The 141,311-nt window shown below is 34.6% G+C and overlaps 11 protein-coding genes and 2 long non-coding RNA genes across 14 annotated transcripts; 8 read left to right on the forward strand and 5 right to left on the reverse strand.

The window, feature by feature from the left end:
- The first annotated feature begins 16,045 nt into the window (after positions 1 to 16,045).
- Positions 16,046 to 16,959, forward strand: LOC126703111 (uncharacterized). The gene is made up of 3 exons (XM_050402029.1): positions 16,046 to 16,212; positions 16,316 to 16,374; positions 16,491 to 16,959. Exons 1-3 carry the CDS (start codon positions 16,131 to 16,133, stop codon positions 16,605 to 16,607), a joined length of 258 nt encoding a protein of 85 aa, XP_050257986.1. The 5' UTR covers positions 16,046 to 16,130; the 3' UTR covers positions 16,608 to 16,959.
- A 7,405-nt stretch (positions 16,960 to 24,364) lies between these two features.
- On the reverse strand, positions 24,365 to 26,338 carry LOC126702778 (GDSL esterase/lipase At1g74460). The gene is made up of 5 exons (XM_050401628.1): positions 26,024 to 26,338; positions 25,641 to 25,771; positions 25,288 to 25,527; positions 24,945 to 25,194; positions 24,365 to 24,816 (listed from the first exon to the last, which is right to left on the reverse strand). The coding sequence occupies exons 1-5, from the start codon at positions 26,256 to 26,258 to the stop codon at positions 24,506 to 24,508; spliced, it is 1,167 nt and encodes a 388-aa protein (XP_050257585.1). The 5' UTR covers positions 26,259 to 26,338; the 3' UTR covers positions 24,365 to 24,505.
- Positions 26,339 to 29,515: 3,177 nt separating this feature from the next.
- On the forward strand, positions 29,516 to 31,882 carry LOC126701754 (geranylgeranyl diphosphate reductase, chloroplastic). Its single transcript, XM_050400102.1, has 2 exons — positions 29,516 to 30,417; positions 30,898 to 31,882. Exons 1-2 carry the CDS (start codon positions 29,719 to 29,721, stop codon positions 31,597 to 31,599), a joined length of 1,401 nt encoding a protein of 466 aa, XP_050256059.1. The 5' UTR covers positions 29,516 to 29,718; the 3' UTR covers positions 31,600 to 31,882.
- Positions 31,883 to 40,346: 8,464 nt separating this feature from the next.
- On the forward strand, positions 40,347 to 43,635 carry LOC126701755 (malate dehydrogenase, chloroplastic). The gene is made up of 2 exons (XM_050400103.1): positions 40,347 to 40,513; positions 42,109 to 43,635. Exon 2 carries the CDS (start codon positions 42,117 to 42,119, stop codon positions 43,353 to 43,355), a length of 1,239 nt encoding a protein of 412 aa, XP_050256060.1. The 5' UTR covers positions 40,347 to 40,513; positions 42,109 to 42,116; the 3' UTR covers positions 43,356 to 43,635.
- Positions 43,636 to 44,708: 1,073 nt separating this feature from the next.
- LOC126701752 (pentatricopeptide repeat-containing protein At3g47530) lies at positions 44,709 to 47,594 on the reverse strand. Its single transcript, XM_050400101.1, has one exon. It carries the CDS (start codon positions 47,113 to 47,115, stop codon positions 45,235 to 45,237), a length of 1,881 nt encoding a protein of 626 aa, XP_050256058.1. The 5' UTR covers positions 47,116 to 47,594; the 3' UTR covers positions 44,709 to 45,234.
- An 8,673-nt stretch (positions 47,595 to 56,267) lies between these two features.
- Positions 56,268 to 57,678, reverse strand: LOC126702265 (pentatricopeptide repeat-containing protein At3g47530-like). Its single transcript, XM_050400938.1, has one exon. It carries the CDS (start codon positions 57,331 to 57,333, stop codon positions 56,464 to 56,466), a length of 870 nt encoding a protein of 289 aa, XP_050256895.1. The 5' UTR covers positions 57,334 to 57,678; the 3' UTR covers positions 56,268 to 56,463.
- A 5,580-nt stretch (positions 57,679 to 63,258) lies between these two features.
- On the forward strand, positions 63,259 to 65,067 carry LOC126703492 (uncharacterized). The gene is made up of 3 exons (XR_007648100.1): positions 63,259 to 63,601; positions 64,638 to 64,755; positions 64,927 to 65,067. It is a non-coding gene; the product is annotated as an uncharacterized LOC126703492 (long non-coding RNA).
- A 1,944-nt stretch (positions 65,068 to 67,011) lies between these two features.
- LOC126704155 (uncharacterized) lies at positions 67,012 to 74,863 on the forward strand. Its single transcript, XM_050403182.1, has 5 exons — positions 67,012 to 67,206; positions 67,484 to 69,107; positions 69,196 to 69,387; positions 69,610 to 69,823; positions 74,792 to 74,863. The coding sequence occupies exons 2-5, from the start codon at positions 67,510 to 67,512 to the stop codon at positions 74,861 to 74,863; spliced, it is 2,076 nt and encodes a 691-aa protein (XP_050259139.1). The 5' UTR covers positions 67,012 to 67,206; positions 67,484 to 67,509.
- Positions 74,864 to 77,284: 2,421 nt separating this feature from the next.
- LOC126702003 (uncharacterized) lies at positions 77,285 to 82,838 on the forward strand. Its single transcript, XR_007647605.1, has 3 exons — positions 77,285 to 77,820; positions 77,896 to 77,997; positions 82,674 to 82,838. It is a non-coding gene; the product is annotated as an uncharacterized LOC126702003 (long non-coding RNA).
- Positions 82,839 to 85,714: 2,876 nt separating this feature from the next.
- Positions 85,715 to 86,467, forward strand: LOC126704156 (uncharacterized). The gene has a single exon (XM_050403183.1). The coding sequence runs from the start codon at positions 85,715 to 85,717 to the stop codon at positions 86,465 to 86,467; it is 753 nt and encodes a 250-aa protein (XP_050259140.1).
- Positions 86,468 to 101,562: 15,095 nt separating this feature from the next.
- LOC126703363 (protein RKD1-like) lies at positions 101,563 to 105,219 on the reverse strand. Its single transcript, XM_050402322.1, has 4 exons — positions 103,548 to 105,219; positions 103,308 to 103,444; positions 102,837 to 103,183; positions 101,563 to 102,513 (listed from the first exon to the last, which is right to left on the reverse strand). Exons 1-4 carry the CDS (start codon positions 103,649 to 103,651, stop codon positions 102,238 to 102,240), a joined length of 864 nt encoding a protein of 287 aa, XP_050258279.1. The 5' UTR covers positions 103,652 to 105,219; the 3' UTR covers positions 101,563 to 102,237.
- Positions 105,220 to 110,697: 5,478 nt separating this feature from the next.
- Positions 110,698 to 114,206, reverse strand: LOC126702395 (protein EMBRYO DEFECTIVE 514). Its single transcript, XM_050401079.1, has 2 exons — positions 113,672 to 114,206; positions 110,698 to 111,220 (listed from the first exon to the last, which is right to left on the reverse strand). The coding sequence occupies exons 1-2, from the start codon at positions 114,134 to 114,136 to the stop codon at positions 110,879 to 110,881; spliced, it is 807 nt and encodes a 268-aa protein (XP_050257036.1). The 5' UTR covers positions 114,137 to 114,206; the 3' UTR covers positions 110,698 to 110,878.
- A 16,172-nt stretch (positions 114,207 to 130,378) lies between these two features.
- Positions 130,379 to 136,189, forward strand: LOC126701727 (uncharacterized). 2 transcript variants are annotated; one of them, XM_050400064.1, is made up of 8 exons: positions 130,379 to 130,580; positions 131,458 to 131,759; positions 132,562 to 132,633; positions 133,201 to 133,266; positions 133,640 to 133,792; positions 134,964 to 135,044; positions 135,127 to 135,216; positions 135,726 to 136,189. In XM_050400064.1, the coding sequence occupies exons 2-8, from the start codon at positions 131,484 to 131,486 to the stop codon at positions 135,846 to 135,848; spliced, it is 861 nt and encodes a 286-aa protein (XP_050256021.1). In that variant the 5' UTR covers positions 130,379 to 130,580; positions 131,458 to 131,483; the 3' UTR covers positions 135,849 to 136,189. The 2 variants fall into 2 exon arrangements, with proteins under 2 accessions (XP_050256021.1, XP_050256022.1); XM_050400065.1 differs by lacking the exon at positions 130,379 to 130,580 and adding an exon at positions 130,610 to 130,777.
- The last annotated feature ends 5,122 nt before the right edge of the window (positions 136,190 to 141,311 follow it).

The following is a 141,311-nucleotide window of genomic DNA, read 5'->3' on the forward strand; positions in this document are numbered from 1 at the left end:
AGTCTTCAGTCTTGTCAAATGAAATATCTAATTTCATCATCCACTATGAACTAAAATTTATGACTTACAAGGAATTGTGATTTAAATCTTTTGTATACAAATCTCATTTCCATACCTAAATAACATACAATGATGTATCTTATGGATCACGACACATAATATCCAATGTTCATACACATACAATCTCAGAAAATAAAATAAATAAATAAATAAACTTTTATTCATAAGATAAAGTCCTACAATGATTTTAGGACATTAATCCTAACACTTCATCCATACTTGAATCTATTCCTGCCAGCAGCAATAAGTTTCATACTCAGAATTTATAGTTACTTGAGTTGTATCCTTCTTTTGTATTGTTATAGATGGAGGATGATAATCCAACTTTGCAATCTCACTCATGATGGAATTGATGACTGCTGAAGCGTACGACTTGTTCTTAAAAGTATCCCATTAGTAAACAATTTTCTAATGATATAGGTTTGAAGGAAGATGCATGAAGCCATGAAGGCACTGTGTTTTCACTAATGGACCTATCATTTTGAATATGGATATATAACTTTGTTATAGTCTTGTTTAATGAAGTTTTCTTCAAAGCAATGACTCTCGCTTGAACACGAGATCAAAGGCTAGCTACTCTTAGTTCAATAACACACTTAGTCATCAGTGTGCTTAATCTTGTCTACTCTAGGCCATGAGTTTATAATAAAGCACATAAAGGTTTGGCTTTTATGTCACGTGTAACCTTAACAATTATGTTATGTGTCACAGTCACTTAAAAGGAAATGTTATGAGATTGAAAGGTTTAGAAGAAAAAATTATAAGAAGCTAAAAATATAATTTTTCTTGAGAGTTGTTATACTTTGGAGGAAAAAACTACTTTCTTGCTTATGATACTTGTGGCATCAAATGATTCAAATGTCACTTGTCACTTGGAAAAAAAAAAAGCATGGTTATCAAGAAGTTAAAAACTCCCTTGTCTTATATCATTTGGAAATTAATAACTTCTTCTTTTGTCTATAAAAAGTAAAGGACTGCCTATGAAGAAGGGTTCAAACTTTCAAAGAACAAGTCATTAAATTATCATTTCTTTATCTTAGGATTATCTCTTATGAGTAGATATAACTTAACCTTTTAGGAGTGGGTGTAACTTACATTTCCCTTACTCGTTTGTATTGAATATTTTGATGGAGAGTGACTACTCTCATGGTATTCTAAGTTGGTAATTGCTTTAATCTTCTTTTATTATTACAAATAAAGGCTTGAAATTAATTTATATTTATTGACTTGTATTTTTTTTCTTATTTTATATTCAAAGTTCCTTTAATTGAACCAGTACCGGATTGACTAAAGTCTAAACTCTAAAGAGCACCAATTTGGCCTTTGGGAATTTTGCTTTGGTGGGTTTTTAGAAAGTCTTCTAATTCAATTGGTTGTCATCTCTTGATATTTCTAACGGATATATTCAAGGTTCAATCATCATTCCTCAACTATCAAATTATCCAAAAAAAAAGTGGGTTAAAACATAGCCTCCGATGAAAGTAACCATAATTTAGTTCTCAAGTAGCAACTATAGTTTAAGCAAATATCAAAATTTTCCCACTTCTCCTCCAAGTTGATTTAATCTAATTATCTCACCTCTTCACCTTTGACTCAGCAGAATGACCAAGGTCTAAATATAAAATCTTTTTTTGTTTAATAATCTTCAACATAATTAAGTACTGATGTGAACCTTTACTTTGATATATATGTGCAATGAAATGCAAGATAAAGATGCAATATGAGTATTATATACACATTTTATATGATTTTGTTTGCCTTTCTTTAAAGAACTTTCCAATATGTATATCATAATTCACAAAAACATGTTTCACAAATAAGGTTTTGGCTAAGTGCCCCTTGAAAGTGGAAACAATGTGCAAAAACCCTGTTCTGCAAGCAATGTGTTGATAAAGCTTCCATAAGAAACAAAAGAGACAAAAGGAGAGCAAGATAAATTAATAAATAAACAAGTGTACATTACATTTGGGTTCTTGCCACATCATCATCTCCATACATTTTTCAAACGTAGGACCTACCAATTTTTTTAATTTACTTTTTAGAAAGACCCAAGAGACCATGACACGTGTCCAAGTGGGAAACACGTGTAGACAATCTGCTATTTTTTACATTTTTTATTTTCTCTTTCCTTGCCAAACTATTCTCCCTCGTGATGACACATGTCCTATCCACTATAAATTATTTATGCTTAGAAAATTACAATTGGTACACGTGGGGATAAAAAGTTTTCCAACATTATCTTTTGGAGCTTTCGGTGTAAAAACAGGTCAATTGGGCTTTATTTTTTATTTTAATTTAATCACCTAACTTTTTTTTTTTTTTTTTTTTTTGGAGAAAGTTAATCACTTAACTTTGAAGCTAGAAATTTAATATGAGTAAACACTTCCAATTCAGAAAGTTATTTTGCTATGTAAGCTTCTTTGTTAAATGCAGGACGGTCGCGTGGGTGGTTTAATGTATTAAAATACATGCTTATGTTTATAAAGTTGGAAACTGCCAAATTCTGATTTGGACAGGTTAAAGTTAAACAAATGGATTAGGATGAATTTTGGCCAAAAATTTTTAGAATAAGTATATAAGGTAGACGGCTTTCAAAAATGTTTAAAAGTAGGTTTCAGTTAACTCAATTGGTAGAGTTTCTGGTAGTTATATGAGAGATCTGGGGTTTAATCTTGGCTTACACCAAAAACTTATTAGTGTCTTGATCTGATGATAAAGAACTATCATCAGAAGCGGACGCCATAGGTTGAAATTCTCTTTAAAAAAAAGATGTTTGAAGGTATCTAGCTAAGAACTATACATACACCCAATCTATATAAGAATAAAGATTTCCCCCACCCAAAGGAAAAAAAGTACACCCAATCTAAGTTAGAATAAAGATTTCCCAACAAAAAGGAGAAAAGGGTTAGGATAATGATTCGGATTTTTGTATTTGGAATACATTAAATATCATCAGAAGTGGACGCTATAAATTGAAACTCTCTTTTTTTTTTAAGAAAAAGAAGATGTTTGAAGGTATCTAGCTAAGAACTATACATACACCCAATCTATGTAAGAATAAAGATTTCCCCACCCAAAGGAAAAAAAAAGTACACCCAATCTAAGTTAGAATAAAGATTTCCCAACGAAAAGGAGAAAAGAGTTAGGATAATGATTTGGATTTTTGTATTTGGAATACATTAAATAAGATCGATGAAATGTACTTTTTTGACAAATTATACAGTAGGTTTTGAAGCCCAAGTTAACGGATAAAGAAAAGTAGAAGATCATTTGTTTTTGAGATAATAAGTCTTGTTTCATTTACATGGATAATTTGAGGGCCCAATCATTCATAAACAAGAGCAACAAGTCATAAAAGTTACATTCAAACCAATTTAAATCATACCCAAAGCCCATGGACAATTTTGGTGGTTTGATTAGTAGGGGAGTAATTTTTTTGATTGGCTTACATGCTCTTGATCAATGTGTTAGTTTGGGGCACATGAACTAAGGGGTTGACTCTATTCATCCAAATATTAATTCTAGTGAATTTAGTTAGATTTAAGATGCTATGGCTGAGCTAGTAGCATCAGTCTGAGCTACCGCATAGCCCTTTCATTTGAAGTTGAGGTGACTTGCCACAATAGAGTTCTTATCCAATATCATTGTAGTTTGCCAAGCATTTCAAATGTTAAAACTCTTTTAAGTTAAAGATCTTTATCACAAAAACCCTACAGCTAAAATTTTAAAGCTACAAATCTACTTCCTCAATATCAAACATACCTTATATCCAAACTTCTCTTAGAAAATAAAATTATAATTAAAACCGTTCACATATTTTATTTTGTCCAAGCTTAATCTAATCTCCTCTCTGATAAAAAAAAAAAAAAAAAAAAAAAAAAAAATCTAATTTCCTCAAAAAGTTGGCTTGAGTATAGTTATTACTTATTAAGACCAAATCACTGTGAATGAGACCTTTTGAAAAGATTTTTGTATTTGATAAGAGGCTTGCCTTTGGGAGAAAAGAAAAAATAAAAAGAAAGAAGATTAAGAGGCTTGCCATTGAAAACAAGAAAGGAAAAAAGAAGGCAGTTATTTTATTATTATACAATTATACGAATATGCATATACCGTAATTAATCGTAGTTTATTTATATGTAATGGCTAATGATTATCACACTGCGGAATGGCTATGCGGTTTTCCCAAATTGAAATTTCATGTATTTCGGCCTTGGCCCAATACTTGAAGCCTAGTATAGTGCAGGGACCTAGAAGAGCCCACTAAATCATTAGGCCCAACCATCATAACACACCAGCTCTTCATCCATATAGCCAGACTCCAGTGACGACCCAAAAAACACAAAGTCCTACATTCCATTTTTGTCTGTGTTGGCTACATTGCTAATTTGTGACTTTAAAATAGTTTTTAAAATTTATTTTATAATTCATTAGTTACGATGGAAGAGAGAGATTTGAATCCTCCAAAAGCTAGATTCAGAAGCGGAGGGAGGGGAGCTAAGAGAGGCCATGACACCCTTAACTTTTCAAAAATCCTTATTCTCTTGTATTTTTGGTAAATAAAAAATAAAAAATTGGATATAAATTTAAAAATGACCCCCCTAGATTTTTAATAAAAAGATGTAATGCATTTATATAGTTGACAAATGCATTTTTTGTTCTCTCTAATTATTCTTATGTCATACATAGTTCATTAAATTAAAGTTTATTTTCTTTCTATCATATGAAATTTAATTATGTTTTATTTTTATTAAATTGACTTGTATATTTTTAGACATTTCAAATTAAAACTTAAATTTTTTTTTTTTGGGGCAAAGATGTAAAGATTTACGTGATGTAAATATTTTTATTTAAGTACGAAAATATCATATATTAAATCAAAATTACAAACATTCTATATATATATATATATAGCTTGCCCCCCTCCCCCAGTCTGAAAAAATTTTCGGATTCCGCCACTCCAATAAAGCAACAACGACCTCCAAAAGATATATGGAAGCCTCTTGACCATGATGGCTTCAAAACAAACTATGATTGTGTAGTGTTTTAAGATTCGAATGAAGCGTAGCTTGAAGTTGTAATATGCAATTGTCATGGGGAAAGTTTTAGCTTCTCTGTCAAAGAAGACTCCTTTGCCATCTAGTGTGGTGATTCTAGAGATTCTAGTCACTAGACGGGCTTTTTCTCCAAAAAAAAAAAAAAAAAAAAAAAAATAGTTACAAGACGGGCTATTAAGTTTGCTCATCAGATCTGCATTCACCATTCCATTTTTTTTTAAGGCAACAACGAGATTGCTGTTAATGTACTTCGTAATGGAGATATGCTTAGCTCTTCTTGATCACTTGATAAAAGACACTTTGTTTTTCGCTGACGTTCTTTAAAGCTACTTGATAAATAACTCAAAAATTGTCCAAGTATAGGGGCTGAACTCTAAGCAATAAGACTACGTACAAGGAACTTATCTTGGAGGTGATTCCCTTTTTGTTCACACTACAAACCACTATTAATTAAGTGCTGAGCTAAAGCCTAAAGGCCCTCAACCATTAGTGACACATGTTCTTGTGTATGATTGCATGAACCTACTTGTTTGGCACTGGTAGGTCGAGGTCAAACATGTTTTTTTTCTGGAAGCAACTTTTGTGTAAAACCAGCTCACAGAAATATGACAGGAACCAGGAAGATCGAACAAGTTCACTTTTATAATGAGCCACCCAATTTTATTGTATCATATCATATCTTTTGCGAGAAATCATGCTCCAAACATCCTTAAAACAATCATATATCTAGACCTTTGTATTGAATAATACTAGATTCTCTATTTACAGCCAAATAAAAAAATTGCTACTTTAAAATGTGGAGTACTCCATTCACATGGAGGTGTTTGTGTTTCTCTTTTCTGGTTGGAGAAAAAATTAACAACCTTTTTTTTTTTTCCCTAGAGTTATTTATTTACCTAACAAATGATGGCAACCCCTAGTTTTGCACGTTAAACACCATAATGCATTATTACTATTCGTGTTGAATTGATTATAGCTAGGTGATTATATATGTTGAAGAATGTCATATACTGCCTTCAAATCATGATGTTTAACAAGTGGATACCCCTCTAATGCCTGAAAAAGGGAGAGATTCACATTTAAACAATGAGAAAAGTTTATGATTAGGAAGTTCTCAATTCATCTCCTCTTCCTTTCTTGAGCATAGAATAATCTTTTGGGAAATTGAACTGTAATGGTTTATTTGAGTTTTAACTTTAGTGATTATAGGATACCTCATATTGGTATTGGATTGGATATGAGTGTGTACATGCTAAATCACACAATAGGCATGTACTAGGTCAATTCATATAGTAACTTGGTTAGTCATTTCGGGTATAGTGTAGATGTGGTAGTGTTTTCTTGAGATATTATAAATGGTATTAAAGCCAATTTAGTAATGTTACATGCCTTGAGAGACCTATGGTGCAATGTATGTAGACTACAATCGAGTATAATGCACGTGTAGTAGTAGAAAAGATTTTCCCCATTGGTGACATATTATGTTGGCCTTACTTATGCAAAAGCTACTATGAATAAATAATAGTGGCATATGCCAATTTTCGGAGGAGTTTCTCCTTGTTTGACTGGACTCAATACAGTGCAAACACATATTTAAAATTGACCACTGCATTGTATTTTGTTGAGTGTACTGAAGCATTAAACGACAGATTTACCATTTCTCCTCAAGAGAAAGAAAACTCCTTAAAAAATTTATGAAGGGTTATCCAATTAATAATAAGCCCTGAATAATCACATCATCTCTATTAAGCATATATTAATATTGTACTTAAATGTTAGTCAATTTTTAGTGTTAAGTGTACCAATGGACTTGTAAACTAACAATTTTTACGTGTATGAGACGAGTTTAGCATATTTGTGTGTTTTTCAATTAAAAAGGAACTTTCGTTTGGTACTTTTTTATTTTTTATTTTTTATTTTTTATTATTTGGAATAGGGGAAGGGGAAATCTAGACTAAATACTTAGCGGAATGGAATAAAGATTTAAACTCACACGCCAACTCCAAAACTGCATGCGGCAATTTTAATTATTAAATTGCATGAGACTAAGGTGTATTTGGGGTTTATTTATTTATTTAATTTTTTTTTTTTTTGGAGATTTTTTGTGTCACTATTGTAATTTCCCTATTTTAATAGTGAAACTTTTTCTTATTTACCACTAATGAACATAAGTATCTTACCAAATTATAGAGAATTTATTTACGAACTTATGCAATCTAATTTCAAGTTTATATAATATATTTCTATATGTATATTAATAAAAACATATTATATATACTTAAATTAATCATTATATACTAAGTTTGTTTACAAGCTTCTTATTATGTTTGAGCTCGTTTTGTTTAATAGTAAATCTAAATTTAGGTTTGAACTTGGTTCATTGCTAAATAAACAAATATAAACAATTTTTTTTTCTTTTGAGATTATAAACAATTTGATTCATTAACAATCTTACTAAAAGGATGGCGTTGTTGTTGATAAGAGTGAGAAAAATAAGAGAGAAGAAAGCAGGAGAACGGTGAGAGTTCTAGAATAAGTAGACAAATGTTCTAACATGTTAATAGGTTATTCTATATATAATTTATAGGGTCAAATGCAAAGACCCCCTATGGTACGTGTCATAATGAAAAATGCCCTTATGCTATAAAATTGACTTTTTAAACCCTTGTGGTAATTAAAATAACATAATTAACCATTTTGTTAAACTTTTGTCACTTTTACGAGATGAAAAATGACCATGTGGGCATCAAATTAATGAGCCAAAATAAGTGCATCGTAATTGATTTCTGCCTAAAACATGGTCATACGGTCATTTTATGCTCATTAAAAATGACGAAGATCAATAAAAATGTCATTTGTGTGTTATTTCTAATAAAATAAGGATTAAAATTGTAATTTTATAGTACAAGGGTGTCTTTTATGAAATAGGCTTGGGTTCAGTGCACAAAAGCACTGGACCCATTGAGATATTGATACATGTCAACATTCCAATAGGTTTAGTGCTTTTGTGCACTAGATCTAATCCTTACCCGTTTTTTATAATGATCCATATTGAGGTCTTATCGCATTTGTTATGTGTACCTGCGAAGGGGCGAGCATTCCTACCGGGGCCCTCGCCAAGCGGCAAGCGTGATGGTCTAGAACTTCCCACTTCTAGTAAATAATGGTGAATTATAATATATTTGATTTTGGAACTTTGGATCAACCTTTTACAAGGATCTTTAAGTTAAATTAATGGAAAGATAGAATTACAAAAAATTGTGAAAATTTCCTATTAGTTTGTGATAGTTTGGTTTCGTTTTTATCGTGCATAATTTGAGCATGGGATCACTAACTACATTCAAAGCAAAATCATAGCAAGAAGTCCCTGTCCATCTTCTTTCTCAAAAAAAAAAAAAAAAAGTCCCTGTCCATCAAGGGAAAAGGAAAAAATTGAAAGCAAGATACTAATCGACCCTACTTTAGAATAAAAAGCGTGAAATGTGGAAAAAAGAAAAAAAGGAGTATGAAAGTTGGTAATTTTTGTGTAAAGCCATATGATTTGGCCAAAAGGGGATTAGGAGTGGAGAAGGGGGTGCTCTAATTCTTTTGCCATCTGTAAATACTTAATAACCTCTAAGACTAATCTTGATTTCCAAAATTCCTAATCTACTTTCCATTGTAATGATGATTTTTTCTTTTTGGATAATTTTTTTTTATTTTTTATTTTTACTTTTTTGAGAATCTTTTTTGGATAATGCAATAATTACAACAATGAGCTAGGGGATTTGATCTTGGGTATTCTCTAAGGGAAGATTATTAGGTATTCTCAGAGTATGATGATGTGGAGAAATTATAAGATTCATATGGTGGACAAGTGATGTGATCCACCATTTCACTAAAAAATTTCCACTTGTTTAAAATTATTAGTTAGAAATTTTTTTTAAACAGAAATTAATTACTGACTTAGCAATTTTAAACAAGTGGAAGTTTTTTAGTGGAATGGTGAACAAGTGACGTGGTTCACTAGAGGACTCTATGATTTCTTGATGATGTGGTACTCTCTCCTCTCACATTTATGGGTAACCCTATTATGAATTCAATTAATGAAATCCGTTATGAAAGTTAGAGAAAGGAGCACCACGTTACAATACTCTGGCCCTGGGAGAGTATGTAATCTATATATATATATATATATATATATATATAATAGCCAAAACTAAGAGAAAATCTAATTAAATTCTAAATTGGAGTTTAATTTTGCGCTACGTATCTCATCTAATTTTTAAATTTTTATACTAAGTGAATTATTAGGTGCAAAAATCAAAGAGTCTAAATTCAATTAAATTCTAAACTAAATTTTAATTGGAGTTCAATTTTGTGCTGTATGTCTCATCTAATTTTTTAATTTTTATGGCAAGTGAATTATTGGGCACAAAAACCAAAGAGCCTAATTCAAATTAGATTCTAAATCATATATATATATACACACACACATGGCCAAAATGGGCATTTGCCCTTTTCGCCCAAAACGAGTAGCAAAATACCCCTGTTTTGAAACTATTTAGCCATATACTCCTGTTTGAAACTTAATTTTCTAAAAATTGAGTTTTAATGAAAAACTCGATTTAAAAAAAAAAAAATCAAGTTATAGGCAAAAAACTTTAAAAAAAAAAAAAAATTACGTGGAACTCGAGTTCCATGTAACATTTTGCAAGTAACTCGATTTTCATCAAATCGAGTTTTTTTATTGAAACACGACTTTTTTTAAATTGAGTTTCAAAACATGGGCATTTTGCTAGATAGTTTCAGAACAGGTGCATTTTGTTACTTCTTTTGGGTGAAAGGGACAAATGCCCATTTTGACTATATATACATATTTTAGAAATTCATGGCTTAAAACTAAAACTTAGAGAAAATTCAATTAGAATCAAAATTGGATTTTGCTTTTGTTTGTTTTCCATACAAATTAAATTATTTAGAATTTTGCTATTATTTTTTCTCTGAACTAATAAGCATATTTTTTATACTACTTTTATTAAGATATTTTGTATGCAAAGATCTTGAACGTGAGATACTATTGAACCAATTTATTCTTTTATTTTGTATTGTATTCAGTAGAATTACACAGACAATGATTTTGAATTGATATTATATATATATATATATATATATGCAGTATCCAATAGTAATTTTCAAAATTATATATGTAATGGCAGTATAATGAGAAACTTGGTGTAACCAATATCATGAAAATTACAAGGAAAAACTATTTTAGTACTTCCAAATATCCTAGTCAAACTAATGGTCTATATGTTTAATAACTCAAACTAACATTAATAGCACCACTATAATTCATCATTCTTGTGCGTAAGCACAAGTTACATACTAGTATATAATAATGGAAGCTTATAATTAATTTGCTAATTATTATGCCACATCAATCACCTAATTCCAATCCTTTATCTCCATTTTTTTTCCTCTTATTCTCCTTATTATTCCCTAGTTACGGTTATACTTCGCCCAAACTTTCCACTCTCCTTTTATCTATTTTTCTCTCCATTATTTTCCATTTTATCAATACTCTTCCTTCAACCCTTCATCTCTCTCTTTTTTACCCTTCTTCTTCCTATTTTCTTTTCTATAAATTTACTATTCTCTCTCCTATTTGGTCCACTTATTTCCCACACAAAAAATGTGATTGCTCTCTCTCTCTCTCTCTCTCTCTCTCTCTCTCATTTTTTTTCCTTTCTATTGGTGGATTTTTTATACCTTATTGCACCTTTACTTTGGTTGATAGGTTTTTGTGTTTTTGATAGCTCTACTTTGTATTGATACGTTTTGGTGTAATGCTGTCTTAATTCCCCACCATAAGTCATCCATATCTCCTTCATATGGCTTTGGTTTGATTTTAGTTTAGGTCAATACTTAGTTATTTTGGATTGAAAAATTGAGTTTATATTAAAACACAATCTACATAACTATCTATCTATCTATCTATATATATATATATATATATAGAGAGAGAGAGAGAGAGAGAGAGAGAGAGAGAGAGAGAGAGAGAGAGAGAGAGAGAGAGAGAGAGAGAGAGAGAGAGAGAATTGAATGTGCAACACAACTATTTGAGTAATAAATTATTATAAAGTATATCTTTAATTAATGCCTTTGGTTTTATTTTTAATTTTGGTTCAGATATTAAAATTTTATGATAATTTTTTTTTATTATGATAACATCCTTAAGAAAATGAGAAATTTGAACAATAAATTAGAAACTTAAAAATTTCACTTATATGAAAGAAAATTTAGGAAAACATAATGCATTATGACACAAGTTAGAAAAATATGGTTGAATAAGAGATCTGGAGTTCGATCTCCACCTACACCTAAAACTGATTGGTATCTTGGTTTGATGATAAAGAACTATTATCAGGAGCAGACACCATAGGTTGAAACTCTCTAAAAAAAAAAGAGTTAGAAGAATATGAACCGTTTTAAAAATGAACAATAACATTAGGAACGAATGTCATAAGTTGAAACCCTCTAAAAAAAGAGTTAGAAAAATATGAACCGTTTTAAAAATGAACAATATTGGCCAAACATATTCAAAATATTAGAATAAAGAACAACTAAGATAGCAAGAGTAATAGAGAGATACAATTGTAGAGATAGATGGAGAAATATTTTCTTTTAGAGAGAGAGTTTTGATGGATATAAATGGGCGATGTTGAAATAGAAAAGAGGGGAGGGAGAACACAGAGGGAAATTGTTGAGTGTTATAATGCCTCTTTGGTTATAATACTTTTTATTGGCTTAGTAAGCATACTTCAAAAGACAAGTAAACTTAATATATTATCTTTATCAAATTTCAGAGAACAATTTATACGTTATATCAAATCATAAAATAAGTATATATTCTCGTGCGCTGATTGCAACTAATCTATATATATATAAAACCGAAACCTCTGCTGACACCACAATTTTCCACGTCAGCACAATATTTAAAAAATAAAAAATAAAAATAAAAACATTATAACACCTCAAAATTCTAGCAACCTTACCCTCAAAACCCTAGCAACCTTACCCCTCTCTCAAGTTAAGAAATATAAAGCCACAGTTTCTGCAAACTATCTCTCTCCAAACGTAAATATCAAATTCAACCCCTTTAATTTCTCTTTATATTTTTGAGGCTTCTAAAGAGTTATAGTGAGTTATGCTGATTTTGTTTTTTTTGTTTTTTTTTTTTTTGTATAGATAGTCATAATACTCCAGTATTCCAAGAAAAGTTTGTGTTTTCGTTAATTGAAGGCCTTAGAGAGATAAGTGTTGCAGTTTGGAACAGCAATACAAAAGACGATTTCATTGGCAGCAGAAAGTAATTACTTTGTCTCATATTTTTATTTTTTGAATTGATTTTGTGTGCTTTTTAGACCCTTTTGGATCAATTTTGTTAATTGGGTGTTTTTTTTTTTTTTTTTTTGATAGGGTCCAATTGGGGAAGGTTCTTTCAAAGGGTTACGACGACCGCACTTGGTATCTGTATACTAATAGTGGGGGGTAAGTGCTATAAATTACTAACCCTTTTAAGTGTATAATCTGTTTCTAAAATTATCTATAATATTTTGTTCTCCGAAAATTTTATCTCTTTAATTTTATTATATTGTGTTTTTTAAACTATAGACAGATTTTCTTTGTTTCTTATTTTCAATAATAAATCATTTTATTGCAATACCGGTAATTGTTTGAGAAATCCAATATGTTCATATCTCTATAAAATAGATAATAGTAGAAGCCAATTTTATTACAACTACTTAAATTGAGTTGACTTAATTCCGTACAATTACAAAGTATAGCATGAAAGATAATGGAATTAATTGTTGTAATTTTTATTTTCTTTCAATGTTTTGAATTTCCATGTTTTTATTGTTGATGAGAAATTAAGGCTCAGTTGCACAATATGTGTAAATTCTTCAAAAGACTACTTTAAATAGTAAGTCAATGTGTCTCTTACATTTGGGTATTAGTTAGAATTATTTTCAAATGATTGTACCAATAAAAGTGAATGTGTATAAGTTTTGTTTAACTATCCCGTGCATCGCACGGGCTAGCGACTAGTGATAATAATTTACATTACTCTTGAAAAATAATGGTGATTTATTAGATCTTCACTCTAAATATCTTTCCTTATTTCAAGTTTACAATAATGGAGCAAGCTAATGAACAATAAAAAAGATATTATTAAGGATCGGATCATGAATATCCCACTTTTTTCTTTCAAAAGAATACCCTCGCTTTGTCTTGACTCTTGATATAAAAACAAAGGTCTTTGCTAAGAATTTTTTTTTTTAAAAAAAATTATAGGACTTTACTAAGCAATTAGTGTTCAACACAGCACACGCAATGTTCCAATGTATCACATTTTTTAACATTAATACAAACCACAAAATTCACACCAAATTGTTTAACAAAATACTAATACAAATTCCAAGTGAATATCCAAATTCCATAATAATAAAAAAAGTTGTCACTTTCATCCACCACACCATATAAAAAACTAAGGTTATGTTTGGTAATAGTTTTTGTTTTCTATTTTCAAAAACTTATTTTTGGAAATAGAAAGAAAAAAAAAATTTCTTATATTTTTGAAATAAAAAATATGTTTGGTTAGTTAAAAAAAAGTTTTATGAAGAAAAAAAATAGAAAATACTGAAATATGTTGTTACTAGGATTCAAACTTTGGCACTAACTCATTAAATGAGACGGATTTATTAAATCAGGCGTGTATTTTCATTGGCTTTTGAAAACTATAAACTGAAAACAGTTCAATGCCTGTTTTCAATTTCCTTCACAAATTGAGTTTTAAGAACAGTTTTTGTTTTTAGTCTATTTTGAGTTGCCAAACAAGTTTTTTTTGTCTCAAAACTAGAAAATTGTTTTTGAAAATATAAAATAAAAGGAAAAAATAGTTACCAAACATACCTTAAGTCTTTTAATGATTACTCCCACTTTTATCCACTATAGTTACAATTTTAAATGTGAAAAATGAAACAAACAAAACCTTAACTAATGAAGATTTAAATATATATATATATATATATAATAATGAAATTTTAATATAATTATACCCAAATCACACACACGTAAATTCATTTATCCATAATTACAAGTGTAAAATAAGGATAAAACTTTTGTATTTTTTTTTAGGTTTTTCAATTGAATTTAATCACATAATTGTATCGAAAAATGTTATAAAAACCATATTATTTTTATTAAGGAAAATGAAATTGGTGAACCTAAAGCTTTTTTTTTTTTGAGAATCTATACCTCTGTTTTAGGTGTAACAATATTTATCAGCCTTTTATTTATGGCATTAAGTTTTAATTTATTTCCAAAGGAAAACCTTAATGTTAGGTATACAGCATTGTCCATGTGCTCACAAAACTTACCAAGAATTTCCATGGGTTGACTGTTATTTCTTCAAAGATATCATAATGATGCAAGGAAAGTCGCAGACAATAATGGAGTTTTTTTTAAATCAAGCTGGACCACTACTTTTTAGCTTGTGCTTTTTTTTTTTTAACCTTTGTATACTTTCTCAGCCATTTGCACATTAAAGCTTTTTGGGTTTATTTGGCTTTAGGCCATAACAAACATTCAGTAATGGCATTGTAAAGTAGTTCACTACATTGTCTTATACTAAATGATACAAGCGTAATTTGTATGACCACGTTAGTGAAATGACCTACCAAGACCTTGGAAAATCTTTCTAAGTCAGATTTCTTTTTTAATTTTTATGAACTTTCTAAGTCAGAATTATGCTGATAATCACTATGCCTAATCTGTCTATTTCTTGGAATGGACAGCTTTAAAGCAAGCACTCAGAAAGAAGCAGGAAATTTCATCAATAGGTTGGATATCAAGGTCAGCGGACCTTTCGCATTGATTACCCAAACCTCTTTCGCATTGATTACCCAAACCTAAAAGTCCTCAATAAGTTTAACTTATATTATACTTACCCAATTGACTAAGAAAAGCAACACAGATATATATTAGGTAGGATTGTTACACTACATGTTACCAAGTATTCATTCTTGCTAAAATACTAGACCATTAAAATTTAAGGTTATGCAATGAGACACATGTAGCTTGTGACAGTGGAACACTAGCAAATTCAATTTATCTGGTTAACTATTTGCTTGAACAGTTGAACTCCTTGATTATTAAGTAGGGATTATCCCATTTCAGTGAAATATAAACTATAGCACTATGTTAGTGGAGGAAGGTCTTGTTGCACTATCCTATATGCGACTTTGGATATTGAGGTGCAGGTACAAGTTCCAAAGAATTCACAAAAATTTTGTTTTCCAATATTTTGGTTCTCTGAATTTGTCAATTGCCAACAAAATGCAAGATAATATTAACCTCAAAATCATCCAATTTTGTCGATCATACATTCATACTTAATTGGCAAAGATTCATGCCACAATTGGTGGCTATAATATGTTTGTTAGAGGGTCACAAATGTATGAGTGCCTTACTTTTAGTGAGTTTCTTGGATGTAAACCTTTCATGATTTTGTCAATTCATGGAATTTCTCAGTATAATCATAATTTTTTCCACTAGACCTTGACTCAAGAAAATATGCATGAGCTCATGTGTAGCCACACCATATAATGCTGTCACCTGTTTAGCAAAAAAAAAAATATAATACTGTCACCTTCCACTAGCATAGTGTGTTCCATTTTCTCTCACTGCCGACTAAACTATAATTTTCATGAATTTTGGTTTTCACATCTGTGGTTTACATTGAGAAAAGAAAAAGAGAGAGAAGGGAACAGAAGTTTGCAAAGATTGGTAATGCAGCGTTAAGCCCCCACCAATAATGTTGTGTTCCTATCACCTTTTTTGACTTTAGAAATATGGTTATTTGGCATGCCACAAAAAGTCTAGAAAAATCTTTAACCTACATGTATAAATTGAGTGCTAGCGTTATGAGAAACAACATTCATAGAAGTTGTCACTTGGAATACTTCCAAAGCAATGGCAAACACTTTCTCTCCTCTACTTGTACTCTTATTGGTGTTCTCTCAACTTATCAGCTTGAACGCTGTCCCAGTCACAAGTAAATCTCCAATAACTTTATTCTTGATGTTCATCATCATCATCATCATCATCATCATCATATTCTTTTCTCCTTCTTATGAAATGTTTTATTGTATTTGTAGGAATCGGAAACCTAATGCATGGGCATCAAGTTCATCTAGTTTCACAGAATACCCACATGGTAATAACAAAGTTGATGAAAGATAGTCCAAAATTTTACTCCATAATTTATGATATCTAAGAGCCAATCACTAATATTCCAACATACTAATTCATTTTTCTTATTTTCATACACAGCTAGCTACTGAGGAAAAATGGGATGAACAAACCTTTTCTGGAAGGATGGATTTTGAGCTGCATGATTACCCGGGATCAGGAGCCAATAACCGCCACACTCCAAAGCCACCAGTATAAGGGAAATGCTGTTGTGAATATTAGTTTTTCTAGGCGATAGGAGTGTTCTTCATTATATTATGTAGTGTTTGGGATAGCAGTAGTAAAGAATATGCTTCTTAATTACTCAATTAAGTAGATCAAGACTCAAGAGCCTTATTATCTTCTTGTTTTCTTGGGCGTGAGAAGCGACGAAGGAAAATTTGGATAGCAATAATGTATGACGAGAGAAAGAGATATGAATAACTAGAGTAGAATTCAGTTATGTTAATGTGATAGCCTTGAAGCAGGCAGATCTACTTAACTATCTGTATGAACTTGAATTTTAACTATTAGTTGCTAAAAAGCTTGATGCATAGCATACCAGTTGTTATATTATGGACCTTATGGTGAACTTCAGATCCAATTGTGTCTGTTTGTGTGTAGCATCTCACATACTCATAGCTCATCAAATAGAATGTGGATTGGTAAAGCAGGAACAAGCAGCTTTTCTCTATGTTGATATTTGAGGCAGCAGCTACAGATTCCAGGACCGTTGGTCTGTTCACAAAGCTCTTTAATTTATATCAGTAGTCAAACATTTTCCATCTATTGGTTTTTTCTTATTAACCTTTGTGGTATAATTGGAATATCTTTATCATTTTATTTTGGCTTGAAGATAAGGAAATAGAAAACAGAACAAAAGAGAAGCAGAAAAAGGTGACAACAAACTAAAACAAGAAAAGCCTTAAAGCTAAAATAAAGAAGAAATCAAAAAGAAAGATGAAAATTAATCCTTGTTTTAGTGTTCAAGTAATGAGGATGGGGATAAGGACACCCTTTTGTGCCTTTGTAGGGTGCAACAGCCTCAAGAAAACATTGGTTGTATCAGTTGTTGCAGTTCCTTGAATCAAGCTTGCAAGTCTTTTTACTAGTGTTTGCATATCTGTGAGGATAACAGCAATCTACCATGCTGTCATGGTTTAATTTTTCACCACTTTGGTATAAATCTGCTTGGCATCAGTATCCATGATAACTATTCTCAAGTACATGCTCTCCACCGCCTTTAAACCTCTCAAAGCTGTACCTTCAGCTGCTGACCTCAATTAGTTTGAATATAGAAAGCTTATTGTCACAAATACAATCCAGTCCAATAAAATTTACACAATCGGGGGTATTACACTTATCCCATCCCTAATTTGTCCACAACTATTTCTTGCACCACCTCTTCCAACTGCCTTGCACTTAGCAGCATAAGCTTCATTCCAGTTTGACTGTGGTAATTTTGTGGAGGAGCTTTCCTTACTTTTGCTGCATAAAATGCTCAAAAGCAGCTCTTGAAGCCCTTACTTTTTCCTTCAAAAGATCCTAATTGTGATTATTTTAAGTAATCTTCATTCTTGGCTTGCAAGTTATCTAGAAAGTAAAAGTCAAATGTGTAGTGTAAGATCTGCCTCAAAAAGCCTTTGCTGCATAGCCTGAGAAATTTTTAAGGCACCAGCATTAAAAGAGGTTTACTAACCTTCCTCACCCTGTAATTTACTCAAGTGCTATACCTAAAAATGGTTGGTCCTGTCGCAGAAAAGTTTCATCCTCTATTCTTTCTGCAAACATTTTGCAAGGATGCAGAAGATGACTCTCCTCTTGAACATGTTTTCTGAAAGAATCATTAATTTGGTGTCAGTCCTCTATATGAAATGGTTTTAGACAAATGGAAAATACTTTTCGAAATCTGATCTAAATTGGAGCAAGAAGGGCAGGGTGAATACTGAGTTGCTAACATTGATTCACTACTGCTCCTTACAGCTTCAGAAATTATGAATCCTCACTGATAGGCATCTTAAAGCCATGTGGTACTCATGAACTATGTTTTGAGTTTGATTCACTTTTTGATATCAGTTTCTTGACTTTCTTCTATATTTCAGTATGTCTGATCTAATGAAATTCCATAAGAAACTTGTGCTTTTTCATCCTTCTGCTTTTCATTTCTCTTGAGGTGCATTTACTCTCATTTCAACAATAATAAATTGCATGTAGTATTATATGATATAGTTTGTAAAAATGAGATACGTATCTTCATTTGACTTAGGATGCTGAAGATTTCTTCCAACTTCACGACCTCGCAGCAAAAACCACCCACAATTATAGTAGTATAGATAAATAAATAAAATCAATATTAATAAAGAACATAAACAAACTGTTTACGTGAAGGACAACTCAACTGCCTTTTGGACCACCAAATTGGTTCCCTTTTTAACCCTTCTTTGGTGAAAAAGAGAGGAGAAATAAATTGCAGAAAATTCTTTTGATGGGTTGTTGCTGGACAACAAAGTTCTTAGAAAGTCTATTAGTAACAAATCCACATTCTTTAAAGAAGTAGGTTAGGTAGACCACTTAAAGTTCATTGTATAAAAAAATCTCAAAGCATTTGTGCAATTGCTTGTGTTAAGTGGAGAAAGTGGATTGTAGAAGTGGTAGACACCCACTTTCTTACCACTTCCCCATCTGCCGGGGGCCTTTTTGAACTTCACCCTGAAAATGGAGAATAACTTGTTGGTCACTATGGCATTTGAAGGTGCAGATGTACCACAGGAATGGACCACAAAGTAAAGATGGAAACATAAAATCTCATTAAATTATGAAAATGTAACTTACTTAGAAAAGAAGTAGTAGTCCAGAGCATGGTGTATAAACAAATCATATCAAGAGCAGAGGTGTGAAGAAACTTCATGCACATCAGGACAGATGGGAAAAAGGCAGTAGCAGCTAGCAAAAAATCTTCTAACAACTGGATGATGATTTGGCATTTTGGACTTTTCTTTTTGCAAATAAAAAAATGATCATCTGTTTAAAGCATATTTATTACCATAAAATAGACTAAAGTTTGATTTGGTACTTGAAATGTTTTCTTCTCTATCATAAACTGATGTTAGATTGGTTTTCATGTATGTTGAAGGCATTTTTACATATTAAGTAAGAAAAATTTCTAAGCCAATGAAGTATGAACTTGTAGAAGTTTTTGCTTGTGGAAAATAATTTCAACAAAACTGCTTGCTTTTTTTGGAGGTTGGGGCAGTTTTTCCAATTTAAAGAGGATAGGAGTTCTATTAAGAATCAAAGAAAATTGGCAGAAGAACAACATGCATTTGTGCTCATAGATTACATAAACAATCCTTAAGTCAACTCTGCAATGTTAAACAAACAATACTCAACTCTTTGGTCTATTCTTCCATTAGAGTGTAAAAAGCATCATGCCATCCTTTAATTTACTGCATGCTAATGGCGTGTGTGATATGGAAAGGCTGAAAGATCGTATAATTAAGGAGACTTGGAGTCTTTATTTATAATTGGCATCTTTAACTACTTTTTCTCTTTGAGATAGTGCAGCTCCTAAGTTGTTGTTCTCTTAACTTTTAGCAATTTTATCTTCTAGTACTGACTTTTGTACAAAAGGAAATCATATTGAATGGCTTGACAATTTCAACTAAAATTAAAATATAATTCACCAAGAATAGTTAATTAAAAGTGCATGAAAATAACTTAACGGAAGTTTCACAACAATTTCTCATAGCTAAAGTATAATGATTAAGCTTTTCTTTCCTGCTTCTCATTGTCAAACAACATCATTGCATTGGAGAGTCTTATCTTCTGGTGTCTAATGTAAAGAGTCCTATCCTAGGATAGCTTTCTTTTATGGTGTCCAAGTTAGGTTCAAAGGCTACCACACTATGAACAGAGTATAAAATAAGTAATCAATTTAAAAAATTCTGAATTTTTCACAGAAACAGATTTTCACACTGGATATATACCAACCATGCGTAATCTGTACTCATGCTTGCTTAAAACCTTACACAAAATCATAACCTTGGTCTTGATATTTTGGAACTGAGTGAGATTCAGTGTGAGCTGTTAAATGTTTCTGATGGAATAAAGTTTTATATGCCACATTTAAAGTTGAGTCATAATTCAGGCCTGACCATACTTCACCCTGGTAGTATGCTTAATTGGAGTATCCTTTCCATTGTGATGTAGCTTTTCGGTTTGTTAGTGCAAGGTACTGTGGCTTCTCAAATGTGGACAGATTTATTAAAATGAAATCTCCAAGGTAACATCCTCTCAGAAAATCTCTCTCTCTAAATATATATGTGTCAATACATATATATAATGACATATGCATACCAAGATAGGAGATAGAATTCACCTGCCAGGATTGGGGATAGTCTTCAGGATTTACTAGTCATTGACACATCCAATTTAGTTGTGCAGTAGTTCATATAGTTGCATTAGCTCTAAAGTTCAAACATGTATTTGATTAACTTGGCTTCTAAAGATCAAGTCAGATCTTAGGTGGCACTATGTAATTGAATCCATTATAGGGAAATTGGTTGGTTTTAAGTTTTAGTTTCCTAATGCATAAACCAGAAACATGTTCTATGACCCCAAAAGTAGAAAACCAACAGCTATAATTGACGATGTGACAATCACCTTAGTATAATGAAGTACTGTAATGTTGCTATACAGGCATAATTCCATGTGAGGAAAATTTGGAATAGGGAAAACAAAGCTGAGCAAGTGAGCGGTAACTCATATGCATGCTACTCCTTGCAATTCAACATACTGTATTCCATATTTTTCACATTTCAAGTCCTAGAAGAAAATGAAATACATAGAGATCATCACCACCTCTTCAAAGCCAAAAATACAATTGTATTAGAAGGGTAAGGCTATCGCTCGTTGCATATATAATGCTCATGATTATGTTCTAGTGTTAATGTTGTCTCTTATTCATGTAATGCTAAAAGGGATCTGCAGGAAATCCAAAATAAAGAAACAGCTTTCGTTCTGTCTGATGATGCAAATCTAAGGCCTAACTAGACTTCTATACTTGTTCAGGAATCAATGTAGGCACTTGCTCAATTTGGAAAGGCTAAAAAGGCTAAGAGTACACATGCCTATGTCTATGGGAGTGAGCTGCTAATAATCCATTATCTAAGAAACTAGGGTTACAATAGTGTTTCTATATAGCATAACCCTGCTCATGCAAGTTCCCAAAATACCCCTACCGCAGGGGGTGTTGACCCGTGCACCCCCAACTCTAATTAAACACTCCCATAAGACCCTTTGGTCAGTGGTCCAGAAACAAAAATGAGCCAACTCCAAGAGTCCAACACATGCTATTTAGCATCATGTTCATGTAAATAAAATCTATTCTAAAATCTTCATCAAAGTCTAAATTCATCGTCTCAAATATTGTGAATGAAATTGTAAAATTGTGTGTCACTAGACTTTTATTGTTAAAATATTTGTCTTGGAGGTCAATGAAAGACTACTAAAAAAATTGAAGGAAATTATTATAGAGATGAGAAAGTAAACACAATAGGATTACATGATTCAGCTTGACAGCCTATGTGCAATACAGAGAACCCTAGTAGAGTATATTTAGATGCTACGAGATCTAGGGTTAGATGTAGACGTAGTTTACACTAAATTGGGCCAGTCATAAAGGTTCAAAGGGACACGAATCCTTGAGTGTAGTGGAACAACCACTATAATTCCATTAATATGTCTCCATACCAATGGAAGCAATCCACGCCAGAAAGGCTCATTACAAAAAGTAGGAAAAGTAGTATGAGGAAGCAAAGTGGCACCCCATTTCAGCTATTAAGGTAGCTAGCTAGTGTTTGAATCAGGACTTTGTCAAAGAAGCTTCAATTGAATTGCCATGCCATTACTACCCAATTGAGATTCATCGGCTAACAATTGATAGACGTCAAATCCAGGAAAATGGAGCTATTTGGCAATTCAATGGAAACTCCTGCACGTGAGTCCACCAAGCGAGTTAGGCTCTGTAGCTTAACAAAATTGATCTTGTTACTTAGTACAAAGCTATGGTTCTAAGAAGTTTTGTGTTGCAGGACAAAACAAAAACTGATGCAAAGTCGAAATTTAAAAACAAGAAAAACTTAGAAGTCAGCATCTAGTGTTGCTTGAAGTCATCATTAATGTGTATTTAGATGTAGTTTTTTTGCTGGAAGCTTATGAATAAAAATGTTTTATTCTCACTATGATAGAGATTGTTTCACTTTATACTCCACTAATCATACTATATTATATGTAGCTTTCTTTTTCCCTCTATAAAGTAACAAAAATTTAAATTTTAAAATAAATAAATTTGAACACATCACATTGTAGTTGGTGGAGCATAAAGGGTTGGACAAAAGATTTTTATTTGAATTATTTGCTTATTCGTTAAAAGTTGGTTAAAGTATATTTATACCTTACTTTATCTAAAAAGTTATACATAAATAAATAAGTTAAATAGCTAAGAGAAAAAGTTGCGACCTTAAGCAAATAGAAAATTTAGGAGAAGATAATACTAGACTATTAAAAACTTTCAAAGAGAAATTTTATTCATCATTGACATGTTAATTAGTATTTTATTATATGTTTATATAAAATAAGAAATAAAACATTAATTCTAACTGACTTAGGAAATTTCTATTTCATTGCACAGACGCTGTTTAACTCTAGGAATTTAAATAAATACTAATAACATAATTAACTAAAAATACCTAAAATAAAGTCTAATGACCAATAAAAATATTATTGGCTTCTAAAATTAAGCAAAACTAAATTAAAATGGAATTGTAGTAGCACTTCTTGCATCACTTGATTCACTTCCATAGTTGGAGAAATTTTGACCTCGGAGTTTAAAGTATTGAAAGATACTAAACTCCAACACGTGATATTTGCTTCAACTTTTGAGTAACATTTGGCAGCACTAAGAACAAAAAGTTCTTGCATACCACCTCCTTATTAAATTCGTCTAGAATTGTTTAAAATCAATAGGTGGAAACTGTGATCACCCTAACTCAGGCTCCATTGATTTTTATAGAGGTCTTCAATGATGGATAGTTGTGAAGCATGCTGAGTTTCTAAGTGAGAGCCCATTTGACACATGGGTCAGAGTACATCGCAAACCATGTGGGCTAAGGCAAAGAGGAGGAGTCACCACTTGGTTTTAAAGGAGTTGCAAACTAGTTTGAATTTTATTTGCTAATGTACTAGTAAATTTTTTAGTTTGGAACTAAGGTGCAGGATTTGAAATGTGTTAAGCACCCAAATCCACCCAATCACATGACTAGCCTTAGCTTGTATTTTTGGGTCATAATTAAGAACCCTAACTTAATCACATATTAATTACTAAGGAAACTCTAACCTAATCACTCGGATTTTGTTGACAATTTGCATTACAATCCTGTCTATAGAAAAAAGTTTTCAAGATTAGACTAATAAAATCCTACTTCACTTTGATTTTATTACAAGAAGATTAAATGAATTATTATATTATGATCATTATGAAAGAAAGAAATAAAGATTATTTAATTGATATTTAACTATAGAAAAATGCCCAACTAAAGTGTTACACTTCAATTTATAAAATTAGGTGAAACATGACTATTATTATCCCCATGGGATACTTAGGTGGTTGACTCATTGGTCTGGAGCGGGAAGTAAACTCGGAGATACCAAGTTCAATTCACTACACTATTGGTTCATGGAGTTTCTAAGATGATTCATGTGAGTGTACATATATATATATATATATATATATATCCGTATGAAATACAAGTCAAATATGACTACTAGCTAGTCTACGGTATCCATATTTTGTAGGATTGGATTAGGGACTTGACCAAAAATATATATAGATATCTTAAGGATTATAGATTATAATGCCATTAGTGAATGTGATCATTCTTCCTTATGCAAAGCGGTTTTAAAAAAAGTGCATGTAATTGAATACACAAACCATAACATTAATTACTTTATTTCATGACCAACTCTTGGAAACTACAAAGAAAATTATTCCATATAGATATTGGAACAACAATAATAGCATTTGCTGAACAGAAACAATTTCTTAATTAGATTATATACTATCCCTCTGGGGATGGGGCAATAGCAGAGGTTGGGGAATGAGCATGAGCAGACTTTGGGGAATGAGTATGAGCAGACTTTGGGGAAGGAGCAATAGCTGCAGGTGCTGGGGAGGGTGCGCCACCATCCATTAATCCAAGTTTCTTGATGAGCTCTTTAGCAACTAACTCATTGGCACTATCTGTTGGGTGATACTCATCCCAAAACACATACTTGCTTCTATCTTTGCACAATGTTGATGCAGGAACACATGTGAGAGCTGGTCGAATATTGTAAAAGGAGCAACATGGATCTTTTGAGTTATTGAATCCTGCAAGCATCAAATTCATTGCAATGTTTAATATGCATAGATACTAAAAAAATAAAAAATAAAAACCAAGCTCAAAGGAAGTGCGTGAAAATAAGTTTAAATGTTTCAATGTCAATATAACTACGTACCATATTTTTGTGGATTGGTAATCAAGTCATTGACAACATCATAATTATCTCCAAATCTGTAAGTTGCATTAGGAAGTGTTTTGGTTAAACTATCTAAAACCTTGCTTGATCCTTGATTGAAGCTGAGAGCCAGTTTGTTTGCTCTTTCCTGACAATTCCCAGTTGAACTGAGGACCCTTTGGAGTGGAATGCAACCCATTGGACCTAGCCCAAAAACCATCAGCTGTCGAGCTCCTAAGCCATGCAAAATCTATACCCAAAAAAAAAAAACAATCCAGCTAAATATAAATTTAAAGGAAGAAAGAGAAGAAGAAGATTGACAATTTTTAGTTAATTAATTAACCTTAAGTTGTGCTTTGAGTGTCTCCATTAAATACTCAATGAAAGTCTGGTCATTGTAAGTGTACGAATCCGAGTAAACTGGCATCAAGTAGTTGTTGATGAAATCATTGCTCCCTAAGGCAACCACATATCTAGATTCTTGGAAGAACTTGTCTGCTGCCGCCTTTCCAATTTTGGCTTGAATCAGTTCAACTGTCCCCTGAAAAAGCTCAATTTGCTTATAAAGAGAGAACCTTTGTATCTGCAAGACACCAAAAAATTTCAGTCTAGCTTGGACCATATTTTGTTGTTCACGAGATAAGAGGGATAACACAACTACACAAGGAGTATGAATTGTTAATGGTTACAACTTACAAATAGGCTGCCAGTTTCATTCAGAATCCCACCACCTCCTGAGGCATAATTGACTCCATTTTGCAATATTATGTCTTCTGTTAAAGATGGATCCAGAAAGGCTGGTGGCCTTGTGAGGCCAGTGATATCACCTGATCAATATGCACAAGTTAGTGTTATTTGCATATCAAGTTTTTCTAGCATAGTGATACAAAACAAGATCATCTCCATTTCACAGTCAAGATTTCAATTCTTGAATCTAACTGGATACAAACTATCATGTCATTTAAAATTTTAAATGGCGTAGTGCTAGATGCATATACATTTAAATTTGTAATATCTAATTTGCACCATAAAATGGATCTATCACAAAAGTTGAGACTGCATGTGCATAAAGTAGGTACCTATTATATCAGCCACTGTGCGTCCATTACTGAACCTCCCATTAGGCAATCCATTGCCAAAATCAATACCGTACCATGGCAAGCTTGCCTGAGCCAAGCTCCTGCTTAGGTACTTGTTGTTTCCAACGTCTGAGAGGGAGTCTCCAAATATGAACTGCACTGTCTTGCAATTGCATCCATCAATGGCAATTCCTAGGACAGTCACAAATATTGTTAGTACCCCCAAGAAGTTCATGTTTGATAAATTGCAGCTATTTTCTCAATGCCTAGCTCCAAGTTATGTTTTAGTGAAATGGGGTTTTAGGATACGAATTAAGAACATTTGGGTTGGGGTTTTAAACATATGGAGAAGTGTAAAATCCTAGTAGAGAAGCAACGTAACAAAGAGGATGTGTTTGATAAACCAACCATGGGTGATTCTAACCTACTTCAACTACCATGATTTTGTTGCAACGATATGAGTCCAAAAAGCCCAAAAACAATATAAAATTTTGTACAAATATTATACGTTAGATTCTTAATTAGAGGAATACCATAATGTTTCGTGTGGTTAAGGAGCGCGTGGGAATGAAAATTATAAAATATACACATGGAATAAAAGTGGGTGAGGCTCAGATTTTCAATATTTGCGTGGTCTAATGTTTGATTTTGTGAGTTCACCTACTATAGGAGATTACTTAAATGTTGTGCATGAAGAATTTAGAGGCGTATTGTTTTCACAATGTTGGGGGCAACCATATATGTTGTAACAATTGTAAAACAATTATATTGTTTAATTTGTTGGACATTCTCGGTTTGTATAGGTAAGGAAATTTTGTACCCATTCTTTGCAGCTTGCTTTTGTGGTTTAAATATCGGTAAGCTGTGTAATTGAAGAATTCACAACCATGTGAGGTACCTGATATTGTAAATAGGCCTAGACTTGTTCTAGTGAAGGACCATTTGGTTGGCGATTTGCATGAAAAACAAACTTTCCAGAACATGTTTTAATAAAATGAGTTTGGGAAACTTGTTATTTGCAATCTTCCAGAAATTTTTAACTTATATTTAAAGCCAAAAAATAAAATATTGCAAATTGTAAGATAAACCAGTCAACTTGAAAACCTTCTAGTCTTCTGCTAGTCTTTTACTTTTACTTTGTTTAATAAGAGAAAACAAACTAGTTCTCACATTCTACAAGTCCATTGGGCTTGAGGTGATTAAAGTTCGAGGAAGAGGAAATTGTTATGAACGATTAGCAGGCTTTTGCTATTGATGTGGTCAAATGGGCCACAACAAAAAGGAATGCCCAGAACTGCCATAACATCGTTATGTGTATCAAATGAGATGCGTAAGCAAAAACCACAAGCGGCCCAACAGAGATGGGCACCGAAATAAAGAAGCACTTACAAAGGTGATTATAAGGATCCTATCACCTTAGTTTCGGCTGGAAGAATTTGAGAATTTAAAAGGAAATGGAGGGAGGTCAAAGGCATGAAACGAAAGAGATGGGCCCATCGAAATTGGTTAATTGATTAGAGAGATTGAAACCATGGAATATTCTCTTCCCAGCGATGGGCCCATGGAAAATGATTCTTTTCAATCCGGTCATTCTGCCTACCAATTTTTGCTCATTAAAAAAAAAAAAAAAAAAAAAAGCCTAAAATATATAACTCAGCATCTATATTTTATTAGAATTCATTTCAATTATCTAAATTTATTTTCATTTATTTTAGTTATTTAAATTTAAAGTTTATTCAATTAAGGAATCTTCATCAACTTCTATTAAATATTACAATTAATTGTCTAGATTTTGAATTTTTTTCTTCAAATTAATATTATTTTTTAAGTCCAATTAATGATTGAAAAACCTTTTCTATAATTTTTTTTTTTTAAGTTTAACAGAATTAAACAAAAATACCTTAATTGAATAAACTTGAAATTTAGAGAATTGAAATGAACGGAAAAAAAATTAAATTAAATTAAATTAGAGCACATAAATAAATTTGTGAAACTTAGAGCATTGGCATTAGGTGTGCCAAATGCTAAATTTTTAGCATTTGGCACAACAAACACCAAAAAACCTTCCACATTAGATATTCTAAATGCTAAAAAAATTGGCTTTTATGAACAGTACAATTCTAAATTTGGAACTGTACAGATGGAAATTGTAAAAAAAAATTGGGTTATTTTATTCTCTCTCTCTCTCTCTCTCTCTCTCTCTCTCTCTCTCTCTCTCTCTCTCTCTCTCTCTCTCCAGTCTGATTTTCTCTCAGCCTTTCTTGCTCTCTAATTCTCACTCACAACCTCTCCTCGCTTCCTTTCTCACTCACTCACAACCTCTCTTCCTCTCTCTAGATGTGGATTGGTGGGTTATAGTAAGGTGGATCAATGAGTTGTGTCAAGGTGGATTAGTGGTGGGGGAACCTAGCCACTGAGTCAACAAAACGCATAAACTCAGCTATAATATCTTCATTTCAGTTGATTTTTGGTGGTGGTTGGTGAGCTGTTGGTGGCGGGACTAGGTTGTGGGTCTGTTCAAATTTGATTTTATGGGTTGTGGGTGGTGGCTATGGCTTGTCTATGGTAGTTCTGGCAATGGCAATGGCTCAAGTATGGTGATTGGTGATCTTTGTGTCTAATTAATTGCATGTGTTTAAAGGCTATTGTGGTGGTGGTTACAGTGTTTGATTTATTTATTTTTTTAAAATACAAGATAGAAATTTTACTTTAATCTAATCTAAGTGTATATGTCTATTCATGTTTGATTTATGGGTTGTGTTTGATGTTTATATTATTTTAATGGTTTGATAATATTATATTAATTTGTTGAATGTTAAAATAGAATATATGATGTAGAGTGTATTGTAAAATGGTATAGTAAAATAAATAAAATATATTTTGATATATTAAAATGACATTTAGTATAGCACAACTCGAATGCTCATAGAGAATAAATTTTGCACCCATACATATTTTCCTACACTTTTTTTACTTACACATATATTTCTATAAAATTTAAATCACATTACTAGAAATTTCTCTATAATTACCCTTCAAAAACAATATTGTTTAGTCAAAGAAAAGGATGCAAATCTAGATATTTGACAAACATATACGTATGTTAAATGTAGAGTAGATGGTGGTTGGGGTGGTAGTGAAAGTGGTGGTGAGTAAATGGCTGATAATGAATTAAAAACCATGCCAAACCGCTCAATTAAGTTTTGATTTGTACATCATTGGGCAGAACTTTGATAAACATGGTTGTCAACTCATCAGATTCATGGGTCCCTCTTGTGCGTAAGTCATTGTGAGAATAGTACCACAAACACAAATGTTTGAAAGTTGAAACTCTAAAAAATGACGTGTGGAAATCTCATTGGTAGCATGTGGGATACCCAGAGGACCCCTACTAAAATCCAAACCAAAACAAACGTGGCTTAAACTCATCCACCTTATTATAAACTCGACCACTTTATTTATAAACGAAAAAACCGTAACACCAAAACCAAAAGAGACCCGAAAAAATCTATCCCATTATCCACATCCAATCCCAACCGTCCATTCCCAATATCCAACGTCCCACATTTCCTTATATCCCAAACCATATCCACCATCAAAAAACAAAAGTCACACACACTGTCCTAAACTTTTATTACTGACTTTCAGTCCTAAACTCAAACTCTCACAGCTCCCTAGTTCAGCTCCAACCAAAAATGGCTTCCATTGCTCTCAAATCCTTTGTGGGACTCCGCCAACAAGTCTCAACAGAGAAACCCCATTACTTCTTCACTTCCCAATCCCAAACACGACCACCCAGAAAGCTCAAACTCCAAGTCTTGGCCTCCAAATCAAGCCCCAGACTCACCAACCGTAACCTCAGAGTGGCAGTGATCGGTGGTGGCCCAGCTGGTGGCGCAGCCGCTGAGACTCTAGCCAAAGGTGGCATAGAGACTTACCTCATAGAGCGCAAAATGGACAACTGCAAACCCTGCGGTGGAGCTATCCCACTCTGCATGGTGGGTGAGTTTGATTTACCATTGGACATCATTGACCGCCGTGTCACCAAGATGAAGATGATCTCTCCCTCAAACGTGGCTGTGGATATTGGGCAGACACTGAAGCCCCATGAGTACATTGGCATGGTGAGGCGTGAGGTTTTGGACGCGTACTTGAGGGAAAGAGCTAAGGATAATGGTGCTGAGGTTATCAATGGGCTGTTTTTGAAGATGGATGTGCCTAAAGATGGGGTTTCACCTTATGTGTTGCATTATAATGGGTTCGATGGGAAGGTTGGTGGGGTTGGGGAGAAGAGGACTTTGGAGGTGGATGCTGTGATTGGTGCTGATGGGGCCAATTCTCGTGTCGCTAAGGCCATTGATGCTGGTGATTATGACTACGCCATTGCGTTTCAGGTAAATTAATGTTTAGTTTACATAATTCAGGTTTGTAATGTTACTATTATGTGCTTGGTATAATATACTTTATTACATGATTGTGGCCCCAGCTTCAATATATTATTACTTCTAGTAATTGAATATTGTTTAAAATACTTATAACATGTGCATCGTCGTTATGAGTTTATAGATATGTTTTTGATGCCAAAACATATCAAATTTGGGATGTATCAATTAAATTTTGTTCGGTTTTAGCCAGGTTCAGAAGCTACTCAAATAGTAGATGACAGTATCAATTACACCTAAACAAATTTATGAGTGAAACATTTTTAATTGGAAAGTAGACATACAGGTTTCAAAAGGAACTCAAAATTTGACCCGATTTTTAGGAATGGACACAAATTTGACCCAATTTTCAGAAATGGAATTGTTGCTTACTAAACAAATACTTACATTGTAATACTTCCCTGATTTCAAGATTTGTCTCTCTGATTGCAGGAGAGAATCAAAATCCCTGATGATAAAATGGCATATTATGAGGACCTTGCTGAGATGTATGTTGGAGATGATGTCTCACCCGACTTCTATGGTTGGGTCTTCCCCAAGTGTGATCACGTGGCTGTTGGCACTGGCACAGTGACCCACAAAGGAGACATCAAGAAGTTCCAACTAGCAACCAGGAAAAGAGCCAAGGACAAGATTTTGGGTGGTAAAATTATCCGAGTTGAGGCACACCCAATTCCAGAACACCCCCGGCCACGTAGATTGCTGGGAAGAGTAGCATTGGTTGGAGATGCAGCAGGGTATGTGACCAAATGCTCGGGTGAAGGTATCTATTTTGCAGCAAAGAGTGGGAGGATGTGTGCTGAGGCAATTGTTGAAGGGTCAGAGAATGGGAAGAGGATGGTAGATGAGAGGGATTTGAGGAAGTACTTGGAGAAGTGGGACAAGACTTACTGGCCAACTTACAAGGTCTTGGATGTGTTGCAAAAGGTGTTCTATAGGTCAAACCCGGCTAGGGAAGCGTTTGTTGAGATGTGCGCGGATGAGTATGTGCAGAAGATGACCTTTGATAGCTACTTGTACAAAACAGTGGCACCTGGGAATCCTTTGCAGGACTTGAAGTTGGCTGTGAACACAATTGGGAGCTTGGTGAGGGCTAATGCACTTAAGAAGGAGATGGACAAGCTTAGTGTATGAGAGAGCATTTTTAGTTGTATGTATTTAATTCTTTCGTACTTCTGAATGAGAGCAAGTTCTTTGCCGCTATCCAGGATAGTAAGCTGCATTCCATGTTTAACTTCAGAGATGTTTCATTAATTATGTAGTAATAGTCCTATCAAAAAAAAAAAAAAATTTATGTAGTAATAGTGACAGAAAGTGCATCAATGTAATGCCCTTTGTGTTCTATAGACTTATAGCCTATAGGCAACATGAATATTATGAATGCCAGTGAATTGCAAGTGCCTGTTACCTTATTGTATCTATGCTTTTCTTTAGCTCTTATGTATATCCGAAAAGCATGCTGTTGCTGGCTGGCAGTGGCAGCTCTCTGTTTTAGTAAAGAGGGCAGCATGATATGTCGATTGGCAGCTCTGTTTTGATAAACAGGGCCTGTTTGTTAGTTTTTGTCATAGATAAGGTGTCTATGTTATGCTTCTGTTTTGTTAATTCTTTTTCAATAGTTGCAACCATGTCTAATATATTTGGCACCAAAATTTTATCTGCTTCCTTTTACTTAAACCACTTTTTGTCTTACTTCTTATCAAATAAACTAGGTTTTTTTTTTTTTTTTTTAAAATGCAATTCTTTTTGTCTCATCTTTTAGCAAACAAGTTATTGAAAATATCGGTATGCCAAATTCATTTTTGTAGGGGGTTGGGACTACAACCCAATATGAGTACAAATTGTCCAAAAAAACTGTCTTGACTACCAAAAAAACTTATTTCCCATGCTGTATAAATTAAATATTGCAAGCTCTGTGCACTGTAACTCTTTCATTTTTCACTCTTCTTCTTCTCCATTGATTTTCTGACTTGATCATCAAAGTTGCCTTGTCCACCCCTCCGAGTGGTCTTGGTTGGTATGAGATCTTCTTCTTCAAGAAGTGGCCAATTCGGTCTGGAAGGTCCATCATAATTCGGTTGGAGTTGAAGTTCTTACTATGATGTCTCTCAACTTTCATCAACCAACCAAAGTGAACAAAATAAGAGAGAGAATTGGTGCCCCGAACCCCTAGGTAGTGCTCAAGAGCCAAGCACCACTAACAACAATGTAAAAATAAAAGAAATGGTGCCCCTAGGTAGCGCTCAAGAGCCAAGCAACACTAACAACAGTGTAAAAATAAGAGAAAGAAATGGTGCCCCAAACCCCTAGGTAGTGCTCAAGAGCCAAGCAACGCTAACAACAATGTCCCTTTACGAGCATTATGGGCTATGTGGAATGGATCAATTTATTAAAACAATGGGTCAATAAGTTTTAAGAATGCACCCATTTTAGTTTTTACTTCTTCAATGAAATTGTCCAATCCCTTACCACGATATGTGCTTCTAACTATTCTTCTACTTAGATACAAGCGTTGACAAGGGTAAAAAAGCAATGAGTAAGAAAAAAGAGATGAAGGAAGATTGCAGACTCATGAATAATCTAAAACCACAAACAATATATATATATATATATTGAAAATCAGCTTTGTATTTTTTTTATTTTTTTTGAGAAGAAGCTTTGTAAAAGTTATTGCAAAGCTTCCATTATTATTGTGGGGTCTGAAATTTGAAATCCCGGCCCACTTCACATTAAGGGCCCAAAGTCCAAGCCGAGGAGCCCTACTGCCGAGAAGGTATGATGAGAACCCCTTAATGGCCCAAGAATGTAGCCGAGGACAACCTCACGCTCAACGCCTCACAAAAACGCCTGAAGAAAAGGACAAACTCAGTACAAGAGCAGTACAAGCAAGAAAGCTGCCAACACCATAACGTGGAGCCCAGCACTTGACAAGCCCATACCCCATACCATGCTATCCAGCTTTTCCCAACCACTCTGACATGAGGATTGATGGGACGAGTAATTGCCCCAAACAAGGAGAAATTGACACGTAGATGAAGAAGGGGAATTGAATACTAGTATAAAAGGGAAAAGAGAGCTAAAAAGAGAAGGGGGGGCCCTGGAAAAGGAAGGAGAAAAAGGAGAAAGAATGGTGAGAAGATATTGCTCCTCGGACTAATTTCGAGGAGTCAGACCTTTCAAACCACATCCGTGTAAGGCTTAGCTATACAGGCCAAATCCACCTTCGTATGGGCTTCCATGAAAATCCTGACTAAACCGTTGCCCAACGACCAAGGTCCAGCCTTTTCAAACCCACTCTCTACAAATCATATTGTTCGGGCCCTTTACATACGAGCCCAACGTCATCCTTGGGTCGTTAAAAATCGTGTCCCCACAATTGGCGCCGTCTGTGGGAAGGCTTGCACGTTGGCGCAGGTGGCGGTGGAGTTAACTCTCTAGCAAGCAGAGGTTCGCGGGGTTTCCTCCATCTCCGGCGACATGCAGTTGTTGCTCCGACATAAACTTCTGCTAGGGGCTACGCCTTGCAGTGCCAATGGCGCGGGCAGCTCTAGGGGCTTCTGGCCTCAAGCCAGCTCTCCCCGCCCTGGTCTAGGGGCTTACGTTCGAAAAATAAATAAATACAAAAGAAAACTTACAAGTTTTGGACAGAACCAAGGCCTTGCATGGTCCTCGGACTCAAGCCTATAGGGAAACCAAGTACTCAAAAGAAAACTTACAAGTTTTGGACAGAACCAAGGCCTTGCATGGTCCTCAGACTCAAACCTATGGGGAAACCAACTACTTAAAAGAAAAACTACAAGTTTTTGACAGAACTAAGGCCTTGCATGGTCCTCGGACTCAAGCCTATGGGGAAACCAAATACTTAAAAGAAAAACTACAAGTTTTGGACAGAACCAAGGCCTTGCATGGTCCTCGGACTCAAACCTATAGGGAAACCAAGTACTTAAAAGAAAAACTACAAATTTTGGACAGAACCAAGGCCTTGCATGGTCCTCGGACTCAAGCCTATGGGGAAACCAACTACTTAAAAGAAAAACTACAAGTTTTGGACAGAACCAAGGCCTTGCATGGTCCTCGGACTCAAGCCTATGGGGAAACCAAGTACTTAAAAGAAAAACTACAAGTTTTGGACAGAACCAAGGCCTTGCATGGTCCTCGGACTCAAGCCTATGGGGAAAACAACTACTTAAAAGAAAAACTACAAGTTTTGGACAGAACCAAGGTCTTGCATGGTCCTCGGACTCAAGCCTGTGGGGAAACCAACTACTTAAAAGAAAAACTACAAGTTTTGGACAGAACCAATACCTTGCATGGTCCTCGGACTCAAGCCTATGGGGAAACCAAGTACTTAAAAGAAAAACTACAAGTTTTGGACAGAACCAAGGCCTTGCATGGTCCTCGGACTCAAGCCTATGGGGAAACCAAGTACTCAAAAGAAAACTTACAAGTTTTGGACAGAACCAAGGCCTTGCATGGTCCTCGGACTCAAGCCTATGGGGAAACCAACTACTTAAAAGAAAAACGACAAGTTTTGGACAGAACCAAGGCCTTGCATGGTCCTCGGACTCAAGCCTATGGGGAAACCAACTACTTAAAAGAAAAACTTACAAGTTTTGGACAGAACCAAGGCCTTGCATGGTCCTCGGACTCAAGCCTATGGGGAAACCAAGTACTCAAAAGAAAAACTACGTTACGTGGACCTTAGAATCTATCCGAGGAGAACTCCCCACTAACAGTTGGGTTAATCCCTAAACTGCATGGATTCCCCAGTCTACTCTAGGATCCTCAGTACCAAAGGGATTGATGCAATATAGAGCAATATGTTACCAAAAAACACAATCGAAGTCCCTCACTGCTCAGCTACCCTCTCGGGTGAATTATTTAGAGTTTATCGTTCTCGGACATTTGTCTTGCATGCATTGCACAGCGCTCGGCCATTATCTCGGTTAGTTCCAAGAGTTTAATTTATTGAGGATTACCATTGTTATACTTGATAATGTCAGTAAGTTTAAGCTAGTAGGATTTTATTTTAAGGTTTTTTCCTGCTCTAAGTATCATTAAAGGAAAGTGTATATTTAATATTCATACACAAAGTAGTTGTTGCAGAAAAGAAAAGTATTTGAGATTAAGCAAATTCATTTCTTATTAAGACAAAAGAACAGTACAGTGTACAATGAAGGAGCTTAAATAAGCTCATATTAAAACTAACTACACAAGCGAAAAGTAAAGATACAAAGGAATGAAGGAAAAGCCGAAGAAGAGGTGCAGAGAAGAGCCGCGCTGCCGCTTCAAAATTTCGTCTAAGGAAGTCATTCTCCAATACTTTTACATGCCTATAACTCAGGCAGCCAAAGAACCCAACGTGGGGCCTGCACCATTGAAGAAAAGGTGCAGAGAGCCCGGCTCCGGGCTAGCGCAGCTAAAGAAAAGGTGCAGGGAACCCAACTTGAGGCCCGCACCGTTGAAGAAAAGGTGCAGGCAGCCGGAAGTTGATGGGCCTCCACGGAACCACGCCTGCGATATAGCAGACGACGCTGATGGCAGAAAACCTTTCTTCTGACACACCAAAAATCTGGTATGACCAGAACCTGCTTCGGATTTTGACTGAAAGAGGTGGGGGTACCGTTCCCACCATATCCAAGCGGGAAGATACCTTAAATCTGTGCCTCCCCTGCCCAAACCATACCACCTTAAGTCTTGGAAGGGTCCGGTGCCTCTGTGGCGGGTGAAGTTCCTCCACCTCCACCCAAGCCTCAGACATATTGCACTAAGGGAAGACAACACTAGAGGTGGGAACTGGTTATGGATAAAGGGCTATGATTTCGAAGAGAGCAAAAGAGTTTATATGCCAGGAGAATAACCACCTATCCTCCTTATATAATGGGTAAGGAGGTGTCATTTAATTTAATTTGAGCAGATTCCCAAGAAACGCTGCAGACAAGGCAGCTCTGGCACAATTTCCAACACTATCCGCCACCCCAAGATTTAAAGGTCCTCGTGAAGGCGCGCCTCGAGTACTGAAACATCAAAGGACACTGCGCGGATGAAGAATGAAGTAACGCCTCTTAATTAGGCACATCTCCCATGCAAATGGGAGAACACAAGCAGCAGTAAGGCATGGAACTTGAGCAAGTCACGAGGTGAGCTCAACATCACCAAAACCCTTCTCCCCAACTAAAAAGTCTGGAAGTAGGATTTTGAGGGGCTATTGTGGGGCCTGAAATTTGAAATCCCGGCCCACTTCACATTAAGAGCTCAAAGCCCAAGCCGAGGAGCCCTACTGCCGAGAAGGTATGATGAGAACCCCTTAATGGCCCAAGAATGTAGCCGAGGACAACCTCACGCTCAACGCCTCACAAAAACGCCTGAAGAAAAGGACAAACTCAGTACAAGAGCAGTACAAGCGAGAAAGCTGCCAACACCATAACGTGGAGCCCAACACCTGACAAGCCCATACCCCATACCATACTATCCAGCTTTTCCCAACCACTCTGACGTGAGGATTGATGGGACGAGTAATTGCCCCAAATAAGGAGAAATTGACACGCAGATGAAGAAGGGGAATTGAATACTAGTATAAAAGGGAAAAGAGAGCTAAAAAGAGAAGGGGGGCCCCGAAAAAGGAAGGAGAAAAAGGAGAAAGAATGGTGAGAAGATACTGCTCCTCGGACTAATTCCGAGGAGTCAGACCTTTCAAACCACATCCGTGTAAGGCTTAGCTATACAGGCCAAATCCACCTTCGTATGGGCTTCCATGAAAATCCTGACTAAACCGTTGCCCAACGACCAAGGTCCAGCCTTTTCAAACCCATTCTCTACAAATCATATTGTTCGGGCTCTTTACATACAAGCCCAACGTCATCCTTGAGTTGTTAAAAATCGTGTCCCCACAATTATATATATAAAGCTTTCATTTCAATATATATATATATATATATATGAAGCACTTTTTGTGCCACATCATTAACATCCTTTCTTATTTTTTAGTTTTTGTAATTTTTTACATTGTTCAACCTTTCATCTTCTTTAACTATTGTCCTTTTAGTTCATTTTTTCATCTCCTCCAATCATTATCTTCTTAAATTTTTTATTTGATTTCCTTTATATATTTTTAAATTTCGAAATTTTGCCTTTATAACTTTTAAAATTCTACCGTTTCACTTTTTTCAACATTTCATATACTTTTATCCTAACTCTTCCATCTTAATTTTTTTTTATAAATTTCTTTTTACTTCATTTCCACCTCTCTCCCATATTCCTTCCATGTTGTTCATGGTAAAAAGGGTCAATACTCTCTCTCTCTCTCTCCAACTTTGTTTCTTTTTTGGTGAATTTTCTACTATTTTTTTTTTCCATAATGGTTATTTTTTTATTGTTGATTTAATTGTTTCTCTTTTTGGAAACTTCGTATCGACTTTTATGCATATTTATTAGGTATTTTGTTATTCCAATTCCCAATCATTTTTTTTTTCTTTATCATATTTGTTTGAATTGATTTAGGTTAATAATTAGTTGTTTTGCAAGTTAGAATTTGATTTTTTTTTTTTTTTTAGTGATCCATTTAGATGTTAATCTATTAAACTTAATTAAGTTTTTTTTTAATCCTTTTGGGTAGGCAAAATTGTAGTTTTTGAAGAGAAAGTACTCTTAATAGTTTTATTAGAAGTATTCTATAGTGTCACTTATTTAGATAAAAGCAAAGTTTAGTCAAACAAAAATAATTAGATGAGTGACATTTTTTTTAATTGTATTATTATTATTATCATTATTATTATTATTATTATTATATAGTGACGCATATAGAAACTTAATTATGAGATTTTGCTAATAGTTGTTTCTTTAATAATCTTTTTGGGTGGGAAAATTTGTCATTTCTACAGGGAAAATAATACTAATAGATTATCAACAATAAATTGTTTTTCTAATTAGTCAAATTAATCATTGTTAAGCAATGATTGATATGACATTTTGTTTGTTTGCAAAGCATCTTCATATGGATATGCTTTTATTCGGTATATTTTTATGGATGTATTGAGATAAGCATTGTATTAAAGAAGATAGATCATATCATACTTTGTATACTTCAAGAGAGATAGACTGATTTAGGGTTAAGGATAACATTCAAATAGAAGGCTACATGTTGAAATTTTGAACGGTGGAAAAGCTATTTTTCTCATTCTTTTCTAACTATCATGATTGGAAAAACTTAATCCACACTATATTCTATCAAAAGCAAATTGGCTCATAATATGAGTAGATGAAAATGTTAATATTAAAAGAAAGAAAGAAAATATACATAAATTTTATCTATAGAGAGCACAAAAGTCATTACTTAAAAAATATTAATAAAGTAATATAACATTGTTTATTTTAGGGGGAAAAAAAGATCATTGCCCTTTGTTTAGAAACCCTTTATTGGTTTTGGTAAACGGTTATATAAAGAAAATTTTCTTAATTAATAGTTTAATACATCTAAAATAAAATTCTCCTATGAGTAAAACACTTCGTTACAAATTATTAGTTATAATTATATAATTTTATGAATATTTTAGAAATGAAATTATATATTATATTTCATTACAAAATAATTATATATTGCGCAAGATTGCGACTAGTTGTCGAATAATATTTATTTCATAATTGTTTGTTACAAGTGGAAGTGGAACAAAAGAGAACACAAGTAGGCTTGATTTTAGTTATGAATTAATTTGGGCATAATCTATTCTCAAAAGGTGAGTCACTTTGGTTTATAAGAATTCACTCATCATTCTTTGGCTTATCTTGCAATCTTAAAAGGTTTCATAGTGTGTGGATTTCAATTAGCTCAACTGATAAAGTCTTTGATAGTTGAATAAGAGACTGGAGGTTTAGTCCCTGCCTACACTAAAAATCAATTGGTATCTTGATCTGATGATAAAGAGTTATTATCAGGAGCGGGCGTTATAGGGTTCTATAGTGTTTTTTTATTTTATTTTTATAATTTAATAATTATAAGAGGAAGATTTGAACATGTTTTCATTTAATACACTATAATATGTTAGTTGAACTAAAAATTTTTTGGCAGGTTTGATGGTTCCTTTCTTGCCTTAATTGAAATGATTATATTTATAGATTGGTAGGTAACATGATTCCAAACTAACTCTCTTAATTCTTATGAATCTCAAAGGTAAGAACAAAAAACTATCCTTAAAAAAAATACAAACATAGATTAAAATGAGATTATCTTACCAAGAAAACAAAAATTGAAAAACTATCTACTTTCATTGATCTGTTTTTTTAAGACTGAATCACAGCCGTTAAACTATTTAAAAAAAAATTAAAACAAAAATAGAACTACCAAAAGAAAAGACAGAAAGATTGAATCACAGCCGTTAAAAAGCAGCTGCCAGGACTCACTAAAAGAGAAAACGCACATTTTTGGTAGATTCGATTCCTCACATTTCGGCGGTCCACTCTGGACACACAAAAGAAACATAAAACCAAAAAAAGAAGTAAAAAGATTTATGCCACGCTTTTACCAATATTTTTATGATAAATCTGAGTAATAAATTATGGGTCTGATTAACATGTACCCTAAAAAATTATTTTATTGGTTTTGTTTTGTTTTGTTTTTTCACATGACAGTAAAAGACTTTTATGAGAACAAGAGCAAAGCATCTGACAAACTATCATCGGCATAAATTATTATTATTCTTAAACTTTTAATTTAAACATTCTATTAAATAGTATTTTTTTTTTATTTAACAATTACTTCAAATTTGTCGTAAAAATACTCTACAAATAAATGTCGTGTACGTAACCTTTCTCAAATAAAAATCAGTCAATCGTAGTTGTTTAAAAAGTTGGTGATTCATTCGAAGCTCCTAGGCGAAGTTTCCAAGCAAACAAACAAACATAAAAAGAAAAAAAAGTGTCACATAAAAATATCTCAACCATCATTTCATTTTCACTCACATAAAAAAAGTGTTAAAAAGTGTCTTATAAACCCCAAACCATTTTCATAAGTCTCAGAAACCTCTTTGCGTCCAAGTGAGTCTGAGATCTTAAGGTACACACGTATTCTGACTATTCTCTCTGTCTCTCAATTTCTTGAAATTTCCGATTCCTGTCATTTCATTTCCAAAGTTTTAGTTTTTGTTATTTTTTTTGATTTGTTAAGTGTAAAGCTACAAACTTTATAGTTTATTTCATATGGGGTATTTGTTTTTATTAATAGATCTGTTGAAATTTTGAGTATCTCACTATCTCTGGATCTGGGCATGTTAGTTGCGCTTTTCTTAAGTCAAATTCTTGTTTTTGAAGGCAAAAGTTTTGTGCTTTTGAAAACACTTTTGGATGGGATAGAATGAGGGAGAAGAATAGACTGGGACTAAGGCTTTGTTGTTCATGTTGATTTTGTTTTGGAAAAACTTTTGAGGTTGCCAGTTAAGCAGTAGAGAAAGTAGGAGTGTGAATATGCCAACTGAACAGTGATGAATGTTATATGATTATCTTTTATTTTTTTATTTAGAAAGCAAGAATCTAATCTGGGTTTTGGGGTTGATTTGTTTTTTAAAATGAAGAAGGCATCGATGAAGAAAGATATTTCTTGGGTTTGGGGTTTTTTTTGGAGACCCATTTCAACTTTGATGTAATTTGATTAATTTCTACAATTATTTTAGTGATGGGGTCTCTTCTTTTATATGGTATATTAGGATTGTATTGAGGTTGTAGTGTCTTTTGCTGATCTTTTTTAAGCAAACACTAATATTGGATATGTCGTCCGGCTCTGAAATTCTGCAGCAAAATAGAATTTTTTGGCTATGACTTGGAGTTTATGGGCTTGTTTGGTTTTGCTTTTGGAGGGGTTGAAAAGTAGGTTATAGCTCTTCTAGCTGAAATTGCTAAATGTTGACAATTTTGCTAAATAGCTTTCCAGAAATTTAATTCACTATTCACTATAATATACCGGACACTCAAAACACTTAAGAGCTTTTCAGTTACAACTCTATTTCACAGAACCTTTATTACTAAAGCTCTACTTCCTAGGGTAATAATACCAACAGGCATTATGCGTACTTACTACCGATTTTTCTTGTATAATTGTGGAGCATGAAGATTGCTGGCCCATATTGATAGCATAATGTTTGTTATTTTGCTATGTTGTCTAATTTCTATTTGAACCGAACCTCTATGTTTTGTAATGTTATGAGTTTAATTATTCTGTGTTTGAAAATTTGTATTACTTCTTAAAGCTTTCTTGTGAACTTAATCCACTTGTAAGTTATCAGGAGCTGGACTTGTCATTTGTTAAGTTTTCTTTAGTGAACTCTCAACTCAGAATACATTGGCTCTGCCTCTCTGGAGTTGCTACATTTAATATTTGTAGTTTTGATTGCTATGTTTGCATTACGAATTGGTGGTATTGACACTCATTGAAAAAATTTATGGGCAGGAACTACAAAAATATTGACTGTAGTTTTGCAGAATACATATTTCTTTCATTTGAGGCTAAGTTTTAGATTAGATCTGTTACTTATCAAAAGTTTTAGTCTTTTAGATTAGATCTGTCTAAGCAAAATGGAATAGTTTTTAAGCTTGAGTGATGAAGTGATCTGACTTATTGCTAATGGATAAGGCTCTGAAATTCTTTCTGTTTTACAGTGTGTAAAATGGCGGCAACATCAGCAGCTACCCTTTCAATTGGAACAAATGTCTCCTGTGGCCGCAAAGTGGGCTCACTTTCTCAATCAAAGCCTTTTGGTGTGAGGTTCAATTCCCAGAACTCCCTAAAGAGTTTCAGTGGCCTTAAGGCTGCAACATCTGTGAGTTGTGAGTCAGATTCATCCTTCTTAGGCAAGGAAACTAGTGCTGCTCTTCGAGGATCTATTGCTCTGAAAGCCCAAAAAGAAAATCAGAGTTACCAGTATCACCTGCAGCCCCAGGCAGCATTCAAAGTGGCAATTCTTGGAGCTGCTGGAGGTATAGGTCAGCCCCTGGCACTTCTTATCAAGATGTCCCCATTAGTTTCTGCCTTGCACCTCTATGATGTAGCAAATGTTAAGGGAGTTGCCACTGATCTCAGTCACTGCAACACTCCTTCGCAAGTTCTGGATTTCTCCGGAGCTTCTGAATTAGGCAGTGCTTTGAAAGGTGTAGATGTTGTTGTTATACCTGCTGGAGTTCCAAGAAAGCCTGGTATGACTCGTGATGACCTCTTCAACATCAATGCTGGCATAGTTAAGAACTTGATTGAGGCTGTTGCTGATAACTGCCCTGACGCCTTCATTCACATTATCAGCAACCCAGTGAACTCAACAGTGCCAATTGCAGCGGAAATTCTGAAGCAGAAGGGTGTTTTTGATCCAAAGAAGCTCTTTGGTGTCTCTACACTGGATGTCGTGAGGGCTAACACATTTGTTGCTCAGAAGAAGAACTTAAAGCTGATTGATGTTGATGTCCCAGTTGTGGGAGGGCATGCCGGGATAACTATTCTACCTCTGCTTTCGAAGACAAAACCCTCAGTTAGCTTTACTGATGAAGAAGTTCAAGAGCTAACTGTTAGGACCCAAAATGCTGGGACAGAAGTCGTGGAGGCAAAAGCAGGTACTGGATCTGCTACATTATCAATGGCATATGCAGCAGCTAGATTTGTAGAGTCATCTCTTCGTGCACTTGACGGAGATGGGGATGTATATGAGTGCTCATATGTTCAGTCAGATCTGACTGAGCTTCCATTCTTTGCATCAAGGATTAAGATTGGAAAGAAAGGGGTTGAAGCTTTCATTTCCTCTGACCTCCAAGGGTTGACTGAATATGAGCAGAAGGCTCTGGAAGCCCTTAAGCCGGAATTGAAGTCCAGCATCGAGAAGGGAATTGCATTTGCTAATAAGCAAGCAGTGGCTGCATAAATTTCAAGTGTTTGAAGTCCTTGCCTCTTTACATCATATGCGTTAGAGAGATGTGACAGTGTCTCATTATTTTTTGCTGATTTATAATTGGGTCAGTACTCTCAGTTTTGTAGAATGAAAACTTTTTGTTTCTTTTCACTATGTCAAAGCCTTTCAGTAAGAAAGTTCAAGGTTGGGTATCTTGGTGTTGTAGATTCAAAGAATGTAATCGTTCTTATTTGGAGCAGGTAGTAATTGACAGTTTTGGAATAACATGCCTGGTGCACTATATTGATCACCAGTAGAGATCTATCAGCAAAGAAGTTCAAATAGTTGGTGATGTGGCAAATCACAGTGCTTGTATTCATTTCAAAGAAGTTAAATTTAGTTTTGCAATTAATTTTCCTTCCGATTAAAACTGGGTTTTGCCATATTAGAGGTTAGAGTGTGTACACATTTTACGGTTAAGTGAAAAATATATTCTTAGTTCCTCACTGGCACATGTTATAGGCTTGAATATTTTGCTATTTTGTTATGGCAAGGCCTTTGTATAAATTATCAAATGACAAATGCCTTCGGCTCCCCTCCAAAGGGTGAACTTGGATTTGACCTCCGGCTCATCTTTTGGAATGAAACTGACCAACTCTAGAAGGCTTTTGTACAATTTGTCAAGAGCTCTGGGATTATAATGATTCATTCTTGGGATCAAACAGAAGGTTCAGGGATTTCGTGGTGTATCACATGCTGAATTCTACGCTAATGTTTGTAGTCTCAGCCTATTCTTTCATCTTTGCTGCACTCCCTATAACTTTGTTAAAATATGAAAATATTAATCAGAAATAAAGAGAAGAAAAGTAAACAACACAAGGGACTAACATGGTTTGGCCTTAGCAGCTTCCCGTCACAGTGAAAAAGCCTAAATGACTACAACTTTACCATAGAGCTTTGTGCATAACAAAATAGCTATTGAAAAGTACATATAATAGACGAATCAGAGAATCACAATACATGTAGTACAGTTAGTATTGCTAGTACAAAGGGTTTGGGCCTTTAACCCATATCTCTAGCAAACTATACCGCTCAATTAGCCTAAAATTGCAGCTATTTCCTTGGTACATTAATATAAGACTGCTTAGGAGGCATGCAAGGGCCAACTCCTTTGCATTTTATTATGTAAATCACAGCATAAAAAAGTTCAATTACGATCATCAGGAACCATGACCCTTTTCTTTTTCCCTTTTGATTCAGCATGATCTTCTCCATTTTCTCATGCAAACACCCCCCCCCCCCCCCCCCCCCCCCCCCCCCCCCCCCCCCCCCCAAAAAAAAAAAAAAAAACCCAACCCCAATGTATGCTTAACAATGTCTAGTTCCTTGCGTAATCATTTATTTTTACTCAAAGAATAAGAACAAATCATTCATGTCAATGACATCAGCACAAAATTTAGAAATTCAGAATTTCAAGGTTTAAGACATCAGTGAACCTTTGATAAGTTCAAATTTCTTTGCTAGGGAAATTGCTGTTGAAATAGTATGTGCAAGATGTTCAAAGTTATGGGAACATCATCACAAAGGGAGGTCGGGCCAGCTTTAAGGAACAGGATCTTCTGTTCAACATTTGCAACAAGGCTGCAACCTGTCATGTAGCAGAATGAGATAACACACATTTCATGAATTTAGTGATGGAAGCAGCCATTCAACAGATTGGGTTGAAAGTTGAAAATGAATCCTTCTGTGACATGACATAAGTGGCCTGGGCAAACAGAACTCCTTCTCTGCCCCAAACTCACACAAGGGGACTAGTGTAATACACAAGCCTGCCCTCGTATGAATCTCTAGCAAACCCAGTTGCTTCACTTACTGTAGGTTTGCACATTTGTTTCTCAGACCAAAAATAGCTTTACCAATAGTCATTGCAGGAGCAGCGTCCTTCTTTGAAATGATGAAACCGAGCACGATCTCTAACAATAACCACTCGGTTATAAACCCCTGAGAGAAACTTTGCAAAATTGTGGCAATCAACACAGGTTCGAAGATTTTTGGCCACCCTTATTGTTGTGCCTGGCGGAGTTGCAAGAACTCCAAAAGCAATAGCCAGTTTCTCACTGTGATAAGAGAGTGCACTCCCTTTTTCTTCAGCACCCAAATTGTGCAATTCAGATGAAATTTCTGCAACATAACCAGCAATCTTCAGCTGCTGATTAATCTCATCCAGCATTGCATAAATCTCATCTTTTCGAGGATGTGAAACATCATCCACAATGAACTCATGTACTACACCTTTCAATACAATTGTGCTACAGCCAGGTGTGGTTTCTATTGCTTTCTCCTTCATAAACTTCCTCACTTCCAGTACCTTCTCCCAGTTGCCAGCCGAAGAATAAATGTTCAGCAACAAAGCATAATCCCCAGCTTCTTGAGCCTTAAGTTCAATCAAATGCTCAATCACTTGTTCCCCAAGGGTAACGTGTCCATGAATTCTACAAGCCCTAAGTAAGGTCCTCCACATTGTTGAATCCGGCTTGACCCCCATTGACATTATAAGCCGATAGGCCTGTTCAAGCAAACCAGCACGACCCAAGAGATCAACCATGCATCCATAATGATGAATGTTAGGCACTATCCCAAACTCTTTGGTCATACGATCAAAAAACATCATTCCCTCATCAACCAACCCACAATGACTGCATGCAGACAGAACTCCTGTAAAGGTCTGATCATCAGGCGGAACACCCATCTTCTGCATCTCCCAAAAGGCTTCAATAGCTTCTCTACCATGTCCATTCATTGCTAAACCAGAAATCATTGCACTCCATGAAACCACATTCTTTTTTCGCATTCCCTTGAACACCTCATAAGCCTTATCCAAACATCCACACCGCGAGTACATTGCTACAAGAGAATTACGCAAATTGGTAGCACCACCATAACCATGCTCATCAATGTAACTATGAATCCTTTCACCGAATTCCAATGCATTCAAGTGGGCAGACGCTTGCAAAAGAAGTAAACACGTAACATCATCGGGTTCACACCCATTACTTTCACTCTGCATAATATCAAACACACCCAACGCATTCCGGGTCCTGTTATTACGTAGACAGCAAGAAATCAACACATTCCAAGCAACAGTATCTCTCTCAGACATTTCATCAAACACTCTACATGCCTCATCACACTTCTCGCAACACGAATAGAAATCCATCAAAGTAGTGAGCAATTGGCTATCTGACTGATGCCCATCTCTCAAAATCCTAGCATGAACCTGAACTCCCCCTAACAATGTAGAAACTTTGATACAAGACTTAATAGCAAACGAAGACGACATCGGGTTGACAGACAAGCCTTGCCTTTTCATTTCTCGATACATATAAAGCCCCTCCAAAGGTGAATTGCTTATAGAGTAGGCTCTAATCATAGTGTTGTAGTGAGAAACTAATGGGTTTGGGATTTGAGTGAAGAACTGGCGGGAATAGTTCAAGTCTCGTGTGGTAAAGAGTGCCACGCGGGACAAGAAGTTGAGGGAAATGGTGGGGTCTTGAAGAAGATTTGAATAAACAAGGTGGGCATGGATTTGGAGGAAATGGGTCTTTTGGGTGCATGTTTTTATGAGAGAAAGCAGTTGTTTTTGTCTTTGGGATTGAGTTTCTGAGATGGGTTTTGAATGCTTTGCTTGTTGGTGCTCTTTTGGGATTGGTATTGTTGTGCTTTTCACTTGGTGTTGCGGAGAGGTGTGAAATGCAAGCGTGGTTAGAGAGCGACGGTGTGGAATTGCTGCCATTTGCTGAGTTTGTTTTCACATTCATCCTCTTTTATACCACTATTTGGGTTACAAAAGTAAAGACAGTCATATTAGATGCACATGGTACACGTGTTAACTGCTAAATACTCTAGCTCTGCTGTGCTAAGATTGTGTGTGTAAATATATAGCAGCCTGATGTACATAAAATTGATTCATTTCATTCAATCATTCGCAATCAGTCTTCTTCTCTGTTTTTACTTGCTTCTTCTTCAACTTCAAGTGCTCAGGCAATGATTGCAGACTTTTTATGATATCAGAGCAGCTACGATCATGGCTGTGCTACCAACACAGCTAGCAAGAAAAGAAGAGATCAAAGACCCGCAGTGTTCTTTTGTATGGATTTGAGAATAAGGAGTTATGATCTCATTCTCACCCCACCTCTGTGATATTTTTATTTTTGTAAAAAGAATAATTATTTGTATTTATTTCTTCCATGAAGTGCAAAGAAAGGCCAAAGGGTATGGGCTCTAGTTAGTTCACTAGGCAAACTCATGTCATCAAACAGAGAGAGCTATCACCATAGAGTGGATATCATAAGTTCAAATCCTATTATTTCTATCAAAAAAACATAAAAAAAGAAAAGAAAAGAAAAGAAAGCTTAGAGGGCACGTAAAAAACATCAAACGAGCACCTCAATAAAAGAGAATGGGAGACCTAAGTAATGACGAGAAATTCAACATTCTAGGATGGTGGAAATTGGGTTCAAGGCAAGATAGATCGCAGTGTGAGCCTAGGGAACTAGCCATTTGGCATGATAGACCACCATGGGGCAGTATTTGTGGTGATCATGGCCACCTCCGAAGAAGCCATTCACATTTTCATTTCCTTTCTTCAAACTATGCAACTCAAGTTTCAGATTTAGAATGTTGGGCTCTTGAGGTTGAAGTGAATCTTTGCTCTAACATATTCCAGACTTCGCTAGCATTGGTGATGCCAACAACTAGTGAAAACACTGGCGGCGTTAGTGTAGAATTAATGAAGGAAAGGAGTGCTTTATCCTTGATTTTCTAGGTTTGGAACTCTCGATTCACAGTCGAAGTTGGATTTCCTTGAATTTCAATGAGAAATTGACTTGGTTGTGGCATTGGACCGTCAATGTGTTCAATCAGTGAATAAGCTTCAAGAATAGTAACAAGTTGGTGCTTCCATGGGATATAGTTGTTGTGATCCAGTTTGATTGACATTAGGTTTGACATATTGGATGGAATCATGGAAGTAGCAATGATGTTTGAGATTGTGGAAAGGCTGTGTTGGTGGATTGTGAATTTGTTTTGCTGGTAGTGGAAGAGGAAGACATGGTTGCCATGGTCAAAGGGTATGATACCATGGAAAAATTCTAGGAAAAGAGACTTGTAATGAAGGAGAGAGATCATGACTGAATGAAAATTAGAAAATGCAAATGCATTACACACTAAATTACATTACAGGGGCTCTATAGAGCAGATTTAAGCTTACCGTAACAAACCTTTGGCTGTAAAATTGAACTACTAACAACCTAATGGCTAGCTAACATTCTAACAACTTACACACGTGCAGTAATACAATTCTAACATATATATGTTGAATGTGTTGATTAAATACAGAAGCAGGGATTTGCTTCTGATCATGAGATTGAGTTAAATGCCATCTTCAAAACTGATGTCGTTGCTTTTTAATGCATAGGCTCATAACGTTGCCATTGTGAATTGAGAATACCGATGCTTGATGAGTTGAAATGCTCCTGTTTATGGCAGACCCTTAAGATGCAGTCATTTTGGGTTTATCTTTATCCCTGTCTCTGTCAATAAGCACACCATTATGGAAGATGAAGCAACTTCGAAGCTCAAACTGCCTGATTTGCAGCTCATCCTTCGCATACCAAGGAAGTACACCAAAGCGGGTTTCTTTCGTTGCATCAAATTTGTGTACCAGCTTGTTTTCCTTACCATATCCTGGAAATCAAATTTTAAACAATCATTCCAGGCTGCATGTGATGTGATTGATATGATGTTCAATAAAGAAACGTTCTGTCCATGGAATTTTCTGAATTATGTTAAATTTGTAGGAGCAACAACTTTACAATTACAATAACTTTGTTCTGAAACACAACAGAAGATCCATGAAAGTTGCATTAGTTCTCACTAATGGCGAAATCATGCATCATGATGGGGCCTGATATTGTTGTTAGTACAGGTTCATGCATGGAACCATCGTTGGAAATTACTCTGTAAGTAATATACAGTGTTGTATTTGAATAGCAAAATGTAAACATCTCGCCTGCATGGAAGGATTCTTTAAGTTAGAAGGAACTTTTCCATTACAATGGCTAACTAAGGATGTCTTTAGCAGTGAATGGGTCAATTTTAGGATAAGCAGTAAAAGAATGTGTCAATCATGCTAAGAGTTTGGAAATCTCCATGCTCCAAAACTTTTAAGGACATCTAAGTAATGCAGTGAGAACAAACTCAATTCTACGTTGAAGCAAGAATTATTTGAAAGAGTCCATGTATGACATTGCACTATAATTGCCTTTTGCCCTGTTAACGTGTATTATGTTATGGGCTTTAGGCCCAATTAGGTTACTTGTATAGCACACTTGTACTTGTACTACACTCTACTTGTACTGCACACATATGCCTCCTATATAAAGACAGTGATGTATATTCTTTTATTGATGAAATACAATACAATCATTCAGTATTTCTAACATGGTATCAGAGCCATTGCTCTAACCTTCTTGTGTCTTGCAGTCCTGTCTTTGTTGGTGTTTTCCGTTGCCTCGACTTCTTCGGTCAGTAAACCTTTTCTTTTGTGCCTTCAGAGGTGCCAAGGTTGAATCTTCACCGTCAGAAGCTCGATCACCGCCACCAAGATCACTGCCTCCGTCAGGTCTTCCACATCAGACCTCCGATTAAGACATAAGAAATATCAACGTATAGATTTTCAACCGATCTACACATAGCCGCCGGAATCATCATCATCTGACCTCTCACGCGCCTCCACGCGCCGGTCAAAGATTCGGCCGCTTTTCCACGCGCCATCTGTGTTGCTCCGATCATCTCACCGCCGCAGTCATCGGATTCGTCTTGCTCCGATCTACATCACCGGCGAAGAATCAGCATCATCAGGTGTGCCACGCGCCCTCACGCGCCGACAGAAGTTTCGGCGAAGATTGGACCACGCGCCCCACGCGCCGCTGGGTCATCTGCTGACGTCATCTCTGCCACGTCAGCATCTACGTCAGTCCTAGCTGACGTCATCACTGGAGTTGACCGTTGACCGTTGACTTTCTGCAGAGTTGACTTTTTACAGTACATGTGTTCCTTACCCAGTTTTTCGCGTAGATTTCATTTTTGCAGTCTATTTTTGCATATTTTGCTTCAAAATGAAGAATAAGGACAAGTCTTCTTCCTTTTGCAACAATCGTCGCCGACAATCCAACAAACGTTTTTGCAATTTTTGCAAACGTTTTGGCCATAATATTGAGACTTGCTATCAACGCAACAAATCAATTGTTTTCATTTCTGCTGCTACTGTTGCTAACACTGAGAGTATCCAACCTATGGCTCCTGTCTCTGCAAAGTCTCAGTCTTCTGGATCCACTTTCACCATTTCCAGAGATGACCTTATAAATATCATCGCCAATGTCATTCGTATGGTTGGTAATGCATCTTATTCCTCTTCTCTCTCAGCTTTATCTGGTATGTCTCCTACCTCTTGGCTTATGGATTCTGCTTGTTGCAATCACATGACACCTCACTCGTCCTTATTTTCTGACCTTAAACCTGCACCGCACCCTCTTAATATTCGTACAGCAAATGGTTCCACAATGTCTGGTCATAGTATAGGTTCCGTTGCGACCTCCAATCTCTCGGTTCCTGGAGTCTTTAATGTTCCTGACCTTTCTTATAATTTATTTTCTGTTGGACAATTAGCTGAGTTGGGTTATCGCATTATCTTTGATTATTCTGGGTGTATTGTGCAGGATCCGAGGACGGGACGGGAGCTTGGGTCTGGTCCCAAAGTTGGGCGAATGTTTCCCGTGGACAACCTTCGTCTTCCACTTGTTGCTCCAGTTTCTGTTGCTGCAGCTGCTACAGCTTCTTCAATTCCTTCCCTTGCACTTTGGCATGCTCGACTTGGTCATACATCTTCCTCTCGGGTACAACAATTAGCTTCTAGAGGTTTGTTAGGTTCAGTGTCTACAAAAAATTTTGATTGTGTTTCGTGCCAATTAGGAAAACAACCAGCTTTGCCTTTCAATACTAGTGAATCAATATCCACTGATATCTTTGACCTTATTCATTCTGATGTTTGGGGCCCTTCTTCTGTCTCTAGTATTGGTGGGTCTCGATATTTTGTTGTTTTTGTTGATGATTACTCTCGTTATAGCTGGATTTTTAATATGAAATATCGTTCTGAATTATTGCAAGTATATTCTAATTTTGCAAAAATGGTTGAAACTCAGTTTTCCAAACGCATCAAAATTTTTCGATCTGATAATGCTCTTGAATATACTCAATATGCTTTCCAAGCTGTTTTGCATTCCTATGGCACTGTTCATCAACTAACTTGTCCAGGTACCTCTCAGCAAAATGGTAGAGCCGAACGGAAACTTCGTCATATTCTTGACACTGTTCCTGCTCTTCTTCTCTCTGCCAAAGTCCCTGCTCCTTTTTGGGGCGAAGCTGCTCTTCATGCTGTTCATACTATTAATCGCATTCCGAGTCCGGTTATCCAAAATCAAACTCCATATGAGCGCCTTTTTGGGTCATGTCCAGACTATCACCACCTTCACTCCTTTGGTTCTGCTTGTTTCGTTCTTCTTCAGCCACATGAGCATAACAAACTTGAGCCTCGGTCAAGGCTTTGTTGTTTTCTTGGCTATGGCGAAACTCAAAAGGGGTATCGGTGTTATGACCCTGTCTCTCATCGTCTTCGTATTTCTCGCAATGTTGTCTTTTGGGAACATCGCCTCTTTGTCGAGCTCTCTCACTTTCGTGCCTCCCTATCTTCCTCCTCTGTTTTAGATCTTTTTCCAGATGAGGCACATATTCCTTCTGTAGCTGCTCCTGATCCTCTTGTAGTTGCTCCTGATTCTCTTGTAGACTTCTCTGTCCAACCACCAGATAATCCCTTTCCTAGTTCACCCTTTAATGAACAGGTGGAAGATGAACAGGTTGAAGACGAGCTACCCAACCCCAACCCTGAGCTTGGGTCCCCTGCTCCTACTCCGCCTGAAGATCTTGCACAAGACATTCCACCTCGTCACTCAACTCGAGTAAGATCTATTCCTACACATTTACTTGACTATCATTGTTACACTGCTCTTGCTACATTACATGAGCCTCACACCTATCGTGAGGCTTCCACTGACCCTTTATGGCAGATTGCAATGAAAGAGGAACTTGATGCATTATCTAAAAACCATACTTGGGATTTGGTGACACTCCCTCCCGGGAAATCTGTGGTTGGTTGTAAGTGGATCTACAAGATTAAGACTCGTTTTGATGGGTCCATTGAGCGCTACAAAGCTCGTCTTGTTGCAAAAGGTTTTACACAGGAGTATGGGATTGATTATGAAGAGACCTTTGCTCCGGTTGCTCGTATCTCATCTGTCCGTGCCCTCTTAGCTGTTGCTGCTGCCCGTAAATGGGATCTTTTTCAGATGGATGTCAAAAATGCATTCCTTAATGGGGATTTACATGAAGAAGTTTATATGCAACCTCCTCCTGGTCTCTCTGTTGACTCAAACAAGGTTTGTTACCTTCGACGTGCACTTTATGGCCTTAAACAAGCTCCACGAGCTTGGTTTGCCAAATTCAGCTCTACCATCTCTTATTTGGGTTACATGGCCAGTCATTATGATTCTGCCTTATTTCTTCGTCGCACTGACAAAGGCACTATTTTACTTCTCCTGTATGTGGATGATATGATCATAACTGGTGATGACCTCAGTGGCATTCAAGAACTCAAGGATTTTCTTAGTCAGCAATTTGAGATGAAAGATCTTGGACATCTCAGCTACTTCTTGGGTCTTGAAATCACTCATTCTACTGATGGACTTTATCTTACTCAAGCTAAGTATGCTTCTGAACTCTTGTCTCGAGCTGGACTCACTGATAGCAAGACTGTTGACACTCCAGTTGAGCTTAATGCACATCTGACTCCCTTAGGGGGGAAACCATTGTCTAATCCCTCTCTTTACAGAAGATTGGTTAGCAGCTTAGTTTATCTCACAGTTACTCGTCCAGACATCTCCTATGCTGTTCATCAGGTGAGCCAGTATCTGTTTGCTCCACGATCAACTCACTATGCTGCTGTTCTGCGCATTCTTCGATACTTGAAGGGCACCCTCTTTCATGGCCTTTTCTACTCAGCTCAGTCTCCTCTTGTACTCCGTGCATTCTCTGATGCTGATTGGGCAGGAGATCCTACTGATCGCAGGTCTACTACAGGTTACTGTTTTCTCCTTGGTTCTTCTTTGATTTCTTGGCGAAGCAAGAAACAAACTTTTGTGGCCCGCTCCAGTACTGAAGCAGAATATCGTGCTCTTGCTGATACCACATCTGAGCTCCTTTGGCTACGATGGCTCCTTAAGGATTTGGGTGTGTCCACCTCCTCTACCACTCCCCTTTATTGTGACAACCAGAGTGCCATTCATATTGCTCATAATGATGTCTTTCATGAACGGACTAAACACATCGAGATTAATTGTCATTTTATCCGTTATCATCTTGTCCATGGTGCTCTTAAGCTTTTCTCCGTCTCCTCCAAAGATCAACTTGCAGATATCTTCACCAAGTCACTTCCTAAGGGACGCACTCGTGATTTGGTTGACAACCTCAAGTTGGTCTCACATCCACCTTGAGTTTGAGGGGGGCTGTTAACGTGTATTATGTTATGGGCTTTAGGCCCAATTAGGTTACTTGTATAGCACACTTGTACTTGTACTACACTCTACTTGTACTGCACACATATGCCTCCTATATAAAGACAGTGATGTATATTCTTTCATTGATGAAATACAATACAATCATTCAGTATTTCTAACATGCCCCACCATAGAAAGCACAGCGGTTACATCATATCGTGGAACATTCAGTTAAGTAACCCAGAAATATAAAAAGAATATTTATATGATAATGGGGATATATAGACATATCTCACCATTAGGTTATCTGATCAAGGGAAGCAGACACAGTCTAACCGCACCGCACCAACCCACCCCCCCCCCCCTCTAGCCCTTTTATTTTTCAGAAGTAAAAACAAAAGAAGACAAGCTTACAAGATTTATTTGCCTCTTGAAGTGCTAGAAGTTTCCCATGGTGATATATGAGAGCAGTATTACCTGGACACAGATGACAAAAAGGGGAAAACTTATATACTCAATACAAATGGCTAGAAATGCCTTTTAGGCTATCAAATGCACCTGGCACTTTCATGCAACTGATGCAAGGGGAAGTTTGGGCCCACACTTGAGGGGGAATGTTAGAATAATGGTTCAGTGATCACCCTATCCTAATATCTTAGACTTTTGAGACATTCAGTAATATATCACCAATAGTTGCCAATGACCTTTGGGTTAATTGGCACCTCCACCCCACTCATAAAATGGGTTGATGGGTAAGGTGCTATGTTCAAGTCCTATATGGTGTGCATCTTAGCAATGGAAAATTATAAAAAATAAAAATAAAAAAAATTTGCCAAGTATACCAGTGTACCTGCACCTTAATGTTTAGGGATACAACTGAGAAAAGACCTATACATACACTAGTACCCAACACAGAAGAGCCCATTCAACATTAAGATTTAGTAAAATCCAAAACAGAATAATACATAGAATAATGCTTTTGAAATGTACTAAAGGAAACTATGAGCACAATCCCAGCAGATGGCTTTTAATTCCAGCAAAAAAGTTGAACACTAGACTAATTTACCAGTGCCAGTTCCATATGAAACATCTAATACTTTCAATTTTTCTCTCAGCATTTGCATGATCCCTATGAGTAATCCAAATAGCCCCTTGAGATCTCCAAGCTGAACATGAAATTTTTTATAAATAAAAAAATAAAAAAGACACAACACACTAATGTAATCACCAAAGTAAAAATATACAACAGATGATTTATCTTCTCTTGATATTTTTAATTCTACAGTCATCAATTACCTTATCAAAAACTTGTCTTTTGTCACCACATTAGCACAAAATTACATATGCACAGGCAAAAGATGTCACTAAACAGGGGAAAAATCCTAATGACATGAAGCACTAAATGAACATATTAGAAAAGAGAACAAAAGAACAAACGAAACTTATAGCTTACTGGCATACCTTCAAAATTTAGCACCTCCAAAATACTCTTCATGTTTAAGCTTAGATGTCCTTACATAGTGGGAGACATAGGTTGCTTTCCCATTTTTGATGCGCAAACCGTGAACCATACTGCAAAGTTCAAGATATCACCTAAATCCCTTCTTGCTTTAAAAGATTAATAAAAAGTGGTAAGGCTGTAAAACGCAGAACAGAATATCAGAACATATCCAAGTATAATATACTAATATAAAACTAGCAGGATGGTAAGAAACAATCAAGTGCTCTCCACCAAACACACAGACACAATTTACCAAAACTAACCAGAATATAACACTAGATAAGGTAATAACATCATCAAAATAGGAAATGATATAAGCAAACTAAAATCAAATTTTCTTTCCACTTCACTAATACAGAAACAGCTGAGCTTGCCAAGGGATCATAAAAGAAGGATATCAAGCATATTAACAATTAATGTGTTATGCCAATGTTCTGAAATTTATTTATTTAATTTCTTTTAAACGCTCATTAGCTATATTTTTCAAATACAGAAAGTGGAAAGGTTGAAGCCATGCCTACCAACAACAAAGAGTGGCAAGTATCATCTTCAATTGACATTCCCAAGTTAGATGAACCGTCCTATGATTCAGTTGGGAAATCAACAAGTCCATCAAGGGCACTTAAATTAACTACCACAAATTCTCTAGGTTTTTTTTTTTTTTTTTTTTTTTTTTTTTCTTCTGTTATGTAATTGACACATTCGCACCTCTCTATTTGTGCATGACTGTTTCTTTCTCATTCACACTTATTACATCAAATTCAAGAGGGTATTCAGTGCTGATTCTGCTGAGCTTTAGAGCTTGGGACTGACGTTGAGTAGCATTTGAAAATGGCACAAATCCTAGGTGGTGCTTTTGCATTTCACACTTAAAAATTCAACATAAACGGGAAAAATGGTGCAAGTTGTGTGGGCCTTTTAAAAATCCATGCCTGATTATAGTGCTGCAACTCACCAAATTTGAGAGTGAGACCTATAGCATTGTCATCCAGCAATTCAGCTGCTGATTAATCTCATCCACCATTGCATGAACCTCATCCTTTTGTGGATGCAAAAAATCATCCATAACAAACTCATGTACTACCCTATTCAATACAATCGTGCCACAGCCAGGTGTGGTTTGTAGTGCTTTCTTCTTCATATACTTCCTCAGTTTCATTACCTTCTCTAAGTTGCCAGCTGAATGATAAATGCTCAGCAACAGAGCATAATCCCCTTTTTCTTGAGCCTTAAGTTCAACCAAATGTCCAATCACTTGCTCCGCGATTGTAACATGGCCATGAATTCTACAAGCCCCAAGTAAGGTCCTCCACATTGTCAAATCTGGCTTGACCCCCATCGACATTATAAGCTGATAGGCCAGATAAAGCAAACCAGCACGACCCAAGAGATCAACCATACATCCATAATGATGAATATTAGGCACTATCCCAAACTCTTTGCTCATACAATCAAAAAACATCAATCCCGCATCCACTAACCCACAATGACTGCAAGCAGAAAGAACTCCTCTAAAGGTCTGATCATCAGGTTGAACACCCAATTTCTGCAACTCCCTAAAGGCTTTAATAGCTTCTTTTGTGCGTCCATTCATTGCTAAACTGGAAATCATAGAACTCCATGAAACCACATTCTTATTGCGCATTCTCAACACTTCACAAGCCTTATCAAAACGTCCAGTCTGCAAGTACATTGTCATAAGAGAATTAGAAAAATTGACAGCATCACCATAACCATGCTCATCAATGTACGTATGGATTTTTTTCACCGAATTCCAATGCATTCTAGTGGGCACACGTTTGCAAAAGATGTAAACACGTAACACAATCGGGTTCACATCCATTACTTTCACTCTGCATCATAGTATTAGTATTAAACAAAACGAATGTATCCCAGGTCCTGTTATTACGTACACAGCAAGAAATTAACACATTCCAAGCAACAGTGTCTCTCTCAGGCATTTCATCAAACACATTATTTGCTTCATCACACTTCTTGTGGCATGAATACAATTCAATCAAAGAAGTAAGCAATAGGCCATCTGATTGATGCCTATCTATTGGTATATTCTAATAGCCTCACAGAGAAAGCCCTAGGTTTTCAAAGAATATACAATTAGTTCGTCATTTTGCAATTTGCATGACTGGAATTATAACTCTCTAGGAGTGTTTTACTTTCAAAGTAAATGGTGGAGCAGCCACTTAATTTCTTAATTATAAAATTTGTTCATTATGTTCAAATTTTACTTAATGGCTCTCATTTTAAAATTTTATTATCATTATTATACAAACACTTAAAGCACTAGTGTCACATTTTTTTTTTCCTCATATCTAACTCATTAGTTTTAATAGCATTTCAAGTATATAATCATGAAAATATATTAGTAATTCTATTTGGTTAAAAACTCTTTTACTTTCCAAAAACAAACACTTTTTTTTCCCTTGAATTTGGGATATAGGAATGCGTGATTTTTTTGTCATTGGAAAAAAATAGATTTTTTTTTTTTTAAGAAAAAAAATGGTTCGTCTGTGTATTTGTTTCTAAAAAATAATAATAATAACATTAGTTGTTTAATTTTATCTAAAATTGTCAAAGGTTTTGTAGTTGAATTGGCACCTTCCCTTGTACAAAATGTTTTGGGGTCTAGGGGGAAAAGCATTCGAACTGCAGGATTAACAGCATGTTGTAATTATTTCTCAAAAAAAAAAATTATCTAAAATTAATTATAAATATAATGTATCTAAAACTATTGTTATACTTTAATATGTAATCTTAACATGTTTCACTTGGTTCTCTCGAAAATATTTCTAACTCTATTACTATTCGAAGTCTTGAGTCATTCTTCTTCTTTGATGGATAACCACAGTTGGACTGTTGGAGTATCTATTTGTGTGTTATCAATGCATAACTTGGTTTATCAGTTTATTAATCTGTTGCTTACTAATTTTGTGATTTGAATATATATATATATATATATATATCTCTCTTGACTAGAATTCCTTTTTTTCTTTGATGCAAGGAAATTCCCGTATGGCCGTATTACAGAATATATTTTCCCAAAAGAGGAAAATAAGAAAAGAAGTATGAACTATGATGAACTATGAACATCAAAGGTTTAATGCATTACTCATTCGATCATTACTAAGCGGAGGAAGGGGGGTTTTACCACTGTTGGCACCAGAAAGACTAAAAAGATGATAATTAAAAAGCTTTAAATATTGATGTTGTAGTAAAAATTAAGAGAATTTCTATGTCCACGATATTTTCACAACATTTTCACAACAAATCTTAAATGGTAAGTTGTTATGAGTTGTTATTAGTAGACAAAAAAATAATTTAAGTAATAAGTTCAAATTAAAACCAATACATTCTCAAAAAAAAAAAAAATATATATATATATATATATATATTAAAACCAATAATAACTTACCACCTAGGTTTTGAGGTATTTTAAACATTTTTTTAGGTCTAAGAGTATTTTAGTAATTTTTAGGTTTCAAAGGTATTTCAGTAATTTTTAGTGGTTTTTAAGCATATTTGGTGATTTTTTAGGTTTCAGGAGTATCTCAGTCATTTTTTAGGTTTAAGGGGAATTTGATAATTTTAGAGGATTTTAACTGTACTTTGGTCATTTTCGTGTTTTAAGGGTATTTTGATAATTTTGATTATTGGGTAATTGGATGGGTTGGAGTTTACCCATAAGGCCATAATAATTGGATTGTGTTAGAAGTAATTAGTTAAATGAATAAATGAGTTTTATGTACCCAATCCAATTATGCCCACCCAAACCCACCCATTTGACACTCTTAGTTGCGAAAGTGTTGTGAAAATGTTATGAAAGTAGCACTACTCAAAAATTAAACCACTCATTAGTTAATTGGGATTTTTTTTTAAAATAAAAGTTTAGAAACAAGTTTTCTTTTTTTAGAAGAAAAGTTTAGAAATAATTGGTTTCCTTAAATCTAAGAGGAATAGGAAACATATTCGTGTAACTATTTTCAGTTAGATCTTATTAATTGCTCTCCTAAATCTAGTAGGAATAGGAACTTCATTCCGAGACTAATTCGGTCTCCCAACACAAACTATATATACACTCATTGGCATAGACTTAGGTTCCAAAAGTCTCTTAAGTTTCTCTCTCAGTGTTCGTGTTGTTATATATCATCTTATATATCTTGCTTTCAAACATGTCTCGAACCAGATTCAGCATCACCAAACACACTAATTTCTGGGTATGGCAGGAAAGCCAACCCAGCAGCAGCAACCACCAGCAGCAGCCACCATCTCGGAGGAGGTTGCACTTGTTGGATGGCTTCCCCATCGAATTTCGAATTCGCAAGCTAGTGAAAACAGAGAAGTACTTCGGCAACTGTCCCGAACCAGTGGATTCCTACCAACATGTATTCAGTTGGAGCAAAGCCATCTGGCTCCCCAAAAACCACGTGTTGTTGCATGACAATGGTGCTCGCTTGTTGTCTTTGCTTCGCGACTTGGACACCCAGTTGGAAAATCCCGCTGCTGTGTCCCGAAAAATTGCAAGGGTTGCTGCATCGGCTAAGACATCGAGGATGCCAATTGTCGTGAAATTATTGATCACGGTGAAGGTAACTAGATTTGATGATTACGAGTTTTCATCCCAGCAGGTGCTTGATGATACAGTAATTTTGAACTCCATGGAGACTTACGAGTTTAAACCTGTCCCGGCCACTAATTCTTCCATTGAGAATTTGGATAAGGTTAGGTTTCAACTAGGGTCGAAGTTGGTTCGAGAATGTATCATCTGCATGGAAGAGTTTCAGACTGGTTCAGAAGTCACTCGCATGCCATGTTCACATGTTTTTCACGGAGAATGTACTTCAAGTGGTTGAAGACAAGTCACTTATGTCCCTTATGCCGATACCCAATGCCACATGATTGTTGAGAATGAGAACTAAGGATCATGTTGTTGTTCAATTTTTATGATTATCCCATTTGATTTTTGTATATATATATATATCCTATTACTTTGTCATTCTAAATATTTTTTGGCTTTCCATAAATCATAAAAAACAATCATCTCTCATATTACTTCTCAGATCTTTAATTTTCTAAACTGATTAAAAATGTTTGGCAAAGCTACTGAAGCGGATTGCCTGCTTTAGATCAACAAATTGTAGAATATGGCTTGAATTAGGAATTTGACTCCTTGTTGGATTTGGATAAGGAAGGAATTTTATTCCTTTTGGGTTACTATTGTTTGAAGTTATCAAGTTCTATTAGAAGTCTTGTCTACTACTTGATTTGGAATTCCTTTTGAAATAGGAGTGATTCTCCTTTTGTGTGTGGAAAAGAAGTCTAGTCCTTCTTTGTTTTGGATATACTAGCTAACTCAAGTCTCCTATATAAGCATAGTGCTACTACGGAAAATTAGAGAGAGTGAAAGATGAGAGTGTGTGAGAAAAAGGCTTTCTCTTCGTTTGGTTCTTTGATATTTGTGAGTTGCAATTTGGAATAGTGAGAGAGGTTTGTTGCTGCTTGGTTTTGGTTTTGCGATTTGGTGATTTGCTCTCTCTTGGTGCATTGCAACTTTTAGATTTGTTTTGTGGCTCTCTGGTTAGTGCGTAATTGGTATTTGTGAACCTTTGGTTCTTGGATTTGTATTTGGTTCTTTGGTTTGTATTTGTAAGAGAGAGCTATTTTGGGTGTATTTGGGATTTTGGGTTTGTGAAAGTGCCTCTACACCAATTTGTATTATCCCAAATTTGTTATAGTAAAATTTGTTCGTTGTCATCCGTAGATGTAGGCTATTGCCGAATCACGTAATTCTTGGTGTTTTGTGTATATTTTCTTTTTGGATTAATTTTTTTTCGTTCCTATTGATTAGTTTGGAGATCTTTCTCAAGCCTAAAATATTTTCACAATCAATCTTGGTAATTTGAGCTTCCGCTATTTTACAACACAAATTAACACCAATAAGATCAAAGCTTTTCAAAATTAGATCAGGCTTCCATGGGGATTTAAGCTGGTTAGGCTCACGAAAAGTACTTGGGATGTTCAAAGTGACCAGTCTTTGTCCCATCTCTAATACGATGTTCAAAGTGTCAACTCTCTCCTTTTATTTTCACATTGTAATTTATCTGTGTAATATAGTCAATATCCACATGCTATCTATCTTGTAAATAAATACTCATTGCATAAACTATCCTCTTTAGCTATATATGTGGTAAATATCCCTCATATGTTATTTATATAAATATATATATATACATATATATATATATATCTCACATGTTTTGATTGTAAATATTTATATGATATGTTATATATAAATAAATACGTATACTCATATATATATATATATATATACATATATAGTGTGGGGTCCAATAATTTATGGGTCCGGCCCACACGCTTATAGGAAGCCCACCGGTCTTAAACTGAAGGAGGCCAGGGCCCAAGCTCGAAACTAGGAAACATAAAAATAGCCCGAAGACATAGCCGAGGACGGTTTCGTCCTCGGCAGGCCCAAAATCTCAGGGATAGGAATGAAACACGAGTACGCTAGAAAATCAGAAAATATCCTGGGGAAGTTGTCTTTAATACCCTTCCCTGACATGACACTGCCCCTAACAGAGCCGGGATCTTAGGTTTTATGGATCATCTCCAGCAATTTTTGGACTAGACTGATGGGACAGATATCTGTCCAGGAGAGATCGACCCTACACGTGGACGAAGGACAACGAACGTAGGCTAGTATAAAAGAGAATGTTATGTGACCAAAGAGAAGGACTCCCATGGAGCTTCTGGAAAAAGACTTGATGAAAGAGAATGTCTGGAGAATATACGCCGGACACCACCTAAAAACCCGCCGACGGGCAACCGGGGACAACACCATCGCTCCTCGGACACGATCCGAGGAGCCAGATCCTCCTAAATACAAGATTGAAGGGCCTGAATATCCAGCCCAAAGCTTTATCTCATGTTGGTTCATCTAAAGTCCGGCCCGAAATATCATCCTGTGATCCAACGCTGGCCTTTTAATCCCACTCTCTACAAATATTATTGTGAGGGACTTTCCGTGTGCGAGCCCAACATCGTCGTTGGGCCGTTAAAGATTTTGTGGCCTTACATATAGTTTGAACAAACTTTTTCAAAAATCAAAATGCTAAGTATCTAATTTTTTCACTAAAATGATAACGTTTGAATAAATTAAAATGAATTATTATCCTTTGGATAGAGAAGTCTCTAACAGCTTCCTCACATATAGCCAAACTTCTAAATCCAAGATTTTTAGTTCGAGACTTTCAGTTTACCTTAATTAATAAACCCTTAAAATTGGTCTAAGTAATTAGGTAACTTAAAGAATTAGATAAATAATTGACCAATCACACCTAATACAAAACCAATTGATGGCCATTCCTAAAATCAAATTAAGAAAAATGGACTCACACGTACACCTCACCTTAAAAACACATAATACACACAAAGTGTCACATCGTAAAGAACACAAAAAGTCACTTTACTGCATATCACCTCCCACAATTATTAATAAACTTTTTTCATTAATGTTCAAATTTTACTTAATGGATGATCAAAAAAAAAAAATTTACTTAATGGCCCTCATTTTTTATTATCTATATCTATATATATATAATAGCAGAAGCTGAGAGAAAATGAGTTCCTAGAATTAAGGAGGTAATGACAAATAGGAAAAATCCTTATCTAAAATTCAGACATGTGTAACTTTAAAAAGCGATACATTGTATTGTTTTCAAAAAATTAACACCGTTTGGTTGTAATTGTTTATATTAACAAAAAAAAAAAAAAAAAAAAAAAAGCTGTTAAAGGAAAAAGAAAACGTAGAAAGTAAAAAATATCTACCGATCTCTATGAAATTAAAAAAAACGTAGAAATTAAAAAACCCTGCCAATATTGTGATACAGGAAAAAGGAAAAAACGCTACCCTCTTCACATCAGTCTTTTTAACATTTTTTCTCTGTAAAAAAACCCTAGCCATACTGCGATAGAGGCGATCTCTTTGCATCAAACTCTGCTAGGAGAAAAAAAAAAAACTTGCGCCACACTGGAGATTCGATTGGCTGACCATCGCTATCCCCTTTTGAGTTTTCCAGGTACGTTCTGCTCTCTCTCCCTCTCCCTCTCCTTCTCTCTATGAGTTTTTGTTGTTTGATTCGGTTTTGAAACTTCTCTGTGATTTCGGGATAATTTTCCCCTGTTTCCGTCAATTTACGGAATATTCTAGATCTGTTTTGCGATTAAAACCCTAGCGATCTCCTCTTCAGACTCTACGAACCAGTGGAATCGGCATCCGTCAAAGCTAAATACGATCAAACGTCCCATAGGTTTTGACAGTTTTGAGAAATTTGGTTGAATTGATTTGTATTTAGGTATTTGGGTTACATTAGGTTTTGATTTGATTTAGTTTCTCAGAATACTAAAAACTTTTGGGAGTATTTGGATTCAATTAATTTTGTGTTCGATTTTGGTTTAGCTTTAGCGTATTTACAATTGGCTTTGGATAATCAAGGTTTAGAGGCCAAAAGTCCGAGAACGGTAGAGAGAGAGTCGGTTAGTCACAGAGTTCAGAGAGATCGACCGATTGGATTTTTTTTTTTGGAAGAATAGGAAGAATAATCATTAGACTGTTAAGTTAATGCGCCATGGATTGAGAAAGGGGCACCACCACAAGTTCTGTCATCACCGTAAGCCTCCATCCACTATCAGACTACCGGAATTGCTTCCTGTAAAGTTTTCTTTAAACTAAAAAATTAAGGGTTTTTGGTTTTTATTTGGAGAATCAATTGGGGGTTAATTATTAATTTTGGCTTATTTGTTTTTGTTAAATTTTACTATTCAGTGTAGCTCAATGATTAAATTGTGTTGGTTTTGAAGGATTTGAATTTCTTTTGTGATGATTATGTAATTATTAATTTCAGTTCTTATTTCACATCCTCACTGCTATTTTTTGTTATTTGAATTTGAATAAAAATCAGGACGTTTATTCTCTTTCTTTCAATGTTTTGGCCTCAAGTTATAATCTTTAATTATTTACTGTTATTAGGGACAATGAGAAACAAAGAAGTACAAAACTTTACTCCATTGTTATATATAAACTTTACTAATGTTTAAAATGTTCTAATATTACAGATTCATATCGCAACGAAGTACAAAACTTTGAAGCAGATATCAAAGAATGTGAGATGCAGTTAACGTAACAAACAACCATGATCTGATCAATATTGCTATGATCTTGGTTGACTAATAGGTAAGTTTTATTTTTTTTTTTAAACAAAAAATAATATTAAAAAAAAATGGATACAGAAATCTAAATTTTTTTTTTTCATATCTGCATCTTCAACTTATAGAACTATTTTGTTTAATTAACTTATACATTCCTAACATTTTCTTTGACATAAGTATTTTTAATTGTTTCCAGGGAACATTATATGTTTATAATTCTTTCTTCGGCCTTATATGGTTAAACATCAAGGGGAAATTGATCACATCTTATTGTAGATGAGAGTTAATGCTGGGAATATTACAATTCTGTATTGGCAAAAGGCTGTGAATTTTGATCAAACAAATTTTTTTCAGACTCTACAGTATGTTACTTCCCAGTCAGCATGACGGTCTAAATCTGATAAGGTATCCAATGACAAGAAAAATTAATATCTGCTGTAATACAATGCTTGAAAGGATTATCTAAAACATTTCAGATTTAATAAGAGATCTCAGATTTAGTAGTAACAAGAAGAGTACTGATAATGGGAAAATCTTAGTGTAAAAGAAGAAAATGAACTAATTCATTTATTCTTACTTCATTCAGAACATGTTGGTTTATCTCTCTTCTATGGATTGCCCTTAACTTCTGTGTTGTTCTGGGCCATATATATGAACTGCCCAGTGGAAAATCGAAAGGTTTCAAATGAGAGGATAAAAGAGTTTACAAATATTACATCAGAAGCAACTTGGGAAATTAAAGACTGCATTTCCATATATATCAACTGCTCAATGGAAAATCGAATGATTTTTGTTGAGAGGATAAAGGACTTTACAATATTGACCTTAGAGACTCCAGGTAACTGGCCTTCAACTAATTCTGTTTAATTTTTTTGACGAACTAAATCAAAGTTAACAATGAGCTTTGTCGGTTGGTGGCACTGTCCTGTTTCCTCATTGGGTGAACCTGATTTCATATCTCTCCCCTCCCTCACTTGAAAAGAAAAAAAAGAAATCCGAACTTCATATCTACAACTTCCTAAACTATTAAACCATGGCTAGAGTTTGGACTGTAATTTACTTCTTATCAATTATTATATTACTGTTTGAACTTAATAGAATTTGTATTGCTTTTTATATTTCTTTGGATTGATTGAGCAAAATAATTTGATACCATTTGATTTCCTGCTTATTACACTTTCCTTCTTTTTCTTTTTTTTCTTTTTTTGGCATCCTATTGATCTTAAGGTTCATTTTTTTTAATAGGGGACTCATTAACTGCCAGTCTGTACTTGCTGTCATCCTAACAAAAACAGCAGTTTCAGCCCATTTTACTTATTATTGAAAATAAACCAATGACTTACTGCTTACTATTCAAGGGGAGACAGAGCGCTAAAAAAAAGAAAGCATTATCACTATTTCAAACTATTTTCCATCCTACCCGATCTACTGTTTTTGAATAGCGATTAAAATTGTAAGACTTTGAAATCTGAAAGTGTAATCTATTTTTGTTGTTGTAACTCTATGGTTGCTGGTAGGTGAATTTTCATTTATAAAACAATGAATGTAATTACTATTAAATTGACAGAAATTGTTTGTAATTCATTTAGTAGATCATGTTTGGTTGGAGCACACCTCTTTTTCTTTGAGTTTCATACTGTAGAATACTTTCAAAGATTGTATGTGCAGCAGCCAATGTGGCATGACCACAAAACTGAAGCTGCAAAGGCGTATCAAACATTTGATTGATTTACATATACTTCTTTTAATTTGCTAAAAATTCTACTGCACCAATAAAATATATGAACCTGTAGGCCAAGAGCATGTGCTCTGGCAACAAGATCTGTAACTTTCATTCAAATAATGGTTATGCTACCTAATTAAATAAAAAATTGCCTAACATCCCTACTATAATACCAGTCCTGTACTTATGGCTACCAACATGATTCACGCTTAGAAATTAAATATTTTACAGGTTATTTGTCATGTTAAACAACAAATTATTGAAGTTGATCTGCTTGCCAACAACTATGAAGCACGGACGCGGCGACACGCGAGGGACGCCGTTGCCCGCGCATCCGGCCGCGTCCGACCGAGTCCTGCCACGTGGCAGGCTCGAGATCTCAGCCGACTCGCGCCGACTCGCGCCGACTCGCGCCGATGCGGCTCCGACTCGGGCCGACTCGGGCCGTATCGGCAGATATCGGCCGATTCAGGCCGAAACGGCCGAAACGGCCGAAATTTAAAAAAAAAAAAAAAAAAAACACTCAGAACGCACCGTTTAATCTAAACCCTACTCGTTTCTCACTCTCATTAGCTCTCTGCCTCTTTTTCATTAGTTCTCTCATCACTACCTCTCTCTCATTCCGTCTCACTCTCTCTTGCTCTGATCTCTGCGACTCTGCCTCTGTCTCTGGCTCTCTGCTTGGCTGGTTGCTGTGACTTTGTTCTTCAGCTCATTCTTTCTTCAACTCTCTCTCACGCATTCTTAACTCAGGTACCTTTTAAGCTTAGTTTGATCTTTGATTTCAATGATTTGTGATTTGTGAATTTGTGAGACTGATTTGTGAATCTTAGACTCTTAGTTTTCAATCTTAGACTGATTTGTGAGACTGATTTTATCTTAGTTAAGTTAGTACTTATTACTCATTGTGAATTTGTTTTGTGAATCTGTTTTGTGAAGAATGGTGAATCTGTTTTGTGAATGAACTTGGGTTTGATTTATGTATAATTTATTTAATTAATACTTAATACTTAATAGTTATTATTTGTAGGTTAAATTGAATCTATTGAATTTTCAATGGATGAAGTTACTAGCTCAGAAACTTCATCTCAAGAGATGCCAAATGCTGAATGTCCTCTTTGGCAGTATGTGACTAAAGTAGAAAAACCACCGGGTGCTACCGTTAAAAAAGGGGGAAACACATACTTTAAGTGCAATTATTGTGGTGTGGTTTATTTGGGATCCTATTCTAGGGTTAAGGCTCATTTGTTAAAAATTACTAATAAAGGTATTAAAGCATGTCCTAATGTGACACCGAGCCATAGGTTGGAAATGCAGCGAATGCATGATCAAGTTGAGAAGGATAAGTTAGAGAGTGAACAGAGAAGTCGAATTCCCTTACCCCCACCTATCCCAGGCCGTGGGCCTATACCTCTTTCCCCATTTCGGAGACAGGAAGGGAGTGATAGTACAAATCCGATTGATGGTAAGAGGAGGAAGGTGGCTGGGATTTCTCCTATTGAGAAAGCATTCCAGAATACTACTAGATATGAATTGGATAGTAGAATTGCTAGGATGTTTTACACTGGTGGGCTTCCATTTAACTTTGCAAGGAACCCACATTATCGTAATTCCTATGCATATGCTGCTACTCATAACATCCCAGGTTATGTTCCTCCTGGATACAATGCCTTGAGAACAACACTTTTGCAAAAGGAAAGAGCTCATGTTGAAAGACTCTTGAAGCCAATTAAGGATTCTTGGCTTGAAAATGGTGTAAGCATAGTTTCTGATGGATGGTCAGATCCACAAAGAAGGCCTCTTATTAATATTATGGCTGTATCAGATGGGGGTCCGGTGTTTGTAAAGGCAATTGATGGGTCGGGTGAGTTCAAAGACAAGCATTATATTGCTGGGGTGTTGAGGGATGCTATAAAAGAGATTGGACATGAAAAAGTTGTCCAAGTCATCACTGATAATGCTAATGTGATGAAATCTGCTGGAGCTCTTATTGAAGGTGAGTATCCTAAAATATTTTGGACACCCTGTGTTGTCCACACTCTCAATCTAGTTTTGAAGAATATTTGTGCAGCAAAAAACACTGAAAAGAATGAAGTTACATATGAGGAATGTAGTTGGATTACACGTATTGCTGATGATGCATCTTTCATACGTGTTTTTATTATGAACCATTCAATGAGGTTGACAATGTTTAATGAATTTAGTCCATTAAAATTGCTCCAAGTTGCTGATACTAGATTTGCTTCAATTGTTATAATGCTGAAAAGGTTGAAGTTGATAAAAAGATGCCTTCAAGCCATGGCTATTAGTGAGCAATGGGCTTCTTATAGGGAGGATGATGTTGGAAAAGCTGTAAAGGTGAAAGATATGATTCTAAGTGATCTTTGGTGGGATAAAGTTGACTATATCCTTGAATTCACAGCACCTATTTATGATATGCTACGAGTAGCCGACACAGATAAGCCTTGTCTTCATCTTGTGTATGAGATGTGGGATTCAATGATAGAGAAGGTGAAGACAGCAATATATCGGCACGAAGGCTTGGAAGATGGTGAGTATAGTTCATTTTGGAGTGTGGTGTATGATATACTCATTGATCGATGGACTAAAAATTGTACACCACTACATTGCTTGGCTCATTCCTTAAATCCTAAGTAAGTACATTTATTTTCTATTTTCCTTAGTTTCCTCTTCTAGTAAAACATACGTTTCATCTATATTTGTTTTTTACTCTTTAACTAGGTATTACTCCATTGAATGGCTTTCGGAGAATCCAAAATGCATCTCGCCACATCGGGATCATGAAATTTCTATGGAAAGGAGCAAGTGTTTGGATCGATACTTTGAAGATGAGAGTGAATTAAAGGCAGTGAAGTGTGAGTTTGCTTCATTCTCAGGAGGGAGGTTTCCTTCACCAGATGCCTTGACAGATAGGTGGGACTTACTACCTTTGATTTGGTGGCAATACCATGGCTCCGCATTTCCAATTCTTCAATCCCTTGCCTTTAAACTTCTTGGACAACCTTGTTCATCCTCATGTGCTGAGAGGAATTGGAGCACATACAAATTCATTCATTCCTTAAAAAGAAACAAAATGGCTCCTGCACGCGCTGAAGATTTGGTCTATGTGCATTCTAATCTTTGACTCTTGTCAAGGCGCAATGAGAAGTACGTAAATACATCAACAAAGATGTGGGATATTGCAGGAGACTCTTGGAATGAGAGTGACATACATGGAGGAGCTGGCATTCTTGAGAATGCAGCCCTTACACTTGATGAGCCAGAGTTGGAGGCTATGGTTATTGGAAATGCTAACACTAGTGTTACTACTAGTGAAAGTGAAGTTCGAAGTGAAGCTATTGATGTTGATGTTGATGATGATGCTAGTATTTGATTGTCTTGTTGATGATCTTTTATTTTGTTTTAGTTTCAAATTTGCAAGTTGTATTCTAATTTCCGAACATCATGAATGTTTTAGTTTCAATCTTGTGGGTTGTGTTTAATTTATGAACATCATGTTTTAGTTATTATCTACTATTGTCTATTGCTCTTAAATTTGGTATATATTTGTATAATGTAAAAAAGTATGCTTAGCAATATATTAAAAATATAAATAAAAATATTTTTAATAATTTTTTAATCGCCGAGTCCCGCCGCACCCGCACCCACCTTTTTCAAAAATTGCCGAGTCCCGCACCCGCACCCGAGTCCCGAAACGCACCCGTGCTACATAGGCCAACAACAAAGTCAATTGGATTCTCAGAACGAAAACAAAGAACAAGCCTGATTGCTTTAGTCTTTCTTTTGACATATATATACTTTTGTATCTAAAACTCAAAGGTCCTGAGTTTGGACGACATTTAAAGATTAGAAATCACAAAAATTACATTCAATAAGGCCATTGTATATTCCCAAAAATTACATTTTCCCCTATTGTTCTGTTGTAAAGTAAGAAGTATGATGTGTTGACAATTATTTTAAGTTATGTTTGTTCAGCTACTGCATCAAAGCAGATTACCTCCACAAGCAGTTTTTTCTTTAGTTAAAATTGAAATCTTTTGTTCATTGTGGTTCATAGGAATGGTACATAAGAATATCACATTTTTCAAGTACATTTTAAATCTACTGTGATTCAAGTTTATAAATTTTTTTATGAAGTTTCTATTTTTTTTTTAAATCTATATTAATTTATTCCTGTGTACCAATTGCTAATTTGGAATTGTTAACACTTAATTTAGAACAAGGCTGTCAATAATTTAGTGAATATGTAAATGATGTTGTATTAAGTCATTTTGGTGAATTAAGTACGGCATAAGTGAAATTGAACGTTACTATCTTTTTTTTTTTTCCCCTTTAATTTCGTTACGAACTAAGAAATATGAGTTAGTTCAGAGTGTTTTGGTTGGGTTGGTTTTGATTTAAGTTTTTTAGGAGGGTTAGTTATACACTAAAAAACATGTCTGTTTATTTCAATGTAATTTGTCAGGATCCTTCGTAAATACCATCAAAAATAGGGTTGTGATGACTAAGTGTCTTTACAATGTATAGTATTTATTAAAAGCAATCAGCTGTATTTTGCTTATACTTAAGAGATTTTAAATGATCCCGCGCATTGCGCGGGTTAAACACTAGTTATAGATAATTATAAAAGCACTTAAAGCATTAGTGTAATATTTTTTTTCTCTTTCAAAAAAAAAATATATATATATATATATATGTATATATATTTCTTTTGTCCTATATAATTCATCATGCTTTAAGAGCATTTACAATACATATTCATGAAAATATATTAGTAAATCTATTTAGTTAAAAACTCTCTCTTTTCCAGAAACAAACGCTTTTTGATTGAGTTAGGAATATAGGAATGTATGGTTTTTTCACTTTAGAAGAAAATATATAATGATTTTTATGGATAGAATTTTGTGGGCCGTTTTATTTTGTTATTGATAAAAAAATTCATTTATTTTTTGTCAGTATTATATTTCTTTTATTTTATATTGTATACATATGTTAAAACATTTAAAAAAAAACTTTTTTTGGGGGGAGGGATAGGGCCTAAAAGAGGAATATTATCCGAATAGGTTGGGCCCAACTACTCATTATCACAAGTCCAGCACACTAATGGTAATCCAAATAGAGAAACCGAGGAAGTCAATCCGCCCAAAGAACCTGAGGAACATTCACTCCTCGGGAGTTATTGCTCTGTTTGTTTCACCGGAAAACTATCTATATAGATAGTCTTCTACATTTTCCAGTGTTTGGTATCATAAAAAAAAATTAGTCAACGGAAAACTATCTTTAATCAATGGAAAACCCTAATAAAAACAAGGCTTATTTTCTATGGGATGTTTTCCAAATTTTTTTTTTTTGGAAAACAATCTCTCTCTCACACATCACATCTCCTATAAATATTATTTTTTTTCTTTACTCTTTGTAGCCGCGGGAAACAACTATTTTGTTGTCTTTGTCTCACAGTCTCACGATAAGCTCTCAGTTTTCTCCCTTCTCTTTGCTTTTTCTCTCCTTTCATATTCTCACTGTCTCTCCCCCTCTGGTCTCTCCTCTTTTCAGTTTTCACAAATCTCTCTCTATCTGTCTCTCACAGTCAACAACTCTTCCTTTCAGTATTCCCACGGTAAGGTTCTTGATTTCAATTATGCTCACACGGTTTGCTATCCAGATCTTCAATGGTAGCCATTATTCAATTATACGTCACTATAATTATTGTCAAACGTTTTGTATACAAAAACATTAGAAATCACGTTGGAAATAAACCTGTGATTTAATGACTAGTTGGCTATTGGCACATATCTTTTCTATATATTCAAGCCTATGTGTCCGGCCATGATAGAGATACAAAAGAGGAGGTTTTATCCATATATATTTTCATGTTAGTCATATTAAAATCCTCTCTCAAAGTCTAGGGAATTAAAATTATTAAAGAGTTTTTTTTTGTTGTTGTTGTTGTTGTTATCCTTCTTGTATTTAGAAAGTTCCTCATTTGCCGATTGGAAATTGAGGAGTGAACTGACTCGGGCATGTCAAATTAAGGTAATACTTGTTTAGTATCTCAGGTTGAACATCACTAGTAGACAGGGGCAGAGCCAGTTATATTTGTAGATGAACTTGTGTTTTGCTTAAGTCCTTGATTGCTCTTATGATTACTGTTAAGCGTTTTATTGCTCTTATGTGTTTTCGTTAGGAGCAATGCTCTGTTTCTCAGTCCAGAAACAGAGTGTTTGTAAGCCAGTCAAAACGTGGTCCAAAAATAGAGTGTTTTTAAGGGCAAACGTCCCTCCTTCACCATCTATTACCTTGTCAATTTTTAGCCTCTAATAACAAACTCAATAGTTTTGTTTCTAGAAGGGCGGCTGCACATACATTTCAGGGGGTTCATTTGAACCCCCTGACTTGAAAAAAAAAAGTGTATATATATATATATAAAATATATTGCTTTACTAATTTAATACTTTTTGATGATGTCGAAAAAGTCACCAGTGAGCCACAGGTACTTGCACACTCGAAATAGCACCTGCACAACACAAAAGAGAAGACCTTGCAGAGAGCACCGGTGTGGTGCCGACCAAGTACCCTTCGAAGGTTAAATTAGAACTTCTTACAACTCTAGAGTGCTAGAGAGGGGTGAATTATGCATACCTTGGCTAGCGAGGGTACTGGGGCTTTTATAGTAGTAGAAGGTTGACATCTCTTCCTTGGTGCGGAAGTTTTTTCCTTATAGGAGTTTTCTTGGGCATATTTGGTGGGATCCTTTCCTTATAGGGATCCTTTGAATAGCATCAAACATGGAGGGCAAGGCATTTCCTTACATATGCAATCGTGGGTAGCAAGTAAACTTGCATCAGGGTCGTCAACTTATTTATTTCCTTCAACCTTACTGGCGTAAGCTTGTTGATGTCGTCAGCCTTTAGGTGTGTCTCACAGACTTCCCTCATTCCCCCAATCTAGAACATCATTCGTTAACTCCTACATGAGGAAGCTGACTGACTGTACCCGTCAGCTTGTGCCTGATGGCTTTATCTAAAACCGTCAGCTTTATGCCTTGTATGAATAAGTACTATTTTTATCCTTATCACTTTTAAAAATATTTTTGCACACTTTGTTTTAAATCTTACACACTCTGATCACATATTAGTTTATCTCACAATCAAACAACAACTTTTTTGTATTATTTATGGAAGGATGAGTGTCGTTGTGTGAGTTAATAGTTATACAGTGCAAGTGGAATTGAGTTTTTTTTTTTTATTTAGTTTAAAATATGTTTATAAAAAAATGACAAATATATAACCACAATTGCATAAAAACAAAAATATTATACAAATTTAACAAAATAAAATGGTCATACTTATATTGACAATAGATAATGAGAACTGATAATAAACTATCATGAGACAATTTCAAAATATGAAAACTCGTAGAAGAAAATTATAAAATTTCATGTATTTGTGTGTTTTTGTTTTCGATTTCAATATATTCAATTTTTTTTTCTAAATTAAATTTTTGTTTAATTTAAGTTTCTTAATGACCTCTCTAGAAAAAATTCCTAGAGCCGCCATTGGTTTTTAGTACTTATGGAGTGATGATGTTGTTACCTTATAGTTTAGTCTCATCAAACTTACAGTGTTCATTTTTTTTATGAAGTGATTTCTTTAGGTACCTGTATATATGAATGCTTTCTTTAAGTACACATTTAATTCATACTCATCATTTTTTTTTTTTTTTTTTGGAAATATAGATGGATAACCCATCACTTCTTGCCCCCATAATGGGGACAGCTACATCTGTTATTGCTTTGGGTGTTGTTCTTTTGAAAGGACTAAGATTTAGAAGAGTTATGCCTAGAGAACATCATGTTAATCGAGAGTATGAAAGAGAGACATATATGAATGATATTCTTTGTAGAGGTGATATGCGTTGTCTCCATCATATAAGTATGAGACCCATTGCTTTTTATGCGCTATGTAAAATTTTGAGTGAGAATAATCTACTTCAAGAGACCATTCATATGTCCATTAAAGAACAAATGTTAATTTTTTTACACACTATTGGACATGATGTGAGGTTTCGAGTTGTTGGTGGGAGGTTTTATAGATTAGTTGAGATAGTGCACTGATACTTTAGGCATGTCCTTAGAGCTATTTTGCAATTATACAAACACATGATTAGAGAGCCTGACAAAGATACACCCTTGGAGATAAGAAATAGCAGCAGGTTTAACTCCTATTTTAAGGTAAATTCCATAGGCTTTTATTTTCCTCTTTTTTTTATATACATATAAAGATATAAGATAAATGTAACTTATATTGGTCGTAATTAGGATTGTGTGGGAGCTGTTGATGGAACTCATGCTCGTGCATCTATTCCAATTCAAATACAAGAACTTCTTTGACAACTATTTAAGCCAATTTTGATTATGTAGGTGCATTTTTGTTAGAATTTATGCTTTTCTATTTGGACAATTTGGCATTTTGGTATTTATCAAACTATTTGGCGTCTAGTTTGTAGGTTTTGAGATCATTATAATGGGTATTGGTTTGCAACTTTTAGTCCTTTTGTTTCATGGGCATGTGGATTTGGAAGCAACTTTTAGTCCTTTTGTTGGCTAAAAATTATTTTAATATGGAATGATTGGTTTGCTATTGTTACTAGTGGATATTGATTGCATAATTTTGGTGGTTAATAGTGTAAGTGCCATGCTCAATCATGACAGGAAGCTGAGAAAGCTATCTGCTACAAAGGTGTGGGAAGGTAAAAGTTAAGCACTTCTTGCCACTATGCGTATTTCTATTCACTTGGTATTGATGCTTAGAGTTCCAGAGCCACACAAATCGCAGTGGTATAGCTACAATGAGATAGTTTTCTATAAAAATAAGATAGTTTTCCAAAAAAATAAGATAGTTTTCCAAAAAATGTTTGTATATACCAAACACTAGAAAACATTCGCAAGCTGATTTTCAAGGTCGTTACCAAACACTAGAAAATGAGATAGTTTTCCAAAAAATGTTCTCTAGAAAATGACCTATTTTCCAGAAAACATTAATGCTGAAACAAACAAAGCGTATAAACGAACTGCCAAGGACATGTGACTAAAGACTGAGGAAGGAAGTAGAGACAAGCAAGCAATGCAAGGAGAAAACTTCCAAATAAAGCACCCATCACCTCCACATTTAATGCATTGCACCAACTTAGTCAGCCACATTAATGGAAAAATGACCCTTGAACAATGTCCCCACACTCTACATCCTACTCTACCACCACTAGCAAAGCAGTGATGGGATAAGTATCTATGAAAGGATTAACATCCTCCAAGTGGAAGGCAAGAATGCGATCCCAGCAGCTATATATAGTAGGAAAGATCCTCCTAGAAGGAGATCGGAAAAACAAAGAGAAATGAGGGAGAAAGGATTAAGGAATTACTACAACAAAATGTATTTTTAGTGACGAAAATTAGTGAGGAAATATTTTTCGTCACTAATAATGAAAAAAATTATAACATTTAGTGACGAAAAATAAATTTCGTCACTATTGTGATCTGAAAAATGGGCGCCAGTAGAGGGAAATTTTGGCGCAAATTTAATTAATCTATAGTGACGAAATATTTCATCACTAAAAGTTGAAATTTTTAGTGACGAAATATTTCGTCACTGTAGGTATTACTATGGATAGTATTAGTGACGAAAATCATTTCGTCACTATAAGGAAGAATTAGTGACGAAAAATATTCGTCACTAAAAATAATAATAGTTGTGCACTTATATGTTTTTAGTGACGAAATCATAATTTGTCACTAAAAGTATAATTTAGTGATGAAATATGAATTTCGTCTCTAAAATTTTTAACAAAGCCCAATCTTTAGTGACGAAACTAGAATTCGTCACTAAAGACTTCAAAGCCCAATTTCAATACCCAGCACATGCACCAAAAGTTTTTAGAGTTTTTTTTTTCAACAAAGCCACAAACATTTCTAAAAACTCAAAGAGCCCCCACTATCGCGATTAAGCTCCCACCATCGCCGTTGAGCTCCCACCGTCGCAATTAAGCTTAGCCATCGCCGATGAAGCTCAAATCGTCGCCGATGAAGCTCCGATAAGAGCCAACCGTCGCTGATTAAGCTCAACGGCGACCCTTCGCAATCCTTCAAACCGGCGACCATTCGACTTCCCGGCAACCCTTCGCATTCCTTTGAACCGACAACCCTTCGCCTTCCTTCGAATCGGCGACCATTCGCCTTCCTTCGAATCGGCGACCGTTCGCCTTCCCGGAGACCATTCACCTTAACAGCACTCTCTCCTTTCCCGGCGATTCGAAGTTTGATCCAGAATCTCCGGCCGAATATTCCGGATCCTGACGCAACTCGGGGTTGACTCGAACGAACTTTGACTCCTCCGCCATCACTGTCAACGCCGTTGCTTCCACACAACCTTCGCCTCATTCTCAAACTCCACCACCGGTAATTTCCTTTTTTCAATGTTCACGTTCAAAATTTCCCGATATTTCATAAATATATATATATATATATATATAAATATATATTTTTTATAATCTGATTTTTGTGTTAGCACTGTACCTATTTGTTTGATTGCTTGAGATTATCTGCTGAATCATACAATTTTTTTTTTTGCATCGCATTGGATTTTTTTTAAAATATATTTATTTATAAATTTTATTAGTAAATTTTGTTAAATATGACATTCTTAATCTGATTCTTAATTTGTAACTATCGCCAATGGAGGAGTGTTGCCGACTATCCACCAGACCCTTCTGCCTAAGAAGGTTGGCAAAGGAAAAGGCAATATTGGATCAGCTTCACATAGATAGGGGTTGTTTTAGTAGTTTGTAACATATATGTGTTTTTCTGTTTTTGTACTTGTGCCAACTGAATTTTCATGCTATGTTTCTTGTTAATGAAATGAATCTTATTGCTTCTACATACTTGTCCAATGTGCTTTCTTATATATGTCCTTTTTTAATGAGATTAAATTGAAGGGTGAGATTTTGGATGATGGTATTTATGTGATAGAATGGTTTTGTTGGGGAATTTACTGTTGGGTTTCTCCACAAAGTTATATTGCCTGTTAAGATGGTTCTGTTGTACTTTGGCGTTCTTTGCAATGCACTACCATGTTTCCTCATATGCTAGTTGTGTGTAATTGTGTTTCAGATTAAGTGAAAGAGCCTACTTTTTTAGATGAATTGTGTAAATGCGTGTGTGATGATATCTTCATATTGGGTTCATTTGACTAAAATTGCTTGCGAATGTGCCTGTGGCCGTGGATAACCTTATTTGTTTTGGAGCTGGTGGGTGAGGTGGTTTAAGTTGCAGCTATGAGCCTATGAGGGAGCAAGGTAGATAAAGGCAATCGTATTTTATGCATTGTGATTGTTTGATTAGTTAAAAGTTAAACTTTCTTTTATTTCCAGCTCTCTTTCTCTTTGGTGGCTAAAGAAATTGTGAGGAACAAGGTGAAGAACACAAGTTAACTTTGGATTTTTTCTGAAAGTTGTAAACTTAGCTTGAGCAAAGTAAGTATATTTTAGTTAAAAACTTATAAAACTCTATATATACTTGCGATGTTGGAAATTTGTTTTGTGGCGGGTTGTTGTGTTGGAGCAAGTGGGTGGCTTGCATGGTGTTATAAGGTGGTTTAAATTCATATTGGGAGTGTTTTTAATTTCTTGCAAATATGAATGAAACTTGTTGATTAGTAGCAATTGTGTTCCTTTATTCAATTTCAATACTTGTAAGCATTATAGTTGTGATGTTGAAAATTTGTTTTGTGGTGGGTTGTTGTGTTGGAGCAAGCGGGTGGCTTGCATGGTGTTATAAGGTGGTTTAAATTCATATTAGGAGTGTTTTTAATTTCTTGCAAATGTGAATGAAACTTGTTAATTAGTAGCAATTGTGTTCTTTTATTCAATTTCAATACTTGTAAGCATTATAGTTGTGATGTTGAAAATTTGTTTTATGGTGGGTTGTTGTGTTGGAGCAAGCAGGTGGCTTGCATCAGGGACGGACCTCGGTAGAAGGCTAAGGGGGCCCGGGCCCCCCTGAGCCCAAAAAAAAAATTTTTAGCAATTAAAATTTTCCCAAAAAAATAAAAAAAGGGCTTGGGCCCCCCTGAAATTTTTGCTCCGGCCCCCCTTCCAAAAATCATGAACCCCTCTTCCCCTAGCCCATCATCTGGCATGAACCCCCCTTCCCCTAGCCCATCATCCGGCCAGCTCAGAGCCCATAACCCATGTCAATCCAAAAAAAAAAAAAAAATCTCAGCTCTTAGCAGTCCAAAACCAAACGGAGAAAGCAAAAAACAAAGAAAAAAAAAAGAAAGGAAAGTGAGAGACTGAGAGGCGAGAGCTGCGAGACAGTCAGACAGAGATAGAGAGTACAATGATCTTGATTAGTTCAGAGGCCCGTGTCGGTGTTGCCGTGACGGAGAGAGACAGAGAGCAGTGTCGCCATGACGGAGAGAGACAGAGAGCGAGACGAGAGCGAGAGAGTGTGAACCCAGCTTCGAGCGAGACCTACGCAGGCGAGAGCGAGACCCACGCCGCCACACGAGACGAGATCCACTTGCCGCCGTTGCCCAATCTGCCCAGCCCAGCTTCGAGCCTTCACAGTTCACAGGTATTTACTCTTTAACTCTTATCTTTTCCTTCAAATTTCAAAACCTTGTGATCTGAGAATCAAAGAAACTATGCTTGTGCCTTGTGGACTTGACTTGTGGTGTTTCATGTTTGTGTTTTTACTGATGAGTGAATAGTGATGAACTGAACTGATTTGGTGATTGTGAATTGAATTTGTGCTGCGGTTGTTGCCTGTGGTGGTTTTTTTTCTTTTTTGTGGCTTTTTGGCTTTTTGGCTTTGTGACTCTTGCATTATATAGATAAAAGAGATAGATAGAGAGAGTAGAGATTGTAGTGATAGTCAGATGGTTTTTTCTTTGTTGACTGGTACTTGGACATAATAATAGGGAAAAGTGGAGTTGCTGTTGGGCAACAGACAAGTGACAGGGAAAAAAAAAAATAAAAAAGAAGGTAAAGTTAAGAAAAGTTTTTGTTAGTAGTGCTTGACTATTTGTAGTGGGATTCATTGGGTATTTGGGTTAGTGGGTCAGAATTAGGAAGATGAAGACAAGAGACAACACAAAGATACAAAAGACATAAATAAAGGAAGAGACAACACAGAGACATAAATAAAGGCAGTCCAAACACAAAAACATTAAAGGCAGACCAAAGACAAAAAGAAAAAAAATAAATCATATAATATAAAAAATTGTCACACAAATTTAAAAAAATAACGGTGATTCTTATATAATTTTTATTTTATTTGTAGATCATGAAAAAATCAACTACAATGCTTGATTTTTTCAAAAGAAAAGGATCAACTTCAAATTCTTCCAAAGTCAACGTGGAATTGCCAACAACTAATGTTGCTATTCCAATTCCGAAAAATGTGGATGTTCCAATTCCAGAAAATGCGGATGTTCCAATCTCTCAAACACAATTTCAAAGAATTGACCTTGATTCTTTGGATTATGATCCCGGAACACGCAAACAAATATGAGAATATCATGTTAATCAACATGATGAAATTCAACGGGCTTACATTAAAAAAGGTCCACACCAAACTCCTCTAGAGACATTCAAAAAAAGTGGAAAACGCAATTGTAGCTTTCAAGCTTCTTGGTATAGAAATAATTCAAAATGGCTTGAATATTCTCCTACAACAGATGCAGCTTGTTGTCTACCCTGCTTTGTGTTTCATAATCCAAATGTGGTTGTGGGACAAAATACATTCATTGTTGGTGGATTTAGAAATTGGAAAAAGGTTGGGTGCAAAGATTGTTATTTTCAAGGTCATATAGGAAAAGATCATAACTTAGCTTATAGAGTTGCTGAGCAAATGTGTAAGGATTTAATGAACCAATCGCAACATTTGCAAAGGGTAGTTGATCATTTCACTACTAAACAAATTGCAAATAATCGGTTGCAACTGAAGGCCACAATTTTTATTGTCCGATATCTTGCCTTTCAAGCTATAGCTTTTAGAGGTCGAAATGAAAGTTTTAGTTCATTAAATCGTGGGAACTTTCATGAATCATTGGGTATTGTGACTTTTTGGAATGAGAAGGTTGCTGAAATAATAGAAAAAGCTCCAAAAAATGCAACCTACACATCACCTAGGATTCAAAAGGAAATTCTACATGTTTTCTCAGCCAAAGTGAAGAAGGCCATTCGGGAAGAAATTGGTGATGCAAAGTTTTGCATAATGGTTGATGAAGCTCGTGATGAGTCCATGAAAGAGCAAATGGCTGTGGTGTTTAGATATGTTGATGCAGAAGGCTTTGTGAAAGAACGCTTTTTTGGGCATATTCATGTTGTTGACACTGCAGCTTTGACTCTAAAGAAGGGGATATATTCTTTGTTATCTCAATATTGCTTAGATATACAAAATATTCGAGGGCAAGGATATGATGGAGCAAGCAATATGCGAGGTATGTGGAATGGATTACAAGCTTTGATTTTGAATGATTGCCCATATGCTTACTATATCCATTGTTTTGCACATTGCTTACAATTGGCATTAGTAAAAGCATCAAAACAAGTTGTTCCCATTAGTCATTTTTTTCTTACATTGCTTTTTCTGATCAAAATTGTTAATACTTCATGCAAGCGCAATGAGCAATTGAAAGTTGCCAATGCTAATGAAATAGCACGTTTGATTGATCTTAAAGAGCTTGAGACTGGAAGTGGACTTAATCAAATTGGCACTTTACAACGAACTGTAGAAACACGTTGGAGTTCACATTTTAGATCAGTTTCTAGCTTATTAAGGATGTTTAGTTCAACCGTTGAAGTTTTACAAAATATAATTGATGGTGCAATTGATAGAGAAAATCGGGCAGAAGGAGAGTCAGCTTATTAAGGTTTAACTTCATTTGAATTTGTCTTCATCTTGCATCTTGAGAAGGAAACTATGGAGATCACTGATAAACTTTGTCAAGCTTTGCAAAGCCAATCTCAAGACATTTTAAATGTCATGCATTTAGTTTCATCTACTAAAGCACTTATCCAAAAATTTAGAGATGATGGATAGGATGGCTTACTCACCATTGTGATATCATTTTGTGAGAAGCATCGCATTGATGTCCTGGATATGAATGCTCGTTATGTTGCGAGGCGAGTTCGAGCTCGTAATCAACAAGATAACGTTACAAATGAGCATCATTATCAAGTAAATATTTTTTATGCTACAATAGATTCTCAACTATAGGAATTAAATTATCGGTTTAATGAAGATGCAATGGAGTTACTTAAGCTTAGCTCAGCTTTAGAACCTCGAGAGGCATTAAAATCTTTTAGAATTAGTGATCTTTGTTTGTTGGTAAAGAATTTCCATCCACAAGATTTCACAGATTATGACAAACAAGTGTTGGAGAAGGAGCTTTATCATTTTGAGCATAATGTAGTCCAAGATCCAAAGTTCAAAAAATTGAAAAGTTTATCTGAGTTGTCTCAATGGTTAGTGAGAACTGAAAATTCAGAACACTACAAACTTGTTTATAGAATAGTGAGACTTGTGCTTACTCTTCCAGTTTCTACTGCTACTGAGCAAGCATTTTCAGCTATGAAACTTGTCAAAACTGAACTTCGAAACAAAATGGAAGATGACTTTTTGAATGACTCTTTGATGTTATACATTGAAAAGGATATAGCTTCGACATTTAGTTTGGATTGAATAGTAGATGATTTTGAAGATTTGAAAGAGCATCGAGTTCCCTTTTCATAGATGATTGTATAAAGAAACAATAGTGTTTCGTATCTTTTGTTTTTGTTAGTAGATTGTATCTTAATATATTAAGAAACAATGATTTTTGGGTATTTGTCTTGGTTGATAGTTTATTAATACTATATGGATGCGTATTTGAATTTTTTTTTTTTTTTTGCTTATCTCCGCCCCCCCCCCCCCCTCGGCTTAAAATCCTGCATTCGTCCCTGACTTACATGGTGTTATAAGGTAGTTTAAATTCATATTGGGAGTGTTTTTACTTTACGATTTTAACGAATTATTGTTTTTATATTTGTGCATTGTTAGAAATTGTTTTTACTCTTAATGCATTGTCAGAAATATTTCTTATAACATAGTTAATATTTTTACTTTACGGTTTTAACGAATTATTGTTTTTATATTTGTGCAGATTTCTTATTGGTGGCTTTTAGGGGATTTACTTTTGGCATTACTTAAAGACATATGAGAACATCTTCCGTTAGTTCTAAAATAGGGTTTAGGTAGAGTTATTGTATGTATTGCAAACAATTATTGTATGGAAGGAGTTTGAATTAGATACTTGTTTTATTTTTTACATGTGGAATGTATGGATCTTTTTTTATAAATGTGTTGTTGAAATAAATGTGTTAATCAAATGTGAGGTTTTAATAATGTAATGACAGGTTACAAGTTAATATCAAAGCCATGAAAAAAATAAAAACAAAAAATAAGTTTTAGTGACAAATTTTTTCGTCGCAAATATAGCAACAAAAAATTGTTTTAGTGACGAAAATTTCATCACTAAATATGGCAAAATTTTGTAAGAAATAGTTTTAGTGACAAAAATTTTCGTCACTATGTGTGCCTGGATTTTCTTAAAAATAGTTTTAGTGACGCATTTTTTCGTCACTATATGTACCCAAACATAGTTTTAGTGACGAAATATTTTCGTCACTGAATAGTGTTTTTAGTGAGGAAAACATTTAGTGACGAAACGTTTTCGTCACTAAAAGTTTTTTTTTTTTAAATCAAATCGGACTTTTAGTGACGAAATTTTTCGTCACCAGTACTTTTAGTGACGGGGCTACAGTGACGAAATGAGTTTCATCACTAGAAGTCTAATTTCGTCACTAAAGGTCCTTAGTGACGAAAAACTGGACTTTTAGTGACGAATTTTTTCGTCACTGAAAATACATTTTGTTGTAGCTAAAAGCCTTGTTATCATAAGAACATTTGCTCCTCGGACAGGTCTGAGGAGAAGGCTTGAATCATATACCTCGTTCTTTCTACTAATCTTCTCTTAATTACTGTCTCATATATTGCTTTTCCTTTAAATCCACCAATTAAGACAATTAAGAATACTAAGTGTAGAGATAAGGGCCCAAGATTGTATATTGGGCCTTGAGCTTTAGCCGAGAACGTTGATTGGTCCGATGACGAATAAATAATAGTGAGGGTGTTAAGTTTAAAGTACCATAAGTAACATGCAAGTGGAAAGGTGGTCCAAGGAGGGGTGTCTCCTCGGATAAACAAAACACGGATCAAACGTATATTCTATTACTCAAAGTGACCTAAGAAATTTCGCTGAGAGGGACGTGCATCGTGAACGTACTAAAAGAGTGGAAGCTATGAAATATCTAAGGAAAAGTTGGTGCCACCGCATTGAATGCCCTGCAGCTAACTTTCTGGCTGCATTTATGTGGAGAAGACCCCTGAACAATGCTGCCTTGACTACCACAACTTACAAAAAGCTAGAGAGAGTGTCTGATGGGTTAAGCACTCAAATAGTAGCTCAAATGATCAACAAGTGTAGGATCAAGATCGTCCAAAAGGAACTATATAATATAAGATATCCTCTATGAATGAAGGATCAAAAAAAGGAGAGAAAGAAATGACTGTAGCAATCAAAATTGTATTTATAATCTATTCAATTGATTTATATTAGAGCTCACCTCCTCAGACCGTGCCGAGAGCGATTTTATTTGGATCAATCTCTCTTGCTTTTGTTTGATTACCTTTCAAACTCATTCTATCCATTGTCTAACTCATTAGGGCCTAATTCTCTAATCCACTCTCTACAAATTTATTATATTGGGCTCATTGGGCTAATATCCCTTTACATTTTGGGTTTGGGCTTCAAAACGTATCTCTACCCTAAGACTTGAAAGGTTGACCTTAATAACCCACATCTACAAATAAATTGCATTGGGCTTGAACTTTAGCCCATGCATATTCTTAATGGGCTTGGTCTCCTGCATTGCCTCCTACAACATTCATTATTTTTCTTTAAAAAATGACATTTATTATTTAATTTTATCTAAAATTATTTGAGAGAAAGAGAGAGAGAGAGATATATATATATATATATATATTTATGTATTCTAAAACTATGGTTATACTTTAATATGTAATCTTAATATATTTAACTTGGGTCCATATGAAAATTTTCTAATTCTATTACGGTTCGATGTCTTGAGTGAGTTGAGTCATTCTTCAATGACGGATAACCGCAATTGGAGTATTTATTTGTGTGGTATCAATAAGTAATTTTTTTTATCAATTAATTAATTTATTGCTTAAGAATTTCTGATCTAAATCATATGTTATTTTATTTTTTATATAAACTATGTGTAAAAATAAAGTTTTTGGGTTGTTAAAAAACTTGAATCAAATTATAAAAAAAGTTAAATCAAAATTTTCATGTTTGTATCCAAGACTTTTGAGTTAGAATATATTTTCAAAGAGGAGTATGAACTATGAACGTCAAAGGTTTAATGCTATACTCATTCATCATAACTAGTGGAGGAAGGGTGTTTTATCTTTATTGATACCACGACTTGGATTCGATCCCATTTGATTTTTACATACCCTATTATTTTTTTTATTTCTAAATATTTGATGCCTCTGCACAAATAAATAAAAAATAATCATATCTCATATTTAAAATAAGCAAATTAGATTTTGTTTCACCATTATCAAAAAATGTTAAATAAATACTAAAATAAAATGATGATAATTAATTAAGAGTTTTTATATATTGATGTAATTAGTAAAATTTAAATCATTCATTAGCTTAATTGCGATTTTTTTTTTCTAATAAAAGTTTAGAAGTAATTGGTTTCCTCAATCTTGGAGTAATAGGAATCATATTCGAATAATAATAATAATTTTTTTTTTTTGGGATAAAACTATAAAAGGTTAGAGCAAGTGGCTCTTTCCTTTCTTTTTCCTTTTTCTTTAAAAAAAATATATATATATATATATATATATATAAAGTTAGAAAAAGGGGTGGGTTTTTTCTTGCTTTTAATTGGTGCAGTAGGAATAGAACTCTATCTCGATACTAAGTTGGCATCCCAACACAACTATATATATACACACAAAAACATAGAATTGCGTCCCAAAAATCTCAGTTTCTTTCTCAGAGTTCTTGTTGTTAGCAAATCCTCTTGTTCCTAGTGACTTTCAAACATGTCTCGACGCAGATATAGCATCTCCGACCATATTAATTTCTTGATATGGCAGCAAAGTCATCCCAGCAGCAATAACCAGCCACCATCTCAGACAACATCAAACTGTTTAGATGAATTCCCCATCGAATTTCACATGCGTAGAGTAGTGAAAGTGGAGAACTACATCGGCTATCATCCCTTACCACTGGTTTCCTACGAACAAACATTTCATGACACAAAATCCGTCAGGCTCCCCAAAAATCAAGTGATGTTGCATGACAATGATGGCATTCTTTTAATGTCGTCTGTGCTTAGAGACTTGGACATCCCAGCGAGAAATCATGGTCCTGTGTTACAAAAAATAGCAAGTGTTGCTTCATCGGCTGGGAGATCAAGGATGCCAATTGTTGTGAATTTATTGCGCACGGTGAAACATGTAATAAAGGTAGACAGGATTGATGATTTGGAGTTTTCATTTCATGAGGATGATGTGGCCGATGATATGATAGTTTTGGACTCCATGGAGACTTATGAGCCTAAGCTCATTCCAGCGACTAATTCTTCCATTCAGGCTTTGGAGAAGGTTAAGTTTCAACAAGGGTTGATGAACTCGGTACAAGAATGTACCATCTGCATGGAAGGGTTTCAGACTGGTTTGGAAGTCACTCGCATGCCGTGTTCACATGTCTATCACGAAGGTTGTATTGTCAAGTGGTTGAAGACGAGTCACTTCTGCCCCTTATGCCGATATCCAATGCCACACGACTGTTAAGATTGGGAGCTAAGCATCAATTTGTTGGTTGATCAAATTTTAGTGTTAAGTTTATATGTGGTTCTAGCTCAATTTCTTTAAAAATATTAGTTGTTATTGAAGTTTGTTTCTTTATTTATTAGTAGCCATTATGAAAAAAAATTGTACCAAGACCTTGAAATCGTTATACATGCAGGGTATTTTATCATTGTTGACCCCATAACTTGGATTTGATCTTATTTGATTGCTGTATATGCTATTACTTTTTCATAGCATATGCTAAGCATATAAAAGTGATATTCATGATTATTTTATTTTATCTCGAATTAATTGGTTTGTGTATATTTTATGTTTTCTAAAACTACCTATACTCTAATTAGATCTATTTGAGATCTGCTTATAGATAAAAGTAAAAGTTAACTGAAATAGTATAGTGGAACCCATAAATGATATCAAAAAGTGTAGTGGGATCCATAAATAATAACAAAAATAAGATAAATAATAAAATAAATTAACAAAATAATTTTTGCTAAATAGACACTTAATGTGTACTTACTTTTTAACGTAGTCCCGAAATTTTTTTTAACTCAACCATAGTTCGAATTCTTGAGTCATTCTTCTTGATTGATAACGGTAGTTTGGGTACGAATCAATAATAAGTTTTTTTTTTATCAATTAATTAATCTGTTGATTAAGACTTTTGGGTTTACTTAGTTTTATATATAAACTATTTTTTTATGAGCAGCATGAAGAATTTTATTTAAAAAAAGAGACTAAGTACAAGTTAGGATGAAATACATCAAAAGGGTTGCTCGGCTAATATAACTTTAGTAAATATTTTTATATATAGACTATGTGTGGGAGCCCAAAGACTGAGGAAGTGAACATTAAGCTGTGGTTGTTCTTATTAAGGTATCCCGAGTTCGAAGAAGGGGTCTGTTCGAGAAGAGGAGGAGAAGAAACAAAAGACTTCTGGAAGGTCAGGATGAAGAGTTTAGGGTGTAGAGAGAGAATCACGGAAGATAGGGGAAGTTTCCAGTGGGAGTGAGTCTACTACCTTTGCATTAAATGGTTGGCAACAGCTTTATCAGCTGTATTGATGAGCAAGTAACCTGAACAGTGAAATTCATAGCTAAACAGCTCTTTCTACCACCTTCAGCAGAAGTTTGAGGAGACATGTGTCATGGTGAGAGCTTGGGTAGGTGGAAATGAGGGGCCAAGATGCGAAAGACTGAGGAGTATATAAGGGAAGGGAACTTCCAGATAAAAGGGGGCAGAAGAAAGAAAGAAAAAAAAGAAAAAAAGGAGATAGACATTAGAACAAGAACATTAAGAGAAGGGCATGAATAGTGTTTCATTTTGTGTATTATTTGCCTCTTCGGGCATGCTTGTAATAAGCCTGTTACATACATTAATCCATGATCTTTAGTTTTTCTTTCCTGTTTTTGTCCTTGGGCTAAGCCCTCCCTTTTTGTTTGATTTACTCTCTTACAAATATACTGATTTGGGCCTAATTGAATTGTGCAAATCTCACTGTTCTAAGTAGGCTTGGGCTGTTCGATATTTGAGTCCTTACACTGTGTAATAATATTGTTCCTAGGTCATTAAAAAACTTGAATCATATTATTAAAAAATATAACCATTTTTTTAAAATCTTGTGTAGGATTCCCCTGTTGCCATGCCTAATGGAAATTACCATATATATACATAACATAAAATTGAAGCATTTGATTTATTGTTGACACATAAGCTTTGCTTTGGAGTGCTCACAATTTTCTACATCATTTTCATATTTTTAATTCTTCATTTATTTGACAAAATCTAAACACAAATAAAAGAGTTTTAATTAAACTATTCATTCTTTTTCAAATCCCACACTTATTAGGATTTCTACTGATTCTATTTTGTTTGGTTTTATTTTCAATTAATTAATTAGTTATTCTTTTCCAAGTCCACTTAGGGATTTCTAAGATAAGACTGCCATAAAGAACCATATTATAAAAGAGACTTGTAAAATGACTACTCATTTTTTTTTGTTTCTATAAACTCTTTGTTCTCAAGGTATATGAATTTCTCTTCATAGCTTTTCTTTCATTTTTTTTTTCATATTATAATTCTTATTTAAATTTTTGTTTAGTTGATATTTTTCATTTAGTAATTGAATGTTTCATATTGAGATTAGGGATTTTTGAGATTAAAATCCTAATGTGCAATCAAAGAAGAAGAAACAAAGAATTGTTTAAATCTTCTTACAAAAACCTATAAAAGTTACATTTGCAAAACATTCAAATTCATCTTGGAAAAAAAAAAATTGCTAAAACCTATGCTCACATAACCTTCATTCCCAGAGTTTTATACAATATTTATTGTATAGTACTTAATTTATTATGTAGATTTTTTTAAAATTAAAAAAAAATTATTATGTAGGTTCAATTGCTAAAATTTATATATTATTAATGCCATTGTTACCTCATGTTTCTAAGTATTCTATGCATTAATGATATGATGACTCTTAAAAAAAATCAAGATTAAATAATATTTTATAATAAATAGTTTTCTCATTCATCACACGAGTTAGTGATTAGTTACAAAATATACTTCAAAGAGGAAAAGAAGAAAATAAAATAATACAAGCATAAGAGATTTAATGCTATATGCTATACTCAACCGTCATGACTAGCGTAGGAAAGGGTCCTATCATTTTTGGCCTAAATAACTTGGTTTTTTTTTCATTTGATTTTTATATACCCTATTTTTTTCATTTCTAGAATATTTGGTGGATCTTCATATTCATAAATAAATAAATAAATAATCATCCCTCATATTTAAAATAAGTAAATTTATTCAACTAAATACTAAATTGATGGTAATTAAGATTTTTTAAATATTGTTGTTGTACTAAAATTTAGCTTAAATTGCAAACTATACTCCTAACTATACTCTTAAAGTTTAGGAGTATTTGAATTTTACACATGGAAATTTCAGAATTTGAATTTTACCGTCTAAAGTTCTATTCAGATTGTATTAGCAACCCATTTATTTATATTTTCTATTAAATACCACATAAGCTTGCTACGCGCTTTTACTTCATCCAATAAAATGATGTCATGTTATTTTTAATTTATTTATTACTTATTTTTTTAGGTTATAAAAATAATATGACATTATTTTATTAGATAAACTAAACACATGTGGTAAGTTTATGTACTTAACGGAAAATATGAATAAAATGACTGCTAGTGCATAAAGAATAGAATTTCATTGGGTAAAATTCAAATTTTGAAATTTCATGATGTAAAATTTAAACACTCCCAAACTTTAAAGATATAATTTACTTTTAGCCTAAAATTTAAACACTCTTCAGTGTGATTGTGATTCTGTGATTTAATTATTTTTTATTTTTATAAAAGTTTAGAAGTAATTGGTTTCCTAAATATAAAAGGATAGGAAAAATATTGGGATAGGTATTTGTTTTTAATAAGGTTGGGTATTTCTTTCGTTAAGATAAAGTTAGAAAACAGGTGGATATTTCATAATTTCAATCAAGTAAGAACTCTATTCCGCTACCAAATCCTGCTTCCCAACCCGTTTCGTCTATAATTCTATATCTAATATATATATATATATATATATATATATATACACAAACAATATATTGCATAAGTTACGTTCCAAAAGTCTCTCAATTTCTTTCTCGGAGTATTTGTTTTCAGCATCCCTTACGTTTTCTTTCGTTCCCTTCTAACTCTTCTAACTTTCAAACATGTCTCAAGACTCTCAAAGCAGATAAAGCTTCTCTGAGAATGTTAAATTCAGAGTAAGGCAGCAAAGCCAACCCAGGAACCAGCCACCATCGCAGTAAGAGAGAAACATAATTGGTTTAGACGTATTTGGTTTCCTTAGTCCAGGAGGGATAGGAAACATATTATTGTAATATATATATATATATATATATATATATATGGTAATTTAATTTGTGTCTTGAATCTAGTAGGAATAAGAGCTCTATTCGGAGACTAATTTTGTATCCCAACGTTCCAAAAGTCTCAGTTCCTTTCTCAGAGCTCTTTAATTGTTGCTAGCATCCTCTTACGTTTTCTTTTTTGTTCCCACTGATTATCAAACATGGCATATCTTAGGAACATCTCTGTCTTTGTTCCCGTCTCCGTCTTAGCCTCCATCTCTGACTTTGATGATACTCATTTCTTAGTATGGCACCAAAGCCGACCCGCCAGCACCAGCAACAACCAGCCACCATCTCAGACGACTATGTTGAATGTCATTCCCATCAAATTTCACATGCGTTGGGTAGAGAAACTGGAAATCTACGAAGGCAATCATCCCGAACGACTTACTCCCTTCGATAGTATATCCATTAAGACGGTATCCACCTTATGGGACCACCCTGAATTTTTTTTATACCAATAAAATTAAATTTTAATCTATCATTTGAGCAACTTAACAATATACTAGGGTCTTTTAAGCAAAAAGAAAAAATTCAAAAAAAAAATTATAATAAAACTATTACAAGTTGGGCAATGGCTTGATTCTTTCAACTAAATACACTGACCAATACAACACAATTTTCAACATTTTATTATTTTTTATTATAATATTATTTTTCCTCACCAGACATATATTACTTACTTCTCATTTTTAATTATTTTTTCTTATTTATTCTTAACCACACACGTCTTCTATCTCTTCAATTTTTACACTTCATACTTTTAAATTTTATCACATCTTCATTTACACTTTTACATCTACGTTTTGCCTTTCTCCTTATTTGTAACTTTTGTGTCTTCTACTAGTACCAGTGCGGCAATGTCTCTTCTCATGTTTTAAGTCTCAAATTTCTCAATTAGCTATTCAGGTACCTTTCTTCATTTCTTTTCTTTTTCTTTTTTTTTTCTTTTGAGGTTTTTTGGTTTTAAGAACAATTTTTTTTTTTTAAAGCACAAACTTCATACCGGCCAAATCTTGAATTTCGGCTGGTATTTACCGAAACACCTGAAATAGACCGGAATGACCCGAAATTTTTTCCAAAGTTGAATAGGATGGGTTACTATTCTAGTTTGTTTACCGGCACGGTATTTTCCGGCCGTTACTGCCGGAACGAAATGGAATTAATAACATTGAATCAAACCTAATTACCTAAAACTTAATAAGAAATAAGATTGTGTAATTTATGCTTCCTAAGGAACACCTTAAACAAAATTTCTGGAACCGCCACTGTATTGTTGCATGACAATGGTGATCGCTTCTGTTTGTTTCACGACTTGGGAATCCCATTGATATATCACGATGGTTTGTTACAAAAAATAAAAAGCGTTGTTGCATCGGCTAGGGGATCAAGGATGCCAATTGTTGTGGATCTATTGCGTCATATGAAACACGAAATAAAGATACCGACAACGATTCATGATGTGGTGATTTCATTCAACAATGAATATGAGGTGGTCAGGGTTACAACAGTAATTCTACTCAAGATAATAAAAATGGTCAGGGTTACAATAGTAATTTTACTCAAGACTTCTAAGCCCAATTTTTATTATATAGTATATAATATGATATATAGACTTCTAGCTAACTAATGGAAATTATCATATCTATTTTTATATCTATTAATCATATTATATACTATATAATAAAAATTGGGCTTAGAAGTCTTGATTGCACCAAATTATAGTAATTTTTAAGTTAAAAGTAACCGTTTATTTATTATTATCAACATCTTTGGATAAAATAACAATAAGTATTTCAACAAAACATGCAGCCTACATCAATAATTGTTTTAACAAAACATGCAATCTACTTTCTATATACAAAAAAATTAAATAAATAAATAATAAAACATGCAACCTACATATTCATATTAACTTTTTTTTCTTTTCCTTTTTATGTGAATAAAAGGAGTTACATACATATATTGGAATATACATACACATCCAAGTCTACTTGGTAACCCCATAAAGTCATTTTTTTAAAAAAAATACATAAATTCATTACCTGATTTTTTGTTTTTCTGATAACTCAAGTCTTTTTCTTATTCCCTCAAAAAGAATGGGGCAAATTACAGTAAACTCACCTGTGGTTAGACTTATTTTTACTTTACCTACCCATAATTTAAAACTTGAACATTTTGCCCACCTGAGATTACTTCTATTAGAATTTTGTAACCCACCTTATCAATTTCATTGTTAAAAATAAAATATAAAAAAAAAAAAAAAAAAAAAAAAAAAAGAGAGAAAAGAAGATAGGATTATGGGTGCTGTAGGGACACGATTTGCAGCCCAAACCCAAAATGTATGGGATCTTGGTCCAGTGAGTTCAGTACAATAAATTTGTAGAGAGTGGGTCAAAGAACTAGGCTTTAGTGAATTGAACAACGGCTAATATGGATGAACTCCTTGTCCGAGGAGGCAAGTGTTCATGTCCGAGGAGGCAAGTGCTCATATAAATCAAGTAAACAGAGTACAAGTGCAATTGTGATTGCTACAGTGTTCTTTCTCTGTTTTCCGATCCCCTTCCTCTAAGGTCTCTATTCTCATTTATACTACATCTCGTCCTTCACCTTTACCCTACACGTGGATAGTTGATGGCTTAGGCTGATACTTGTCCCATCAGCCCCCTCTAGAAATCTTTGGAGGATGGTTAAAAGGCTGGAAAAGTACTGTTCAGAGATTACTTCCATATTAATGCAGCTAGAGAATTAGCAACAGAGCATTCAATTCTGTGGTAGCAGTTTCCCCTTAGATATTTTTGGGTTCCCATCTTTCTTGTACATTTATAGTGCACGTCCCTATCACTAGAGCTTCTTGAAAGGTCACTTTGATCATTAGGATCTATACTCGATCTGCGTTTAGCTTATCCGAGGAGATATTCCTCCTTGGATTCGGACTTCTCACGGTCTCGGCCAAAGCCCCATGCTCTCGGTCAAAGCCTAAAACCCAATTGTATGATTTGGGCCCATGACCCCACAAGTGCCATTTATGTGGATTGAAAATTATTATGGCTTTTATTATTTTTTGAGATTACATGGATGAAGACTTTTTTGAATCCTAATTAAGTTAGGATTTCTATCATATATATATATAGAGAGAGAGAGAGAGAGTTTAGTGTATACTTATATATTCCTACCACAACATCCTCTATAAATATTTACACTTTATCTATTTATTATTAAAGAATGATCAAATTTTGTATTCTCTCCTACAAAAAGGGTTTCATCTTTTTATTTCAGCTAGTTTGTATTTGTGTTATATTTAGAGTCTTTAGATGTGCCTTGCTAGATTAAATTAATTTTCTTGAATAGTCTCATTTTTATGTTACTATTTCTCATTTTTATTTTTGTTGTTAGTAATATTATATGCCTATGGAAAAGATTGTCTAATTTCATTGTAATTGATTTTTGTTTGGTTTTTACAAATATCAATAATTATACCTATATTTAGCATCCACAAGACATTTAAAAAATATTCCTTCACAAGATTGCTATAACCAAGTAATATTGAATCTACATCGTGAAAAAGAATCCACACCTTAATTAATATGATCCTGCAACTTTGCTTGAACTAATAATTTTTTTTAACAGTTGTCTATATCCATTCTCTTCCTTAGGACTCCTCTAATATTATATTTTCATGACTCTCCACTCATCTTTAAGGTGATACTCTTTAGATAAAAGAGGCCATTAAAACTCTAAATAAAGGTTTGGAAAAAAAAAAAAAAAACCTCGTAATGCTCTTTAAGTGTATAACACAATTTTTTTTTCTTTTTTCTTTTTCTTTTTGGCAAATGAAAAAACTTTGGTTAAGTTTTCTTAGATTTTAATTATTAAATTTGGGAATTTCTTCATATATGTGTGTGTGTATTGTGGGGGGCTAGGCCCAAGTGGCCATGTCAGCCCACTTGAATAAAGCCCAACATGAAGCCCAAGGCCCAGCATGCGATTTAAGCTTGATACGCACAGGGAGAGTTAGCCTCGGGCCTTATCACAATGGGCCCAACCCCGAAATAGAGACCATGGTTTAGGGGACAACACTCAAGAGGTTCCTAAGGGGTCAGCTAGACATTGACTGATAACAAAGGTGGTCGGGGTGAGACGTGAACCTAATGAGATCAGTAGCCGAGGACTAATAGTTCCAGTGGGAATCCACTTTCGAACACTATTCGGTGTCTAGAACAAGTTCCAAGGGAATCCTCTAAATTCGTGAGGATCCCTTGGGATTCTGATGAACATAGGAATATATGTATAAGTAGGGAGATAATGATGACAACCCCACTAAGAAGAGACTATAAGAAGGAGCAGAGGGTAGGGGAAGAGGGGTTTTTTTGGAAAAAAATCTAGGGGGTAAGAGTGTTAGAGAAAAAGGGAAAACAATGGGAAAGACTAGGGGAAACACAGAGGAACCAAGGCAGGTTTTGGGCCTAAGTCGTAGGATTAAGTGTGATCCCACTTATAAATAAATTGTGACCCCATTACTTTACACACATACACATACACACACACACACACACACACACATATATATATATAATATGTTATGTGATTGCTTGGGGCCTTAAAGAACAATACTTTATATACAATTTATATGATCTAGATTCAAGTGCTTATTAATTTATTATTTTCCAATAAAATTATTCTAAAAGTTTATAGTCAAAACCGTGAAACACACGGGAATATTACTAGTATAATATACTCCCTCCGTCCCGGTTTGTTTGTCCTCTTTTCTATTTTAAAATGTCTCAAAATATTGTCCTGTTTCTAAAAATAAAAGTCATTAATTTACCAATGTTTCTATTATAACCTTACTTTATTTTCAAAACTATTTGAAAAGAAAACTAACAAATATTTAAAAAATCAATCTAATTGGAGTATTTTTTTAGTTGCCTCATTAAGAATAACTCTTTAAAAAAAAAAAACTAATAAATTTATTTAAGGGTAGTTTTGTAAACTTATACATTTTTATAAGGTAGACAAGACAATAAATGATGTTCCCTTAAAAATATAACTTTTCAAAGAGGACAAACAAATTGGGATGGATGGAGTAAAATTTAAGTGTTTGACTTATTATTGACTATAACATAAGCTCGATGTGCTCACAATTTTCAATGTCATTTTTATTTTTTAAATTATTATTTTATTTGACAAAATCTAAGACAAAGAAACGTGTTTTAATTAAACTATTCATTATTTTCCAAATCTCACTCTTATTAGTATTTCTACTGATTTTATTTTATTTGGCTTTATTTTCAATTAATTAATAAGATATTCTTTTTTTAATTAGTCCTCTTAGGAATTCTTTTCCCACTCCCTCCATAAAAAATAAAAAAATAAAAAAAAAACATATCATAAAAAAGAAATTTGTATGACAAACTTACGTGATACTTAATAAAAAATGTAGACAGATGGGTTGTTAATGCAAATGAAATAAAATTTTATAGTGTAAAACTCAAACATCCCCAAACTTTAGAGGTGCAATTTAACCTCAACTTTAAGGTGATTGTCATTTTGAGAATTAATCAATTATTTATTTTTATAAAAGTTTAGAAGTAATTAATCCCCCCCCCCCCCCCCCCCCCTCCCCCCGGCGATAAGGATGGGTATTTCTTTCTTTAAGATAAAGTTTGAAAAACAAGTGGGTAAACAAGAACTCTATTCCGTGAACAATGCTGTTTCCTAACATGTCTAGCTAGTCGATAATTCTATATCTAATATATATACACACAATATATTGCATAGGTTACGTTCCAAAAATCTCTCAATTTCTTTCTCGAGGTTTTTGTTTTCAACATCTCTTACTTTTTCTTTCGTTCCCTTGTAAACTTTCAAACATGTCTCGTCGCAGATCCAACTTCTCTGAAAACGTTAAATTCAGGGTATGGCAGGAAAGCCAACCCAGGAACCAGCCACCATCGCAGTGTTTGGATGGCTTTCCTATCGAAATTTATATGCTTAAGGTAATGCGGCTAGAAGAGAGCTTAAACGTTGGCAACAGTCATGATGATGAACCACCGACAACTTCCTACGAGCAAATAAGCCTTCACAGAAAATCAGAATGGCTCCCCAAACATGAGGTTCTGTTGCAAGACAATGGTGATCGCTTATCCTCTTCGCTTTGTGACTTCGACATCCCAGTTGAAAATCACGATCCTGTGTTACAAGAAATTGCTAGTGTTGCTGGATCTGCTGGTACGTCAAGGATGCCAATTGTTGTGATCCTGTTGCGCATGGTGAAAATTGAAATAGAGGAGATTATTGATGTTGACGATGATGATGATGAAGACTCTAATGAGGATGAGGAGGAGGTAGTAGAGGAGATTGATGATGATGATGAAGACGCTAATGAGGAGGAGGAGCTCGATAGTGTAATTTTGGATTCCATGGAGACTTATGAGCCTATTCCGGCAACTAAATGTTCCATTAAGGCTTTGGAGAAGGTTAGGTTTCAACAAGGGTTGAACTTGGTTCAAGAATGCGTCATTTGCATGGAAGAGTTCCATACTGGTTCTGAAGTCACTCGCATGCCGTGCTCGCATGTCTATCATGGAGATTGTATTGTTAGGTGGCTAAAAACGAGTCACATCTGTCCCTTGTGCCGATACCCAATGCCACATGACGGCCTGTGGAGTCCCAGTATTAGTGACTATGTCTTTATGTGTATTATCCTTTCGTTAGTGTTATACGTATGGGTTAGAGCATTAGCAAAATTGCCAAAATACTATTTTTAACATCACAAACTACAAAAATTGTGTTACATTGATGGTGTCATATCTAAAAAACTTTGGCAACTTGCTACTAGTTTACCGTAGCAAATTGCTATTTACTTCTAATATTTTACCGGTTTAGGTTGCTATTTACTTTTAATTTTTTTAAATTTTCTATAAAAAGTTTTTTAAAATGAATGCTTAATATATGCCCTAAAAGCCCACATTAACCCGAACCTTTTTTTATTCTTTTTCTTCATCTCCTCTCTCTCTATCGTTCCTCACCTTTGCTATCGACTACTGGACTTCTCAGCCTCAAGCTTCCTTAATGCTATCCAACTTATGCTATGTTTGGAAATTTGGAGGGAGAGGAGAGTAAAGGGCAGGAGAGTAGTAGTGAGGAGAGAAGAGGGAAATGGTTATCCTTCACTTTATTTGGATGTTTTTAAAATTAAGTAAGGGAGAGAGAAATAATTAGTCTTTTCATAGTTTATAATTTTGTTAATATGGTAAAGGTAAATTTGGTAATTCATTTGGTCAAGTACTTCTATTCTCTACTCTCCCTCCAAATCTTTCCAATTTGAGAGAATTAAAAATAAGAGGTAGAAGTAGTTAAAATCCATCTCCCTCCTCCATTAAAAAACATCCAAACAAGGTAATTTAGCCTACTCTCCCTCCCTCTACTCTACTCCCCTTCCATCCAAACAAGCTATTAGTTTCTCTACACTAAGTTCTTCAGAAACCAGATCTACAACTTCAACCTACTACAGATTAATGATATTAAGGCCTTTTATTTATTTTTATTTTTTTGACAATTTTCAAGGAACTAAGAACAAGTAGATAATGAACTTTATTTGGATCTCATAAATTTCCACATGGATCTCATACAATGAAACTAGAAACTCAAACCTTCGGTTGCGAAAGGCCTCTGTCAGCCCTCTTCTTATTAACGGACAGTCCACCTAGTAATGTCTCCTTGCTGGCGCAAAAAAAAGAAAAATCCAGTAAACCAAAAAGAATGGGTAGGCTTGTGGTGGTGAGTTGTGATCGTTGATCGGCCTGTAGTTTGTGTGGTTTGTGTGGCCTGTGATCATTGATGTGTTGGTGGATTTTTGCCATTGTTATCTCTTCAAAGAAGAGAGAGAGAGACAGAGAGGAAGAGAGAGAAAGAGATGAAGAATAAAAAAAAAAGATAAAGAAAGAATATTTAAATGAAATGTTAAAAAATATATAATTATTGATATTGGATATATTATAAAATGATGTGTTAAAATAAATAAAATGAGTTTTTAAAATGCTAAAAGCTAAAAAAATTTACTTCATCAATGTTAATGCTCATTTGCTTCTAAAGCTTTTGAAAGCTATATATGTAGGTGGTTTTATCATCAATTGTTGTTCCCATTTTATCCTTTTTCATTTCTATATACCCTATTAATTCTTCATTTCTAATTTTTTGTTGGCTCTTCATTTCTTTTTCTTTTTTCTTTTTTCTTTTTTCTTTTTTGTACACATAGATATCACATGGCAAAATAAATAGTGGGAAATAGATATAAGTGGAATTGGTGAGGAATAAGTGCATATTACATTGGGGTGTGCATACTAAGGGGGGTGTTTCGTTCGCCGTGATATTACATTAAATTGTAATATTACATTATTATAATCTTACATTATTTAGGAAAGTGGTGAGATTAAGGTGATGTAATATATTTTGTAATTTTAGATTATGGTAATGTTAGAAAAAATAAAATAAACCAAAAACCTTAATGTCATATCATTGTAATGTGTATTATATTAAGAGCACATCACAGCAAACCAAACACCCCCTAAGATGTGTGCACTTGTCATTATCTAATACTAGTTTGGGTTGCATGTGCAAGGCAAGTGCCGCCCTTTTCATGAGAAAATTAAGATGTAATTTTTTTAGAAAAAAGTACAAAGTCATGTACTTAAATTTAAAATAGTTTTTTAACATATGAATATATATTTACTATGATAATTTCTTAGAACGTATTTGGTAAATGTAATATCTACTCGCTAAAAAATTCTACTAAGAATGATAATGAATGTCATTATCTTTCAAAAATAAGCAACTAAATTTTGATAAGACATTGTAACAATATATAAAATTTTGCAATGAATGATAATATATGCTACACTTGAAACTCTTAATCAAATGAAATACTTGCAATCATCTACAATGAAGATTTTGTTATCCATACATACTTCTCTCTTTATTTTCTTATTTTATGAGCATAACTATGATGTTTAACTTACTTAATTTTTAATATGAAAAACCCTTTTAAGCAAGAAAATAAATTAAAAAAGAATAAGATAACAAAAGACATATGCCATCAAAGTTTCCATTAGATCAAATTTTAAGTATAAAAGATTTAAACTTACTAAATTAGTGTTTTCTAGGTAACAAATAGAACACTATATATCACTATCATACTTTCCAAGCATGACTACCAAATAAAATTCAAAATACACGAAGAAAATTTTTGGGACATTAAAATTCAGTGGGGTGTATTTTAGACATTTTCACAATAGAATATTTTAGAATCATAAGATTTTGTTAGGGTTTATTTAAGAGTGTAACAGTTGGGGTATATGCTGCTTTACAAAATATAAAGAAGGAAAATTTTCAACTTTAGTTTAGGGAAGGAATGAAACTGCCCCAAACATAAAGGATGAGAGTGCTTTTTTGCCTTTCTTTTTGTGTGTGTGTGTGTGTGTGTGTGTGTAAAACTATATATATATATATATATATATGTGTGTGTGTGTGTGTGTGTGTGTGTGTTTTTAACATTAAACAATGTGTTTAAAAAAAAAAATCAATCTAGGAAAACTGTGCATAAAACAATGAATTTTGACTCAACAAATTGACTAATCCCAAAAAAAAAAAAAAAAAAAAAAAGTCTAACACCATAACAAATTTGACGATATTTTTACAATACCTTTATTTTTAGTTATGGTGGATTCTAGTCTAATATTTTATTTTAGAGCAATGCTACGTCTACAACATTTTCACAACAAATCTTAGATGGTAAATTGTTATTGATTTCAAACTATGCATTTAAAAAACAAACAAAAAGCTAATTGAAGAAAATTGTGCCTAAAACAATGAATTTTGGCTCACCAAATTTTACTAAATCAAAAAAGAAGTTTAGGAACACAACAAAATATTACAACATTTTCACAATATCTTTTATTTCCAGTAGTGGTAGGTCTTGGTCTGATTTTTTTTTTTTTTTTTTTACGCCCACAATAATTTCATAACAAATTTTAAGTGATAAATTGCTACTAGTTTTAAACTGAAACTACCACCTTAAATTGTGAATTAAAAACAAAAAACTAGCACAAGAAAATTGGGTGTGAAATAATGAATTTTAACTCACCCAAATTGAATAAAAAATAAAAATAAAAAAAGTCTAGGAACACAACAAAATGTCATAATAGTTTCACAATACTTTTATTTTCAGCTATGGTAGGTCCCGATCTGATATTTTATTATTTTATTTTAGAGAAATGTTACCTCTACAATATTTTCACAACAAATTTTCAGTGACAAATTGTTGTCGGTTTTAAACTGGGCCCATTATTGATATCACTTCATTATCCATCAATAATACCTTACCACTTAGAATTTATTGTGAAATTATAGTAAAAATGTTGTGAGCATAGCATTTTTTATATATTTTATTTTGATCTATAAGGAAGTGAATCTCAGCAATTGTAAAAATATTGTGACAACAATAAGATGTTATAATATTTTCACAAAACATTTATTTTCAATTGTGGTTGGTCCCAGTCTCATATTTTATCATTTTATTTTGAGCTATAAGAAATTAACACCTCAATAATTGTAAAAATATTTTTGAGTCAGTATAGCAATATTGTGTCTGCACATATAAATACTTAAAAGAAAAAAAACAAAAAGAGCACAAACTAAAACACTGGCATACTATTGTATCAAAAAAAAAAAAAAAAACACTGGTATATTATGAATAAAAAAATATATAATAATAATAATAAATAATAAAAAGGCCAGCTCAAGCAAAACGGTGAGTTTTGCCTCAACCAATTAAATAAACAAAAAATTACTGTAGATTGAGGCTATTGGCACTTTTTATATAGTTATAATTAGTAGATTTAATACAGAGCATCATTCATTATTATGCATGATGCGGCACCTTGGTATGAGAAGCTCCTCGTTTATCCTAGCAGCTATTTGTAGGGATCACAAGGCAGTATCGATAATTGCAACATGGACTAAGATCACGAATGGGGGAAATTCTTTGTGGGTTAAAGCACAAGTACTCTAGCTGCCAGTAGCCAGTAAAATGACAATAGAAAACGGAGTAAAGCAATTATTTTAGGAGATAAGAGTACGATTTTGCCCATTTTTACATTTGAAAGAGATGGTTACGGTGCAATGATTCTCTTACACTCATTAATATACATCTTCCATACTCGTCAATAAAAAACGAGTACATCATACAGAACATAATAGACACTCTGTAATTCAGCAAAAATATAATAGACACTGTGTAGAGCGTATAACAATTTCCCCCAGTTGATGTTGCCTTGTTGGCTAGTCTTGATGCAGCTGGAACTATGTATGAGCGCTTCTGCTCTGGTGTATCTGTTTGCTAGTTAATGTATACTGCCTGATTACCAAAAAAGAAAAAACTAGTGTGAAACAGTCTTTTCCACATTAGGAAGACTACCCACGTAGTGAGAGGCTGAGAGCAAGTAACTATATGCCCAAAGAAGTAGCATAATGGGCAGTTTCTCGTGATTTGCTAGAAACACTCAAATCTCTTCCATCTCCAGCATTGCAAGGAAGACGTCTAGATAGGATTTTTCTTTAAAAGTTCTCATATCACTAGACAATGTTTCTTAAAAATATATAGAGCAAATGAAGGAGTTTGAATTAAAAAAACAACAGGACAAACGCTCAAGCAAAGAGCTAGAATTCGAAGAGTTGCATTAAATACAAACAAACTGTTTATTTACGTTAAAAATCAGATAGCATCAGATTTTTGGTGCTGACAGCCTTGCTATCAGAACATCTGCAGCTAGAAGAAAAGGGGTCCAACAAGCGATTCCTCTTCTTCTTCTTCTTCCTCATCACCGGCACCATCCTTGCTGCTAGAACAATATTGTGAATCTACCATTCCCATGAGCTTTCTCTTTTTATAGTTAGCTTTAAAACAAGCCTGCCGAAGCCGCTTTGTATTGTCCTCAAGTTGTGCATCTGGGATTTCCTCTAGCAACTTCCTCTCCCCCTCTAATATCTCAATTGCTTCCCTCAACTTCACTTCACTTTCTTCCCCTTCCTCTTTAGCCAACTCCTGCGTAACCCACACGTTAATTGAAGTAATAAACACATACATGCATCAACACTGCTAAATGTACTAGAAGTTCAACCAACATACATCACATACGCTATATGAACTTTTTTTGGGTGAATTATTGCTATATGTCCTAGAAGTTGAATCAACAACACATTCATTATTTTTATTTTTATTTTAGCTGCTAACACTAACTTAATATTATTAATACTTTTTTTTAGATACATTTAAAGAGGGTAAGGATTAAATCATGAATATCTCTATTAAAAACAAAAAACAAAAAAAAAAAATCATTAGCAGAGAGAGAGAGAGAGAGAGGGTACCTGCACATTCTTGATTAGCGTTTGAAGACTCATCAACTTCCTGTGTGGCCACCTACGAATACCCAACTCTCTACACCTTTTCTTCAAAAGCGTTAATCCCACGTTAAGTTCTTTGGCTGCCTGAGTTATGGGCATGTAGAAATACTGAGAAATGGTTTCCTTTGACAACATTTTAGAACTACTGCATCTCTCTTCTCTGTACCTCTTCTTCTTTCTCTCTTCCTTCACTTCCTTGCCTTTTTTTTCGTTGTTACACGACAGTATTAAAGCCTGGTTCTGGGGCTCAAACCCAGCAACTACGTCATTCCAAACTTCAGGCCGATTTCCACAACTAAAGAAAAAGTCATCTGCCACATAATCCAGAAACTATTGAAAACTAATACGAATAATGGAAAAGCAATTGTAAATTTGTAATATATATATATATATATATATACATTCATAATGTGATTTAAATATTGTGTTGATCACCTTGAATAGTTGTGGTTGGTTCAAGATCCAAGGATGCATAGAGAGGGTCAGTAGGGAAACTCGCCATCAAAGGAACAGCATCAAAAAAACACTCTTGCATGGGCAATTCATATTGCCAATCCAGTGAAGAATATCCACTATACCACATCAAATATTTAAAAATCAAAACCTGGGTTTGCAATTTGATTACTTATTTTAAAAAAAATAAGAAGAATCAAAACATTGAACCCCGAATGTTACCTTAAATCCACTGAGGGCATTTGGTTTGGAAAATGGAGAGGTTCTTCAATATCATAGACCAGTTCTTGCTTAGACCACCAACCATTGAGTGTTTGACTTCCCATTTCTTGAGAGAGGATATTGTGATGAAGAAGACGAAGGGAAAGAGGGAATGGATTTTCTTGTTTTCAGGTGTGAGAGAGTAATTGCAACTTTGTATGGGAATAGACACATATATGAATGTAGGCAGCAATGGGAATATATACCATGAACCATGCATTAATGGGTAATTATCAAATGCAAAACTAAGATTTAATTGAAGAATGTGCGCCGGCCATGCATGAATGAGTGTCCGTGTGTGAATGTGTGAGTTACAATGAAAGAAATAAATGATATTTGGATGAACATCAAACTTAATTACAGTTAATAGTACATCTAATTTAACCTTCTTTCTTTTTTCCTTCGAAACAAACACAAAGAAAAATAAAATGATTTTTAAAACAAAAACACACCACAAAATGAGAAAAAGTATACTAGTATATAACATGGAAAAAATATTTTGTTACACACTCAATAGTGTGTACACAGATTATATTCAGAATTTCATGTTTTTTTTGTATAACATTAATATCCATAATAAGATATAAACAGTAACAATGTGTATATGGATGTACATTCAGAGACATAACACGGTTAGATACCATCCAATTCTTTATTCTACTTGAGTCACTCCAATAAATTAACCTCATTGGATTTTTTGTTAACTGGATTAAGCTACCAGATACTAAAATGTATTTTAAAAGGACTTCAAGATGATCTGCATGCGTGCCACGTTTATTAATTCTTGTAGGATATACTGATATATATAGTAGCTAGGTTGGACAAGAAACTGGGTAGAGTGTAAGCGTGAATAACAGTTTTATCTTAAGGCACAAAAAAACTTGGGACTACTCCTCACAATGATTAATATGATATCCCAGCCGACTTTTTTGATCCTTTTAATTAATGCATACTCATGATTAAGATTTTCAGTTTTTTTTTTTTTTTTTTTTACCCATATTAAAGTTTTGAGATAGAGAAGTTAACGACTGAGTTTGATACTACTCTAGAGTTACTATCATTATCATGTAACGTACCAATTTTCAATTACTTCTTGGAGAGCTTTTTATTAATCATTTGTTTTCCATTTCATTAGAGTTTTAAAGAGAACTTAGTGGGGGGAGAGTTACAAAACTTACAGTTCAAAATGCTCTTTCTGATCATTACTGCATTCCAAAATTAACATATTTATTTATACAAAAAATTGACTTCCTGGCCCCCCCGAAGATTTTGTGGGAAATAAATACTAGATTATTACTCCTAAATTTCAACTTTTAAAACTGACTTAGAAAAAACTCATGAAATTTTTGAAATTTTTTTCAAAAAAAATGCAATTTGACCCATGTTTTTAAGCCCATAACCTCTCCAAATACAAACAAAGAGATAACTTTTAAAAATCCTTACATACCTCTCACAGCTGCTGTTTACCAGAGAAAAAATAAAAATAAAAAATAAAAACCTTTATCGTTAGCTCAATTCTGCCGATGTTCCTTGCAGTCCGAAGTCCGATGAGCTCCAGTCAATCGAATCTGGCCTCCGCTGGGCTCCTTTGGTATTTCCTCAATGGTTTGTGTTATGTGTTACTTTTACACTCTAGTAGTTTCCACTATCTTCTTTTCATTGATTAAAAGTATATGATGGTTTACAGCTTGCTTGCACTAGTAATTAAAATTATTTTAAATTATTTTATATTAAATTATTCTATTTTATTTTATTTCCTGATATGATAACAGTGGTTTTGCACATATATATATATATATATATACATATATATAATAATATTAAAAGTGTTGACATACAATTTATGTGTCATAATTTTTGTTACATTTCTAAATTTATTGGCTGTGAGTACTAGAAAAAATGTAGTTAGTTCATGTAAAAGTGACTATCCATCACTTATTGTCAACTACTTTATTAAGTTGTCGCAAATGTTTTAGTAGTAGAAAATCTTTATTTATATACACTATACTCTTTAATAAAGATATTGAGATAAATTGTTTAATTATATACACTATACACTTTAATAAAAAAAAATTAAAAAGATATATACTTAGATTAAAATTTAATATTTATGTTTTCAAAGTATTGATAATAATTTATGAGAAAATTTTAATAACATGAAAGATCGCTAAAAAAATTAATTATTACTAATTTGGAACTATGAAAGAATGTAGGATACAAATTTATATAGTTATGGGTGAGACAAGAGGGCTTTATTATAATTATCTTGGCTTCCTCTAACAAAAATTTTTGATTCCATCACTGATCTCTTTAATGCAAATTAGTGGTGGATGATTAATCACTATTGCATTACTGCATTTTTATTTTTATTTTTTAGAAGAGCATTACTGTAAATTAGTGGCTAATGATTAGGGTTTTTTTTAAAGCTTGGGTTGGATCAGATTTACTCAGGTTCATAATTTTCAACCAAATCCAACCATGTTATTGTCTATTGATGGTACAAAAATATATGAAATTTTTAAATTTGTAAGATTAATTTATTTTGGATTTTGGATCTTAGTTTAATTTTTTTATCAGAGATATTTATTAAAGTTGAAATACAATTAGAATCTAAATCAAATTTGAACTTTTAATTATAGTCTAATTTTGAGTCACATTTTCTTTTCTTTTTTCTTTTTTTTTTTTTTGAGAATTTTAATTTTAATTTTTTTAATTCTAGTGCCAAGTACAAAAACCAAAGGGACTACAATAACATTACACATATAAACCATTGCTTTGGGATTTGGGATTCGATAGTTTTAATTTTTAAATATCTATAATTTTATATCTTTATTTATTTTTTCATGTTTCATGAGATATGATGCAACATGAGAGTATATTATCTATGATACCACTTAGATAGGTCACAATACATCACTGAGCAAAAGCTATGACCAACTACTGTTGCTGGCTATTGAAGACAAAATCATTTGGTCTCTAGGTATTTTGATAAATAATTTTAAAATTATTGTTTAGAATGCAATTACTATTTTTAATATACGCCAAATTTAGCTTCACAAAAAAATTATATATATATATATTTATATTCTTAATAGCAGTTTATCTCACTGACTTCTACCTTTTTGAGTGCTTGGTAGGTATACCAAATGATGTCTTCATGAGTTAGAAGTCTTGTTAAACCAAACATAATTAAGATTGATAAATAGTAATGATTCTCTTATATGATTTTGAGTGATAAAAAAAAATAAAAAAAATTCTTTTTTAGAGCACTACCAAAAAAGTATTGTGGGAACCGGCTCAAAATAATAGGCTGGGCCCTAGGCCCGTCCGAGGACGCAGCCCATCCGAGGAGCCAGCGTGACTCAAGCAATCCTTATTCAGGCCCACTGGGACAAAGAAAACATGCCCAAGGAGTAATTTCTCCTCGGATACTACAAAATCTGGAGCAAAGATACATCCAAGCCACTACATTCCATCTTCTAAATACGTAAAAAGGAAGGAAACCCGAAATATCTCAGCAAAGGCTGCCACCACCACATTAAATGCATTACAACCACTCCCCTGGCCGCATTAATATGGAGAAGACTCCTAAACAGTGCTACCTTGGCTACCGCAACTCACAAAGAATTGAGAGAGGTGTCTGATGGGACAGGTGCTCAAGTGGGGGTTTGGATGATTAACAAGTGTAAAGCCCAGGTGATTGGAAATGGCCTATATAATATGTAAAAGTCCCCTAAGAGAGGGGGGCGAAAAAAAAGAAGAGAAGACTGTAGCATTAAGAGGAAATCCTATTACACTGATCTGTATCTATTAATCAAGTTTTTTAGCCCTATCACTCCTGGGGATCTTTCGACACAGTGGCATTTGCTCTTGCTCATGTATTTCCTTAACCCATGCAACAAACCGTTTAAACTTACTTAAACCTAATTCTTAAACCCATACTCTACAAGAATTCATTGTGTTGGACTTTTTGGACCAAGACTTGAACGACAAGGACTGGGCCACCGAATTGTTCCTCTACAAGTATTTTAAGAGTTTTAAATATTTCTAGCAATTGTTCGAATTAATTTTAAATGTAACTACGCATATGCGTTGGATTACAAGCTAATTTGATTTATTTTGGTACTTAATTTTAATGAGATTGGAATATTAGGTTTAATTGTGTAATTTGCAATAATTTATTAAATAATTAAATTAAATAGTTAGATGGAAACCTAATTTTAGGCCTAACAAAATAGTATCAACTCGATGACCCAATCCAATCTGATCCTTACATGTTGGGTTGGAGATTTCTAAGTCCAAAGAAATTAAGTTTAATTGAAAAATACCCAACTCACCCCTTACCATTAGTTGGGCATGCCTCTTCCTACACTTTGCATATCTATTATGTTCTTGAATTGTATCAATCCCTATGCAACTTCAAACAATTAAAAATTGAGTTTGCATTGTTAGAATAATGATATTTTAAATTCATTATTTCATAATTAGTAGTTTGTCATGAAGTGGGCATGAGTTTGAACTCAATCCCTGATTAAATCCATCATTTCTTATCAAATTTAGCTTTTGAGACAAGTATTACTTTATCATGCACTATCATCCATAACAGAGAAAATGAAAACCTAAAAATCCACAAGATTGTTGCAAAGATAGAGGAGGTAGTTTAATAGGAGACATTACGTGATAGGCTTCTCAAGATCTTCGGGAATAACCATTAGTGTTGCAGTCGAATTGTTTGCCTTTCAAGATGGGCCTTCTACTTTTTCCGTTATTTAGGGCCCGTTTGGTTGTAGTTTTTAAAAATTGTTGTTTAAAAAGATGTGAAAATTGTGGTTTAAAAAGTGTTGTTGAACAACGTGTTTTTAGTGTAAATAAAACAAAAAAATGTGTTTGGTATCATTATTTAAACAATGTTTTTCAGTGTTCAAAAAATGTAAAATATGTGTTTGGTATGTATGTTTTGTTTGATAAAAAAAGCTGACAACCTATTAAATTATAATTTTTTAATCCGTTTTTTATCCCTTCTTTATTCCTTTTCTTCTTCTTTATTCCTTTTCTCCAGTCTTCAGTTTTCCCTCAGAGCAGAAAACGGCATTTTCTTCTTCTTTATTCCTTTTCTCTTCAGTCTTCAGTTTTCCCTCAGAGCAGAAAACGAAAAAGCCAGGTCGATCAAGCTGTGCCCGCGGCTGAGCCAGCTGTGCCCGCGGCTGTCGCCGCTCCGCCTTCGACCTTGGCCGTGGAGGAATCGATTGCGGAGAACTCGGAGAATGGCAATGGAGGAAAGAGGCCAGCCTGGAACAAGCCTTCGAATGGAGCTGTCGCGGAGGTTGGGCAGGTCATGGGTGCGGTTTCTTGGCCAGCTTTATCTGAGTCCACTCGGGCTCCGGCCAAATCGCCTTCCGATTCAATCAAACCATCATCAGATGGATCATCTTCGCGAGACCGATTTGCCTCTTTGCGTGACCAATTTGCCTCTTCGCGTGACCGATTTTCTGTGAGACCGATCCAGGAAGAAGCATTTTGGCGGTGGAGAGGAAGAATTGAAAACAAAATTTCTGCCGTGACTATCTGTGAGTTGTGTATTTGTGGGTTCCAATTTGTGTTGTTGAGATCTTGTAGGTTGTAATTGGTGTTTTTGAGGGTTGTGATTGCTGGTTTATTACCGTTGTGTGTTGCTGGTTTATTACCGTTGTGTGTTGATGGTGTTCTGTGTGTTGCCATCAACAACGCTGTTTATTGTTTAAAATATGCCCAGACCATGTTTCAAAAATAGTGTTTCAAACACTGGTTTTTGAGTACTAATTTTCAAACAATCCTATTTCAAGATGAGTCACCAAACGGGTTGTTCTTAAATTTGGACACTAGTGTTCAGTGTTTAAACACTGAACACTATGTTTTGAGTTAGCAAACCAAACGGGCCCTTACTCTTCGAAGAAGTTTATTTTTAATCGGCTTATTGGATTTTTTTTTTTTTTCTTATTCGACTTAAAAACAAATAATTTGAGAAAAAATACAATTGCATCTTAAAAAAATTAAACACTCAAAAAGTTGTATATAAACTAAGTAAGCTGAATAAACCAGTGTTATTAGTTCCATTCCATCTCATCCGAAACATTGCTCTTTTTGGTAATAGTAGCATATCTCTTATATGTTGTATGCTAATACCATGTATGTTTCAGTTTAGCTCTAAATGAAATCCCCTTTCTACTAACATTAAAGAAGCAAGAGCTATTACCAAAATTAGTGTCATAGGACCAAAATGAACAATTCGTTTCCCATGACATTATGAACTTCTATAAACTTTTTTCATAGTCCGTAGAATGAACCAATTCAATGGTGTTACATATCAATCCCTTAATTATTTACCTTCAAACAGAAAGATATAATACAAGCTTATGGCCTTGAGACAACATTTTCTGATGTTTCTAACGAAGATGTCCAAAGTTCAAATCCCCCTCTCCTTACACAAAGATGTAATTTAAAAAATAATAAATAAAAAACAAATATAAGACATGGAAAAATTCAATGAATTTTAGAGGTTCATCATTTACTACAACCAATTCTATGATAATTCAGTTTTATCATGGTCCACAATGCAACATTGATGTATAAAATATTAAAATGTCACCAAGAGCTTTGTAGATCAACTTGTTGGCATCTCCTAGTGTTTCCACAATTTTTTTTTTTTAATGTATACTAAAATGTCACATAGCAAAGGTTTTTTTTAGCCAAGTAGTATCATCCTATTTTAGCAAAAATAAAATAGTAATATCCCTCCCAACAAAGATTGTAGTCATTAAGATTTACCTGTTATGGGTGGTTTGCAGGAATTAAGTTTCTTAAATTATCTGCTTGCATGATTTGCATCAATATAACAAAAATTATGTACACCCAGTGGATTACACTCTCCTCTGCACAGGATAAACATGTATGGTCCACCTTCATGTAACCTTCACGTAAGAGGAGGTATAATACACCAAGTGAATAATTTCACCAATATAACCGAAATTATACAAGAGTAAAAAAAAACTTATTTCATGGGATATTTAGTCACATCCCAAGAGTATTTACAGTTGTTAAAGATAGGCATCTTGCAATCTCAAAACTTTAAAACTTTAAGAAAACCACCACTTAAAATATAAATATCGAGTAGAATAAAGAAAAATACAACAGCATTAGGAGGATAAAACTGAAGTAACCTAGTCTTGATGTTTCTTCTAAAAACATCTTTAATTAAAAACAACTCTCCCCGTCATAAAAGCAAAATCGAGCTCTGGTAAATTAAACATGATACCTCAGTTCCTTGACCTACCCCCTCTTCCACGGCCACGGCCACGGCCACGCCCACCACCTCTTCCACCATGACCACCACCTCTGTGACCATGACCTTTACCACCACCTAAGGCCTTGTTGACATCGAATTTTAACTTCATCTCTTCTGGCAAGGGAAGTATATGATCTACACACTTCCTGAAGCTAAAATCATCCACAGACTCATCATCCCTTATGAGGAAAAAGCACCTACTTTTCCACATAGGATGGTACCGCACCTGAAAAGCACTAACCCCTCCCCCAATCTTTTTATCTGGCTCTGGATGACCCTTCTTAATCAAGTCCATCAGCACCATCTGCTCATACTGCAACACAAAATGTGTAAAGACATGAATTTTACAGAAATCAACTCTTGAGTAAATGCATTATACAATTCAGGCCTGGCAATTAATCCTGCTACAGATTAAACTTTATGAACATAAACCAAGGGACTTGAGGTGGCAGTTATTAGTGAATTGTATGGTTAGCATTTAAGAATAAATTTTCTTTCTTTTGAAGCAAAAACTATAACACTTATCACACACCCACAGAGAGAAAGATGGCAGGCAGGCTGGGGAGTGTGAGCAATTCAATCTTTAGCTTTTCGTTACTAAAGCTTGTAAGTTAAGAGGCCACATTGTATAGGCTGGTTACAACCAGAAAGCCCCAATTACACAAGCAAAGAACTCACTAAACAGAAAAAGCAACATTCCAGATTCCGCATGAAAAGCAAGATGTCATAAGTACTACTACAACTTTGAAATACCTTTTTGTAGATACAATTTTCAGAAAAGCCAGATAATCCCCAAACAAAAATTTGTCAAGAGGATAAAAATAAATTATACAAAAGAGATTAAATATATTGACTAAAAGCAATAAAGGAGAATAACAGAACAACTGGTTGAGGGATACCAAGCACGTGTTCTACAGCATAGACAATAAACTCTCAATAGGTGATGAGACTTCTACGTAAAAGGCAAAAGATGCTTCATCAATTGAGGTCCTGAAATTTCATAATTCTAAAGAGACCATGCAAGGCATTTATAGAATCTTGTATAACTATGCAGTCAACGCCAAACTGACAATCATTACAAAGGACACAAACAACTAGAGTAAACAAAATCCACAGACCATGGTATGATATTTCCACAAGTCAGAGATGCAGCTCAAGCCCTTTATATCTTTGTTGATATCATGAAAACATAATCCAAATCCATTAATTATTTACATAAATAGAAATATTTTTCCTCAACAAATATAACATGCATCTTTAATTAAAATAATAATAAGGAAAAAATAAAGTTGAGGCCAACGCGCAAAAGGCATCTTTATATAACCTTAGAAAATTTTATGGACCAAAGTAGGATAGGCATATTTTTTCCTCCTTTAAAGCTAACATCACAAATAAGGAACCAACAGAGTTAAGTTGTATCCCTATGTGAGGATCCCACCTTTGGATGCCAATTCCTACATGCCCCAAGTAATCTTAACTCCCTAATAATCATATTGACAATATAAGTCATAGAACCACAATTTTTTTTATTGGTAATGCTTTTAAAAGTGGAAGAGATTCCATTTGAGCTAGTGCTCATTAACAAGTCCTTCTTTATTATCAAAAAAAAGGACCACTTTTAATATTTCTAGGGAAATAGAAGAAAATTTTAATTTTCACCCAGCTGGCAATTACCATAGTACATGGAAGAATCCCATCTCTAAAGACAGAAATCTGTGATTCCAGCTATGATTTTAAGGACTACCTTTCTCTTCATTCCTATGCTTAGCCCTAATCTAATTCAGTGCCCAAAATTCCACATCATTAGACTCGTACCACATCAAATAGAAACTTCCATAGTTTCTCTTTGGAACAAACAACAGTCAACAGCTAACCCTACTTCAAAACACAAAAAAAATACACACCTAGATGATTAGTTTACCAGGACTTTAAACGTCTACAACTACAACCAGAATATAATAAATTCAGAATCGCTCATCTATTGAACGTCCAAATTTACTTCCACAATAACAAATGCATGAGTGGGTTATGGAAACAGTAATGGGCACATCACCATGCCTGAATTGATGAACTAATCATTCAATCATTCAAAATACCCAACAACCATGTGAAAGAATAAAAGGTAAAAACCCATCAAGAAATCAATTGAGAACTAAAAAGAACCCCAATACCAATACACAGTAATTCTTTTCAAACATATTTTCTGATTCTACAAAAACCAATTACCAACATAAAAAAAAATATATTCCTGTGTATAAAAATAACTTTGCAGTATAACAGAGTACTTCATTACTCTTTCTCTATTACTCCTCTGCTGAGGGACAGGGTACTTGGTGAGTTAAGCAAACACAAAATATTAATCAAAACTATCAAAAGCTTGAACTTTGACGAAAAGATTAAAAAGAAAAGAGTAACCCAACCCCTGTTTGCTTGCCAAGAAAACCAAATAAAACAACAACAAAAAGTTGAAAATTTCAGATCTTTTTAAACAATCCAAACCCAAAAACATTAATTTCCTTTTCTTGGCTTTCCCTCCAATTTATCAGCAACCAAACAGCAAAACAAAACAAACCAAATTCTTTTACAATCCAAAATTTATTAAAAAAAAAAAAAAAAAAAAAAAATGGAAACTTTCAATTCAATTCAGTTTTTCTTGATCATCCCAAAAGAACCCACAACAGAATTAAAATCAAAACAACAAAAGAACCAACTTTCTCATCAACCAAACACAAATTTAAACAAAAATTAAAAAGGTTTGAATTACCTTGTTAACGTTGAGGTTAGGGGGCCAGAAATGGAGAAACTTGTAGAAATAATCAAACATCTCGACCGAAGACCCGAAATCCTTCGGACCCAAGCTCGCCCGACCCGAGTTCTCCTCCTCCTCCTCTTCTTTTTCTTGTTCTTGTTCTCGTTCTTCTCCTCCAGCTACCTTTTCCAATCGCTCTTCTTCCAAGGACTTTTCCTCCTCCTCTACCTTCTGCTTCTTATTCAAAACGACACCGTCACCATTGTCGTTGTCTTGGTTTTGGGGCTCTTCCTTTTCTCCTTCTTCTTCTCCTTCCTCTCTGGGTCGCTTGGTCGACAACGAAGAATCGACCGCCTCGTCGTTGTTGTTGTTGTTTTTGTTCTCATTGTCGACCTTGGGATGATCGGAGGATGTGTCGAGGTCCATGTCCTGGGCGGTAGGGTTTGCTTCGACGATTTCTGCTACGCTCTCTTCCGCCATAAACCCTAGAAGAATTGATTCTCTCTCTCTCTCTCTCTCACTTGTTACTATAATTTTGAGTGTGGTGGTGTGTGGTGTGGGTTTAGCCTTTTATATATGCCCAAACCCGGTTTTCACATTCATTCTCGGAGTTTTTGTGCCTCATGGTTAATTAATTAACAAATAAATTAAAATTACTTTTATTTTCTTTTTCTATTTTTTGGGAGTTTTATAATAAATAAAAAAATTGATTACACGAACTTCTAAACAAAAGCATCAACAAAACTTAGGTCTAGACTTCATAAGTTAGGAGTGGATTCAAATTAAACTTTACAGTTTAAAATAAGTTTTTAAATCATAAATTAAGTGTGCTTAATGGGTTAATATAAAAATGAAAAATAAAATGATTAGGTGTAATTTTGAGTGAAATAATGCCAATAGATATATTGAAAAAACAATATGACATTGGTTTTTTTTTTTTTTTTAATTATGATAATAATAGCATTTTAATCACAATTCTATCATGCTAAAATGAAAAGTTATTAATGTATATGCCATGCTTCAAAAAGAAATAAATGTTGTTGCATGTTATATATAATTAGGATGAGGGGGGTATACATGTCTTTGCATTTTTTTTTTTTTTAATTTGAAAAATAAGAGTATCTAAAACTTTTCGAGAATTTGATTATTCACTTGGTCATATATAGCCCCCTCCACCTCACATATACTATGTTATTAAAGGAAATAATCTCTTAGGGTGGCTCCAAATTGTTAGTTAGAGATTTCAAATAAAAAATTTTATAGATATAATGAGGTTTTAAGAAAAACTAAATATTTAAGTAATGATAGGTAAGTCCTATAAAAAAAAAAGTAATGATAGGTAAGAGAGTAGAATTATGGGATTAAAAGCTTTTATTTTTTACTTTGTACACGAGGTTTATTGATTAATGATATTAAATGTTTGATGCACTAATCATGTTTTTTTTTAATTCCATTTTAATCCTCAATCTTTTTAGCCCATCATAACCTTTCAAACGAGTCATTGTAGTCCTTAATATTTGATGCTTGTTGCTTTGGCTCAAAAGTGAGCAAGAAATCCCATGCCATCAACACATGCACCAAGGTTGATCCCATGCCATCAACCATCCTTGGTTTGGGTGCCCCCAAGCTACCACATGGCCCAAATGGAGATGAAACATCAGCAAAAAAAGAAATCCTCATATTCCAATCCATCCAGACCACTCATCATTGAGCTTGGTTTGGTTTTAAATTTTACTCGGGCTTGGGCTTGGGCCAAATCCATCATAACACAGATTTTGTAGGTTCTCTATTCATCAAGTTGATTGCCTAGCTGGTGGACCATATCGTCCTAAGACTGTATTGGGTTGACAATCAACTGTTGGTCCATTTATTTGCTGGCCGAAGTTGGCCTTGACTCATCCACTTTGAGCCCAATTGCAATTTAAAAAATATTTTACATAGTACATAGTACATACCCGTCAAGAGAAGCCGAACCAAGGAAAACTTCTTCATTTTTATTCCTAAAAAAAACAGTCCATTTTTTTTTAAGGACCAAGCTGTAGACTTCGAATTAGAAAATGCTAACAGAGAATATTCTCTCTTTTTATTTTTATTTCCCCTTTTTATGGTATGTATTTGACTCGAAAGTTGAGACATGAATTTCCAAAAGCATGTTTGCAGTTAGGTATTTCATATTTGTATGCAATAGTAACTAGTTTTTCTTTGATGCTGAAAAAAGAAATCCTCATATTCCAATCCATCCGGACCACTTATCATTGAGCTTGGTTTGGTTTTAAATTTTACTTGGGCTTGGACTTGGGCCAAGTCCATCATAACGAATATTCTCTCTTTTTATTTTTATTTCCCCTTTTTATGGTATGTATTTGACTCAAAAGTTGAGACATGAATTTCCAAAAGCATTTTTGCAGTTAGGTATTTCATATTTGTATGCAATAGTAACTAGTTTTTCTTTGATGTTGAAAAAATATATTACAATTTGGTAAGGGTAGCAATAAATCCTTAGAATTCAAAATATCCCATTTCTTTTGGATGAAAGTTTTCTTTTTCTTTTTTTGAGAAAATTGACAGTTATTTTTTGTATCATTTAGTGTTTGTTACAATAAATAAATAAACAAATAATAAGTAAACAAGGGGATAAAAAAGGACCAATAGAGTGAAAATGATTTATGAGAGCGGAAATCATTTTTTCAGAACAATACATACTCAACAAACCACCACTCAAAAATTCTTTTAATGAAAACTTCTATCTTCTTATGCCTCTTTTCTTATTGAAACCATTCATTTTTCTACTTTACTTTTTGCAAATAATCCGAATTTGTGATTTTTTTAAAAGTAGAAACTCTTGAGAAGATTAAAAAAATATGAATTATTTTCCTATTTGAGGTATATATTTCATGAATGAAATTTTTTATTTATATAATTAGAGCATCAGCATCAAATAATACTATTCTATTATATTTTACCATCTCAAAAAGCCACTTTATTACTTATACCATACCATTTTACAATACCTCCTACAGCCAAAAACTTTATTTTTATTAAAATATTATTTTTTAATCTTTCTTTATTATTTATTTCTAACCGTTTTTTTCAGACTAGGCGTGATTGAATCACATTTTCCTGGGCTTTCGCAACAGTCATTTTTTTTCCTCTCTTTCTCCCTTAATCTCTGGCACTGGTTCAACACACAAAGCCACACACACACACAGAGACCCATGATGCACCGATCAACCTATCCAAACCCATCACCACACACACACAAACACAAACCATCAACAAAGCTACACACATAAACACAATCCACCAAACCATCAATAGAGCCACACACAAACCAGTTAAAGCCAACGACGGCCACCAGACCCACCACCCAAGCCACTGATCAGCAAACCCAAGCCACCAATCAGAAACCCATGCCGCCGATTTGAAACCCAGGCCATCGAAAATACCCATAAAATACACCGATCAACCCAGAAAATACCCAGAAAAACGTTGAAGCTACTTCAATCGGAGCTTGACCCATGATACACCAATCAACCCAGAAAACATCGACGCCACATGATCAACCCAGAAAAAACGCCCAGATCAACCCAAATCCAAAACCCATAAACCATAACCCACGGCCCACCATGCCGATCCACCACTTGACCCATGATACACCGATCGGAGCAAACCACACCCACATCGGAACAAACCCATCGGAGCAAACAGCAATCAGAGAGAGGAAAGGGAGAGGGAGAAAGAGAGAGAGACGAGGAGGACGGTTGAGGCTTGAGAGAGTGGGAGTCAGAGTAGAATAAAATATGTATATATTTTTTAGAATACTGCTACAGTACAATTCTAAAGTTAGAATTGTACTGTAGCACTATTGCAATAGTGGGCTTTACCATTCTTTGATGCAACCGGTTTTAAGGCTTAAAATGCCAAATTGTCCTTAGATTTGGCATTAGCATTCTTCAATGCTAATGCTCTTAAAAACTATATATATATATATATATATATATATATTAATAATTTTCCGTGAAAACTTTTTTTGAGAATCAGTCTTCCGTGAAAACTAAACAATAAAAAAATATGTCTAACTCATTTTTAGGATTGCAACCAAAACTAAGAAAGACCATTCAGATTTCTAAAAAAAATTGTTATAAGCATAGCACTAAGAACAAGAGACTTTCTGTCATTTTATTTTATTTTTTTTGTCTCCTTATGTTTAAAGTTGACTTTCTTATAAAAAAATTTATGAAACTATGTTCAAGGTTGACTTAGCAAGTTTCTATTTCCCCTGGCTCATGCATGTCCTCAGTGCCAGCTCAAGGCCTAGGCCTAAGGCCCCACAACAAATAAAAAATTTTCCTACTAAAAAAAGGCCCATCTCCCTTAGTAAAATACCCAAAATTTTATAAAAATATAACATTTTTTAAATAATTGGTACTTTTTTTTAAGAGTGATGCTAACAATATCACAAATTGTATTATAAATTTAACTAACATATCGCCAATTACATAAAAAAGTAATTCAAACACAAATAAATTAAGTTGTTGAAATTCATCAATTACAGTCATAATCACATTTATTGTGAACATTTTGTAGTATTTTTAGTATTTTTCTTTTTCATTTCTATCAAGGCTTTTAAAATAGGAGACCAATAAAAATTTAACCCAATGAAACCCTAAGATGTTTCAAATAAAATGCTGCAAATGTAATAAATCACCAATGATTACTAATCTCCTACTAAGCCACACACCAAATAATATCCATCTATCTCTTTCTCTTAAAAAGAATATATAAAATTAAAATTTAGATTACAACTGTCCTTAACTATGCATAGTCATATATCCAAATTAAAGTAAGTTCCTTTTGATTCAACTATAATATTTAATCTTCTATTTGAAATTAACTTTAGTTTAGCTAGTATTATTCATCAATTTCTGTATTTACATCAAATTAGTCTTAATTTAATTAGTATTATATAATTTTATTTAATTAATATTTGCATATAAAAAGGTCTCATATAAAATTTTTGCCTTAGGCCCCAAATTTTGTTGGGCCGGCTCTGCATGTCCTTGTCCTTAATATCAAGGATTCATCAATGTGTTTCTCTTGAGTAACCTATCCAGCCAAAAAAAAGCACCTAACTTTACCTTAAAAAAAACAAAAAACCTTAACTCTACCTTGAACACACAAGACAAATTATGGAAGATCCAATTATGTAAAAAAACAAAATGAGTCGTTTTCTTTCTAGAGAGGAAGAGGCGGAGTTAGCTCGAAGCAACAAAAAAGTTAAGGATTATCATCATGCGGGATTCAATGATGAGTCTAGTGAGGGCTCCCCTCATCGGTTTAGTCAGGATACTTGGGCTCACTCTAAAGTTTCTTTCAAGGATAAACTTGTTGGGCAAATTCCAGGAGCTTTTGTTCAAGCTTTTGATCTTTCCGACCAGATGGATGCAGAGGTGGATTCGGATGATGAGGACCCTACAGAAAGACTCAGGGAAGGGCTGGTTGCAGTCAAGCTTACACGGGAGACCAAAATGCGCATACGGGAATCATGGTCGAAAGCCATTATCGTGAAACTGGTTGGCAGATCTATAGGCCTCAACTACCTTCATTCCAAGCTGAGTCAGTTGTGGAAACCATCGGGAAGGCTGGACTGTGTGGACCTTGGTAACGATTTCTTCCTAACTCGTTTTTATGTCAAGGAAGATTTGGACAATGTGCTAAGGAATGGACCATGGTTTATAGGAGACCACTTCCTTTCTCTCAGGCCATGGGAGCCATTTTTTAAGCCTGCCTCAGCAAACGTTTCACTCATTGCTGTTTGGATAAGACTTTACCAGCTTCCTATTGAGTTATATGAAGCGGATATTCTTAGGCCAATTGGCGAAGCTATTGGCAAGGTGCTTAGAATTGATAGTCACACGGCCATGGAGGCCCGAGGTAAGTACGCCAGGTTATGCGTTCAAATCGATGTCAATAAGCCGTTGGTTGATACTATATTAATCGGTAAATTTGAACAAGCTGTCTCCTACGAAGGTATCCACAAACTCTGCTTCGCCTGTGGTAGGGTGGGTCATCGAAAGGAGGCTTGCCCTTATGTGATTCACAGCGGTAAACCGCCAGCTGCAGCGGAGGAGATAAACAAGGATGAACCGGTAGTTTGCTCACGCAATTTGCATGAAACATGCTTCTCTGGCGAGTCCCATGCAATGCCAAAGGTGAGTGGAGCAATGGGTAGTGGAACAAAGGACACTGACGGGCAGTATGGCCCTTGGATGGTTGTGACTAGGAAAAAACAAATACATAAGGGGACAAAGAAAGGACCCGCGCCTGAGGGGACCACCAGATCAGCATGGCCTTCGACGCATGCCCAGACAGCTGGGGGAGTTGGCAATGTAACAAAATTTAAGCCCCAGGCCTCTGCTAGTCCAGCTGATAGGCCCAATGGGATCGGGCTGAAGGCCCACTCTGGCATGGGCAACATCCATGATTTACCTCCACGGGCCCAAAGAGGTATGGATAAGCCCACTCATCCTCTGCCAACCCAAAAGACTAAGCCTAGACTATCTGTCAAGGGCATGAAAGGAATTGCCCGAAACAGAGGTGCAAATAAACTCAATAGTGGCGCCGGTACCTCTAGTTCCCAACCCCTCATACCTTCCGCCAGTCCTAGCTCTCTTCCCAACCATGATTCCGGCGCATCATCTAGCCCTCCCTTCAAGTTCGTGGCTTCTCCCAATCCCGAAGCTCCTGCTCACAAAACCGATCTGGAGAGCAGCTCCGATGCTCTGTGTGCTCAAGAGTCAGTCCGTCTTCATCTTGGTCTGGGGAGTCCGATGCATTTGCAAGCTCCCACAGGTCTTCCAGCAAGCCCGGAAACTCACTCCCTCCCCTGTAGCTCGGGAAAGGAAGATGGGAGTGCAAGAGAAGAAGCTGACCCTGTGCCTAAGATGGATACAGATGCCAAAGATAATGGTGACGATCGGATGGAATCGGAGGAGGGTGGTGGTGCTGAGGCCGCCTGTTAATGAGTGTTTTTGTCCCAACCTTGTATTTTACCATGAATATAATAATCTGGAACAGCAGGGGCGCTCCGAAGCCCAATTTTCAGAGTCACATTCAGGACCTTACCCGGATTCATGATCCGGCCATTTTTGTAGTAATGGAGACCAAGCTTGGAGGTAGAAGAGCTAAGGAGATTTCAGATTTACTCCCTTTTGATGGTGCTATCCACACCGACACAATTGGGTACGCCGGTGGGCTTTGGCTTCTTTGGAATTCAGATAAAGTTGAGATTGAGGCACTGGCAAAAACTGAGCAGGAGATCCATGTGGAGGTTAAGGTACGTTCCTCTGACCTTGCTTGGATATTTTCTGCCATATATGCTAGTCCTAGAAGTGAAGAACGTTGTGTGTTGTGGGAAAACCTTTCTAAAGCGGCTGAGCTGCATAATAAACCTTGGATAATGGCTGGGGACTTCAATGAACCATTAATTGGTGAAGATAAGTTTGGTGGTAGGGGTGTTAGTATTGGCCGGTCCCTTTTATTCAAAGATTGTCTAGACAAGTGTAGTATGGTAGACATGGGTTTCTCTGGGCCAAGGTATACATGGTCTAATAAAAGAGACTTGAATAACCTTATTCTTGAAAGGATCGACAGATTCTTTGGGAATCCAAATTGGTGCTTGCTCTACCCAAATGCCAAGGTCACCCATCTCACTCGGTGCCACTCAGATCATTGCCTGGTCCTTTTAGAGTCCAATCCCAACAGATCATTACACCTTAACAGACCATTTCGGTTCCAAAGTTTTTGGCTTACTGACTTATCTTTCCCCGCTGTGGTTAATCATGCCTGGAATGGTTCTGGGAAGTTAGCTGACTCGATAGACAGATTTACAAAGGAAGCCACTGTTTGGAATAAAATTCATTTCGGTAATATTCATGCTAAAAAGAGGAGATGCATAGCCAGGCTCTATGGCATCCAGCGTGCCTTGGCTAGTCAACCTAGTGATAATCTCATTTACCTGGAAAACCAAATTCACAGCGAACTAGAAATGGTCCTGGATCAAGAAAGAGAGTTGTGGGCTTTGAAGTCGAGGATAAACTGGATGATCCAAGGAGATAGAAATACCTCCTTCTTCCACGTCTCGGCCCTAGCTAGAAGGCGGAGGAACCATATTGCTTCAATTAAGGATGAGAGGGGAGAATGGATTACTGGAGAAAGAGAAGTTATGGACTACTTTAGGAAGGGGTTTATTTCCCTTTACACCACTTCGCACACAGAGGCTGGCCGGTTGGGTTTGCAACACCACCAGTGGCAGAACCAGCTATCTGAGGAAGAAAAATGTAGTCTAGACTCTATGGTCACAAGAGAAGAAATCAAGGATGCTCTCTGGTCTATGAAGGCGTACAAGGCCCCCGGGCCGAATGGGTTGCACGCTGGTTTCTTCCAGAGATTCTGGTTGGTTGTTGGAGATTCAGTGTTGGAGGAAGTCATGGATGTTTTTACCAAGCGAAGGGTTCCTGAGTTTATGAATAAAACCCACATTGTGCTGATTCCCAAAATTCAAGGCCCTGAGGTTATTGGTAACTACAGACCAATCAGCCTGTGCAATACAACTTACAAGATCATTACCAAAGTGATTGTGGCAAGGGTAAGACCGCTTCTGGACAAGCTTATTTCCCCTTACCAAGCTGCCTTCATACCTGGTAAACGTGGAGTGGATAACACCATTATTGCTCAGGAGTTAATTCACACCATAGGCAGAACAAAGGGTAAAAGAGGTTATATGGCCATTAAGATTGACCTTGAAAAAGCTTATGATAAAATTGAGTGGGGTTTTATCCGGGAGATGTTGATAAACTTCAATTTTCCAAATAGGCTTTCGGACCTCATCTTAAGCTGTGTAACTTCAGTTTCAACTTCTCTCCTTTTTAATGGAGGCAGTCTTGAGCCCTTCAAGCCTTCTAGAGGAATCCGGCAAGGTGACCCCATCTCAACGTATCTTTTTATCCTTTGTATGGAGTATCTAGGCCGCCTGATTGAGGAAAAATGCCAGAGTAAGCTTTGGTATCCAGTCAAAGCTTCAAGAAGTGGGCCTCCTTTTTCCCATCTATTCTTCGCGGATGACCTCATCTTATTTGCCAGAGCAGATTCTGGTAGTTGTGCAGCGGTAAAAGACGCCCTCACAAATTTCTGTACTAAATCAGGGCAAACTATTAGTGAAGAGAAGTCCCGAGTTTTCTTCTCTCCCAACATTGATCCGGACCAAAGAGATTTGCTGTCGGGTTTACTGGGCTTTCAGCAGACCTCTAACTTGGGAAAATACTTAGGTTTCCCTCTCAAACATCCAGGGACCAACAACCAAGAGTTTGGATTTGTCCTTGATAGGGTGAAGAAAAAACTTGCGGGGTGGAAAGCAAATCTCTTGTCTATGGCAGGCAGAACAGTGTTGATCCAAGCCTCTTCCTCCACCATCCCAGCTCATGTAATGCAGAATGTTTATCTGCCCAACAAGATCTTGGAAGGTGTAGATTGAGTGAATAGAAATTTCCTTTGGGGGTCGTCGGATAATTCGAAGAAGATGCACTGGGTGAACTGGAGGAAAGTCACTAGACCTAAGGATGTAGGCGGGTTGGGGTTACAAACAGCGAAGGGTAGAAATACAGCCCTTCTAGCAAAGCTTAACTGGAGGCTCCACACGGAGGGTGATGTGCTTTGGGCAAGGGTTCTTAAGGCTAAGTATGGTACAAGACAAAGCTCTGAGGAGCGGATTAAGTCAAGATCTCCATGCTCCCCCACTTGGAGAGGGATTTTAAAAGGTGAAGAAGTTTTCAGGAAGGGTGTGAAGTGGATTCCGGGCTTTGACAGTAATTTAAGTTTCTGGTTCGACTGTTGGACAAACCTTGGTCCTCTACGACAAGTTATCCAAGGTCCTCTTACCCGAGAAGCCTCCAATCTCAGGATTAGAGATGTTGCTGCCCCTTATGGTTGGGATTGGTCAGTCATTCCTTTTGTTTTTCCCCCGGAATTGAAAGCTGAAATTCAAGCTACTCCCACTCCCATTGTTTCGAGAGGCGGGGACAAGCTTGCTTGGAGTCACTCTCCTAAAGGTTCATTCAATTTGGGGAGTGCTTATTGCCTTGCCAATGAGGTCCCTCATGAAGAAACCTTTGCTGGCAGGTGGATATGGAAGCTTAATGCCCTCCCTACAATCCAGAATTTTGTGTGGAAATGTATGCACAACAGTGTTGGGGTTAAAGAATGCCTTATGAGAAGAGGAGTCACTCAGGATCCAAGTTGTCCTCTCTGTCATACTGAAAGTGAATCAATTATGCATGCTCTCCGTGATTGTGAGCTAATCAAGCCGATTTGGGGTCAGCTAGAGTTCCAAACTATTAATCAAGGTTTTTTTCACTCAAAACACAAGGGAATGGCTTGTTACAAACTGCCAACAGGGGAAGCCCCACCCAAACAGACTATCCACTTCACAAACAATCTTCCTTTATGCCATCTGGAAGATATGGAAACAAAGAAACATGTTGGTGTTCAACAACAAAAGGCCTAATCCTAATCTTGTGCAGGATATCATTATGCAGGCAGAGGAGTTTGCTCTTTGTGCGTCTCGTCCTAAGGGGTTGAAGTGCAGGATTCCTCAAAGAATCCGTTGGGAAAAGCCCCAAGCTGGCTGCCTAAAGCTCAATACTGATGGAGCTTCAAGTGATTTGTTGGGTAGTGCAGGGGGTGGTGGATTGATAAGAGATGACAAAGGAAGCTGGGTTGTGGGTTTCTCCAGAAGATTAGGGAAAGCAAATAGTCTTGCAGCTGAGTTATGGGCCCTTAGAGATGGATTACTCTTATGTCTTCAGTTAAACACTTCTGAAATAGTTGTAGAATTGGATGCTAAAGTCATTGTGGAGGCTCTTAACAACCCCTCTGTCACTAATACTGTGATTTCCCCTCTTATTGATGACTGTAAACTGATGGTTTCCCAAATGCCTCATGCACGTATCAAACATGTCTTTCGGGAAGCAAATCGGTGTGCGGATCGCTTAGCTAGACTAGGTTGTTCTCAGAGTTTAGTTTTTTCCCTGTATTCAAGTCCGCCTGTGGACCTTATTTCCTTTGTTGAGGCTGATTGCCTTGGTGTATTTTCGGACAGGCTTTGTCCTGTTTCCTCTTCTGATCTTTAGTTTATAAAATTCCTTTGTTTACCAAAAAAAAAAAAGACAAATTATGGAAGATTGAGTCTGCAAAGCCCAATCGCCTAATAGGGGCATTATCGTGCGTACCTTGGTGCGAAGTGCAACTAATGGACTACAATTCATATAGTATTGCGTTATTCACAAGGCTTGTCATTCATTATTTATTTATTTATTTTTTTTAACTTAATCTCAAAAAATTATTGGTTCAAAAAGTTACGTTTGTTATAGTATTTGAGTGCAACTACTATTTCTTGGCATATTTAGTGAGAGACGCTAATAGTTAAAATCTTCCATCTCCAATTATAACTATCAAATTATCAGTACAACTAGTTAATAAAGAAGTTAGTAAGCTGTTGATCTTCTAGTCTTTACCAATCACTAGCGCAAATTGCGCAATTTATAGAAGAAAAAAAAATGATTATATACAACAAACATATGTGTGCTTCAGATTTACTACCATCTTTATCATAATTTTGAGAAAAAATTACACCTTACATACTTATGGTAAATTGGTAATTGCATTCATGAAATTTTTATAATGAATTTTGCATTGCACTCATTATATATTTTTCAAAAATTCTTTTTATCATGGGGTTTCCGAAAATTAATTTTTACACTTGGCATGGCCATGGTTGGAACTTGGAGGTGATACAACGTGAGCAAAGGACTAGTTTTCAATAATAAAAAGTCAAAAATAAAGTATGTAAACATCATGGTTTTAAAACCCGGACCATTTAATGAACCGGAAGAGAAAGATTCAAGGTTTTTGAAATTGGACCAAAGTCGAACCGAGGTTGGACTGTAATAAAGTCATAATTAATTTAATAGTTATTTAAAATATAAATAAATATATTAAATTAATATAAGTAGAAAAATGAACTAAAATAGTCCAAATAAATATAGAAATCTAATTTTCAAATGTCTTTTTTATATTATGAAAGGCAAATAAGAAATATTAAATTTTAAGCAAATATATATATATATATATATTTTTATAAAACTCAATATTGTACTCTTTTAATCTTTTTATGAGAGCTTATGGTGGCGTTTGGGTACTGATGAAAACAAACGCGTTTGCGTTTTCCTTTTTTTTTTTTTTTGTGCGTTGAGAAGCGCGTTTCAACTGGAAAGTAGTTTGTTAGTGGGTCCCGTGCACTATTTAGGAGACTCATAAACCTCTTTATTCAGTAATTTTTTCATTAAAAATAGGTCTTATGATATTATTCACACATTTAAAAATTATTTTATTACAATATTTTCAATTTTTAGTTTTCAACTTTCAACAAAATAAATAGTATCTTAACGGACCCAATATTTAAATTATCTCAAGTTATGCTAAGCGCATTTAACTATCCAATAAATTGTTTTATGCCAAAGCCCATTTGAATATTCAACTATTTATGAAATTTTTAAAAATAAACAGAAGCTAAAGGAGTGGCCGGATAAAGCATTAAAAAATTGGTTAAATAAAGAACAAAGCCCAATAAAATTTTGACAAGAGCGGTTGACAGTTCACACTTCACACTTGACAGCATGTATTTAGTTAAATTTTATAAATAAAAAATAAACAAAAGCTAAAAGAGTTACCACTGGCCAGACAAACCATTAAAATTTTGATTAAACCCAATAAAATTTTTTAAAAAAAGTGGTTGACAGCTTGTATTAAGTGGGTGACAGAATGCAAGTTGTTTTCAAAGGAAGAAAAACGCAGGAAGGGAGAAAAAACTGCAGAAACAACAAACGGAAAAAACGCAGAGAAAGAGAAAATGCAGAAACAGCAGTCAGCAAAAACGCAGAGAGAGAGAGAGAGAGGGCGAGCTAAGAGTTTGTTTGAATACTATTTATCGTTAAAAATTGAAAACTGAAAATACTGTAACAAAATAATTTTTAAAAGTGTGAATAGTACTGTGAGATCCATCTTTAATGAAAATTTTGCTAAAAAAAGAGGTTCGTAGGTACCGTAAACAGTACACGGGACTCAGGTTTGGACGCAAACACTAGACACGTTTACTATCCAAACGCACACTGAATGAAATGAATTGCGCGTTTGTGTTTTGATATGTGGGTCTCGTGCATTGTTCAAGGGATCACAAGTATTTTTTTCAACAAAAACAATTTTAAAACTGGATCCCATGGTACTACTATTTACACATTTAAAAATTATTTTACTACAGTATTTTCAGTTTTTAGCAATAAGCGATATCCAAACAAACCCTAAAAACAAATAGTGGTGCGATCTCAATGTTTGAGGTTGAAGCTTCATCAATGGCTGAGCCTATAAGTACCAAAAAAAAAAAAAAAAACTCCAAATCAACTAAACCTGCGAGAACTGTGACAATTGTCCAAGGTTTCCAAACTTGTGAGGATGAACCGCAATTCGCATGGTTCATTGAATTTGTCATTTATGCCAGTTTTTGAGGTTAAAAAAACCGTTTTGGTGAACGATTTCCGATTAACCTAGTCAGACTGTAAGGTCCAGTCCGGGTTTCACAACCTACTAAACATATCAAAAATCAAGATGGTATTCAATGTAAACGCACCCAATTCAAAGTACCAATTTTAATGCTTCAAGTTGGTATGCTATAGCTCCTTCTAGGAAATGTTATTTAAGTTAATTTATCCATCTGTTGCTGGTCCACTTTTACCAGCAACCCATCCGAACCTTAAAAGTGACGGAGTGGAATCTTAATTATAAAACTTAAAAAAAATCACTCTATGCTGAAGCAAAACTAATTCATCAAAATATTAATTGAGGCAAAATTGAGAAAGAAAACCATTACAAAGTATTTTATTGTTATGGGAAAAATCCACAATAAGGAACTTAGCAGATCTCCCCAATTGTAATAAAGATGGTTCTCTTACTCTTCTCTTTTCATTTGCTCATAAACCCCAATTATAGTATCACTCTTTCACCTCTCTCTCTCTCTCTCTATGCTTCTTTTATTTTTATTTTTTTATGTCCCCTTGCAGTTTCTTATGAACAGGAGATGGGTAGTGGGTTGTTGTCCCATTAGTGTTCCTCCGCTTGTATTTAGATGAAATAGTAGGTCTGCTATAGATTGTTTTACCATTTAGAAGGGTCGTTTAGGTGGATAGGATATTGGTATATGATGATAATTAATGCAGAGGTGACTATTTGCTTCCTTTGTATGTCTCTTCTTCTCCCTACCAAGCCTTTCTTCTCGATTACTTTCCAATTTTCATTCTTTCATATTTCAAAGGTCATGCCCAGAATTCTTCCTTCTTTGATCAACTACCAATATAATTCCTTAGTCGTGGCCTCTATAGAACGGTCCGTGAGGGGGGCCCATTATAGGTGGGCCCTAACTCATTCCCCCACATTTATAAAATAAGTTAGGTTTTGACTTTTGAACATACATATTTGTCATATAAATATTATTTAAATGCAACTTTTAGTTTTTTATTTATTCTTAAACCAATTGTGATTATATTTTTTAAATCCAATTTCGTTAATTACAACTTATAAGCAAGTAATATGACTGCAAGGCCAAATAATAAAGTATTGCATTATGTGATAAAAAAAAATGTAAAGTATAAGAACCACCACTAGGATTTGGGATATTACCAAGTTCAACTAAAACTTTTCAAAAATATATGTTTTGCTTCCTAAATACAAACAACACTTAATACTGTTTGAAAGTTCCTTACTTCTCTATGACAAGATAGAGAATGGGAGCAAAGAAGCAAGATAATTTTTAAATGTTGGGGTTTGTGCTTAGGGAGCAAATTTAATTATTTTGAAAAAAAAGTACTACTTGAAGTTAGCCCAAATCTTAGTAAAAGTTTTTGTATTTGACCCTAATCTATCCCATTATTATTTTGAAATTGAATAAAAAATTTTGTATTGTACAATTTTGATCATAGATTTATTGAGAGAAAATAATAAAATATTGTATAATTTCACAATGAAACCTGAGTACAACTAAGAAGAAAAAGAGTGGGTTTTAGTCAGTTCAACTAGTAAAGTATGGTTGAATAAAAGATTTAAAGTTCAATCTCCGCCTATACTAAAAAACTGATTAGTGTCTTGATCTGATGATAAAGAGAGCAATCATTAGAAACAGAAGCCATAAGTAAAAATTAAAAAAAAAAAAAAAAAAAAGAGAAAAAGAGGGACCTATTATTTATAGAAGAAATCAGAAGAAATGGAAGATTTGAAAAATTCTTCCGCATGTTGTCATACATTGCAAGTATATTTGATTTACCAGTTCTGGGGGCTACCGCAAGGCGGCTGACTTGAAACTCAAATAAAAAAATATTGAATATACTTGCTATTAGTTTATTTTCCTATATTTTTGTTGCTTACTAAGCACAAACATCGGTTTCAAACATTTCTTAAAACCGTTAGAAAATTCCCTAGTTACTTTTACTTTATCTATTTATGGGTGTTATTTATCTATTGGCTAGTCTAACACTCCATTCCATGTATAATTTATTAAAGAGAAATGGTATGTTAACAATATTTTTGTAAAATTAAAAAAAAAAAAACAATATTTTCATAATAAATTTTGAGTAGAAGGTTGTTATAATATTGACTATTATAAATGATAAAAAAGTAATTTAAGTTGTGTGTTTAAATTAGAATCAATAATAATTTGTTATTGTGAAAATATTGTAAATGCAATATTCCTCTTAATTAAATATTTTTAAAAAGTGTTAAGTAGTACATACTTATCCAAACTTAGGTGGTTTTTGTATTTGACCCTTTAAATTAACAAAAAGTTTAGTGCCACCATAATTAACACAACTTTTAGTTTTATCCCAACTCGTCCACGTGATAGGTTATGGGCGGTGAAAAAAAAATAATGGATTCATGTAAATTCACAATATCACCATTCACAACTTGCAGTAGAGACAAGTTGCTATAAAAGTTGTGAAATTTATTATAACACTAGACTTTTTATTGATTTATTTACTAAAGGTCTGTTTGAGACCCGCTTATATTATTGAAACTGAAATTTTTTTGCTGAAAATACTATAAATAAAGATAAAAGTTAGCTAAAATAGTACAGTGACCTGTGAATACTATCAAAAAGTTCAGCGAGACCCATGAATAGTATAAAAAATACACTAAATAGTAAAATAAGTTAACAAAATTAATTATGCCAAACTGACACTAATAATAGATTTGACAAATGTGTGAATGTACCATACCTAACATAAGAGCACAGGCCTCAAGTTGGTCTATTACAAAGAGCAATCAATTATCCATAATTTAATATTTTTCAATCCAAAAAAAGAAAAAAAAAATCCATAATTAAACTAAGCTCAAAAAAATACAATTATACAACAACTTCAAGGTAAAGACCACGACCCACTGTATCAAGAAAAAGACCACAACCCACGAAAACGCGTGGCAGATTCTATGACGTCCGTTACTATCTGTGAAACACATGATAACAACACAACACACAAAACCGTAATTTGACACCTTTCGCTTTGGACGAACGTTACCGACCCTATAAAAAAAAAACAATAACCACACCAGCCTCGTATAAATCCGAACCTAAAACAAACAACAACCTCAGCTCCGACCTCCTCCTCGTATAAAAACAAAACCCAAAAACTCTCTTTCTCTGTCTGTCATTTTGTAATTTTCCAAAGTGAACGGTTGGAGAGAGAGAGAGAGAGAGACAGAGAGTTTGGACTTTTTCTAAGGAACGCTGAAAATTCAAAGTCTTTTCGAGGAAATAATCAATCTACAGGTACTTTCTCTCAGCTTTGTCCCTTTTTTCCTTTCTTTTCCTTTTTATCAATTTGCATTTGGGTCTCTCCGTGTGTGTGTGTTTGTTTGTTTGTGTTGTTATTGATTTAGCTTTGGGGTTATTGAAAAGATCCTAAATTTGTTGAAGTTTCGTTTGTGATTGGTGGTGATCTTAGGGTTTCGTGTTGAATCGTTCTGGTAATTTGTTGATCCTAATTTTATGTTTTTGTTATTGGGGTTTTGGGGGTTTTGAGGAAAAAGATTGGGGATTTGGGTTGGGGTAAGGCAACCCTTTTGTTTGGTTACTGAGAAAACAGAGGAAAAAGTAAATAATTTGGTTGTTAATTGAAATTGGGTTTTACTGGGTGAAATTGTATTTTTCCTGCATTTCTGATCAGCCAAACAGAGAGCTGAAATGGGTTGTCTTTGTAGGAAATTTGAAGCTATTCATATAGAAATGTTTTATTTATTGGTTTTAGTTTATCATTATGTTGCTGGAAATAGGCTTTTCTCTTTCGTGGGGAAAGGAAAAAGAACAAGAACAAGAACAAAAAAAAGTTGGAATCTTATGATTCCAGACTGCAGCTTTCAATTCAACCTGTTTCAAATTTCAAAATTTTATTTTCACGCTAGCTGAAGAAACTGAGAAAAGTAGAAGGGAAATGGACGTTTTGAATGTGATGCTTTATGTTTCTATATGGAGTAATGAAACCATCATGGAGATATTTTTTTGAATTTTTTTACTTTTAGCTGTAAACTTGTGAATACATTTAATTATTACTCAGCAGAAAAATATATTTGAATAACATCAAATATTACTTATATTTTGGCAAATGACAACCTTGGAGCTTAAATTTATCTGTGGTTATGTTATGCAGTCTTAGGGGCTTTGGTTTGAGTTAGAATGGGTGAGCACCTGGTTTTGTGTGTTGATCGCCTCATTACACCTGAAAGTTTGCAATCACTGCAAGTGGCTGAAGCAGCGCCAGGATCTTCTGGAGAGAGTTCTGGCTCACATCCTGCTGATCCACCCACTTGTTCCATTGATGTTGAGGGGGTTGAGGAACATGGGATGTCTGAAGAAGAACCACTGATTCAGACAGTGGAATGTCGCATTTGCCAAGAGGAGGATAGCATTAAGAATTTGGAGATCCCTTGTGCTTGCAATGGTAGTTTGAAGGTATTTTTTTTTAATACAATGCGTTCCTTTCTGAATTTGAAATCTTTAAAATATTAAAGGGTTCTGTTTCCTCATGCCTCTTGCTTATTTTGGAATTTGAAATTTGTTTTAAAGGGAATATTCCAATTTCCATCAACACTTGCTTATGGTTCCACATGGAGTAGGTTATCACTTTATATTATTTGTTACATAGTATTTCGTTGTTTGCTTTTTGATCATTTATGCTTGAATCAATTCCTTGGGATTTAAGTACTAGCATGGAGTGTGGGTAATTGTTTTTTGTTCATATTCTGAGGAATGTGTTTGTTCATCAATTCCCTTTAGCCAATCCAATTGGTTGGGCACTGGTCTCATGTAATTGAATCAAAAGGTGGGCTATACAATTGGGTAGCCTTTCCTCTTTGAACGCAAGATCTCTCCCTCATTAGAGAAGGACAGGTACTACTACTACTAACATTTGGCTACAAGGCCTAGTGATCGCTATTCATATTTTTTCTATATGAAAACACAACCTTTATGCTAATGACATATTGCTCTAATAAAGCTCGATAGTAGTATTGGGCCATGCATTCATCAACCCAAAGTGGTATGTGTCATGCATATATCAGCACAGAGATGGTTACCTTAGATGTAGTTGACATGTTAAAAACTTATTCCCCAAACACGATATTTAAATATGAAGCTCTGTTCCTTTTTTGTTTTTTTTTTTGTTCTTGTTTTAATTCCAGTGTTTGATTGTTATCATTTATTATTTGATCACAAAAACTAACAGCCTATCCCCTCCCCTCGCCTTTTTATACAGTTTGCTCATAGGAAGTGTGTTCAGCGATGGTGCAATGAGAAGGGAGATATTACTTGTGAGATATGCCATCAGGTAAGCCCCTACATTCTTAGCGTCTGGAACTGTTGCTCTCTTCATCTCTGTTTGGTAAATATTCTAAATGGATGATCTCTCTATGTTGGATTAACAATGTTTTGAGACTTGCACATATTCATGGAAATAAACAACTTGTTTATTTTCAGAAACTGACCAGGGTGATAGTTTTCTATTTCCCCAGTGATTTGCGAGTCACGAAATACATTGTTGTATCATGAACAGTGATATCTGATGTTTCACAGGTAGTTTGAGAGGACTTGATTCCTTCTTATATATTTTATTTTAGTATTGAAGGGATTTTTTAAAATCTTTTTTTTAATTTTTTTTTTTATAAATGTGATTTGCAATTAAGCACTGCAAAGTCTTGAATGTTTTAAGTGCATTTTGCACAAATATGGATAAGGGTGGGTACTTTAAATAGCATGGTCTCCTATTTGAGTATAATATTTGTGTGTATTTGCTCGAAATGCTTATGACCATATGCTTTTCGTAATCTAGTTCCATTTATGAGTTGAGAAGTCAAATTAGTTTATCAACTTTCACAGAAAAATTCTATCTTTGCAGCCTTATGAACCTGGTTATACTGCCCCACCTCCTCACTCTGAAGATACTACAATTGATATAAGGCAAGTTTGAATTCTGTCCCCTATGCTTACTACTCTTATTGACAAATTATTTGGTTTGCTTGATGCAGGGATGAACTTAATAGACAACCACACCACACACACATATATATATATATATTATGTGTGTGTGCCTATATACTCATACATTTATATATACTTACTTGTACAGATGGGTAGATATATTCCAACCCCCCCACACCCCCCCACAACCCCCCCCCAAAAAAAAAAAAAAAAAAACCCCCACAAAGCACACACACACACTCCCTCCTGTCCGCAAATAAATATTCTGTAGTTCTTTTCATTGTGGTCACTATAAATGGACTTGTATCTTACATGTTCATATTCTCTTTTGTTTCATGGATGTGTCTCATAGTGAGGGTTGGACGATTTCTGGTACCCCATTGGATCTGCGTGACCCTCGACTGTTGGCAATGGCAGCAGCAGAAAGACATCTTTTGGAGGCTGAGTATGATGACTACGCTGATACTAATGCCAGTGGAGCTGCATTTTGCCGCTCCGCTGCTCTAATTGTAAGCCATAAAAACCACTTCTTAAATTGAATCTAAATGTTAAGGTTGTATAGGAATCAAAGTCTTGGTGACATCTCTCCTACTTGAGAACTTATCTTGTTGATATATCAGAAGATTAACAAGACTTGACACCTGCATAATTTATGGGACTTACAAAAATATGTTCCTACTGGCTTGTTTAGTTTTATTCTTTCACTCCTTCAACTTCCCTGCCACCTGTGTTGGTAAAAGTGTCAAACACACATGCCCTCTTGGAGCCTAGGCGCAAAACTCAAAACACAAGCACGTGCTTGATTGAAGTGAAGCACAATGTTTTCAAATATAATATAATATATCCTTTAACAAAAACATACATAACATATAAATTTAAAAAAAAAAAAAATTAAAATCAAAAGAGTAATATATTTTGCTTATTAACTAACATAAATAGTGACTTGGACAATGTTTGTAAGTTCAATTTTTACTTGAGTTATTTTATTTTCTTAAAATTTTAATATAGTAAATTTGAAACCAGTTATTAATGGATAATATGATAGCAACCTAGTCATAAAAAGTTTAAACAAATTTTTTTTAATAATTCGCTTGTACTTTATGATCAAGTGAAAGTATATGGTTCAATAAAAATATATAAAAAAATCTAGGATCAAGAGCACAAGAATAGTTAATTATCCTTATCCATGTCTCTTGATATGTGAACAAAAAATTAGTTGTGTACTACATTATCTTTATTTATGTCCCTTATTTATGTCATTATTCATGTCTCTTGATATGTAAACATTATTGTCATGTTGAATTTTATGAACAGTATTGAATTGTGATTCTCATTCTAGCTTGGTGGTGATTCCAAGTATCCTTATGTGGTGAAGCCTAAGATTTTAGGCAGATACTACATGGTGAAGCCTAGGATTTGTCCTGTTTTTCTTTTCTTTTTCCTTATTTCTACTTCTCAGTTCTCACCCTTTGTCCTGCATCAGTTGGTCAACTTGACAGCATTTAGACCTTATTGTACTTTGTCTGATATGGGCTTTCTCATAGGCAACACTTTGTATGCACTTGTTCTCAATTGGAAAAGGAAAATTTATTTTTTGGTTCTCTATGGACCCTTCTCACTTAGAGTAGTATCAATTCAACGTTACTATGGTTTAAATATTTTTTTCTTGTTTCTTGTCAGTTAATGGCCCTTCTGCTGTTAAGACATGCCCTATCTCTTACCAATGCTGAAGGGGACGATGATGCTTCCACTTTTTTCTCTGTAAGTAGGATATCGGTGTTTCAATTTCTATGAAAAAATTCACATTGTTACACTGTTTGAATAAATTGTTAATGCTCAACAGCTTTTCTTACTACGGGCTGCTGGTTTTCTTCTCCCATGTTACATTATGGCCTGGGCCATCAGTATATTGCAGCGTCGAAGACAAAGACAGGTTAGCATTCAGTTCTGCTGTCTTGAATATATTTTTCAATTTGTGGCAAATAGTAGCAATGAGGTTGATTATGCAAGGAAATCAATTGGAATTAGGCATGCTTCTCATCCACTGAAAAACTTGTTGGGGTTGTTCTTTGATCAACTTTTTTGATCATTTAAGAGAAGTTTCCCACTTAATATAATTGGACTTAAAAACTGTTGAATTATGGCTGGCTACAATCTTTGGAGGGGAATTTTTGCAGGGAAATGATGTCTATTCAACAAATGGGGTTTTCTTGAATGTAATTTTCTTGCTTCCTTTTCATAATCAAAATCTCTCTCTCTCATTTTCAGTGCATTTGCCTCTCAAATAACAGATGTTCACGTCCAAATCCTGTCATTTTTGTATTACATACTTGAGAGTTTCTGGCTTGTTTATTTGTTAATGCTTTAATTTTAAAATTACTGTAAATTACTTTTCTTAATACTATTTTATTAATTTGTTTATACATTTTTATATTGGGTCAGGAAGCTGCAGCACTAGCAGCAACTGAAGTTGCATTTATGCTGCAAGCTGGACAACGTCGGGCCTTGCAGTTCACCATAGCACCAGGACCTGCAGTGACCCCCCATCAGGAACCACTTCAATGATATGTCATTGATAATTGTGTTAAGATTCTGCATTGGTGAAGCAGAAAACTTGGAATTGGAAATTTGAGCGTGCTGTTTAATTTGCTACTGGCAGAGTGAGAAAATTGGAGGGTTATGTTTTACTTTTCTGTGAAGTTGTATCTTTAATAGGGTCTTCTATGACCCTTTCTCATATTTTTAATTTAAAATTTTTCCTTTGAATCTCCTCCCATTTCTCTCATTATGTTTGTACATATAACTCGGATCTTACTGCAGCAACAGTTATGCTACTTGGGAAAACTTGTCTTATTAGAGCTGTTTCCACATATTATCATAAATGCAAACAATCCTGAATGCTAGAATTTATGTTGTAAACATGTGAAAACTTCTTGAAGAAGTTTTTTTACCAGCAAAGCAGCACTGCATCTACAGTTCTATACAATCTATAATAATAGATGTTCTATAATAAATTTTGCAAAGTTCCTATAATAAATTTTGCACCATGTTAGTGACATCCTTTCCTATCTTTTTGTCTTTTACAATTTTCACCTTGTTCAACCTTTCATCTCTTTCAATAGTTGCCTTCTTTTTTTTTGATTGGAATTGTTGCCTTCTTAGTTCAACCTTTTATCTCCTTAAACATTTGTCTACTTAAATTTTCCATTTCATTGCATTCCTCTATTGCATTTTGAAATTTTCTTCTTTCTATCTTCTTAAATTCTACTCGTTCACTTTATTAAACCTTTCATCTCCTTCAACCTCTCTTCTATCTTATTTTTTATCAAATAAATTTCATATTACATCCTTTCAACTTGCTCTCTCGCTCATTAAATTTGTCAACAACAAAAGAAAAAAAAAGGTCAAGACTATTTCTTTGATTTTGTTTATCTTTTGGTGGATATTTTTATAATTTGTATTGCCTTTTTTTTTTTTTTTTAAATAAATTTTTATTATAGTTCATTTAATTGCCACATAACATTTCCTTCTCTTTTTGGCAAATCTGTTTTGGATTATACATTTAGGTTTTTGGGTGTTTCAATTCTTGATCGAAAGTTGTCTTTTTTTGTTTTTTTCTCACTTCATTTTGGTTTGATTTGAGTTTGGATTAATAATTAGTTGTTTTGGAAGTGAGAATTTGAGTTTTTTTTTATAATCTTTTTGGGTGGAAATATTGTAGTTTTTGTGGAGAAAGTACATTATTTTGAAAGTATTTTATAGTTGCACATATCCAAACAAAAAAAAAAAAAAAAAAAGGACAGTCAAATGAAAATAATTGGATAGGTGGCATATTTAGCTTTTGCAATCGGATTTTTAAAACTGATTTTGCTAATATTTGTTTATTTGATAATCTTTTTGGGTGGACAAAAATTTTGCAATTTTGTTTATATTTTTTTATTTAATACTCTTAAATATGAGATTTTACAAATAATTTTTTGTCGTTGAGATTTTACTAATGTTTTGAAACCTAAAATAAAATATTTTTATTACAAAAATATTTTGTTACAATGATTAATTTAAATATATGATCTAGCAACTATTTAAAAAATATATTATATATTAGATCCCATTAGATAATAATTACATATTATTGCTCAATGCTTTGAGCTTAGTTTCTATTATGGGTAAAATTCATGTAAAATTGTAAATTATTTAGGTATTGTACCAAATAAATTCAGTCATGTATCTTTGGAAGCAGCATTGACCAAAAAGCCGATAAGCCACATGGTTGTGCTACATTGACCATTAACTTGGTTGAATGTAAATAGAGAACTAAGTCATATGATTGAATTTAAGTGAGGAATGTAATGTATAGCACCTAAGTAAATATACTCAAGTTTTGTTTTTATATTATATTCACTAATGACCTTTATGCTTTTAAATAAGCTTGAGGTAAACATGCCATCATTAGCATAATTTAACCAGTATATATATGTTCCTCTCACATAAGAGAAAATCTTATATGCGCTGGTCTCATGAGACCAATATCTCACTAATCGGCGTAAGAGACACTATCTCTTCACATAGAGATGAATTCTATGCTTGTGAGGTCCATCTCCATGTGAGAGAGAGGGGTGTTACATTATACCCCTTACACAAATATTTTTTTTTCCATGCCATAGGCAAGACTGTTATGCTTTCATGCTTTCATGCTTTTTATGTCTCAATTTCTCCCTTTACAATTTTCTCCTTCCTTTACCTTTGCCTCAGTTGTTTTTTTTAACCTACTTAATATATTGTGTTTCTTTAGTCCAAGAGCTTGTTATAATGCTTGTCTGTCCTTTTTGGTTTTCAAATGAAATCGTTTATTCTTTCTATTTATTTGAATGTATCTGATGCTGTTGTGCAGAAGCAAAACTCTACACAACTGTTGGCACGTGCCAACTTTTAATCCACCTGCTATAAAATATAGATTAAGGCCAGCCAGCCTAAGCTTGAATCTTCACAAGAATATGATTCTTGCTCTTTTTATGTTAAGATATCAACGGAATGTGACTAAGCAATGATTTGATGTTAATGATCCTGAATTTGTACCAAGTTTTACATGCATTTTCGTCATTTGTCAAAAAAGCCTCTAGGTCCTTTATTTCTGTGCTGATAGTGGACCCAAAGAATTTGGGTATGCTGGCCCATCCTATTAAGGCTGCTTATCTTGTATCACCCTTTATTTATTTTTAAACTAAGGTTCTGGAATCCTATAACTTTAGTAGGTCTCTTAAGAATCTGCAAAGACACCCTACTTTGGTTTAAGTTAACTATCATTTCTCATTTAATGTCCCTCATGTATGTGAAGACAATTGTAACATGAAAGATTCTATAGCCTTGTCCCTTATACATTCTTATATACATGTCTTGTTCAAATTTCTGGTACAAAATTCATGATTCCAAATTTAATTTGCACAAATTTAACTTAGTCAATCAGAGTTTACTTATAAAACGTGCATGCATGGTAGTTATTCACATGCTAAATTTTGCAATCACACAGAACTTACAGAATGAAAGGTGCAAGCCACCATAGATGAGGTAGTGGTTTTTGTTGGGATTGCCAGCTGATGATATGAAGAATGATGAAGAAAAAGAATTCATTGATTGTTTAAAGTTAAATGTGATGGTGAAGGATGGTTTTGGAAAGCAAGAATTCATTGATTCTTTTGCTTTAATACAACACTAGGAGAAGAGGCCCACATTGTAGAGTATCTAACCTCTACTATACTTGGCCTGGACCATGACCAGTCCCTATCCTTCCTTCCTTAGACCACTTTTTTCTCTCACACATTCAATTTAAATTGTGATGCTTTAGCATATTTTCTTCTTGTTTTTGGGATTTTATAACTTAAACGTGGGTGAAAGAAGTGAGGGAAAAAAAAGAAGAGGGAGAGAAAGATGGTCTTCATGGATAAGCGAGAACAAAATAAAAAAGAAAAGAATGAAGCTAGATATTGAAGCTAAAATGACCATTTCCTTTGGAACTTTAAATGGAGGATTCAAGGCTGAGCAATCCGAAGACAGAGCAAAGAAAAGCATAAAGGAATTCCATTTAGCACAAGAAACCAAGATTGTGATTTTATGTTGCATGGAGAGAAGAGCTTGGAATTCTAAAGTTAGTTAAGCAAAAAGCAAGTCTTGGTGCATAAAAGCAAGATTTTTTTTTTTTTTTTTTTTTTTTTTTTGGGTTTTTGGGAGGGGTTACTATTCCTCACCCATTCCCCAACGTCTCTACTTTTGATGGCTTCCTTGCTACTATAGTAATCTGAATAGCTATCTGAAGCAAATTTGATTTTTCTTTTTTATATATACTAAATAATATTCTTCTTTTCAGTAACATGTACTAATAAGATAAATTTGCTATTTAGCACATGTCACTAATCATGCCCACATTTTCTGCAACTAAAATGGAGGATGAGGGGAATAAAATTGGGTTAAAGGATACAGTAATATAAAGGTGAATCATGCAAGGAAAAACCCAATTTGGAATTAGAAATTAGAGATATATTTAAGCTGCATTAGCTCAGTTAAAACCTGTGTGTTACTGTGTATGTAAACTATTTTATCATGGAATAAGAACATGTCAGCATGGTCAAATTACGTGGTGGCCTGTTGGCTAAGATTTCAAAAGTATGTTGTTGGTCTTGTTTTGGTAAGAAAAGAACAAGACAGTTCGTAGAGAGATGTAGGGAAACTAAATGCAAAGATACTTGGCTTCCCAAGGATAAGGTTCCAAACTAACTTTCTATTCAAACCTGTCAGAGTCTTCTAAAACAGCCTTTTATTGCTTCTATGGCAGGCTTATGATTGAGGTGAATCTAAAACTTCCCTACATGTTCTGGGGCCTCCTTGTGCTTTATGCTTTTAGCATTCCAAATCCCATAAAAGACAAAACCCCCAGGCTTATATTCTAAATAGGGAGTCTCAGACACACAACATATTCTCTCCTAATCGCTTAGTAAGATACCTCTATAGCTCTTGTTTTTGCAGAGTGCAAACATGAGTCCTTTGGCACATAGAGGAGTCATTCTTCTTGTTTGTATTGGTCTTTTAGCTCTTCAACCAGAGGAGGTTTCTGGCCTGAGAAGCATTGATCTTGCTCTCAAATGGGACAAAGTGCAATCACCATTTCTTAAGCATTTGCGAGTCCTAAAGGTTGTTGCTGTGGACGATTTTCATACAAAGCTGAATTTGGCACCTGCACCTTCAGTTATGGTTGATCCAAATCAGTCGAACAAAAGAAGAGTTCGAAAAGGATCAGACCCCATTCACAACAGGTGCTGACATGCTGAACCTGTCTCTTTTACTAAGGAGAGAGGTGGTAAGGGGTTTCTCAAAGGAAGAGACGGCTGGTGGCTATTACTGATGCAAAGAGAAGCAAAGGGGTGGTTTACATTCTGCTTCTCCAACAGTTTCTTGAAGTGGATTGCCTGGATTTATATATGTTCATTTGTTTCAGTCGAAGCTTTTTGTCAAGCTGAAGAAATTGCAGCTAAAATCAATCTGTGAGCCAGTAGTATTTCTATATCTTGTAATCTTAGGTCCTAACTAACAGCTGAATACTATAAGAGGGTGACAGATGCTGGCTCATACATACAATATATAGTGAATTTCAAATTTTTCTATATGAGGAAAGACAAGAATTTCAATTTTTTTGCATTGGTGACTCTACTTGCATGGATACCGTTGATTAATAGAATATATTTCCTTTTGCTATTATAGCCAATTCTAAATGTTGATTTAATTCATTCCTTGTTCTCTTCCATGTTCACTTAATTAATATTATGCACTGGAGCATATATGGAGAGAAGCAAATAGCTGTACATATTTATTGGCAAAGAGGAGTGTTTCTCAATCAGAAAGGGAAGTTTTGTATGACACATGCCCCCACTTTTTTGTGGCAATGTTTATATTGGGACTCCATGGGTTTTGTCTCATCCCGGAGTCGTTGTGGTGAATAAGGGTCCAGTAATGTTTTGTTTAGTTACAGCTAGCCCTCTC

The sequence above is a fragment of the Quercus robur genome, chromosome 10 (genome assembly GCF_932294415.1).
Source record: "Quercus robur chromosome 10, dhQueRobu3.1, whole genome shotgun sequence".
In the NCBI taxonomy this organism is placed as follows: domain Eukaryota; kingdom Viridiplantae; phylum Streptophyta; class Magnoliopsida; order Fagales; family Fagaceae; genus Quercus; species Quercus robur.

Coding starts and splice junctions, on each gene's coding strand:
- LOC126703363 (XM_050402322.1), bottom strand. CDS start 103,651: ATGGGAAGTCAAACACTCAATGGTTGGTGGTCTAAGCAAGAACTGGTC. Junction 103,184..103,307: donor ACCAACCACAACTATTCAAG/GTGATCAACACA, acceptor ATTATGTGGCAG/ATGACTTTTTCTTTAGTTGT. Junction 102,514..102,836: donor CGCTAATCAAGAATGTGCAG/GTACCCTCTCTC, acceptor TGGGTTACGCAG/GAGTTGGCTAAAGAGGAAGG.
- LOC126704156 (XM_050403183.1), top strand. CDS start 85,715: ATGTCTCGACGCAGATATAGCATCTCCGACCATATTAATTTCTTGATA.
- LOC126701752 (XM_050400101.1), bottom strand. CDS start 47,115: ATGGCAGCAATTCCACACCGTCGCTCTCTAACCACGCTTGCATTTCAC.
- LOC126701754 (XM_050400102.1), top strand. CDS start 29,719: ATGGCTTCCATTGCTCTCAAATCCTTTGTGGGACTCCGCCAACAAGTC. Junction 30,418..30,897: donor ACTACGCCATTGCGTTTCAG/GTAAATTAATGT, acceptor CTCTGATTGCAG/GAGAGAATCAAAATCCCTGA.
- LOC126701727 (XM_050400064.1), top strand. CDS start 131,484: ATGGGTGAGCACCTGGTTTTGTGTGTTGATCGCCTCATTACACCTGAA. Junction 135,045..135,126: donor ATGCTTCCACTTTTTTCTCT/GTAAGTAGGATA, acceptor AATGCTCAACAG/CTTTTCTTACTACGGGCTGC. Junction 135,217..135,725: donor AGCGTCGAAGACAAAGACAG/GTTAGCATTCAG, acceptor ATATTGGGTCAG/GAAGCTGCAGCACTAGCAGC.
- LOC126703111 (XM_050402029.1), top strand. CDS start 16,131: ATGGCAAACACTTTCTCTCCTCTACTTGTACTCTTATTGGTGTTCTCT. Junction 16,213..16,315: donor GAACGCTGTCCCAGTCACAA/GTAAATCTCCAA, acceptor TTGTATTTGTAG/GAATCGGAAACCTAATGCAT. Junction 16,375..16,490: donor TTTCACAGAATACCCACATG/GTAATAACAAAG, acceptor TTTCATACACAG/CTAGCTACTGAGGAAAAATG.
- LOC126704155 (XM_050403182.1), top strand. CDS start 67,510: ATGGATGAAGTTACTAGCTCAGAAACTTCATCTCAAGAGATGCCAAAT. Junction 69,108..69,195: donor GCTCATTCCTTAAATCCTAA/GTAAGTACATTT, acceptor CTCTTTAACTAG/GTATTACTCCATTGAATGGC. Junction 69,388..69,609: donor CCAGATGCCTTGACAGATAG/GTGGGACTTACT, acceptor ACTCTTGTCAAG/GCGCAATGAGAAGTACGTAA.
- LOC126702395 (XM_050401079.1), bottom strand. CDS start 114,136: ATGGCGGAAGAGAGCGTAGCAGAAATCGTCGAAGCAAACCCTACCGCC. Junction 111,221..113,671: donor CTAACCTCAACGTTAACAAG/GTAATTCAAACC, acceptor TTTGTGTTGCAG/TATGAGCAGATGGTGCTGAT.
- LOC126702265 (XM_050400938.1), bottom strand. CDS start 57,333: ATGGATGTGAACCCGATTGTGTTACGTGTTTACATCTTTTGCAAACGT.
- LOC126702778 (XM_050401628.1), bottom strand. CDS start 26,258: ATGAACTTCTTGGGGGTACTAACAATATTTGTGACTGTCCTAGGAATT. Junction 25,772..26,023: donor CACAGTGGCTGATATAATAG/GTACCTACTTTA, acceptor CATATTGATCAG/GTGATATCACTGGCCTCACA. Junction 24,817..24,944: donor TACCAATCCACAAAAATATG/GTACGTAGTTAT, acceptor TGATGCTTGCAG/GATTCAATAACTCAAAAGAT.
- LOC126701755 (XM_050400103.1), top strand. CDS start 42,117: ATGGCGGCAACATCAGCAGCTACCCTTTCAATTGGAACAAATGTCTCC.